At 40.4% G+C, this 144,179-nt stretch overlaps 1 protein-coding gene across 1 annotated transcript; it reads right to left on the reverse strand.

Moving 5' to 3' along the window:
• Window positions 1–7,547: 7,547 nt before the first annotated feature.
• On the reverse strand, window positions 7,548–95,843 carry LOC311209740 (neuron navigator 2-like; the record flags this gene model as incomplete). Its single annotated transcript, XM_084287252.1, has 13 exons — window positions 7,548–7,623; window positions 10,164–10,286; window positions 24,146–24,535; window positions 26,297–26,405; window positions 29,723–29,835; window positions 32,330–33,428; window positions 54,614–54,771; window positions 58,315–58,383; window positions 59,697–59,970; window positions 67,934–68,006; window positions 83,045–83,097; window positions 89,488–89,605; window positions 95,784–95,843. 13 exons carry the CDS (start codon window positions 95,841–95,843, stop codon window positions 7,548–7,550), a joined length of 2,715 nt encoding a protein of 904 aa, XP_084143378.1.
• Window positions 95,844–144,179: the final 48,336 nt, after the last annotated feature.

A 144,179-nucleotide genomic window follows, 5' to 3' on the forward strand; every position in this document is an offset into this window, starting at 1 on the left:
ATTCAAAACACATCCAGTTTTGCAAGTGCAACATTATGTTTCAATCGTCTCTGAAAATAAAAATGAAACCTTTGCATAAAAATGCAAATGAAACCAAACTATGTATGTGCATATCAGATAGAATCAAATAACATCAACAGTTTCAAAGAGATGTTTAAGGCATTAAGTCACGTTACGAAGAGTGTTTCTAGTTGCAAGTTTCATAACAAGAATAAATCAATCTTGACAATCAACATGAAAGTGGGAATAAAACCTTTTGAACACTGAAGGTGGTTTGCTCATTTCCCCCAAACCAAAACGAATGAATTAGTTGATATATATATGAAAATGAACTTAAACTACCAACACAATCAGAGAAGATAAACTTTAAAGTTAAAAGTAGATCAAAAAGATAAAAACATTACTTGGGGCTGATGGCAGCACATGGCAACTCCACAGCAGCTGCTGAGCTGAGCCTTTGTCAGTTAAGAAAGAAAAAAAATCATGTAGTGAAAAAGAGCTGAATTCAGCCCTTGGACTTTGCCCAGGCAGTAATCAGGTTTCCAATGTTTAGCGCTGATCCTCTGGCTACTTATTGACCATATATACCTGGACATACATAAACATCGCCTCTAGCATGCTCGAGCCTGCTGAGGCTCGCTGTTCTAACTCGACACATGGGTTTTGCACTGTTCCAATGCTACTTACATCAAATTAATTAGTCTCGAATTGCTGCCCTAAGTGTTAATAAAATTAGATGTTTTATTTTTAGTGCGAATAGCAAAAACTTTTAATAGTAGAACCAAATCATATACATTCTCATAATACTCCTGTTACAGCACAACGTAGCTCCAAGTGTTTCTAGCATAGAGCATGCAATTACTCACCCTGGCCAAATCTATATTTAACTGTATATACCTAAGCAACATGAGAATACCATGTGAAAGACTTAATGCCTGTTTATGTAACAGCAGAGAACCTTTAAACCCCATGCAGCTGCATTAACTAAGCCTCAGGACGTTGAATCTCAGCTCAGAAAGAGCAGGAGCAAAGTGACTACTTGTTCTGTGGAGTCTCAACTTCACTGTGAATCCTATTAGCTGTCATAAAAAGGTCACAAAGTCACCTTATCATACTGCTGGAAAATCCCTAAACCATGAGGAAGCTGAGGAATGGAGAAGAGCAGAGTAGGACTCAAAGATAAGGAGGCTACTGACCCCCAATACAGAGTAGTTTGCTGGCCACCAAGGAAGTTATCATGACACCAAGGAATGGCCTGATATAAATACAGTAGCTCCCAGAATGCGGGGCAGCAAAAATACAAGGATGCACTTTTGCCCCTGCCACTCCCTTGTCACTCCCCTTTTGCAAAACACAGTGCAAGCTCCTTGCCAGAGCTGGAAAGCTCCTCCAGTGGAGATGGACATTCAAATGACATGCTCCATGCTCCTGAATTTCTACACTTGTTAGCCTTCTGGCTTTCCCTGCAGCAGTGGAACAGCAAATGCTTTGTAGAGATGTACATGAGTAATGAGACATTCCCTTCTTTATGAAAATATAAGTTATAATTAGTAAACAATGTTTGTGTGAGGAGGGAAGTGCGTGCACCTCTTCTTCAATTGCCCTGGGAATAGGGAGTGAACCTTCCATTTAACAGAATGCATCTTTGCCTTGATGAGTGCTAGGTCAGGCTCTCTTTCCTTTCTCTGGACATCAGTCAGCCCAAAGGTATTCCCATTACTTCATTAGCAGAGGAGCTGCCATACACAGCAGCTGAGAGAGATGACTACCTATAAAATACATGCCATTTAAAATAAAATATGACCCCAAGCTGTGCATACCTTACAGCTGCTCCTGCTATGCTGCAGATGTGGATACGTATTGGATATAGAGGGCTATTAGTACCAAACAACTTTAAACATTCAGTTAGCTGTCTGAATCGGGAGTAGTATTTCTCTATATAGGCAATGGATCCCTCAACACATCTGGATATCCTGAATTCCTTGCAGGCTTCCCACTGGTCATTTCAGAGGGTGTCCCCTCCCTTCACTGAGGGGGACATGACTTGGAATAAATGACTGAATAAAGCTAATTATTAGAGTAAAGAAAAAGAAACAAAATGCCCCAGAAAGTCCTTGGAAGAGCATTCAGGAAGATAAAAGCATCTTAAAATCGAACTTCAAAATTTTGATATAACTTGTCAAACAATACAATTAAAGAAAACGTTCACCCGTTAAACAGAAAACTTAGATCCTGCCTATTAACATTAATATTTTTATTAACACGTAAGCTAATACTAATAGCATATAATTATGGTCACAAAAGAACATGTAGCTACAGAAGAGGAGCAGAAAGCCTATTTCAGTGAAACAAAGTTATGGACAACTCCAAAGCACCAAGAAACTATCTAAGGAGAAACAACAGATAGAGACCAAAGGGAGAAACTTTGTATTTTCAAGAGAGACATTCTGTCATATTTGAAAAAGTCACCAGTCTTGAAAATTGCTTTATAGCCACAATGAGCTTCCACACCAGCCTAACAGCCCCAAACTTGGATTCTTCTATTGGAGCCTGACAGCTGTCTGCTATTAGTTTTATCTATTCAATCTCCAAATCCCAAACTCAGAGGTTACTGGTGTAGGTCAGTTGTGAGACTATGTTGACTCTCTTGCCATTCGACATGGAAAACTAAATAACAAAGTCTGCACTATGTCAGCAAGCATTTCACATTCTTCGGTTTGTCATGCAAAGCACAAAAGACCCTGATACAGTTCAAAATGGTCTTTGTATCTACAATCTTGTTTACCCTTGGAATACAAGCTTAATTTCCCACATGCCTAAAGTATTTTAAAAGCCACTTTATACAACAGAAAAGACAGTGCTAATCTCTGGCAATGGAATCAGAAATATCAAGGAGTTCAGCAGAGGCTCTAAAGCAGCACTTAGATCAACTTAGTATTTAGACGCATAGAGCGTGTGCATGTGGAAGGAAATGCCACTTGGAGAAAATCTCGTTCCAGTGGAGTAGGATCTTTATTTTGCCACGCCATACATGCAAATCATTCTGCTGTTTAAATTAGGCAGTTTTTCTGTTTCCATAGAATCAATATCTGCAGTTCTGGAAAAAGTAAGGTCCCCTCACTTGTATACACACAGCAGCACAGCTTGCGATGTGAAGTGACTGCTCACAGAGGAATCTATGGAATATATGAGCAAAAAGAAGGTCCTAATGTCCTTGGACATTTTGAGCTGCTCCCTTGAAGCACCTGCTATCTTCCATTAGCTTTGTAGTGAACTTTAGCATTTTAATTAGATGCTAGAGCAGAGATGGAAATACCTCCTAACGTATAAAGGAATGAGGAATCACAGTAACTAAAAAATCACAGTAACTAAAAAAGGGGGCATGATATGAGGAAAAAAGTTAAAAAGAAATGCAATTCCTAAAACCTAGATCTTGCCTCCGTCTTTAGCACTTCCATCTAAGCAAAAAAAATAAAAAAAAAAAATAAAAATAAAAAAAAATCCTGAAGATGGGTTTTAAAACTGTAGTGACAGTCTAGCAGAAAGATTACCTAATCTACTAACTTTGGAGGGAGTGACTTGCAGTTGCATGGTGGTTTGTTTCTGTTTTTGGTGTTTAGCTTAGCATTGTAGAACTATACCTCCTCAATGGAAGAAACTTCTTGAAAAAGGTCAACAACTGCTCTCAACTGTTTTGTCAATCTGCAAGGCTACTAAAACAGGTCTTAGTTAAAATACAGGAACAGGATAATTCTTGATTTACCTTACTGTGGCAGGGATGCACATAGGTCCTATGATGCAGTAACGTCTGTTTCTGGCCATGGATACGTGGAAAAGGGACTGTCCCATAGGAAAACAATTTGCTCTTTTACAAGAAGTCAGTTAAATTGGCAAAACTGTTTTGGCACCCCTTTTGGCCACCACCCATCCCCAACCCCCCACAATCATATATTGCTACTGCTGTATGCTGCTCTGTGATGTGATGAACTAGAGCCTGGACAGCAATTTTTAGATAACTACAATCTCTGATGAAAATCTCAATGCACTTTCCAGCCTTTAAACAGCCCCCAACTTCACTAAACTCACTGTTGGAAGCAAGCTCTCGGCATACCATCATTCAGTGAGTAAAAACAGACCAAGCCTGAGAAACAAAGGTAAAACCTCCCAGCAGATCTCCATTCCACCATGCCTCTCTAAATGGAATTGATGCAATCACCAAATCCCACATATGTTCTTCCCGCAGACTAATTTACTTCATCCAGTGTACCATACATATCCCCAAAAATATGTGCGTGGAATTTTTTATTTTATTTTATTTTATTAAAAAAAGGCTTTACTCTGCCCACTGAATGCATTCACATGATGCAAGCCACAAAGCTGAAAAGAACCTCATTGCCCAAAGGGAGGCAATTCTCACACAGCTACTTTCTGAGCTCTTCCTTCTCTTCTGCAAGGGAGTTCTATAGAGCGTCTTCAAAGAATAAACTAGAATAACCAAATCACAACTCCAGCGGACATTAAAAATCATAGATTCAATACAGAGACAGACTTTTACAGTCAGTAATAATTTGCTCCCTCTCCCCAGTTAACCGCTCTATGCTACACAGGTGATAAATTATCCATATCTCTACACCACATAAACCTTGTATTAAGCCTTTCCTTGCTAAATCCTTCTCCGCTTCACAGGTATCATCTGTCTTTAAAAGTTGCTCTAGACTACTAATAATCCAGGTAAAGTTAGAGCAACTGTTCTCAACTTGTATTTAGTAATGAAAATTTTCAATTCTATTTCAGACCTGAAGAAAAGCTTGTGCACCCAAAAGTTTGCCATCCTCAGAGCACAGAAACTGATCTGCCAAAAGATACTACTTCCCTTGACTAACCTTGCCTCGTTTAAAAGCAGAATGTCTTTTTTTTCCTTTAGATACTGCTAATTTCAGCCCTGGGGTATAGCTACCCTACCCTTGCTTTCAACTACTATTCATTGCTTAACTTTGCAATTACTTTATGTAACCTAAAACCACTTTGGACTACTGGTTGTTAAAAGATTCCTTGGAAAATAAAAGTATTTGGTATTGTGATTCTAATCTGCAGATCCCAAGGCCATAAACTTCAAAGAATCTTTGCAATGTGAATTTCCTTGTTTCTGAGAGTCAGTTCTCAAGATAAACGTGGGATCTTTCAAAGACAGAGAGATAGGAATCGATAGGTACCAAGGCACAACATTTATATTTAGAAATAGTAGTATTTTTCCTGATTTAGTGTTAAAATCCAAACAGATGGTCAAGCAGAGATGATATGTTGTCTGTGAATCTCACCAGTTGTGTGACTTTGCTATTAAGCAACTATACTTGGACATGTACTTACATGGGGCAGGGACTCACAGCACAGACACAGTAAACAACAAATGACAAGGTGTTGGGTGCTTACTTTTTCATCTGTTTTACCTTAAAGCCATCTGCAGATTTTTCCATTTTTTTCAATTTAGTATACGTGGTCTTTATATAGGGGTGTTCTGCTGTCTTACCAAATTAAAAATTGGACAAGTAGAACTTATATATTACATTAATCATAACAACTGATGCAAGTACACTGTTGCGGCTTTCTAGAAATGAATAAACTGCAGATTGATGGTGTAAGATCTACCAGGTACAGTGATGACAGCTTGGAAACATCTTTCTTAGCTGAGGTCTCCTGAGGACTTCAAGGAGCACAGGTACCCTTGCTCCTGACAGAAAGGAGATGCTCCCTCCACAAAGCCATCCATATAAAACCCCAGATGCATCTCCCTGTTATGCTCGAATCTCCCTGTTATGCTCGAATCTCCCTGTTATGCTCGTTTACCGTGCAACTCCACAAACACTTATGTCAACGCCCCTGAGGGAGGAAGGCAGGAGAGGGAGATGCTGTGGGGGAAGGAGATGATGGGAATTCCAATGCCATTACAATACAAGAATATCTGCTTCTATGTCTTTTTATCAGAGTTGTGTCCGCCTGAAGTTTAAAACATAACCCAATCATGTTTTAACATGATAGTCAAAGACTATCCGGTCTGTGTGTCTACTCCAGACACTTTCTTTATTTTTTCTCTGTGGAACATGCTACCAGTGCTAGAGTAGCAAAACTACAGTAATAATGAGATAGATAATAAAGGGATAGAATTCCTAATGGATATTCTCTGAAAGGAGGATTTAAGTCCTCAACTGCAAAGCCGGGAATTGCAGACATCTTCATTTAGCTTTAGCTCCATAGTCTCAGTTATGAGGAAAAACTGCAAACATATACTCAGTAATTAAAGGTGTCTTATTCTACCACAGAACTATGTAACAAAGGATATCTTAACAAAATTATGCATTTTTGGTACATTTTTACATTTTTCCATCGTGTACAATACGGTAGTGCCTAAAAAGAACATGTGATACAGTTTCTTACATGACAGCCCTCAGCATTTTGTCTATATTCATATGCTGCTTACAGTGGAATTTGATGCCTTCTAAAACCTGTAACATCTCCTCCTCTCCCCACTTTTCAGAACAGGACAATAATGTCCTGAACTTCATGGCATGCGTCAGCTTGCTTTTCAGCTCTTCTGAAGTGTAACGCTGGTTCCCATGATTACCAAGGTAGTTCAACAATCTCCCTCCTGCCCTGAACACTAACCCATCTTTTCAATAATCTCGTGACTTCAACAGGATTCAAGATATTAAGTATCAGTTAGTTAATTTAAACACGCTGCAGTTTAGGGGTTTTACTGTATGAAAGAATGTGAAGCATTGGCTATTAATTGAGTCAAGAGACACATAAATAACCTTAACCTATTTTTAAAAAATGCAAAATGAAAGCAAAATATTACTCTGAAGTTATTTTGAAAGCCAGAATTTTTACCTTTTTTAGCATTGCTATAAATGATAGTATCTAGGGAAAAAAAAAAAACAACCTACACTCAATGACATTCATAGTGATATATTTATACTCTGCATGGGATGCCCTCTGGCTTTCTGCTCCGTTACTGTTTCACTTTCAGTTTTTCCTTCCTGTTTGTCTCTGTCTACTCTCCTCCGTGTTCTCACCAGGGATTATCCAAGAATCCTGCCAAAAGCAGGAAATGCCACTGACTACCAGGAGCTGGTTTCAGTCACCAGTCCTCCTGACAGTTAACTGAATATGCTCTTGCTTTAACCGCAGAGCCGTAAGTATGATAAGACTGTCATTAAAGTCATCCTGACACAGAAACACTTTTAAAGAGCAGTTCAATCCTATCCACACTCAACAGCTGAGCTGCGTTTTTACCTCCAGATCACAAATGCTGTAGCTGTTGGAAGTACAAAGGGAATGTAACGTGATACATGATGAGACAGCTCCTTGGAGTCAGAAGAGACTTTGAGAAGGACACATTGGGAAGACCTTTTTATGCCTTACACCCCTATGCAAAGGTCTGTAGTTCACACAACCGCAAATTAAACTACTGAAGTGAAACAACCCACGTGAATCATGCTTGGAAGTAGTTATTTAGGCACTCCGTCACCGAGGCTTAAAAAAAATCATAATCATACAGCCATTTCCTTAATAACAGCACTGAAGTTGATCTTTACAAGCTCACATCCATGAATAGAGTCTCCTGACCTATTTACAAAAATGTGATAAGTCAGCACAGGTCTCAATTATCTTATCTAATTAAGAAGTTATATAAGCAAGCAATTACAGAAAGTGTTACTCAAAACTGAGTTTCCAATTTCTTCCATCTTATTTGTATACATTTATAAACAAAAGTTGCATATATGACTGGAAGGGCAGAATTACGTCTCAGATCAAGCAACTATGTGCCTTGCAATATGAAACAAACTTCAGATACCAGATGGTACGCACCATGTCCATATACATAGAAGACAAACCATAAGTGGCTAATTTAAAACCTCAAAAAAAAAAATCACAAACCAAATAAAAGGGCATTCTTAATGCCTTTTTTCATTTAAAATGCCTTTGTTCCATGCAAACACAAATTGTCTTGAAGTGAATAAATAAGCTCAGCTGTGTTGTGCAATGATTCCATTAACCTTGCAATCAAGCGTTAAATTAAATTGCCTCATTTGGATTTCCCTGCTGCAGGGGAAAATATACCTTCTAAGGTCTGTGCTTTACATTGCCAGAGCCAATGAGTAAGAACTTTACAACTACACTTCTACAATTAATAACATAAGAAGCTAAACAAGAAGGCGAACTGCAAAAATTCCTCTGAAAACTTTTTAATGATTAACCTTATACCTAAAGGTTCATAGCCTTTCACACTCATTCTCCCATGCAATCAATTAACATCTGTTTTGAACAAGCTAAATTTAATCTTCATATGTTTCTGGGTGTACCAATAAAGCAGCTCAGAACTCCTTATTGCCTCTCTTCACAGAATGAAAAAAGCAATTCATTACTGCACTTTTTTTTTTTATTAAACTCCTTTTCCTTATGCCAATTTTCACCCTGTAAAACTGCAGCTGAATCTAAGATTTTTTTTTTTTCTTTTGCTTTGTTTAATTTGCACATTATGATCACCCAGCAAACAAAGAGAAGCTATTTTTAAATTGCCCACTTATTGTCAGGAAACTCTGATCGTCTGCATAAGGTGAATAGGCTTGCATTCTAAACTGAAAAGACTAAATCAAATCTCATGTTGCAGCTAACTTGCCAGCTATACATAGTCTTTATTATGTGTAAGCCCCCTTTCCCCCCCCAGTCTGAACTGAAAGAATTATTTTCCAAGCTGAAATAATTGACATTAACCATTAACTAGGGATTACATTGTACCGTGTCACAATCCCATCCTAGGTGGAATTTTTTTTAAACATACAGATAATATCTCTCGTGGAACGTATGTAATTGGTGCTTGTGAGTGGTGTCTTCAGGAAAGGAGATTAGTAAATAAAATGTGAATATAATTTATGTACCAAGAAAAGGTGCTGCAAAAGCAGAAACTGTTAGCCAGGCGATGAATGACTAGCTCTCCAGAATGCTCACTATTACTTAAACAATTACATAGTTTATATTATACAAATTCTGTACTATAAAGCTGTGTTTTATATTAGGTTCTGTTAATGTGTCAATGTTCAGAAGCTGCAGCAACAGACAAGGATGATTTGTCTTCAGTTACATCACCAGGTGGCAATGTCTTCACCCACAGGCAGCCAGGAATGCTCATGGCTGAGTATGGGTTTCAGGTTGCAAATTTCAGAAACAGATAGGAGCTCCTTAAAAATCTAGGCTATTTTGCAACTGGCGAGCATATGTTGACTTAATAATTGAAACCGAGCTGAGATCCTCTAAAAGCTCTTGGTTCTTTTATTGACATTTACCATCCCAATCTTTAGTAATGTCAAGAGAACACCAGGATCAGTTAGAGCACGTTTCTTTGAAAACAAGGCCAGATTCTCCATCACTTGTCCTTGGTATCATGCCTTAGTCCATGTATTGCTATCAAGACGGTATTGGTCATATCAAACTACATTACGTAAACTACACTTATGTCCCTGGGAAGACCTCTGAATAACAAAACAAACAAACAAAACTTTTAGTTCAAAAACTGGTTCAAACCTTCAATTCAAAATCTGTTACTTAGGGTCACCTCATGGAAGAAAAACAACACAGTTCACATACTACAACAGCAGTAACATTCATCAGGTTTTGTGTTTGGGAGGGAAAGAAGCAGCTATAGGCTGATACCATTGAAAGCAGAAGTATTTAACCCATCTGACTCAACTCCACCACAATGTAGGTCTCATTACGGTCCATCTCCCTGCTTCCTGTATGATGACACTCTCATTATTTACAGATTTTTAATCTGCCTAATTGTTCATCTTTGGCCTTCACCATTCACACTGAATCACCGCATTTTCTAATTTCATAAGCTAATAAAATAGAAGTTTTACATTTTCTTGTCTTAAGTTCTGTGCACAAAAGCCCAGATGAAAATTCAACAAAGCAATCAGGAGACAAAGTTGGTATTTATCCTAACACCTCCATGAATGCATAGCCTAGCACACTCTGGAGAGGTTTATAGTCACGTATTCACTATCTGAATTTCTAAAGCTATTTCATCTTAGGGTTCTAATACGTATTAGATACAGCTTGAATTAAATGCACAATTATATCCAAGCATTTGCTGGTTGATATCTTACCTGTCAGCATCTCCCAGTCCCAGAGAAGTGTTACGCTGCATTGTCTCCCGCACTGCAGCCATGCCATCGGGCAGCCGGTTTAGCCTTCGTGTGTAGAGGCCCAAACCACCATCCGTCATATACCTTTAAAACAGCAAAAGTCACATTCAGTAAAACACTAAAAATTTAAGATATTATTTTGTCAAAAAATAATAATATCTTTTATTATAAATAATAACATCTTAGTATCTTTTATTTTGTTAAAACTTTTAGATATCATTTTTATTATGAGGTGCCTCATAACCTTTTATATATTTTTAATTGTATATTGAATTTTCCCCACTTTTGAGTTGAGAATATTACTCAGAATATGAAGCAAGGAAAAGTTTATTCTTAACCATATATCTGAGATTTTTTTTGCCCCCCTCATCCTTCTCTGTTACATCTTCCACCCTCTCTCTTTAGTAAGAACTGGATTTTAACATAACTCTGATTAAGAGCGAACACCAAACTATCATTGATGATGCCTAGATGGAAGTCATTCAGTATTTGTGAATGATATCATTAATTATGCCTTCCTGCCTAAAAACACATGGTTTATACCATCCTGAAATATGTTGCATGTTGCGTGGTCCAAAACATCATGATGCATGTATCAACCCTTTTACAAGTTGACTGCAAAAATCACAGTAAATTCACCCTTGATTTTGTCAATGGTGCACGAGCAATTAATATCCCAAGATTTATTGTGAGAAATCAAAGTTCCAACATGAGATAACAGTATTTTTCAACCTTGTTTTGGATCCTACATTGTTCTCTGTCTGCAACTGTGACTTGGAGACATTTGCATTTAACAAGTGTTATCCTTAGGTATTAAAAAGTGCACATTTCTTATTTTTTAGTTTAGACCAAAAAAAAAATAATGTTAAGTGAACAGCGATGACAGTTGTTAGACAAGCATTGATAAATATTGTTCACCAGGGACAATTCCTTGCAATAATGCTGGCTGTGATATCCAGCACTTTTGCTGAAGCCTGTACCAATGCAGACAACAATAGGCATTATGCAACGTAACTTCAGGATGAGGTGGAAATTAAGAGAAAAAAAAAATTAAGAATGGTACAACAACCCAGGACTTTGGTTTATGATATTAATAAAATATTTTAATACATCAAGAAAATACTGAAATTATTAAGTTATTCCAGTCTATTCTTCTTTAACAACTTTAACAACAAGCTGCACTACATCAATATCTCAATAACATTTTGTGGCCTTTCATGATAGTAAGATGTGAACAAGTTCAAAGCATCAAAGGAAAACAGGAGGACTTTTCTCTTGTTTTAGCTTAATTTCTAAAAATACTTCTAACCACAGATAAAGTCAAAATTGAAAGGCAATTTCCATTTGCCTCTCAAGATATTCGCACACACTGAGTTCTGTGCTACCACAAGCAGTTTGTTAGCCCAGGTACGTTCCCAGAAGCAGTCCTGACATCACCCAAACACACCATAAAAACTTCCAAAGCGCAGAGAGTGAAATAAGTGCACCAACTCCAACAGTACCATTGCTATCTCTGGCACACAGCTGGACACGTCACTTACCTCACTGGAGTTGAAAAGACTGTATCCTCTTAATTCTTTAGCCACTCTCCTGAGTGAAAGGACAGCAGCCCACAGAGTAACATCCAGATACACAGGACATTGCCCTCTTTCTTAGAAAGGCACATAGCTTTTACCCTTGCAGTGAGACAGGCTCTTTCACAGCCAGAAAGGAAAGACACTCCTAGCTTCGGTCAGTAATGCCTCTACTGGCGAGAGGGAGAGCGCTAAAGCAGATAGCTCAAGCTTTGCTTCTGCATTTTTTCCGCTACTTTCTTCACAGATGTTGCTGCAACAGATGTAGTTTACCGAAGTCAAACTCAATTACTACATTTAGAAAATTGGGATAGTAAAAAAGTCAATAAACCTTGCACAATCTGCTGCTTAGCATTTGAGTTAGATTTGTAAATCCGTACAGGGCCTTCCCTGGAACAAGCGAGGCATCCCTCTGGGGAGTTTAACAAAGAGGTTGCTAAGCTGGTAAAGTCAGCCCCCAGACTATTCTCTGTTCAGCAAATCTGTGGGGACAGGGTTCTCGGTACTCATAAACAAAGACTGTAAAAAGAGAGGGGAACAGCTCCTCTGTAACTTGTGTGGAATTTGCCTTAGGTCTTGCATTCTAACATTTGTTTGACATAGTTTATAAATACTTTATCATGGAAGAGCGTTGTTGTTTGTTTTTTTCTTTTTTTCTTTTTTTGGTAAGCTAGTAAAATAAAAGGGAAAGAAAAGTGGAGCTTAAGACCATATCATTATACAAAGATGCAAACAGTGTTTTGCAAAAACATCTAATGTACATACGCTAATTGGTTTATTGCAGATACTTGTCTGCACATGAAACCTGTTTCTCTACGAACGCCCATTAAACACATACTGGAAAGAGCAGCTTTTAGCTTCACCCTTCTCTGGCGTATGACTAGTCCTTTGATAAAAAAAAAGATCAGCTACAGTTGAAATAGATTGTTCTCCATATTTATGACCCAGCATATGTTCAGTGAAACACATTACCCTTAAGAGTTGGTCATGCAGAAATCAATGGAAAGCTACCACCATCAACAGACTTCACACTGCGTGGTTTTAAAAATTCTTCAGTCTTACATAAGTCAATGGAAGCTGAGTGTCTTCAACATCTTTGACATCTAGATCATGAGTGTTTTTGAAATCAAGGCACCATAAAAAAGCACAGACAGCCCCTATCTTTCACCCATTATACCAACAGGACAAGTTTCTTACACGCCAGGACAACACAAGATAGATTTTTGTATTCTGAAACAGGTTTGTGTAATCACAGATTGAAAACTTTACATCTTTTTTTTCTTTCTTTCTTTCTTTTATTTATTTATTTTTTAACTACACGCCATGTCCTCTAACCAGAAATGTTTAACTCCAAAAAGTTGACAGAAGCAATAATGCTATAATGCTTATTGTCCTGCTCACACCGAATACTGAGGTCAAAGAACAAGATAGTATAGAGAAAAACATGCTTACAATAAAAGCTGTTTTAAAATTAGCAAGTTCTCTACTATCCACAAGGTTATTCAAGAGAAGAGAGTCTAAAAGTTCTATATGAATGCCCATTACGCAGGTACTGGAAAGTATGGGTGCCAAATATCTCCATCCATTGCTTTTTTTTCAAACCTAAAACTGTCCTGTCTCTCAGAAGCCGTTTTGCTGTTATGAATACAACATCATTATTGCTATTTTGCCTTATGAGGATGGAGAATATAATTAAGGGATATTTTTCGAAAGACAATCCTAGAAGCTTTTGCTTGAGGCAGAATAAACCCCCAAAGTATCCTGTATGTGCGTAACTCTAACAGTCCTCAACGCTATCTGAATTTATCACCCCATCATACAAATATACTAGCCTCTAAAACAACCTTATGTATTTTGACTCAAGATGAAAAGGAAAACTTCAATCCCCATCTTGCGTTTGCAAAATTCCAAGCCTGTGAGAAGTCACATCGCAGCCTAATTTGGACTGACATCACACGCAGCCCTCGCTACACAATCTTTCTTCAGTCTGCAGAAGCCGTCCGTGCTAGGGCTGTGTCAGAATTCACCTCTGACAAAATCACTGTGAGCTAGGGGCATACCTAAATTTTGAGAGTTTGTTTTCCAATTTCACATGGCCTTCAACACCATTAGCAAATCCTTCAGAATGATGCAGAATACAGGCAACGTTTTCCTTTAAATAGCTTCATCTCCTATGCAGTGATCCACTGCAGTCCGAACAACTGTAAAAGGTCAATTATCAATTAGGTTTCATTTGAGTTTTCTTATTAAAAAGATATCAAAGTTGTACTAAATGCCTTGCTAGTTTCATCAATTGTAAGAAATGTGCAAGCACACTTAGTTCAAAACCAAGCACTCTGAAGAATTTTTCTACCTACTCCAAAAGAAGGAAAAGTTTAAATACAGGATCTAGGAAAAAGTGTAATACCCGAACTCTGTGACTTTTAGACAGTTGGTAAATGCTTAAATATAGTTAATAGCTCAGATCTTTTAGGGATGGTACCAACAGACAATGGGCATGACTGCCTTTACTGAAGTCAAAACTCCCATTTAATGAACGGACGATGAAGGAGAGAATAATTATGTTGGTTAAAAGGAATTTCTAATCTTTTCAGGAATTAAGATTCATCTTCACACTTTTCATCAGCGAGGAAACAAAATTAACCAAACCTCCCTCTTTTACTATGGAAAGACTCAGGTTAAACAAGAGCAGTATTATGCACTCCTAACACACAACTGGAACTTGTATCACACTTTCTAGGTGACACTTTTTTCTTTAACAAAGTGGCTTCCTGCCCAATATTGCAAGAATAAAATAACTTGCTGTGGAGTTCCCTGGACAACCTGAACTTCTCTTTTCTTTAGCCAAATACACTCTTTCAGTGCCTCTGAAATTTTGAATGCCACAGTAAGTCTTTCCAAGTGCAATATTTTTAGGTTACTTCTGATGCTGAAGTGATTTATTTCCCATTCCTGAAAGGCATGTACAGGAAACAGGAACAGGTTATTCCAGGGATCAGTAAAATCTAGCGGTCTGAGTCACTTGATTTCTCTCTGCACTCACCAAGGTATAGAGAGAGCCAACAGCACACTTACTTTTATGGTCTGACAACTCTACCACTTCATATATATTCATTTTGCTCTAACATATGAATATGAATTTTCCAATTTTGCAAATAGATAGCCAAAGGACAGGCATTCTTTACTTAAGTATTAGGAAAAGAAGGAGCAGCCATTAAGTCAGCAGCACACAACAGACTGGGCAAGCCTACCCCGACCAAGCTCAGCATCACACTAGCTCCATAACCTTGAACCCTCAAGCAGGAGAGACGTAACACATCCCAAAACTGAAGCTGAGCCCGGAAGTCCAGGTGCTCCCACCTTTCCTCCTAAAAAGAAATGTTTGCCTAACTGCAGGATGACGGCAACCCCAAGTGTTCACTTTAGTATGAGTGTGGTTTGAATTTTCCATCATGACTTAGGAATTAGACCGTGTGGTCTTTCTTGCCCCTGTGTTTTCATCCCCCAATCCCTTCCATCCATTAGTCTTGCCTGGCCAGTCTCTGCTATGATGCCCACTGCCAGCACAGTTCTTCATCTTCCTAGCCAAAGGGGTGAATATATTCCTGTCTACAAGCCCACGCTACGTGTCTGGTTTAAGTTCTATTTTTTGATCCATGTGAATTTCAGTAAAGGCATTCAGTAACAGGATGAGGTCCTGAGCTTTCAGCTTGGCACTGCTAATACAAAGCCCAAATCCCTAACATTTGATCCAAATATTACCTTTCAGGCTCAAAGAAGCACAAATGTGATGCTCATGGAATTTCCCTTCATTTTTAAGGCAGTGTGCAAGTTATAAATTTATAGAATTATTATACTTATTAAATTAATTAGACTTAACCATCACTACTTATAATTAACAAGCTAATGAATACATTAATTGTTTTGAAGATGCTCAAACCCAAAAAAATCGAAAACCAGAAAAAAAAACAACAAATGTAGTTTCAAAAATCAGCAAAACTGCTGGGAAGAGGGAGACACCGTCTTCTGTAACAGGTAAGAAAAGAGAAATGAGTTTGTGCAAAACTCATTTCAAAACAAAACAAAAAAGTAAATACGTTTTAGTTTCCTAGCTTACTTGGAGAAACATCCCAACTGCAAAGCATTAGTAACATGAATGTTAGCTGCTTAATCACGCTGTCTCAGCTAGTCCAGAAGCAAAAGAAATTCATCTCCGTAACTATTTAATTCTCAGACCTTTTCCTGGGGAAAGATATCTACAGAAAGAAGTAGGTTCTCTGTGAAATCCATACTTTTCTATTTTGGGATGTATTAAGACTGCCTCGTGTGTAAGTCACTCAGCAGCCATCCTGTAACAACTTTTGGTCACTGCTGCCCAGGGCTAAACTTATTTCTCCATGCCTTCTCAGCCAGGTCTCTCTTATAAGAAATCCGCAGGGCTGTTAACTATAAAACTTCCACTTGCAAAGGGAAGGAATTCCAAGCACAGCGTAGCCTGTTAGGGACTTCAACGGTTGCTGCCACTATAGGTCAAATCTCATATATGACCCCACATCTGTTCCCTCCACGACACTGGCTTCTTATTAAGCTTCCGAACAAATTTGTTCCCTGTGGAATTAACAGTCTTAGGCAGATGTAGTTTAATAGAAGCTGTCAGTATATGAGAGAAGAACATTATAGAAAGAAAGCATCTTCCACATCACTGCATTCATTCCTGTTTCAGAGGAGACTCTTCTAGAGTACATTCCCAATACTGACTCAACCACCACCACTTTTGAAACTCACAAATCCAAGTCAGCCCACCCAGGTTACTTACTGAGAAGCATGAATTTATGGTAACTAGACTTTCAACAGGTAGAGTTATTAGACTAAGATTATATTGATATATATATATATATATATTAGATTGATAAGTATTTTATATTACATGAAGTACAACATACATATTCTACTTAATTTTACGTTCTCCTTTCTCACTTCAATTTCTCCCCCTTTCTGCAGGCTATTTATGAGAACAAAGTGGGGGGTTATGGTGAGTTTACTTATGCCTCTTCATCTATCTTGGAGGTGAATGGCCCTTCAGAAATGAATGGAGCAGTGTATCTTGAAGGAAAACTCTTGGCTACGACCATGAGAAACTTCAAATGTCATTATTAATTATTAACAGTTCCCAAAGCGGGTTTCAAAGAGTCCCGATGATTAAAATATGTTTAAGAAGTTAGCAAGAACTAAGAAAATTCATGGGGAGACACTAGGACAGATCCTTCCACAACTTCACAGAGGAATTTCAGCAGTGACTGATGACCTGGCTAAGACATATTAGGACTTGGTTAGAGCCTTAGGACTTCATTAAGATTAGAAAAAAATTTGCCCTTGTAACAACCAACAAAAGCTTAATTATCATTTAGGATGCAGTCTTGTTTAACTACAATTATTATTGTTTCCCACATTTTTCCTAAAACATATGTCTAATTCCAAACAGATTTATTTCAGTCTGCTGAGGCCATCAAGTTAATCCTAAATTGTGTGACTACGAGGCCGCAATTGAGAGTTGTGAGCATTGCCTGCGTGCTGGAGTTAGGCCACGGCAGATGTTAAACGTAGGGCCTACCTGTAGGCCTCTCCAGCACAAAGCCATAACTAGGATACCCAGGCTAAGGGTGAGCATCTCCAAAGGGTAATTCACAAAAAATCTACACAGTGAGCACAGAGTACGTTGTGTGTGTCTGAATTCCCACCTCTCTGTAGAACTTAATAGACCAAATTACAACAATGAGGTTGGTGCCTCCATTTCTTTAGGGTTCAAGGCCTGGATTCAATTTCTAATGGAAATTCCATGCAATATTGTTTGAAAGAAGACAGAAAGAAGACTCTCCTGCTTCCATGTCTTTTACATCCTTCTCCACAGCTCTTGCTGGATGCAGGACTTACCTCTCGTCTGTATGTGGTGATTGCAGACAAGCGAGGTAAGACCTGAGAATGCACTGAACATTACTCATCTCAGAGAACAATTCTTCTGGCCACCCGACTAACCTAACACTAACATGAGACTAAATGCTCTCCAGAGGATGGAAAAAGGGCATCAGTCATCCACCTCACTATAGCTGGGGCAGTGAAACCCGAATAGTTCACCTCGCTGGAAGGTTCACGCATGCAAAGGAGAGCACAGCCATTATAGCATTTGGAAGGAGGAAGGACAAAGTCCTGGGGTTCCAGTTCCCAGACAATTTCTAAATTTTACCCAATGATTCACGAACATGAAATGAACGACCCATCTTGGGACAGTAGATCAGAGATAGCAACTTCTCACTTCTGCTTCAGTGCCTTTGCCCAGTCAGGTTTGCTTACTCTTCTCTGAGAGTAACATTTAGAGAACAAAGCATACCTAATTGCATGACATGAGGCCCTAAGCCGGTCAAAATAAGGTAGACAAGACTGGAAAACTCCCAACAGGGCTGTCCTTTCAGGTGTGCAAATGGAAGTCTGGATGAAACAGGGGGATAGAAATCCATTTTTTGAGCTGGGACAATGATCCTACCTACTGAGCACAGTCTGTCGGCATGGAGCAAGTCCAAGTTACACCAGAATCAGGCAGCTGCTGTATGTGGCTTTGCATATGCTGGTTTTGACTTAAATGCCTAAATCCTTTAAAGGATTTTAGGATTTCAGTGGAAAACATAGAAATGAATGACAGATTAAGGGTTCCATTCCCCATCATCCTCTTTAATTTTGTTAGGGGAGTTGTGGTCAAAGAAAAATAATGAGGGAGCTGTTCTGTTGCTTCCCAGACTCTCAGCAGAGGTTGGGGAGTGCAGGAAGCGGCTCCCCGGAGTCTCCCAAGTGCTTTGCCTCCTCCCTCCAGAAGACTTGCATTGGCCAAGTGCGTATGCGTGCATCTCCCTCTGCTGGCTCAGCCCAGAGCCTGACCAGATTTTGTCCTTCAGAAGCTGTCCTTTTGCTCAAATCATAAAAACCTGCTGCTGCCTCCAAAGCAGCAGTTCAAACACAACGGAGATGTTTATTGCAGAAACAAGCACAGCGTGGGGTAATTGCTGTAACAGGTACTTGGGTACTCATTAACATTAGGACAGCATGTACAAAGAAGCAACAAATACCACACACCACAAACGATGAGTATTATATATGACCCAACATGGCCCGAGCATCATCCAGTAATGTGTGGCAATCTGGGGGTAGGGGAAAGGAGAACATCTGGTTATCACCAGTTAGACACCCTCACTCAATGTCAAAATGAATATAAAAATGTCAAAAGAATATAAAAAGCTAGTTCTAGTAAGACAGAAAGCAGTTCAAATAAGCGCTTTGCTCAGAGGGAGAAAGAAGATGCAATAAGCCTCCTAATGGTTCTTGGTGGCATTTAAGTGTTATAACCATAAGGACTGCATGTTGCCCAGTAATTGTACCAAGAGGAAACCTTATCATCAAAATCATGCTGTTTCAAGTGCAGTGGCCAGTAAAATAAGTGACCCACTGCAACTCAAAGCATACAGGGGAGAAAAAAAAAAAAAAAAAAAAAAAAGAGTTAACCACAGTGGCAAAGGTCAGAAAAGACTACAGCTAACATTCAATCAGGGTACCAGGAGAACAAGTTCTTGCTCAGCTGCTCTGGCCTTCCAGCTAGCCACACGCTGCCTGCAGCACCAACCACTTCTACTGCAGAGAGATTAGGAGGAAATGGTTTCTCTTAACTACTGCTACCAACAGCAAATTTCATTAGCAGCAAAATGCATTGTCCTTTCTTCTAAAACCTTAAACCCAAGCAAAGATCTGTTATGCCACATGAGCTTGGCATATGGAAAATATGTTATCACCATTTGACGGATACATAATATAATATCAAGCAACTGAGGCACAAGAATGCTGCAAATGTCCAACACATTATTCAACATTTGGTGAAATCAATCGTCAGTTTCCACTCTTCATATTGAACTCTTTGTTGCTTCCTAATGGATACAACTACTAAATTTCAGCCTCTGAATTTTACAGAACTGTTTGAATGATGATTTTGGCCCCTGTCAGTCTAGAGTAGACAGGCCTCTGAACCACCAAGATGATTTCTAGCTCAGCTTTTGTGAGGTAAAGCCACCCTACAGTGGCCTGTTCTCCCTTTTAATTTCCCTTCATCTATATTCCATGTTCATTTGCTTGTAGTGCTTGCAGGAAGATCCCTGTGGAGCATAAAGGCTTGAATAAACAAGAAGGAACGAAAATCCCATGAGCATCATGCACACAAACACATTATGCAGTTGTGGAAACAGGGGTCTGTAATGGAAACGTATCAGCCCCAAACCATCAAACAAATGGGAAGATTAGTGAAATGGTAAAAAGGCTGGGCTACAATGTTCTCTCACCCACAACGGCAGCTGCACCTGAGGGAGGTCAGGGCAAGGAGAATTTCATAGGGCCCCTTAGCATCGTGTGCAGGCTGAGCCCTTCTGTCCCCAGCTAATAGCTGAAGGAACAGTTCACTGCTAGGCTTAATAAGTGAGGTATCAGAGCCGCTCAGTAACATTTCTAAACGCAACACACTCAGAAGAGTTATTTTAAATGGTCTGTGCACCAGCCTCAGCAGCTGAATCAGATAATCCTGATGTTTCTATATGTCAGAAAACCGAACCAGACTTGAGGCCTACCTCATCCTCCGGACCGCAGCTTCGTAACACGTACCTCCAACGTCCTGTCAGCAGCAGCTCTTTGGCCCCTCGAGGCAGCAGCGAGGCCTTCCCCGAGGCAGGTGCTGCCTCCAGGTATGTGTGCAGGACTGCTCACATCCCCTCTGCCTCCAAGTGCGAGCCCTAGGCTGCTGGAGCTGTGAAACTAACACATCTATGTTTTTCTGGAAACGACGTTTCCATACAGAATTGTTTTGACAAGCACTGTTTGCCAACCACAAGCCATTTCCTGAGAAAATGTGTGACAAGCAATAATCAATATATCCACTCTGTTAATACTGCAGAGAAATCTGCACTTTAGAGTAAAGAAAGCAAGGTCAGAGGATTAATAAAATTAAAAGAAAACAAATTTTAGAGGCCTTTCTGACCAACAGCTCTGTTGTTCCATTCCAAGGACAGATAAAAAGGAAACAAACCCTGTATCTCATTAGAGACAACAGAGGGGAAAAAAGACAGAACACATGTTTAAGTAGCTACAGGGAGACTGCAGTGGACAAAACCTTTTGAACCAACCCTCCAGAAAGGACTGAGTTAAACTCCCCTTCTGGAATTAGTGTTTAACTATCTGAAGTGGGCAGGTGAAACAGTTCTGGGCTTTGTGCTTTCCCTTTCTGATGAGGCTAGGGAGCCCCGAGATCAGCCTGCAGCAGAACCAGGCAAGGTGTATGCTCACTTCCCTCCTTGCACAAATGCTAGTCCTGTTGCTTTGCCATTCTGTCCATATTTTAGCTTTTAAATTAAGACCGCGTCTCACCTTTGATCCACCACCTAAAGACCTTCTTAGTTTTAAGAGAGATTTTCTGCCTGTTTGGAAAAGATACTCTTTCGAACCCTATGAAATCAACCCTAATGTATGCCAGAGCTCTGCTTGAGCAGACTTACTAAAGGAGGCCAAATGAAACTTCCCATGACCCAGTACATTTCAGAGAAAGCATCAGGATTATAGGGCTAAAATAGTTTATCTTGGCTATTGGATTTATTTTGGCTGTAACAAATATTTTGGCTTCCTTCCCTATCAGTTTGCCAATGAAAACACAGATCCAAGGTTTTCAGACTACAGCACTGAAGCAATTCTGAAAATGACAAAGTGAAACATATACCAGCTAATAAAGAGCTATTCATGATATAAATGCCCTCTTGTGCTGTTTTCTGCATACTGTAACTCAGCTTCTGAAAATATTGGACATGTTTGCCCTAACACTGATCTCAGAGATTCATTCCACAGCAAGTCACACTGATGCTTTCTTCACGAGCAACCTCTCTGATTTTGAAGTGGTGTATTTTTCCTCTCCCACAAAGACACAGTGCTACCCTATTTTTATTACCGTGGATAACCTGAAGATAACTCATGGAACAGGCTACCAAAACATCTGTTTATACTGCATAATTCAGCATTATTAGGTGTCAGTGAGATTCACCAAAGGTAACACCCTCATCTTTTAGACAGAAAGTTTATCTCTCTCAATTGATTTGGGGATTATATCCAACGCTGTTATTGCAATTCAATCCTGCAGTAGTCCCTTGTCAAGAAACCTGCACATACGATTACTCTCCACAGACAATTTAACCCCAGCGTTGTGAGGCTGCTTTTAGGAATGCTCCCTTTAAATGCTCACCAGTGCAACAATGAGAAGCTCTCCAAACTGCCCAAAATTCAAGCACTACTGACAATCTGAAAATGAAGCTGAGTCTTTCCAACTATGGATTGACCTATAATACAGATTTTGCCCTTGGAACTTAGTCAGTGATTACAATAACGGTCTATAAATAAATAAACTAACCCAGATTATTTAGCAGCATAGGCTTTTGCAGCTGAAGGCAACAGCTATTGAAAAGAAAAAGGTATTTGTACACACAGTCATTCTTGTCCTGCGAACTTCACATTGAGATTATCGTTTATCAATCTGTGGCTAGTTGTATAAGACAAAACTGGAAAATTATCTACCCTCTTCAAAAACTAGTGGGAAATAAGAGTCCAGTACTCTGATTCATATTCTTTCTCAATCAGTTAAAGATGTTCTAATGTTTAAAGCAAGGGGTGAGTTGCTTTTGAGCATGACTGTTCTGCTAAATGTTATATTCACCAACTGTTGGCATTTAACGCTCTGCTTTGATACGTTGCTTCAGTGATAGAGGTAATAACTGGCAGAAACATGTTATTACGTTACGAGTCCCTTATAACCTGAATCTAAATCATTCTTGTATTTGCAGACTTTGTAGACGTCCATTTTACACTCTACAGAATGACCAAGTAGTCACAGAAAAGGAAATGATGGACAGAGATGAGTGAAGCCACAGATTTCTCTGGAAATATCATTCATAACAGCTTTCTTATTATTCTCTTTCCCTCAACCTGGAATCTGAACTTTATACACTGACTGAAGTGTCAGTCTTGACTGGGGCTCCTATAGCATATGAACAGCAGATGCCCGAGATGACACAATTCTTCCAGGGATGCTTCTTAGTTCATCCTTGGTGTTTTACAGAAACCATGTAGCTACTCAGAATTTATTTGCATTTTGAGACCAAAATTACAGCCACAAGTTTGAATAAAACTCACACACCAGAGGAAGAGCAATCGCTGTTACTACAATAAACATCACAAAGCTCAGGTTGATTTATTTTATAAAAACAAACTATTTTAGCTATACAATGTGTTATTATAGTAGTAACAGTTACAGCAGCAGTGAAATAGATTTTATTTTTTTTCTACTGGCTTCTGTACTATATGCTCCTTGAAACAAGAACTAAAACCTGACTAACCTAAAAGTCTGACTTTTCAATTTGAAAACATTGACAGATTCAGAAAGGACAGAATGCAGGTAGGTTTATGGTTGCTTCCCACTTAAATTAGTGACAATGAAGCAGCTGGATTCCAGCTTTCTGTTTCAAGAAGAGGCACTAAGTCTTCCAAATAAGCCAATGCAACAATCAGTGGCACTTCAGAAAAGAAAAAAGCATGCAAGGTGGCTAGAGAGGGAAAAGGCTACCGCAAAAGTAAATATGCCATCTACACCTCCAAGATCATTTTTAAATTTAGCGTAATGCTGTATTTAACCTAAGAAATAATAACTAAACTTCCTAGAATTAATTGAATACTGACTTTGGACCAAAGAACAAATGCTTTTTTTCCAGTCAAAGCAAACATTAAATGTTGTCATAAAACCTTGATAATAATTTTCTCAGTTCATACTTCTGCACATTCACTTGCTCATTAGACTATTTTGCATGTACACCTTTTTTTGCCCTATTTTACCCTACAAAACGAGGTGTATACTAATTTCAGTCGCATGAACTTTCTCCTTAAATGTTCTGTCCCCAAAAGGATTCAGTAAGAGTGAAGAAAATGCCCCACTCTCTCCATCTTGTGGTTGTAAATAAGCGTTGCAACGTGTCATACTTGGCACAATGACCCTGATTCGGGGAAACACTTAATGATGTGCACATATTTATATCCAGGAGTATTATATATAATTTTAAACATACACTTAAATCGTGTCGTTAGATTGCACTGACTAAATTAACTGTTGTAAATATGCTGTCCCTCTAAATGCTTATTAAATCCATCTTTGTGGTTGTTTTATTTATTTTTCAAATAGTCACAGGGAATGCAGTCTCATTTAACACAACGCAAAAATCACATGTAGTACTTAAGAACAGAAGTAAAGGCACTTACCCACTTGTGATGTCGTCAGTCCTGATATTCTTGCCCAGAACATCTCCATCGCTCATATAGCCTGTGGCATCCATGGTGATGCCTTCCAGATCTATTTCGTCACTCCCCTTGTCTGAGATATCCACATGGCAGACATTACTACCGCGGGTAGCTAGCTGTCTCCGTAAAGGTGCTGAATACATGTAACGTCCTGACTCCGTGTTAATGAAGCGGCTGGCATTCCCTCTTGGAGGATACCCATTTCCCATTGATGGAGCATCACCTGCCTGCAGGCGGGGGCTGGACTGCCCCAGTCTCCACGATAAAGGGGTCGGTCGTCCCGTCAAGCTGAGAATGCTGCGACCACTTATCTCGGTAGTGACATTGGTGTCAAACGTAGTTTCCAACGTGCTAAAACAAACAAAAAAAATCACGTAATTAAATATGGAGTGGTCTATGGAGCATGAGCCTTCAGGTGATGTTACACAAAAATTGCAGGATGCTATGGTCTGAACACTTGCTAAATCTAAAATAAGTAACAGCACAAACAGAAATCACTTGCTACAAAGCTTTGAGAGGTTGGTCCACCCTCCAACACCATTCTTAAATAATAATTTTGCACCCTGGCCACCTAGTGTTCAAAGTATATGACAGAAGACTTAAGGAATTTTTTAATGCATTATCCATAGTATCCAAGTGTAATTTTTTCACCTTCAATCACATATAACCCTATTTTACCATGGTTTTGCCACTCTAGGCAAGGGAGTACGATATTAAGCTGACTAAAGGAACACCGACTCACGTACTGTTTTTCAGATACATTTTCTTTTTTTGACTGTATTCATGACAAAGTCCTAATACTCAGGGGATGCATCCAGCATCAAGATAAGAGTTATATCTACACTGAGGAAAGGGCTAAATGAAGAAATAAGAAGAAAAGCAAGACTAATTTAATTTTCAAAGTATATTTTATGTATTAGTGAACTGAATACATTTTTCTGAATACTGATAATGTTTACACAGAACTCGGGTTATGAAAGCATTTCAGATCATTCTATAAACACAGTTTTTGACAAGCACCACTATATTAAATCTTCTGTTTGCATCTCTGAGCGAGTGAATATGTTGCATACCTTTGAAGAGTAATACTACTATGGTCTACACGTCTTTTTCCTAATCCATACCTACAAATTCTCTTACTCTCATGAACTCCACTTTTTCTTTCCCACTCAACTAACATAGCATTACATTTTTATTATTATTACTGTGGATATTTTTAAAACAAGCAACATTACACTCTTTCCAATATAGTGTTAAGTAAACATTGCAAAAACCTAAGTGTCCTATGGTTATACGAATTAAATTCTAACGAGTTATCACATTCATTAAAAAATGAAAAGAGAAATAGATACATTGGGAGTTTATCTTTGCAAGCTCCGTCTCAATTTGAGATACAAAGCCAAAGCACAAAGTGTTCATCCAATGAACTCAGGCAGGGCTGAAGTCCATAAGGCACCAAGTACTGCATAGGACCCTGACCTCATTAGGAGCCAGCATGTTACTGTCCCAAGACTTCAGCTCAACACTGAAAAGATTCAAGAAGTCACAGAATGTTTAAATGTATTAACAATCTTTGTTTATTTAAAACATATTTTAAATATTGATGGAGATTTCTAAACACTGCTTAAAAAAAAAAAGTTATATACATGGATGACTAATAATATCAGAAAAATTGTTTGTCCAAAGATAGGTCAGGAATTCAAGTTATGCACTTTTTCAAGTGGGTCAGGCACAGTTCACCTGCTTGTTTAAACAAAATATTACACACTGGGGTAAAAGTGATGTGATGCATTGAAGTTGTTCAAGGATAAGATGAAGAAACATTTTAAACAGTAACCTATGTTCAAACATCACCTAGGGCATTTAACTAGCACTGCTTATTCTCCACCTTTGCTTTCATATACAACCTGCCACCATCAGTTCCTCATCCTAAAGCTGATAATCCATAAGCAGTGAACACAGTTCAAAATCCATGCTTTAAAGGTCAAGTGAAAGATCAGTATCTTCCACTGACAGCGTTAATCTTTTTTCAAGGATGCAACTTGGCTAGATCTAACAGATGCAAAGGACACAATGATTTGCATTTTCTTATAAATAAAGGTATGCTATTACCTGTGAGTGACCTGGGTTCCCCGTAGACTGGACATTGTTTCCTCTAAGTTCTGTCGAAGATCGGCAATGTTTTTCACAGTTCGTAATCGTCGAGTTTCTGGATCCTCTCCTAAAGGAAAAATAAGCCATTAGAAAGGACAAAGTAGGAAACAGCACAAAACCAAACTGTTATCTTTGCCTGAATCTGTCTCAAATATGGTTTTCTGACACATAACGCTCTAAACTGGTTATGATACAGATACCATTCACCTACAGCAGGCAGTGCCATTGAAGCAGACGGACAGAATCAGTTCTGTGTTGTTAACTTCACAGGCTTCCTTTGCACCAGATGTTTCTGTACTGTCATTTCCCCATCTGGCCCAATTTAAATCCTGGTTAACTTTCAACCTCATTAGAAAATGTACTCCATCAATACCATCATTTCCCTCCCCTACATTGACACAGTTAACATTAACCTGACACAGCCAGATTCTCCAATGCTGTATTTTCACTAGAACAACTTTTTCCCATTCCAAATACCTCTCATTCTACAGCCACAGCTTTCCAGTGACCTAAATTCTGTTGACTGTGTGCTCCACGCTGAATGACTTTTTGGGTTAAAAAGCTGAAGATTTTGCTTGTCCTCATCACAACAGAGTTATCATTACATAAATGGGTTACATGACACAAAGCTGGGGGATGAGTTTTACTTTCCTTGGCATTTAGAAACTACATTCTTCAAATAACTTGTTCTAAAACATATTTTTATCCTGCTCTTTAACTCCAAAATAAGAGTTTATACATATGAAAAAATCCTCCTAGTGTCTCAGCATAATTTATTTTATTTGCTCTCAGCTCTCAATTAAGAAATGCTTTGGTTGCTAACTCAGATGAGCTTTATGTAGTTAAATCTTCTAAGAGGTTGAAGAGAAGTGACTTCTGATTTCTAGTAGTGGCAACAGTCTGTAAGCTGAATGCTGAAACCAAAAACCTCCCAAAAGCCATCTGAAAACTTTTGGTGGTCATAGAAGGGAAAGATTTCGTTTTAAAGGGTTTATAGCTCACGACTTCAGGAAATATTACTGCAAATTTAAAACTTTTTACACTTTGTATTAGCCGTCTCTGCACAAGTAATGCATTTTTAAGCTGCCAGGATACCGTTAATCCATATAATAGCTAGTTTACATGGCCATCTACGTATTACACACATCAGAAGTGTTACGGAACTGATAAATTAGCTTTTAACTTTCTGCCATTGGAGCTTCCCACATTCTTCGCTTTAAACTTCACATTGCTGAACGATGCTGGATTGCAAAGGCCAAGTCACATAGTCCTACTTGCAGAGCCATGTAATACAAATCAGTTACCAAAGTGTTAGAGTCCTGACTACAAGGAACTACCAAGGGAGGGAAGATAGATTTTTACGTTTACATACTCACCGGCCTTTCTGAGACAAACAACAATGGCTCAGTTAGTGTCCATGTGAGCATTTTTTATGGGCCTCTACTCCCTAGGAAATAACCTAACAATAAATTCCACTTAGGCCAAATGATCAAATAATTATGATCTGGCTGGATTGGAAATAGCCATCTAACAAGATAGATTCCTTTAGCCACCGGGTCTCTGGACAGAAAACATTTTCTACACTCATGGACCTACAAATCATTGCTGTAAAGAACATAAAATATTTATAGGCCTTTAGCCTAGCAAAGGTCAGAGTGCTCTTTTACAGATCATTTCTCTCACAGATAAAAAGACAGAGTAAGTGACTTCTTAAGTGAACGTACATGAGACTCCGTGCAGGTAAATTAATTTCTACTGAGATCACTTATCTAAATTGATATCAATTTTTAACTTAAATGATGTTCAATTACTTAAACTATAGACAGACGTTGGATAGTGTCACTAAAACTTAATTATCAAAACACTTAGCTCTTCATAATAGGGAACATCCTTAAACTACTCAGCTTCCAGTTTTCCCTACCTGTACTCTTTCGTTTTATATATGCTTTTAAATTGAAAGTACCAGCAGCTCCTACACAGGGCAAGAAGGAATCTGTTACTTATTTATTCTTATTTATTTGGGTTGAGAGACCATTTTGTTTTGCTTGCTCATTTTCCCCTAAAGACTCCTTTATTGACTGCTGCTGTCTGTGGAGTTTGGCTACGCACAGCCGGCTTTTGCATCTCTATTGCTTGAGGTTGTCATGTCATCTGCCATTTTTGGATCCCTAACTTAACATATTCTACTTGAATATGTGTTTACGTAACATCTGTCATCAGAGACTAAAGACCTTCTGTGATGTATAAACATTTCCCAGTTTACAGGGTGAAATAGACTTAGGCTAGGCAATACAATGATTAAGAGGTAATATTAAAAAAGCATAAGAAGCTGGACACCGTGTTTCATACTTCGAACTGGCTCACTTATTTAGGTAAGAAACTTAAATATTCTCAAGGATTTTATCCCTTGTGCCATTTATTTGTCTATTTATTTTTTAATACACCTATATACATTCACTGATGCATTTCTGCAGCCATTTTCCTCACCAATGACTTTGCATATGTTGATGGCAAAGGTGAGAAGCATGCACAGGTATAAACATGGTGCTGACAGAATAAGTAATGCAATATGCAATTAATCCAGTTGTGAAACTTGCAGCCACATGACTTTCCAAGCAAGATAAAGAGCTTCAAAACTCACATTAAACTGGAGGACACCAAGACTAACTAGATGAAAAAAAATTTGGGATATTCTATTGATGAGACTTTGATGACTTTTAAAGTCATTCTACTGGTGACTTAAAAATACATTTTAGACCCATAATTGAACACGGCTGTTAAAAATTGCTTTGTTATCATGAGTAAGCTTAAAAATTATTCCTAATTATCAAATACTTCCTATGGTAGCAGTAATTCTAGATAAACATACAAAATACTTTCTAACTTCTATTGCTATATTGTAATCATTCTATATGATTGCTAGTATTCTAATCACAATCAATTTGTGCACGCTAGACACAGTAAACTGTGTCTAGTAAACTGTGTCTAGCTGGATTTGTCAAAAGCTGGATTTTGGTCTCTTATTGCCGCAAACATCACTTTTGGAATTGATCAGATTCACGTGAGAGAGTGTCGAGACTCCTCAAAATCTATAAAGAAATCAGAAAATCAAGAAAATTAACTTAATGTCTTCTGTAAGCACTGAAGCAAAAGCTAAAAAAAAAAAAAAAAAAAAAAAAAGCTTGTTTATTTGTGAATACTAAAGGTTTTCATTTATAGCTTAATCCTAAACAGTGCTACACATGTCCCAAAAGACATTAAGTACCCAGAATGCCTAATGATTTCAAAAAATATAGGGAACACACCACCACACCATTTCAAACTTGCTTTAGCCCATTCTTACTTAACTGAAACAGAGCTATTAAGTTATCTTGCAAGACATACCTGAGAGATCTTCAAGAGCAGGCTGTCCAGTTTTGACATAAAGAGCAGAATCCATGCCGACCCCTCCTGTGCTGGCCTCGGCTGTTACGTTCCCTTCATTGTCTGTCTGTGATCTGAATAGCAAAACAAAACAGAGATGTGCAGTCACTCTCCATCAAAAGTATCTCAAGTATAGCAACTAGACAATTGCACCTGCCATCAGCCACTCTGTCCCTCTCTCCAGAATAGACCAGCAGACTGATTTTACATAATTTATTAGTCCCATGTTGAACTACGTCCTAGAAATGGAAGCAAGCACTCAGCTGTAAAAAAAATAAAAAATTCATAGTCATACATAGGCTTCACAGCTCCTCAGATATGGACGGTCCTAAGAAACTTGGATTTCCAGATAAATTTTAATTATCAGTAACATAACTTGTTATGACTAATCTGATCCTCTCTAATAATCTGTTTTACATAAGCACAAAACAGGTAGCGTGTGACAGCATGTTACGCTCCTGCTGATTTCTCTTCAGTAACTGGTAACGACACTCGTTTTTGTTTTAAAATAAATGCCTGGGTAACGCCAACTTCAAATACCAATTTTATCTGACATGGTGGCTGTTGCGTAATAAAAAGTGATATGGTGAGAATCTGTTGTCAGATTTAAGTAATGCATCTTGGGTCATTTAATTTTACTAGTTGTGCTGTGTTTTGCTCGTATAGGCACATCCGCAAGCAGCTGGAAGCTCTCCTGCCAGAAGGATAAGAGAAGGCAAAGCAGGCAATTATTACTAAAATACTCTTAATTTCAGTTGACCTTATGCAAAACGTAGAAAGTTGTCATATCTTTTGCTAAAAATTAACCAAACAAGAAGTCTATTGGCAGCTGAAAAGTTTAGATTAAAGCAGCCTTAACTGATAGCTGAGAAAAACTGAGATTACAGTTTCCATGTACAACTACAGCTATGGCACTTTGTACTCATTTTCCTTCCTCACAACTTATGCCAAGCTGCAGATCCACGTTAAGAAATCCACCATAGCTGTGAATACAGGGACAGGGAAGTTAGCTGAGACAGCGAAGGCCTCCACAATTAGCAGCCAGGATTCCCAGGTTCAGTCTTCAACAACCCATTCATATGGCAGAATCACAGAGTAACAAGGATGTAACTACCTCCCTGCAACTGCGTTTTGCAGATTACTAAAAAAAGCATCTGAATACTACATTGATATCAATATAATTTCATTTTCCTCTTTCTTTTTGAAAGCCAGCAAGATTATACAGTTAGGCTTTTTTCCTCAAATGCTGTAATGTAAAGACTATTTTTTCAATTTCTCAGCATTTACTCCAGGTGCCAATATGTAGTTTAATTCCTGTTTTTCTTTTCTTTTCTTTTTTTTTTTTTTTTTTTTTTTGAAAAGGTCAAATAAATATTGCCTAGAGTTTATCAGAATGTTTGGATTATGAAAAACATATGGTTTGCACCTGCTTTACACTTCACATGATCTTATCTATATTCAATTTACCTAAGATGGACACCAAGAAGAGTGCTTTTTTACTTTACCTATTGATAGGATGTTGTAGCGATAAATGTAACTAGCCAGAGCATCATAAACATATTTTTGCAGATTATGAGGGATAAACAATAAAGCAATCAGTTTGTAACCACAAAATCGTATTTAATTCTAGATTACAACTGTACGGCTGCACTGGCAATTTTCACCTCTAAACACATTTCAAAAACCTGACCTTAGTAGAACCCATCAGCCAAAGAAGCAGTACTAATGGTGATGTGTATAGACAAAAGCAAGAGCAAGAAAGATCCAAAACATGTAATATAGATACAAGTTTTAGGGTAATTTTTTCCAACTGGTTCATTTTCATGCAACTACATAAGAGAAAGACACCTGGCATTTTATTCTACAGACAGAGATAACACGTAAGGGATCAGAAGACTCAAGGGTCATTCTTCCCATTTTGTCTTCCTACATACATAGGCCTGAGCTATCATTTTGCATCCCTCTCTTTCAGGTTCATTTCACTCTTATTTAAAAATTTAATTTCACTTTTTAAAAAAAAGCATGGCCAACCATTCTTACACTACAACCGCCAAGAGATCAAAGGGAAAAAGCATGTAGCATAACTGAACCATTACAGAAAGGAGTGACAAAGATGGCCAAAAGGGTATGAACATCTCTAGAAGTAGCAACCAGGCAGGCTAGAAAAGATCCATCTTAAGGGATGGAGGGATGTGATAGAGGCCTACAAAATCATGAGCAGCGTGAAGATGGCTAAGACAGAACAACTGCTTGCAGTCTCTTCCTATGAAGGAATTAAGGGTTGTCAAAGGAAACTAGGAGATAGCTGTCAAAAACAAAACCTAAGTATCAGACTCAAGAATTTCTTCAACAATTATTCACATCCCTGTTAGGACTTATACGCTTCAGTCTGACTGCCTTTGACAACAGTTTTTGTGTAACCGTGAATCATTTATTCTCTCAAAACAATAAACCTTCACGTGATGTGGCATTTGTATTGCCACCTCACCACCATGAAAGAGCGTCCAAAATCAATCTTCCTACAGAAATGCCACGTTCCAAAGAGTTTAGCTGAGCAGTTAACCGTACCTGTACATGAACGGAGCTACTGTGGCAGTGTTCGGGTGGCTGTATTGCTGTTGGGGATGAGGTAGCTGAACACTCACAGTATTGCTTCCTGTCGTGTGTGTCGTAGCGGCTGGTCCATTGACAGACTGGCTGCTGTTGCTGCTGTTGAGGCCTCCTATACCTTTTCCTTCGGAAGAGGCTAAGCTCGAAGAGGAACTGGAATTCCTGCTGTCTAGCTGAGACTTCTGATGCGAGAGCCCTGAGCCAGGTTTCCCGCTGCGGCTTCTCTCACTTTCTTTTGCAGAAACTGGGGCACTTGAGGATTTCCCTGTGGTGTTTTTCATTCCTGGTTTTGGTATTCCACTGTGCGAAGGGGCAGAGGCCTCCTTCTTGGCACTATTCAGCTTTCCTCCTTTAGGGATAAAGCTTGCGATCTTTGAGGACTTTTTTGGCATCTCTGTTGTTGCTAGTGCTGTCTGTTCTTCTTTTGGTTCCTCTTTCACGTCCAGCTTTTCAGTGATAGATGTTCTTTTTGCAACGTCTTTACTTTTATCCTTTTCCTTCTCTTTCTGTTTCTCCTTATCCTTCTCATTACCCTTGGGAGAACTTTTCTTATTAGTCAGTGCCCGGCTAAAAGTCCTTTGTGCAATTCCCTTGAGTGCAATTTTGGGACTACTGGACATTGATCCCGGATTGTTCACATTCTGATTTGTGGCATCAATCTCCTCACTTTCCTCAAAGCTGGGAAGCGTCTCTAGCTTTTCACAACTGTTGTCCCGAGACCCTGAACACTCGAGCGTTGTCCCTCCTGCTTTGGAGCCTCCTTTGCTGTTGAAGAGTTTCAATTTTTCAAGCATGGATTTTTGACCATTGGGAGTTGTTTTGATAATCTCTGATGGTGGCTTTGGAGGCTCCGGTACCGGCTGCTTTACGGATAACATGGAAGACGTAGCTGTGTGCTTAGCACTGAGGGACTTGCTGCGCCAAGGTTTAATAGCAGAGCTGGGCTGAGGGATGGCTGATGAGTTATTGCAACTAACAGTACTGCTGCAGCTTTGAACTGAGGATGATACATTTTCATTCATTCCTGTGGGCTGGAAGGCTGTACTGTCTGCAGGCTCTGGAAAAAAAAAAAAAAAAAGAAAAAAAGAAAAACAACGATAAAAAAACACACGCACAAGAAAATACAGTAGTGCCTGGTATTAAAGCTGGTCTCAGATTCTTTCTGTAATAAAACATTAGGGACTTTACATTAGCAACATTAAAAAGATAAACACATCTCACTATTTTAAACATCAGTATCACTTAATGAAAATAAAAGCCAGTTGTCTTTTCCTATCCTCCTATCCAGCTGAACAGCAGCAAGCTCCTGCTATGTAATTTACATTTACTTGCTCTTTAAAGGAAAGAAGAAAAAAAAAGAAAAAGCAATCTTCCTCCAGTTCAAACCAAAATGTGTTTTTTGCAATGTGTTCTCCCTTATTAGGTTCATAATACTTTTTCATTAGCAAAAACACAGCACTATTTTCTAACTAAGGGTTCTCTCTGCTTTTGGCAAAATTTTTGCTGTCCGAGTTAAATTCTTAGAAAAACCTCAAATATAAAAAAATGCAAGAGTAAGGCAAAAAAATAAATCTGGAGCTCTTTCAGTTAAGAAGAAGAGATCATCATATGCAAAAAGGTAGAAGAAAACTCCATACACAAAAGCAAAACCAATTGTGCCCTTATGCAATGAACCCAAATTATATATTACCACACATCTTAATCCAGCTGTAAGAGAAACTAGTGGCAGTAATTGTACAGCCCTCCCCCTCAGAGAGAGGGAATCTCAGTTAGTTGCTTTTAATGTTATTTGTTCTTTGTAAGAAATTAGCGTAGAGCTTAAAGAAAGCTTGAAAAATCACACTCACCTACCAGTGGCCACTTCTCTTCTGAAGTTTCTCTTTGCTGAGTTTCCTTTCTGGAGACGTTACTCTCTCAATTATCACAAATATGTTTTCTGTTAAACTGCTCATGTTTCCAATTAACTTTTGTCATCTATGTCTGTTTGCCTGCCCAGCAGCCTGCTGGGGATTAACGGCTCTTACCTATATTTCTCTGCCTTCTAGCAATAAAGTAAACTGTGTATAGAGCTGCATTTTTTTAATTCAAAAATCAACAGCGGTTGAGAGCGTGCGTTTTCGGCAGCAGGAGCAGCCCAGTGAATTCAGTCCTGTAAATCATGAACCGCTGCAACCACACAGGGACTGTTTTACTTCACTTTCAGCTGCTCACTGAAGATACGGCTCTGTTAACCTCCCTCCTCTGATCCAAACCAGATCTACTAAAGATTTAAAGCACATACATCTTCATGACTTAATGTAGAATCGGGTTTCTAAGAGTACTAGGGATTCCTTAATAATAAACTCAGTCATTTCACAGGGTTACGGACAAAGCAGGAATTAATGATACTTTACAAAAATATTACTGGAGTTGGAAGATTTCCAGGACTGTTATTAACCAGTAACTATTATGTTGGCTGGTCTTGCTAGTCCTTTTCCTAAGTCAAACTACCCACATGGAGATGGCAAGAAGCATCTGCCAGTTTACAGACACATCGTGCTTCTTTCACGATACTGCCAGCCTGCTGACTTCAAGGGTATTACTCTTGGTTTAGTCCAGCACAGAAAGAAAAACCAAGCCCCAGACATCCCAAACAGCGATGACACTTGCTCTGCTCGAACCTGCTAAATTCAATCAGATGGATCAAGGAGGGCTGAGCGAGTAATAGTGCAGGAGTCACACTGCCTGTCAGCACAGGGAGGGCAGTGACCCAACGTCACTGTGCCCTGCCCACAGACAGGAGGAAGGCAAGGTCAGAGCTACTATATAAGCTGTTGGAAATATTACTCCCTCAGCTTTTAGATGCTCTGCACCATTGCTTTTACCCTGATGCTTTTGACAGTACACTGCTGCTTTTTTTATTATTGCTTTTTATTTCCAGATGTCCTCCTACCTATCATCATCTACTTCTGATCGCAATGCCGCTCTGCTCTCCTTTTGTGATGTCCAAACAAGCAAGCCTTTGTCTCAGCCTGCATTCCACAGAAGACACTCAGCAATGCAACAAAAGCTTCACAGAACTCCCAATTGTGCGTCATTTGCAAATAATTTGTATAGCTTCATCTAATGAATAAATAAATAAAAGTAATTGCCCATTTCAATACCTGGGTGCTTCCACAGAAACAGGAGAATCATAGTCCTTCCAAAACTAAGTCCCTAGTCCATTCCAGCCTAATAAAGTTGAACAAATCGTGACATAAAGCATACCCATGCCCATAAATCAACAGATCTGTCTGTGATTCATGGACGTACACAGGCCAAATTTAGAATTGCATCCAGGGATGAACCTAATGTATAAATCAAGACAAGCAGCAAACCCTTTACTTTCTTAGAAAAAACAAGGAGTAATAGGGAAATTGACTGGGACAATATAAGGGTGATGCATGGAAATTCATTGATAAAGGAGCCACCTACAAAGTAGTGCTTATTACTTCATATACACCTAGAGAATACAGCAGGAACTGGGGGGAAGAGTGATTTGTCCAGTCAGCTAGTACAAGATATGCAGCAACACAAACCCAGCGCAGGGTGCTCAGCCTGAGCACGCAGCCAATGGAACATGCTTGGAAAAGAAACGTGCTCTTTTCAAAGAGACTCTTAACTTCAGTTTGGAAAAAAAAGTTACGTGTTTATGTGTAACAACCAGGCCATTCTGCATTCCCTAATCTCTAATTCCCTAATTCCCTACCTAGAGTCTTGGCATGAGGTGCGACCTGAAGGCTGAGGCACACACCTGAGAAAACAGATACCTGAGGACCATGCTGTGGTCCACAACACAATTGTAAAAGTCCGCCTCTAGCTCAAACACCGAGCTCGCTGTTAACATGCCACATATCAGCTGCGGGAGGAGAAACAGAAGGCAACCCGCATCAGCACAGCCTTCCTATAAGCAATACAATGCTTTCCTGGAAGTAAATAGCAAGTGTTGTTTCATTTGGGAAATGAACTTCCTCCTAACAACCCAGCCAGTTCTTGGGCTTTTAGGAAAAAGGTCTTGCTCTATCAAATGAAATGGATTATTTTTCCAAATCCAAAAGCATATTTTTTCCCCCCAACAAAATTCAGAACTTTTTCATTTCTAATTTCTCTGAATGTTTGAATGTTTTGAGATTTGGTTGGGTCATTGAACAATATATACTTTTTTTTTTCTTTTTTTTTTCTTTTCTTAAATAAACACGGCATTCACTTTGACTCCAATGCATACACACATCTGTTTGGACCTCAGTTGCACTTCCACTGCCAGTGGGGTAGAATGAATATAATACAATTCCATTCAGAGAGTTTCTTCTCATCTACAAACATGTCAGATAAATCAGAATTAGGACAACAACACTATGACTGCAACAAATTTTTCAGATGGGTATGTGGGGACATAAATGTAATTTTTGGTGTCTCTACCTAACATTTTCCAGCAAGCACATTCTATGAATGCTGGATTCTACACATTTGATACCAATGAAAAATATTTAGAAACTTCGAAATATATATATATATATATATATATATATATATATGCTAAGCTGTTATAACTTTGGGGAAAAGAAAGATATTTCTTGCGTAAGAAATATTTTCTTACACAAACCCAATGGATTGTGATTTATTCTCAGGACAAATACAGTGGAACTGGAAATTCAAAGTCCTCAAGTTTTTCTTACGTTCTACCACGGAATGCTAATGCAAGAAATAAAAGGTTCACCGTAAAACACACTCCTGAAAAATGGCTTCAGTTTAAGAAAGCTCCAGCCTTTTTCAGATTCTCCATTTCTTTCTCACAAACAAGTCTGCTGGCTATTTTACTCCTAAGACCAATCTTGGTAAACGAAAGGGATTCTGCTGCCAGAATGTAGATTCAAATGCTAGGTTTCCTAATGAAGCAGTAACATCAATATGTGGATAATACATCAGCATGCAAAGGGGAAAGTTTTATTCAGCGTAGCATAGGCCCTTCTTTCATGAAAAGGAGAGCAGGTTTCATGCATTCGATTAATAAGCTTATTATTTCCCATGCGTTCCTTTGTGAGGGAGATATTTTCTTTCTTCAGCAACCTGCATTAACTAAAACTGACTATAAAAGAAATGTTTTCAAAACCAAGCTACGGTCCACAATAAATAATGATCTCTTTCCTCTTTTCAGAGTCAAATCTTGGCCTGAAATCTATTTTGTTCCTAGTGTTCCTGTTAAAAAGATGTTGGTGGTCTAGTTCCAATGCCAATACGCACTGTAGCATGGGTAAATCTGATTTCAGCTGCTCCTGTAAAGTCTTAACTGCAAACCTACCCATTTGTGATGAAAAAAAAGAATCCGAAGGCTTATGATTTAAATCTCCCACTGAAGTCTTTGAGAGCTTGCGTTATAATAAGGTCAGGAGAAAATATATGCAATTTCCCATCATTTGTCATGTTCAGTCTAAGCAAGTGTACTTTGATTTGCTATAACTGAAAACTTTCAAAAACATTTTCATTATAAGCATGAAAAGCAACACAAAGACAAAGGATACTCTCATAGTTACGTCTTCTTAGAAGGGTCAAGAACTTCACACTATTTTTATTCATTTCAGAATGAATAAGCTGTCATTTTTTATTTCACAGCTATGGGAAAAATAAGAAGTTCTCATGAAGAGAAATATATTTTAGTCCAGCCCATAGATTAGATAACCGAGTTAAAAGCAAATCCACAACCAAACTCTAATTTAGGAAGTAAAAGCAGAGCTGCTCTATGACACCATAGTGTCAGAACTGCAGAAACTGTTGTGGCAGTTTCATCATTTCCCATGCAGAGGAATAATTAGCGAGTCCTGACCTTCCTGTCCACCAACCAGAGGACTCTCCTTCAAAGCACTGCAATTAGGAGTCCTACAGAGAAAAGCTTTTTAGCTGAGCTATTCTTCAGTGGTGATTTATCATGCCTAGCGAACCCCTGAAGTATGGAAACGTCTGTGTTTTTGCCAGGAGCCTACTATAAAAATCAGAATCTTTCCACAATCCAAAACAAGAACAGGTAGAGCAGAATGTTCCTAACAAGAGTACCCTGGCACACAGCCCTCCCTCCAAGTAAGTGAAACTCTTCAGATTCACAGAAGTTTCTATTTCAGTTGTAACACCGCTGACCCTAGAGAACTAAGGCTGTGTGGAGCAGGCAGGCTGGCTGGCTGGCTTGGGGCTGGGGAAGAGGCACGGCCTCCACGGGCAAGATGACTGAATCTTTGTATTCTCTCTTCTACTCTGGCCCACAGCAAAAAGCAACAAGAATATTTTCTCAAAGGCAGAGATTGCCAGATAGGGATAGTCTGTGTAATCTGAGAGATGATCAGATAGGAAACATTTCGCTTTTCTGAGGACAAAAATTTCACCAAGCTGACTAGAGCTGGTTTCCTCAACTTCTATCTGCTTTAGGGTTGATTCAATTTATTGTAATATAGCAAAAAAAAAATACCCTTACTCCTTGATATTTTCCATTTCATCTCCTTCCATCTTTCCTTTACTTCTTCAGCCTCAGTGAGGTAGACTATGCAACTTCAATAGCAGTTGCGTGTATTCACAGAAACATACTGTACTTCTGAAAACCTATACCAAAGGCTGAAGATATGCCAGTCTCTAAGTTTTCACATTTCTGTAACGTTCCCTCTATTCACGCAAAGCTTCAGCGTATGGAACAATAGTACTGTTGTTTACTAGTTTACATGGCCAAGACTTGGTATTTTTGCTGAGGTGAAGGGAAATAAAATTGGAGCACAGGCAATCCTTTTCTCATTGTCTTGACATAACCGACTAAGACACTTGAATTGCCTGTTGTTTTTGTTTAGTTACTGTAAAACTCAAAATACTGTCCACATGACTGCTTAAGAAAGAAGTTGGAGGGACCTCCATCAACCACATACCAGTTCTACTGCCATAAAATAATGAAAGCAAGTTTACCGTGCCATTCCAAACCAGTCGCACTCTCCATTTCATTCTAGACAAATACCATTCTTGTCCATTACTCTTGATTTTTCTTCTCGTTATTTGTACAATAAAATCCCCCAAGATTTCTCCTAAGAGGGTTATTCAATTCATTAATGAATTCCAGGCAAAGAGCTGTTGAGGAGTCTTGATTAGGCTTTACACATAGGTGGCATGGACAATACGTATACACAGTGGTCTAAACCCGAAACACCTATCTTACAGTTTGGTAGGATATGAAATACGCCATAAACACGTTAGTGGTCTGAGAACCACACTTAGACAACACTGACACTTGACTATTCTGATTATTAGCACTGGCTCCAGTTTGGGCTTGGAATGACCACAGAGGTAGAAATGGAATCAATTTTTTAGAAGAAAAGTGACAGGCATTAGCAAAAAACACCTCAGAAAACTCCCACTGATGAACTGATGCACCAAGCTAAGCCACCTATTAACTAAGAAATATTGTATTCTGCTCATTCAGAAGTCACATAATTGTCTAGCTGTAAACAGTAAAGTTGCAAATACCACTGTATTCTCAAACATGGGTATTCTGTTTAACCAGATGAGTCAAACCAAACCATTTAGAGATACCAGTACTTTACCATCATATGTATTGACACCTATACACGAACATATGTAAATATGTGCAAACCTATTAAACTTGTATATAAAACAACAGATGGACAGTATCACTTCCTACACTGTGATCGTCTTCATTTCATCTTTCTGCTCAATGAAACTACTTTAAACTCCTGGACCTAGCCGTATCACCGAAGTTCTGGTCATAGGAATGGAAGAAAATCATTTTTTAACTTCCTCTCACACAACAGCCACCACTGGAACAGTGTCAGGCTGGACATCTTCATGTGTGTTTTCTTTAGCATTTATCAGATCACTGGACAAAGCTATAGCCTACTTTAAAGAAGAATAATACCATATTATAAGCTAGACTTAAAATAAAAAATGTGTTGAATCCATTCCATTTCTAGGTTGGGAATCTGCAGCAGCAGATCTCTCAAGCCAGGACAACACGCAAGTAATGATCTACTACTCTTCGTTACAGTCATGAAGGTTGATGAGCATCAAGCCATGGTCAACCCACTTCAGAAGTGGTGGTAGTTCTCTGGAGCCAGTGATGGATTCTGTAGGTGCATTTGGTTATGGACAAGGACCAGTCAAAAGGCTCAACTGAAAAGCCTCAAATGGAAGAGGCCAAAGATACTGAAATATACCCAGGGAGAGGAGGCTTCTACTGCTGTGGTAAAAACATACTGGCACTTACAGATGTCTGGGATGTAGCAATACTACTGTTTTCTTTCCTATGATTTAATAGTGAACTTTAGTTTCCATGGTTGCTCCTCTGGCACAATTCACCCAGCAATAAATTTACGGGAAATGGTAAATATTTATTTTAAAAGGAAACATCTACGAACTGTGAAGTCCATGAAATCCTGGGCCAGCACTTCAGCTGGTATAAATTAGGGTGGTTCCACTGTCTCCCGTACAGCTCTACTACAGATGTGCACTGGGCTCCTTCTCAAGGTTATGTTTTACTTCAAAGCACAAGGGTGTTCAGTTTGTTTTTGTGTTGTTTTTTTTTTTTTTTTTCCCTAATCCTAATGAACTGTACACTTAAGAGCATGTCACTGGCTATTTTTTTTTTTCCAAAAACCTTTTTAAAATACAATTTTGGCTTGTTCCTAAGACTTACATGAACTATGGCAAAGTTCTGTGGTCTTGCAAAGCCTCATTTCAATCGCAACTAAACCTTCAGTTAGCCTCTGTTAGGTAAAAGAGAACATATTCTTTAATGCCAAGTTTAGCCAGTTAAAGAAGATGTAGATTTGAACATGAATATGATTTACTGCATACTTGTGTCTTGTCCTATAAACGTGCCATACTGCTTGTTAAACTCTGGAAGTCTTTAAGCTGTCTTATGGGCACGCACCCAATATAAGTATGTTGCTGAAGATTCACTCCGATGAGCCAATCTTTTCAAAACATATTTGGAGAAGTGACAGGATGCAAGCGATACCCCCAGGATACACAGACAAGCATGTTGTTTGACACTGACTCCCATGACAGTCACCTCATGACATACGCCAGTAACCTTATGCATAGGGAAATACAGAGGAATTAATCCACTGTAACTGGGAGAAATAGTTTGAGTCAATACAGTTACATGTATTAAAGTTGACTGAAATGTTCTGTACTTAGGAGAAATTAAATGCCTAAATATAAAAGGACAAATAATCAGCTATGCAACAATACTGCAGAAAAGAAATAGGAGTTACAGTATATAACAATTAATGCCTTTAAAAGACATTCAGATGTAGAGCTTAGCGATATGGTTTAGTGGAGGACTTGTTAGTGTTAGGTCAGAGGTTGGACTCAGTGATCTTGGAGGTCTCTTCCAACCTAGATGATTCTATGATTCTGTAATTAGTTCACGCTACTCAGCACAAGAATAAGGCCTCACATGAAGCACTGCATCCAGCTCTAGGATCTCTCTAAAACAGATTGACAGCCCCAAAAGAGGCCAGGAGAGATCATCAAGAGAAAACAGACTTCTCACAGAGAACCTATAAGAACCTACAAGAGGAAAGTTGAAGTAGCAGAGTTTGTTTAGTCTAGAAAATAGAAAGCTGAGGGGAGACATTGCAGGTCTTCAAATATGTAAAGACAGTTATAAACAGGACAGATACTGGGGGGCAATAACACTCCTAATTCTTAGCCAAGCAAAATCCTGACTCTTTCCACTGATTGTTTTATTTATTTTTAAAAGCTACCTATAATACTAAACAGACACCGGAAAGAACACAGTAAGCGACTGTCAGATCTGCCACAGGACTTTTCAGAAGAGCCGAGCAAACACCGCTCGGGTACAGGTACACTTGATTTTACTGCAGAGCTGGAGCACAGACTCTGCTGTACATTTACAGATGCAATTCCGAAAACAGGTAACGTATGCTGCAAACTTAGCACAATTTTAAATGCTGGTCTTTAAACAGAGTTAAAACCAGGTGTATCTACTCTACAAAATTATGGCTCAAAATTGTCTAATGACAGTGTAAATGAAGTAGTTTTATAAGGAGCAAACAAAAACCTAGCGATTCTCCCAGGAAGAAAACATGAAACAAACAACCAGACTCTCAGAGTATCTTTCATGTTATCCCATGCACTTTCCCTTCTCTCTCTCTGTTTCTGTTTTTTGTTGTTGTTGTTTTGTTTTTTTCCTGTTTAGCCACATCAAATTCACACTATTGAAAGATAAATAAATCACACTGGAGTTTTGATAAATACCTCCACTCTAAGTTTATATTTAGAAAACTTGACAGAGTTATTCCGGCATCTGCTTTTTGGTAGTGCGTACAGCAGAATGGTAGGAAACACCAACTGCGTTGCACCTTTTCATGTAAGGTTATGGATTTGTCAAGGCAAATTATGTAAACTTGTTTTATCATCGGTCTGACTTGCAGAGAAAGCTGTCAGTCAGCAAGGATGGAGAGCAACTCTGGGCTGTCGGCACACATGGGCACACAGGCACCTTTCTAAACACCAAGCGCGATCTGCTCTTTGCTTCTCACCGAGATGAAGCACTTGTACATTTTTAAAAAGGGGAATGACCTAAATTTGTGATGTTTTCACATTCTCTGTTGAGCCAATCACTTTAAGAGTGAAAATCCCTTTTCTGCTTTTGCAGTTCTTTTAATCTGAGCAACTTCTGTACAGTCTTATCAAGTCACCACTTCAAAAGTAAACATTAGGCTCACTCAATTTTCCGAAGAAAAAGAAAACCGCAAACAGAGCTAAAAACACACCGGGTACTAAACAGAAGTTAAAGTGACTGTTCTAGAAAGTCCAACCCCAGAATTTTTTTCTAAACCTACATAAACATGATTTCAGTCATGAAGAAAGTTACGACTGCCACAAAAAAACCTTTAACTTACAGCAATCTGTCGCAGGGGACGACCGTTTCATTCTATAAAACCACTTCCCAGCTTTCCAACATCCACATGCTGTTCAGAGGCATCTTTCCATCGCAGGACCTCCGCTGATTTCTGATGTTGAGGAGCGTGCTGCTAACACTGCTGCTGCCCCCGGTGTGACCAGCCGGCCCTCAGCAGCCGCAGAGCTGGGGCCTTGGCACGGCCAGCAGCGGTTCTGGCCGCTCGCACAGAGAAGGTCGATGCCTTTTCGAGATCAATTCAAGTACATCAGAGTTCTCTGCTGGAAATCACAGCTGCACACTGCACATAAAGGACGCTGCTCGAGATACCAGGCGTTATTTCTCATTTCTGTGTTATTTAGCAAGCCGCCTGGCTGCCACTGGATCTTGCAGGGACTTGACCAGGCAGAGAGTGCTGAGCAGACAGCGAGTCCTAAAAGCTGCAAATTACCTTTCCGGAGTTGTATTTACTCTCTCTTCCGTAAGATATCAGACACTCCAAGTTCAGGACTATTCAGTCTTTAATTACCAAAAGATATCATTCAAAATGCTAAGATTTATTACAGTAACTGGTGTTTGCTAGCTTCTATCAGCTACCAACATTACCATGACTTTTTAAACACATGGGAGGGCACTGCAAGCGGCTTTCAGATCCCTTTAAAGGCAGAGTCCACACTGAGCTTTTTGAAAAGCTCCCCATGAGACTAATTGGCAGCAGACCCTAGCAAGCTTTGCACGCTGTAGTGGTTCAGAGCGACGCCAGTAACAAACACAGCCTTCCACAGACCTTCACAAGCACAGAGCTGCACAGCAGCCACCTGCAAGATCAGATCTGGAGGCCTGGCTTTCATGTTACCTCTTCTCAGGCAGCCAAACCATCCCTTGTCTAGTAACTCCTCTTACCTGGTTACCAAAATGGACAAAACCATGGAGTACAAACGCTATTTTAGGCTCAAGAGATTCATTTACCAGCATTGGGACGGCACTGTTTTCTCCCACTGTTAAATGAACATTTTATAATATGGTTATGGTCTCTAGCTTGAAATCATGTTGATATGAATTAGGGACAATAAAATCACTTTTTTAATTTTTTCCCAAAAGGGCAATAGTAATTTGAAAGGAGTTCCCGTCAGACTAGGTTGGTTATTAACAGGCCTGCAAAGAAATGTTTGCGCTGCAGCTGACAACCTGACCACCAGCGAACAGGAACAGCCAGGGGGGTTGTTTGCTTTGAACATCACACTTGTGATACTGTAACAAAGCAGTCAAACCTTTCATTGTGGTCAGTGTCGTGTGATTATCTCAACCCTTAAATACCAAAAGGGATGGCTTTTACTTTGGCCAGGAAACAAGGAAGAGTAGGAGACGAGGCGGTGCTGTGCCCTGGAATAGGCTGACCAACCATCTGGGTGGATGGATGGATGGATGGATAGACAGACAAACAGATGATCACTCGTAACTTTGGCCATCCCAGTAACCTTTCACCAGCTCTGACTCTAGCTGTCTGGATGAACCCAACGTCTTAGCTCCCCTGCCACAGCTGTGACAATAACTGGACCTGTACCTGCAGCCAGAAAAATCCTTTGGTTTCAAATTCAGTCTCTACACTGAATGCTACTATAAATGGGTATAAAAAAAATGTTAACTTCTTAACTGGAATCTCTATCATGTTTTACAAGTCTCAGCTCTTTTTTTTTTTTTTTTTTTCCACCACATTTTTTTCATTCTTATACTATTATTTGGCAGAAAGGAGAGAGTCTGCTTTTTGTCCCTGTTTATTGTTATTAATTTATTGGGAGTGGAAAAACTGTGTGAGATTAAGCAGAACATAAAGCTTCCAGTGAGGAAGACATGCAACATCAGAAGACAGAATAACTGTCCAGCCTGTACTTGACACAGGAGCCAACCCCAGTCATTTTGAACATCAAATATTTCATCTGTTTTATGTGCAGTTACAGAAGAGGCCTTGTCCTCTATTGTCATGCTCTTAAATAAAAGATTTTTAATTCAAGAGAACTACTACGATCATCTGAGTTGACATCAAATGTATTAAGCCAAAGAATTTCATTCAGTAATTTGAGCCAAATCTATAACCTCTGCCTACACATCAGCTCTTGGTAGATATTAAATTTGGACTCATTATGTCTAATTTAATCCCTTTCAACAGCTAATCACCCATGTTCTTAAAAACTGCATCTAGTTTGCTGTCTGAATTGGGCTAGTTTCAAATTCCAAACAAATGGATACTCACATGCAGTCTACTGAGGTAATAAAGAATCCCTATTAATATAAATCTCACTCCCTTCAGAGTCTTTTAAGTAACAAGGAAGTAACCTTTTAAACAAAAACATAAATTTATCTTTTAAATACCTAGCTGCAAAAGAAGTTTTCCAAGCCTCTAATGATGCTGTACCCTTTTTCTCATTGTTTCATGCACGTCGTCCCTTTAATTCAATGTCCATTTGAATGCTGCTGGAAACTTAAGCCTTCAAGGTCCTACCCCTGACAGGAAAGGTGAGAACCCTGAGTTTTCATTTCACTTTGCACATCTCATCTTGTTCCTGGTAAGAACTTAGAAAGCAACAATCTCAAAGTCAGTATTTTTAAATTGTCTTCGGTTAATTTGTGGTTGACTTAATGTCAATCTGCTGCTTTTGAATAACCTTAAGCGATCCTGAGTTTGAGAAAAGCTCGGTATCACACAGAAGCAAGCCGAGAATGTATTCTCAGGTGCTTTTTATATCAACGCAGGATTTAACATGACTCCTCCAGGACTCAGTACCAGGGGTTTTTTCATGTTCCTAGCTGTGAATGCTTCACTGCAGCTATTTAACTGGTGGATTTAACTTTGGAGAGTCATTCCTTCTAAAGCTATGACGATATATGTCATGCCCTCTTGAACTGTACCGACAAATATAACTGCCTACATACAAAGTGCACACATTTTTAGCACACATTTGCTGTATGTAACCATACACCAGCAAGAAATATTTGTTCAGCAGAGTGGAGGTTTCCATGCCAACGTTTTACTAACTTGGTAGTCAGTCCTGCTTTGATACCACAACGTGAAAAAGATATACAAAGAAATTCCTTGCCTGTCCTTTGACATACGCTAATATCTCTTCCCGTTTAATTAGATAATACTTAATGAAGTATTAACATTTTATCTCATGTAAAGTTAGATAACATTTACAAGTATCGAAGTGTGGTAATTTCATCCTTGCCAGAGCTCATAGCTGGACTAAAGTAAAGTCAGCCCCTTAGTGTTAACTCCACAGAGGTTTGATGCGCACAAAATTGTCATTGCCATGAAAATCTCTGATTCTCTGAGATCTGTGGATCTTGGTACTTCCCTGTTTATCAATGCTACCCTCTGTACGGGAACTATTTTAGCTGTGTTAACAGGATAAACATGCCTGTAATGAGTAGAACATGGACTAGTTTGGAACATCACTGTATTATATCGCAATATACAAAGCTTTACACAGCAACAGACCAGAACTGAGCATCAGCATGGAACAAGGGAAAAGATGGAACATTTAAATAAGAAAGGCATTTAGGACAGCAACAAAATATTAAAGATTTTTTTCTTACCAGGTCAAACTATCAATCATGAAGCACACTTCAGTTTTGCTTTGCTTTTGCTCCCCAACAGAGTCCCTTAAAGAACTCACTGACACTATTTAGTCGATGTCCCAATAAATTTTTTAATACCCAACAAAACTAACCATTTCTAACAATTGCAGAAATCACAGAGAAGTCCTGGTTATAAGAGACCTCTGGAGATCATTTGTTCCAACCTTCAGATGAAAGCAGGGTCTTAGATTAGTTTAACCAGGGCTCTGTCAAGGCAAGTTGTGAATACCTTCAACAAGGGAGATTCCGCCACTTCCCTGGGCAAACTTTTTTGATATTTAATTGTTCTTGTACGGAAGAACTTCATTCCTATTGCCAGACAGAAATTCCCCTAAAGGAACTTGTGCCACATGCCTGATGTCCTTCACCATGCATCCTTGTGAACACAGCAACCAGCCTTCACATACTAAAAGACGGTGATTAAAAATATACTGCATTCCAAAAGGTATTACCTAAACTTTGAAAGAAATAAAAGGAATGCGACATCAACCAGAGGAACACACGCTTCTCTTACTTTCCTGCAAATACAGGATATACATACCTGGAAATTGAGACACATGGAGCTCAGATTACAGCTGAGTCAGCAGGATCTGATTTCAGAACCCTCTGATGAGACTCATAACAATAAATTCACAAGAACATGGCTATTAAAACATTTACGTCATTTCAGTGCACGAATACATATGCATGAATTCTCTTTTTATTTCATACTTCCTGTTTACGAGAAACCTGACATTATTAGCACTGCCTTCTTCGCAAATCTGAAAAATAAACATTTCCTTTGATCTCATGTGGAAATGGTCCAAGCTTGGTAATGCCTTTTCTCTACTGACATTTTATCTAAAATGCAATCCAAGGGGAAGTGTGTCATTTTTCCCATGGACTTCTACTGCCCTCTGTAGGACTATTTTAAATAAAATATTATGAAAAAATAGAAAATAAACCTAAGCATATAAGCCTACCAGTCACATCACTGTATCACATCATAAACTTACTGGAGATGACATTAAGTTGGCATTTTCTATAGCTTCAGTATTTTAGGGATTTTACAGACTGGGGATACAAGTCAGAGAGCAATAAACAAAATATTCCCATTAAATGCTACCAGACTCTTGATAACGCAAAATGAAATCTGAGTGCCTGAAGATCAGTGAAGACAGTGGATACATGCAGACGTTCAGGGCTGGTCAAGAATACCCACCATTTTGCGGAACAGCAGACTGCTTTTAGAGCCTGTATCAAAGGACTGTCAATTTTGTGTGGCTGTGCAAAACATTGGGACAGATAAAAAGAAGATATGCAAAGTCCATGGAAACACAGAAGAGTACCACCATTCTGTGGAACAAAATGGTTGGAAGACAGAAAAATCTGAGTTAAGACAGGAAATATGAGTTCTTCTCCTAGATGGTTCCTTAGTTCCTGTGTCTGACTGACAGCCCTCCAAATTGTTTGAAAGCCCAAGACCTGCTAAATGGCAGCCCTACCAAAGGGCCACAGATAACCATTTATTTCACTCCTCTCTTGTGATCACTGCTGGAATTCTAAGCATCTAGAGAAGTTCCAATTTGTAAACATAGTTGCTCGTGGACTTCTAAGTACTTAAGGTGTTCAGTGGAAGCCTTGAAGATCTCACCCCTGGATTTACACACCCAGAGCACTCAGTGATTCCTGAAGATCTTCTGTAGATCTGGACCTCACTCCATGATAGACAAATTATACCACCACATGAAAAGCATGCAGTTCCTTAACACGTGTAGACACACCAGAGTTTATACTAACTGATTCAGTATTGTAAGTCTGTAACAGGTGCTGAAATGAACAGGAAATTACCCGTTTAATCCTAACACATTCTAATTTCATAAATCAGTTATGCATTTCAGCAAATGTATATTCTAATGACTTCTACCATACTGATTTTTATTTTCATTTTTGAATGCCTTGAGATTTCCAGATTTGACAGATTTCCAGAAGTGAATAGCCAAAAGTTTCAACAGACTGATTTAATGCTGCAAGATTTCAACAGGTTTCTAAACAAACAAATAAAATCACTGTCCCCCTATCATTTTACGTGCATAAAACTTAAGCATCCACTGGCAGAACTAATTGACAGCTGCTATAGCTCGCGAGAAAGACCACATGTACTGCAAATACTATTTTCATAAAGCTCCCCAAAATCCGAAAAGAACAATAGAGTACCAATATTGTATTACTTTAAATTATCTGTTAGCATTCAATTATTGACTATTACATGGAAAACTAAACCATATGAAAATCGAATGAGTCTGTCATTAGGCGTGACAAGGATCCTGAGGTGTGAGTTTTTCTTCTTTCTTATTTGCACACAACAAATTAATCTTATTTGTCCAAATGTTGTAGTGTGCACACAACCAGAAGGACTTTAAAAAAATATATCTGTATCTACTTAAGTGCCTGTGAATAGTTCATTTTCTCAGAAATCCTACTTGATGTCTTTCTGTTTTTCCTATGTGTCAAAGCAACAGTAGTTACATTTATTCGCGTTACAGAATTTTTCTCTGAATCAATCCATCATTGCTTGTAAGAGAAAGCTGAACTTTGGTTTGCAAAAAAAGGTTTTAGTTTAACTGCAAAATCTCCAAAGGTCTGTTACATACAGCATCTCCCACAGCTTCTTTTTTCTTCTGAAAAGAAAGAAGTCAAAAAAAAGTGCTTTTAAAACATGTTCATTACCTACACTGGCCTGTATATTCTTGGGTGAAGGGCAGACACACAGTTTTCATCAACCCTTGTATTTACATCCTATCTAGGAAACGGCCCGAGTACACCAGTTGCTTCTTCCTCTGTGCTCAGAGCCCATCACAGGAGACTTTAGAAGCACAATGGGAGCTACAGTCAGCTTTATTTCTGTGGCTTGGACTTCATGCTCCAATTTCTTTCAATGTTTGCAAATGTCATCTGGCAAAATCAATTAAATTCCCAACATTCGGGATAAGCAAAGCCCTGCAACATTCCAGGTCTTTATGACAAAGAGTATCTCCTCATGTGTACTCCTTAGCTAAGAGTACACATATATCTCAACATACACACCTGCTTGCATGCATCCAAAAAACTCATATTGTTATATAACAGCAGATTTATTTTATTTTTTTTTTAACTATAATAGTTTTTTTTAACTATAATAGTTTTATGTTACATAAATCCTTTCTAGATTTCTTGAAAACCGGTGGTCTCATCATTAATTGACTTGTGGAATATTTAAAAAAAAAAAGTAGGTTATTTATTTTCCAGTAGCTAGCTATTCCTCCATGCTCCATTTACTGTCCTTTTCATTTCTGATGTATTCTGTTTCAATTAATGCACTTTCTTTGCCACAAGACACAGACGACTGACTAATAAGACAGTTCGCATTTGGAGGGAAAGGCCACAGATTATTTAAAGGCTGCAAATTACATCCTACTTTGTAAGAAACTATTCAAATGTAATACACCGAAGGCTACCTTCTATCATGAAGTGATCACTCATGCCAAAACAGTCTGCCAAAACAGTCAGATTTCTTTTTCTCCCATTTCCTTCTCGAAAAACACGTAACAGAGCTAGTACTGTGTAAAGGGATCAAAATTTACCACGAGAGAGCTGACTGACACACAACATGGTCGTGTAAGTCTCATTTCCTTAGGCAAACTTCAGGATATGGGTCAGAAAACTTGAATTGTCTTAGCAGTTTGACAATAAACTTGTCTGGCAATGTTACAATTAATGTGAAATAAGCCAAAAATTTGTCAGACCAACTGGTTTTGTTTCTCATGGATGCAAACCAACTTTATGTCATGACTGTGTTTTTAAGCAAAGTTCAAGTTCAACTTACATAAGCCCCCCTTTTTTTTTGGAAGGCCATAATTTATGACCGGATTTTTTATATATATATATATATTTTTTTTTTCTTTTTTTTTTCTCAGAACCACAGTTCTGAGTATTTTATGCAACATATAAAGGCCATGAACCTCAAAAAACAAAACAAAACAACAAAAACTTCTTTCAGGCATTTGTAACACTGAGAGGAAGCAGATTATCATGTATGCTTCTTCAGTAACCACTTTATCTTACTGAAGAGATGGATTACAATGAGGAATGAGTGTTGCAGAGCTGTCTGCCTAAACAGCTGATAGTCAAGCTTCCCAGTTGACAAATGACTGTTATTTCTCCGTACGTGAGAGAGAGGAACTAGGCAAAAGACCAACGGCAAGATTTTTCCCTGAAAACGAAGAGAAGAAAGTCAAGGCTGAAACCAGCACTTGACTTGCCTTATTTAGTCATCTTGGTAAGCTGAGGGGAAGCCAAGAGAGGTCAAGTTCTGTCCTGATGGCAGCTGCCTGCTCACCGCCCACCCATACACAGGTACCGATCCCTTGGCCAAGTGACGTGTGCCTGGGCCGGGCCGCACCGCTCGCCGCGCCTCACCCGTCCGAGAGCCCGGGGACACCGGCACAAGGCCTGGTGTTGACGAGGGAGACCGGGAAAATATCACACAGGAAAATAAGGCTCCGTCAATTCTCACCTCTCACTTCTTGATTTCGGCTGTAATTGCTAGATAGAGTAATAATCCAAAATTAAATTCAGGCATAGGGCATGAGGGTCTGGAGAAGGAAGAACACATTTTCCTGAAAAGAAACAGGCATGGGAACTACAGGCAAGTTGAGTCAGCCCAGTGTTTTTCTCTCATTCAAAATACTCACTACTGTTAATAGAAGTTAGGCACATACAGCATGGAGATTAAGCCTAAAGGGCACGCTGCCAAGTGGCTGCAAGGAGATAGTATTGAAATACAGTATGGATCTATCTTCGTAAGGGCAACGACTTTGTTAAGGGTACAGAATTAGCTGCCAGCCTAAGCCAACAATTTGACCGTAGCAGACTAGAATAATCTGCTCAGTTTTCACCAGTCGTGTCCTCCAAAACTCTGCTGGTTAATGCTGCATTACAGTGCTCAGAGCTACAAACTCCAGCTAATGAATTCTGTCAGATTACTAACTCAGTGAGTAGACACCAAGTCAGTAAATGCCATTCAAAAAGCAGCACTACAGACAGAACACAGTACTTGCCATTTCTGATGCATTGCCATAGACACGGTTTCTCGGCAACATTTATAAAAATACATCATGTTCCTGCCTTCAAATCCTATACTACACGACTCTATAAATTCAATTTAAATAATGTATTTTAAGCACCTTTGACAATAGCAGAGGAAAGGAAAAGAAATGGTGCTATTTATCATATAAAAACATCGAAGAAATCTTCAGTGGTCATTTTCCATTCCTGTCAAACTACTCAACAAAATGCCCTATTGTTGGATTAATTTTCTACTCCCCTTTGTGTTTGACACCAAAAAAAAAAAAAAAAGCCTGTTTCACCAGTGCCAGTTTTTCTTGAAGCTATTCTTTCATGTGTACCTTCAGGACAGCAAGTCATAACCTCAGTTCTAGTAAAGAAGGATTATACCTTTTTCAAGAAAAGCCAGCTGCTTCTTATATTGTAAATGTCATCTTTACAGCATTCAAGGACTAAGAATCTTCCTCCTGAAAGGAAACTCCCTAAAAACGAGCAAGCCTTCAGAGGTCCCAACAGACCAATGCCATTTAGACCCCACCACATGGTGTCCTTTCCTTGTCCTTGACTGGCATACCAGGCTGGACAATCAGAGAAACAGAGGCTGCAAGTACTACTAAAGACTTATAATAAGAAAATAAATTTCTGTTTATAATTTACAGTTAGTTTTTGTTTCTTTCAGTCGCGAACAAAAACAATTTCTGTTAACTGTTCCAACAGAACCCAGGCCAGCTATAGTCTGCTGATATTTTAAGAGAAGCTGGCGAAGGGGGTATCTACCCTCATTATCTGGGAAGAGCCTGTGCATGGCTCATGCCAATGAACAGGAGGGCTGCCTCAGGAGCATCTTCAAACAGAATAACAAATCAGGTAAGAATATCACCAAAATCCCTTTCGCAGGTTTAAAAGCATCTAGGGTTCTTCATGCCACGTCTCTTTTGAAACAGACAGTCCTTTGGGGCTCAAATCCTTCTGTTATATTTTTGAAATTTATTTAGGGTTTCTCACTTTGTTTTTATTCAGGCTTAATACCAAGATATGATAGCTGTTTTGAGGTTCTTGGCCATTTTGAAACATAATGTAGATCACTAATAAGTTTGCTTGTTAAAAAAAATGAAAAGCTAAACACATCCAGGCCGTTTATGAAGCTCTTTCACTTGAACATTAACACTTTACTTCTTTTAGCAGATTTGAATACACTTTTCCTTTTTAGTATCAAGACAATAAAATACTGCGACGTTTTGTAAAAGCTCATTCTGTGGAAGATGAGCAGTAAATCATCCTGCTCATCCTGCAATAAAAAGATCCCTCGATACCACAGTATTCTGCAAGGGCACAGTTACAAATTATCATTTGGTTTCATGGCTGAGAAATGACTACGTTTTACTGAAATCAGACAGTAAATCTTAAAAGAAAAAAAGTTACCACAAAAAAAAAAATTAAAGTTGTAAATGTTGTAAAGCAATCAAGCTTGCGGAGTCAGTTTTACAAAGGACGAATTATCTTGGGGAGAAGGAAGAGATGTAAACCGCACTGCTGTCAGCATCAGTAGCTTTTGCTTGGTGAGAGAGATGGTTAAGACAACAATAGAGCCAATATGTTGAAGCGAGGGCAAAAATATTAAAGAATTAACAAGAAAGGAGGACTTACAGAATCTAGGACAAAAAGAAAGACGGCTCACCCTGTAAGCCATTACCATTTTTAATGACCATAATCTGAATTTCTATAAACTGCCAAATTTAATTCTGCCAAGGAGCTGCTAAGTTACTGTTATTTACTTATAACAGTAACTAAAAACAGTGAGTTTATTTTTTTCTACATTATGCTGAGAAGGAGAACTAAACCAAAATGACAATATGAAGGATGCTCAGGCAAACATTCCTTCACTAATCTGCTTTTTAGGTTATCAGGAGTACTGAACTTTATAAACTGAAGACCTGGTAGAAAAATTTCTCTTTATGACAAGTTACCTAGAAAAATACAATGGATTCCACAAGTTTAGAAGTTATCTGAATATCTATACCGGAGTCAACTTAGATGACAATAGAAATATTCATTTTATAAAATACTGTCATTGGAGAGTGCTTTGTTCCTAATTGTAGTTCTACAAGAGGCTGATCAAGAAAACATGAAATTATGAAAACGACTGCCATTAATTTAAACTAGATTGAGACTGAAATCCAAAAAAAATATTTTCACCAGGTAGTCACTGAAGCCAGCTCTAATCAGAGAAATGATCATTCATCTACCCTTTCATATATAATTGCCATATGTGCTGTCATACCTTTTCTTTACCTACTGCCTGCTGTAGAAATGATATCTTCTACCCAGTGTAGTCACAATTAAAACTTATCAGCCTCAGACACACAGAAATGTTTATTAAAAATTTACTCGGAGAACGCACCACTTATTTTAGATGTGTGTAAGAGTAAACATCACGTTAAAGCTCTGTAAGGATTTGCTTTTGCAAAGTGCCACTTGCCACTTTGAGATAGTCTTACAATTTCTGGAACTCAGTGGAAAATGCAATTTCCTCTGAATAAAACCACTGTTCAGAAAAACTGAGAACGCAAAAAAATTCAAGCACTCACCTTTTTCATTGCTACTTGTTGGTGTTGGGGGGAGAATTCCAGGCTTAGACTTGTCGTAATTGTTAAAGCTCTGGCTGCGTCGATTGTTGGCACTAATAGAACCACGAGTCTTGGTCTCACTGCCTGCAGCGGACACCCTCGTGGTAGGGCCTGGAAGCCTGATGAAAAAATTACAATAAGATTAGATATACAAAGAAGAACGCTGAGAAAGAAACTGTGGAATACCATGCATAGGCTGAAAAGAAAAGGATCGACACCACCAACATATTTTTAAGGTCTTTGTCCTTATGAAAGATAAAATCAAAAAATCATCCTAGATGAAAAATACAAGGTAAACCAGTTGAAGTCTGAACTGCTTCACATCAGGGAAAAAAAAAAAAAAAAAAAAAAAAGAGAGAGAGAGAGAGAGAGAACCTAAACCATTTAGTTAGATACTTTAATATATTTCCAAGAGAGTTTTTGGCTCAAAAATAAAAAATCAGGATCCAGTTCTAAAATTCCTGAGTACGTTGACTAATAGCAGAATTGGCAAACAGTTGAGTTGTTTCTAATAGACTCAACACAGAATATACTTAACTACCTCCCACCAAGTCAGGTGATATAATCAGACCTTCTCTATATAGCTTCTTCTTCTTCCATGATTCAGCTTTCATTAATGGTCACTTTCTGTACATCTTGTAAATCAGAAATAGCTGCAGTATATTCAGCGCAGTAATAGCACTGCTGCAAGCTTAAGGCCAAATGAGACACTACTATTCTTAGACCAGATTGCTGAACAGGGCTACACTTATTTTGGAAATAACAATGAGACAGAATACGGCTGCCTTTTTCCTTGTAGGGAAGCACATTACAGCTGTGGTCTGAAAGCTACAAAGCCTAATGGCCAAGCCCAGCAAAACATTAACTGGATTTAATTTGCACCCATAAAGTCACACAAAGCTTAAGTTTCCCCTCGTAGGGCAACCACATTGTCAGTGAGCAGGTATAAGCCCCTGGTTTAAACTGAAAAAGGATGGCAGCAAGCTGTTTCAAGGAAGGACTTTCCAACTTTGCATTTCCTTGCTGTAACCCATATTTAAAAGATTTAGATGTTTACCTAGGAAAAAAAAAGGCAGTTCAGATTCTGGAATAAGTAGACAGGAAAGGATACTTGTTGCATGCTTTTCAGGCAAAAGGGGACGGGTAGAATTTCCTAAAAAGCCTGATGAGTAGAAAAGCCACAGGCATCACATCTCGAAACAGTATGTGTGCTTGAGTCCTTCAAAGTCAATGTTTATACACTCAGTTGCCATGTCTGCACGGTATTTTGTGCGCCAATGAGCCTATTTCCACATTCCAAATTGACAAAATATAAAACATTGAAAGATTTGTTAGTTCCTCAAAATCCACACAGAAGAGAATTAGTGAAACAGCTCACGGTTTTCAAAAGCAACAAGATCACACTAAGGATTAAAAGATAGGATCAGTTCATGTCACACACAGTAGCGCTGAAGGGGACTTCTCTGTGCTTTGTATTTTTTGCACAGTAAAATCTCTTTAGCACTGTCCTGTATAAAATAAAATAGTCAATATGTCTTAAATAACCTGTGCCAATAATAGGCTGAAATGAAGAAGTCCCTGTTATCTGCAAGAACGGGGACGCAACAGACCAAATCACTGCTGTGCCCACAGGAAGGAAAAGAAGCCAGGAAGGAGTCTGGCAGCGCTTCCTAAACAAACTGGCTTCTCAAAGACTAGTGAAGAAATAGGAAATAGGAAAAAGAAACATGAAGGAGAAGAACAAAAACGTCAGCAGCTGCATGCACATGCTTTCAAAGCTCAAAATGGGAAAAAAACATCAGGGCATCATTCAAATACAAAAGCAAAAAATCATTCGCAAACTCAAATCACCGCGGATCTGGCACAGCACATCATGGTTCTGAGGTTTACTTTGTTGAAGCCTTTTAGACAAGCCCCTCAATTTAGCCAGGAAGAGCAGCCTCTTTTAACACTGGGGGGTGCTAGAAAGTTGTACATGGCTGTCACTGCAGTGAAGTGCAAATGGGAACCCCCCAGAGGTGCTTCATCCCCAGTAGAGGAGACTACGCAGGAAGAAGCGGGGATATTGCAGGGGAAGGAACAACTGCTCTTCGTAAGGACTGTCACACTGCTCTTCTGGAGGTCTTGGGGGGCATTGAGACAAGAAAGTTCCCTAACAGCTTGCTTTGCTTCATAGGAAACAAGCCAGGTTTCTCATGGGTAGGGAGAATACTCAAGATCCCTCAGGTGTAAGTTTCTACAGAAGGATGAAACACCGTGAGTACGGGCTGAGCACCGCAGGGAGGCCACCAGAGCACCCAGTACTGGAGGGGAGCTTACTGGTGGGGCTGACAGGAGGCACGGGATGTGTCCCCATGCTGGGTGAGAGAAAAGGCTCCCCACACGTGCCCATGCAGGCTTTGCAAATCTCTCATTTTAAAGTAAATGAAGCCACTCAAAGCTTGCCACCACTCAAGAAGTGGCAAGTTTTAAACTCAATCAGGACTGTCACTGCCAATAAAAACACAGAGAATAAAAAACATATGAGCTAAAAACAACTCTTGAAGGAAGTATAATCTCTCCTACATTGTTTTCGTGTAGTTTAACTGACTGATCTTCTTTTTAGCCCATGCATTTGGTCTTAGGCCAAAATATTTTACAGTGAGATTTGTGAAATCTAGTAAAAAATCTAGGTGCAGGGAGATGTTCCTGGCTTCTTGCAGCTGGAGACAGGGCACCGAGCTCAGAGGATGCTCTCTGTTACTACTCTTCAGCATCTCCTCTAAGCAACTATGAACTGTCAAGCCATGATCATGATCAAGAGAGAACATGAAAAGGAAACAGGGAACATTTTAAAAGGGGTTATGGTGCAGACCTTCACTGTTGCCATAAAAGAAGTAAGACGGGAGAAATAAATCCAAATTATGCATAACTAACAATCTATAGAAACTTGCCAAGCTGAATACAGTCATAAATAATGGTACACCAGCTTAGCAAAAATCATCCAGAATAGTTTAATAATGTACCACTCTATAAAACATCCTCATAAAACATTTTTATATATAATTGTAATAAAAGGCAAAGTTAAGATTAATAACCACATTAGCAACACTTACAGCAATCCTTATGAGTGCTGAGATGAGATGGCCATAGGGGCTGGCATGCAAACCAAGCTGGGATTCAGGACAAAAAATAGGTTGAAATACCTATTAATCATTTTCAGGGAGATCAGATATTCTCAGCTTCAGAACACTGGGGAGTGCAGGAGCTCCGATGGAAACACCCACACAATGCTGTTTGGGCTCACATGGCGTGTGCTGGCTATGCTCCACTTACTAGCTGGGACAGCACTAGCCTGATGCTGGTAGTTTCAATAATACAGATCTAAATACAACTAATACAGACAGGGAAAGTGGGGAGAGCACTCCCAGAACCATGTTTTGTTCTCAAAAACAGAAGCTCATAAGGACAAAATTATTTTCTTGTGGGCCAAAATGCATTCCACACCTTGGAAAAAAAAAAAAAGAAGTTAAAATTGGTCCAATACTTGCACGTTTCAGCTGCTTTTAAGATGCCTCGTTACAAACAAGGAGGTAAATATATTTAGCATGAACCCTACGCATGCATCCAAAAATATTGCAAAAGGATTATTCATGCTTTGCAGAAGATGAAGAAATGCTAACCTAGAAGACTTTTTCTGACCAAGAGTGAATCGGATGATTTTGCTTTGAGATGAGTCCCTGGGAGATGCACTGTACGACAGGAAAGAAAAAGTGGAAGACATCATTGAGCACAGAAAGTTTTTGGTTTTTATGCCACTGGATTTAGCAACTAGCTTAAGGGAGTAAGGAGCTTTTATAAATTTCAAAGGAAAGAAAGCTTCTTGCCCAACTACAACTTTAGGTCAAAATCAATTTTTATAAAGTAATGAAGATGAAATTCTGCATGCAAAGTCACATTGTATTACCCTTCAGCTCCTCAGCTTGTTATTATATATAGTTTTGTGCAGCATCTGAGCAATTTCAGCTTACTATATACTAAGTGCACATGTATGTGTATATATATACATATATTCACATTATGACATTTAACACCTCAAAGTTGGTTATTTTTAAATCTAATCTTTCCATCTAAGATGACCATGGTTCTTTAAGAAAAACATAAGCAAAACAAAATGAGCTCAGAGTAGTGTTTCTCTTAGAAGACCTCACTTAAATTCTCTATATCCCACATAAAGCAGCACTTAGTGTTCACCCCAATATGTGTTACCTTAACACCAGTCAGCCTTAACCTGTGATATTTTGAAACAAATAAGCTTCCACTAAAAAAAGTAGCAAATATTACTTCACCCTTTCATCCTGCCCACTTATTACCACTAAAATGCTCATCCCCTTAACACGAATGGTCAGATAAGCAGAAGGCTGTAAATATATTCACACTGGTACTGCCTTCATCAATGGCTTTTATGCTAACCCAGAAAGAGCACCTGTAGGATAAAAGACTCTCAAGACACAAATATCCCCTCTGTTACCTATATGCTGATCTAGGAGTGCCAATAAACACCAACAGTGAACATTTTTTTCATTTAAGCCAGCAACTTATTTTTGTTGACCAATAAACTTAGATTTGATTTTGACCATCACTAGTTGTGATGAGCTCTATTTCCTCTACAATTATCAGAACCTTCCATTTCTTAGTGAGGACGGCAATTGCTCTTCACATGCCCGTAGTATACACTCTGTAATAGGAAGGATACATGTATATATGTTTTGAAAACAGAAGGAAGCAAAAGGAATACTGAGAAAAATATCCTTATGAAATATGGTGGTCTTGCAAGCATTCTGCATTCATTGAACCAAGTACTTTTAGCATAGAGAATATATTTAAGCATGTGCTTTGTTTACCAAAGGTGTGAAGTCAATTGCTACCCAGCACTCAATTTCCAACACTGACTTTATTCTAGAGTAGAACTAAAGAAAGCAGATTCTTTGACTCTTGAAGACCTTTAAGAAGAAGAAAAACAAACAAACAATGAAAAAAAAAAAAAAAGAGGAAATTTTCCCACCTTGACTGCATTTCTGGTTGTGCTTTTAACTGATGCTGTGCAGCTTGCTGGGGCTGTTGGCACTGAGTTTGGAGTGAAGCTGGCACCTGTTGCTGCTGTTGCTGTAGCCCGACCTGGCACTGAGATGGAGGTCCTGTTTGCTGGGACACTGGGGGAGGTTGCTGGGATGGATGGTGTTGTGGTTGCTGTTTCTGTGGCTGCTGTTGCTGTTGCTTGTATCGAGACAAACTGAAGAAAAGGCCCAAGATGGCCTTTAGATTCCCATTCCTGATTTCTGTAAGGCAATATTCAGAAATCACTCAGTTAGCCATCAGCTGTTGTTTCTTTTTAACAGTGCAGTCTTAACACCATCTCAACTCGTTTCCTTTAAGACATGACAGATTTTCTGCAAATCTCATTGATATTACAGCTGATTACCAGTGAGCACTAACTACAAATACATAAGTTTTCCCCTGCAGTGACTGCAACAGATGTCTTCCATTTCTGCTGTTTTCTACATTAACATTAGTGTGCTTAAAAAGATAACTCCTTTAAACAGTTCCTTTAAACTTAAGTAACTAAAACAAACAAAAGACAAAACAAACAAACAAACAAAAAAAAACACACAGCAACAAATGCATTAACAACATCATGCTGTAAATAATTTCAAATAATTTCAGTCCCAAATTTGAATGAAGAGGAGAAACTACTCAGTTACCATGCTGCATTGTATCATTTCTGGAATATCAGACTAATCGCTTCCATTAAGAAGATCTGGTGCAAGTTATACACTAGAAAACATGATTATTGTGCAAGACTGCTGTGTTAGAACAGATAATTGCCAATTTGATACTATCACAAGCTGATACAGGAATGGATACCCGAGGTACTTAAAAGTAGGTTGACAGTGAATGAATAAATTCGTTGGCCCTGCTCTATCCTTTATTCCCTCTCCCAGTCACTTTTCTCAGTGCATTGCTCATCTTTGCTATGTAGTCAGGCTCCGTTCTTAACCACAAGCCCTTTGCCCAGCAAATATCAAGCTCACATATTAATGTTTGCTCCCCTTCCTATACAAGCATCCAACTTCTGCCTCCTTCCCTAGCTAAGCCTCAATCTACCTTTTCTTCCTAGCAGCTGATCTAATTTACTTTCTTCCTTAATTTTGTTTGAGCCCATATTCATGTCCTCAGTCACCCTGAGACCTTATCTAAGCGGTCCTGGTCATTACGCAGACCCAGGGCACTCCTCTCCTCTCCTCTAACTCGATTTCCTTCCCCCTTTTCCTTCCCTCAGTCTGGCCCCTCTAGAAGGCTCTATCCCACCAGGACCCTGTTCTCCTGCTTAAATGAGGGCCCAGAGTTGTCATCCTCTGCCTTCCTTTGTTCTCTTAGCCAACTGTAGCCCCTTCCAGGACAGTGGGATCCCAGTGAATCCTGCTTGTTGCTCCCTTTCCCAGTCTACTCCTGCCCCCACGCAGCGTCAGGCCACAAACCCAGTCTCCCCCATCACCCTTTACGTGAGGCTCTTTCCTTGTCTAATCTGCCTGTGTTTGGCTAGGGAGGATACTGGATGGAAGCAGACAATAAAGCAAAATAGACACAAAAGACACAAAAGAACAGTAAAAAGGATTTCCTTATCTCTAGCAAAGAACTGGATTTACTCATGGGAATTGTAAGGAAAGTATCACTTAATCACAGGCCAAAGCATAACTAAACAGCCCCAGAGGCACTGGGAAGCTTAACTGCACAAACACGGGCCAGAAGATAAAAGAAATCAGGGCCAGGAGATAAAAGAAATGTGAGTCTACATGTTTAAACTTAGCAAAGGGACACGCAATTGAAAACAAGGCCCTGATTTCAATGTGAAGTGAGAGGCAATTAAAACAATAACCCCACCTAAAACCTGTCGACTTCTGTGGCTGTGAGTCTTCTGTCGTAATCAGAAGAGAAACCAGCTTTTGAAGTGCTTAAGGTGACAAAAAAACAATTTAGTAAGGTTCAGGAGGAGCAGCCTCTTTCCCTCTGGGTTTTAAGTGCAATATTTCAGACGGGACTTTTAGAGGTAGTTCTGTTTCCCTTATCTTAAAAACAGACTGAGGTAATTCACCTGGCAGCTCGCCCCTGCCCTTCGCACAGGAAGAGCACTTCAACCCCATGGCACCCTGCCCATCTGCCCAGCCTCTCCTGCCTTACCTCCCCTCCTGGCCGTGGGGCAGCTCAAATAAGGGTAGCCACCCAGATAAGGGCAAGCATGTCACCCACTCACTTTAAATCTGGAGCCCCAACTGGTTTTGTATATTTTAGACACTTGAGATATTTGAAAAGAGACTGAAATTTGGTTTTAAGTGAATCCACACGAATCCACCCTTTGGGAATTTCCATGCTGTAATGGCTCTGCTGCTGCTTCTTTCACCTACAGCCATAATTATAGCTTGCTGATCATCTCTTTCAGCACAAAAATACATTGGACTTGGTGGAAATTGAAAAAAAATATCAATGAAAAAAAATACCTTGTGAAACAAGGAAAAAGTAAAGAAAAGAAAGGTCTGTTGGATAGATTAGTAGAGAAAAGCCCTTATCTGATCCCTCAAACACTTGCAAATGAAATTTCCGCAAATCATAAACTAATTATATACAAAAGAGAGATCAAAGCAAACCAAGGGAGAACAACCGAAATGGCCTACTGCTCTTATTTAGTCAAGAGCTTATTTTGTGTCTGATTTTGTAAAGCATGTGGCGCTAGTTCAGCTAGTTTACATGGAGAAGAATAGTTAGCCAAATCGGCTAGGAGGAGTACAAATGAAGAACCACTGCATATTCCATAGCTTGCAGAGCTCCTGCCAGAAAATGGGGCTGTCACATATATGTAATTTTCATGCCTAGGGATAGTGGATGCGTGTGTCTGTCACTCTGCGCAAGCCTCTTATAGTTGGCCATTGAGTTCTGCATGCAGTCCCCATCACCCCTTCTTCAACAAGTGAGACCCAACGGTCTGCTAAACAAAAGAAAAAAATGTAAAAAGCAGGAAATTCTGTCCATAATGAATGACGGCAGGGGAGGGAAAGAGCCAAAGGTAGGTCTGAATTTAAGACAAAATTCTGAGAGGTACGCGTACCTCACAGTTAATCCTGGATATATCTGTGAGGTACAGACAGATTCAACTTCAGCCACCACGCAGCTCAAAGCTGACTGGCTCTAAGCTGACTTTGGGGAAAAAAGCTACCAGAAGAGTGCTGGGATGAACTTTGTAGACTCCACTGAGGAATGTGATCTGAATATAAACAATATTGGGAGTTCTATAGAAACAGGGCAGCAAAATTAAAAAAGGTATTATGTTTTTTCCCTGCTTTGTCTGCATGCATTTTTTTTTATGCCAAAAAATAAAGAATTTATCAGACCAAAGGAATCTTAATAACACACGGGCTCCATGTGGTAGAATCAAAATCTGCCAACTTGGTAAGTGAACACACCCTCCTCTCAGGTATGTCCAAAACAGCTTTGTGGGGCATTTGTGCTACAGAAATCAAAATTCCACCTTGATACTGGAAAGGAACTAAAATGGATTTACAGCAAGACTGCAGAGCGTGTACACTGAAACCCATTTACCTACAGAAGCACAGACGTCATTTCAGAGGCAAAAGTCTAAGTTCGATAGCAGTGGTTCCAAAGTCTAGTAAGAGGTTTCCTTTCATCGCTTTATGGTTTCATGATTTGCTCAGCTGATTGTTATCCAGCTAATCTGTTACCCAGAGGAGGTGCAGCTGCTATCTCTGAATTCAGTTTCTACTGCACATTTATGTTCTCCATAATCTTCAAAATCTTGGCAGTGAGGAAACAGTATGTGAAGGATGGCATGCTTAGCTGGGCAGCTGCAGCTCCAGGAGCCCAAAACCCAGCTGTGGAAACAAGTAAGAGCATGGGTATGGACAGACAGCTCAAAGGGACAGACAGCAAAAGTAGCAGCAAGAAGAGGAGAGAACTGGCATCTCCATACTTTTCTTCAGGAGCTACAAATAGAGATGTTAGAGTTTAAAATCTTTGAGAAGGGAAGACTTCGGTGGCTCCATGTTGCCGAAGTAGGGGGCCTATCTCTATGGTCATCATCAGAGAACACAGATCCTTAAGCATCTTCACTGCCTAAATCCATAAAAGTTCACATACAGAAATCCATAAAAGCCTGTGTCACACATTTAAGCAGGATATTTTTTTATTTTTATTTTTTACACTGGAAGGGTATTACACACGAAGTCCCCAATTATTTCAGTATTTAGGAGTTATCCAAATTCTAGTTTGTATACATTATCAACTTCCCTCCGTACTAAGGCTGCACTATTGAAAAATGCATATTCTCAAGCAACTCGGGAGAGGCTTTAATGTTTATTTCCATTTGGAAGCAATCACAATCTCTTACTTCCTCCTAGATGAGGCTCTGCCAATGGAGTAAACACAATTATTTGCAGTTGACCTAGCAGGTCTTGGCAACTTGTGCAGAAACATGAGCTTGCTTGGTTACAACACTCTTAATTTTAAGTGATTCTGTGTTCTCCTGTTGGGTTCTCCCCTTCTTCCACGGCACAACTAAGGATGGTCTCTCAGAAGCTTAATTTCTAGTTGAATTCAAGTCTTTTAGCTTCATTTTATAAAAAATGTTCCTTCACTCCCCTCTCTTTAGCGGCCACTTTTTTTTTTTTTTTTTTTTTAATGTTAGTGGCAAAGCCAGTAAATGTTCTCCTTCAGCAGGCATTACTGGCCTCTTCTTAGCTTCTATTTGATTTAATATGTTAATTCCTAGAAAATGCGACAGCGTGAAAGAAAAAAAAGATATGAAATCTGCAGAAACTATGGGATAACCTGTGTGCTGCTGAGTCTGACTTGTGATTTGGCAGGAAAGCTATAAACGTGAAACATGCCTTCCCCTCCCCACTGTGAACACTACACTGTCAATTTTGCACACTGTTTTCTCACCAACTCATCTGGTATTCTTAGATTTTGCATTGCTGGAAGACAGGTAAATAATATGAAATTTGTTACATTTTTACAGTGTTCACATATCACATTGAGGTTAAAGTTGGCTTTTATTATGGACTCAAACCTGCATTTTCTGTTGAATCATTTCTCAGTAAACAAACTTTCTATGTTTAGAAATTTTAGCTCACACCTTATTTTCTTGACGTGAGAATCCTGATTGTAACTGAGCTATTTAGGCATATAATGCAGGTGGTACTTGGGCTGAAAAGGAGGAAAAGATTAGTTATGGGTGTTCTAACCCAGCTGAAGGATAAGCTATAGAAAAGGACAGCTAACGTCCAGCCAGCCCTTCTCCTACTAGTTGTCATAATATCAGGTTAGGAAAAAATGTACTAAAAAAGTACTAAATACTTGCTTATGAACTCTCACAAGCTTTGTGAAATTACATTTCAAATATACTTGTTAAAGTAACTTGTAGAATCTCATACGCCAGGATGATGTAGGGGGCTTCCCTTAGAGGACAGCAAGGAATTACTTAAACTATTTTGCAAATTGCCAAAATGCAAGTTTTAGTTGTAATTTTTCATGAACATTTTTTTTTAAATATTTAATTTTGTTATAATTCTATTTTAACCCAAATATTTTGGGAATACTTTTGAAAGGTAATGTACATATGTAAGACTTGGGTACATGGTGGTTTCACCATATGGTTCATCCACAGTGGCTATCTGGAATATGTTTCATAAACATCATTCACGGTCAGTAAGGGAAAGATTGTTTCAGCTGAGACTTCCTATCATAACCTGAAAGCATGCAGCTCACAAATTAATAAAGAACGGAAAAAAAAAACATACTCAAGATAAAATAGCACTAAACTAAATAGAACAATATTAACTCAATTCATTATTGGTGCAAATGATTTTTTCAGCTGCTTAAAAATACGTTTTGTGAAACAGAGGTGGAAGCAGCAATTTGCCAACACCAAACTGACTATAAAAATGTTTTGATATAAAAAGGGCTAATGCTAAATACATTCCAGCACCACTACCTACTATTTATTTACATTTTGGAGTGCAAAAAAGCACCTGTTATTTATGAATAAAGAGACTTTGCTCCGTAAGGGGGAATTCCTGCCCTCTGCATCCAGCAAATGCGCAATACACGTATGGGTGGTAACACCGCAACACTAAAAAAAGAAGTCACACTCTGCTCCACCTAGACAGAAATTAAAACTAATGGCTTTGTGATTCAGCAGTGTCTGTTCCAGCCCCTGAGGGTGGCATGGACTGAGGTCCTGCGCAGTCCCACCTCGGTGCCAGGGCTTAAGGTTTAACTGCGGTCAGCCAGCATTTCCTTGAGGGCCTGAGACAGCTGCAGCAGCATGAGGTTATCATCGCTCCCCTTCCACGCTGTGCTCACTAGGTCTCAAATCCTTAACCCCATGTCCACGAGAGCTCACAGACACTGGGGGGCACTGACAGTAGCACAGCCAAGGCCAAGAGAGGGAACATTTTCTCCTCCCACAGGGAAGACTTGGCGGTCTCTTCAAAAACTCTGTGGCTTCACATGACCTGAAAGACTATCATTCATCCTTCCTTTTTTATTTCATTTTTAAAGGAGCAAAGGTGCATTGCATTTGTGATTGTATAAGGATATAGGCAAGGTTTACAGACAGAAGATCTTAGACTATCTATAAAAATCAAAGACGTGGTTTTGGACACAAATTAAATTTTACTTATTTTTCCCATTTACACCAACTATTTTAACACAATGCGTTACCTCGCCTGCTGTACAGAGTCTGGCTGGGGTGGAGCTCATGCTCTTCAGAGTAGCTCGTGCTGTGTTTTGGCTTTGTGGCTAAACCAGTGCTTTTGCTGTTGCTGAGCAGTACTCGCACCGTGACAAGGCTCCCTCTTTTTATAGCCTCAAGTAGGCTGGGGGGACAAGAAGTCAGGAAGGGACACAACGTGGACAGCTGGCCCCAGGTGACCAGAGGGATATTCCTTGCGACATAACGTCATGCTTGGCAGTAAAATGGGGGCTAGGTACTGGGGACATGGCCATTACTCAGAAGGTGGCAGGGCATCTGTCTCCTTGTGGGAGGTCGCAGTGAGTGACTGCCTTTGCATCGCTTTTGTTTTTTTCTTCCTCTTTCCTTCACTTATTTCACTATCTTTATCTTGACCCACACGTTTTTTCACTTTAGCCCTTCCTATTCTCTGCCTGGTCCTGCTGGGAGTGTGGGGGAGTGAGCGAGCAGCTGCTGGCTGTGGGCTGGGGTCAGCCCACCACACCTACACATCCTTTCTTGCCTCTTTTGTTTGAGCGACAGAATTCCCTCCGAGGAAGAAAACATGGCTTTACGCATGCAGGCAATTCAACTGTTCACACAGAAGTAAAAGTACATTCATGATTTGACAATGTAATCCCCTCAAAACTAAGCTTGCAACGAGACTTACTCACCAGATCTAACTTCAGGTCTCACCTGATGCCACACATCCAACTATTTGTTCTGTGAAATGCTGAAGAAGGTGCCATGTAATAAAACATTCAAAGTTTGTCTTAACAGCTTCTGAACCCAAATGCTTTTCCAGCATATTTAAATGAAAGCGGAGGTGAAAGCTGGTGATGAGGATTAGGAAAATCTGTTTGATCTTTTAATAAGACAGCAGTTAAACAGCTTCTGAGCACCAGCCGCCATACACCCCGACACATATCATGCACTGGCAAAAAAGGAGTATCCTGCACTGAGTCATGTTCAGCTTTTAGGAAATTCTGGTGCTATTTATAAGCTAAGTGATTAACTCAAGGTCAATACTCTTTTTTTTCCCCCTTTTTTTCTTTTTACACTTGGAATCACACTTTTTAGAAATCTAAATATAAAAAAGCAGAATCTTTTTTTCCAACAGCAAAATAACTGAAGAAAGAGGAACTAAATACCTTTTCTCTCAACAGACAAGCAGCCCCCAACAGTTATTAAATATCCATAAAAGCTACACTCTAACCCATGTACCAATTATACGACTTAGATGAAAAATCTCTTTTTTAACAGACATAAACCAAGACATTACTGAATTAGAATAATTATTTTTACAAGTCAGCCGTGCGGAGATTACGTATCTATTTTACCTACCTTTCATGCTGAGAAGGGGAAAAAAGGAGCGAAGACCATCAACAGCTTATATTATTCATATTACATTAATTTTCCATTACACAGGACGTGCGGGTTACAATCACAAGCAGCAGTTCTTCGTTTAAAATGAAATCTTAAACAACCAATTGACTCACCTTCTGCTGACAGCCCCTGTATGTTAATCCCCTTAGCAGCCAAGAAACTCAGGCATGCATCTATGTTTTCAATCTATTCAAGAACAACAACAAAAAAAAAAGGAGACACAAAAGAATATGCATTGTAATAATTGTTTACTTTAATCTCCCGCCACACTTTATTGCACTCGGTCTTTGTATCACATAAAAAGTCCCTTTGCTCATTACGCGGAAACCATAACAAAATGAAGCCTCCTAAGTTAGTACGGTCCCAAATTGATTACTATGTGGGTCTGGACTCTCTGCTATTTGTACTTGTGTGAAGCAAGTTATTTCATACTCGCACCATGAAAGATGATGACTCCATATCTTACTGAAGGGTCAAGGATGTTATGCCAGGATTTTTAACCTACAATGAGTATAACAAACGTGAAACTGAAAATAAACATGGAGGCCACATTTGCTTGAGAAGGCAGATTGCCACTTGCTCTTAAGTTGACAGCTGGCAAAAGTTTCCAGCCACAAAAGCAGTCAAATATAAAAACTGTAACTGGAAACCCCAGCTGGAATCCAAAATATGTTTACTCACGGCATTCTCCGCATGTCAGAAATGACAGACAACCCCAGTATCTCACTGTGGGGTAAATCCTGCCCTTCAGAGAGATGGTACAACTAACTGTACTACATAGCATGGGATAAAATGGATTTTGACCTGATGGGATATACACAACAGTTCTGAACACCGGTGACTACAATTGCCACGTACAGACTAGATTTGAATCCTACTCAACAAAGTGAACTCTAGAAAGGTTGGGAGAGTTTCGCATTTCCCCCTCATAACTCAATGTCACAGTAGAGATCCAGCTGTAGCCTCGTGCCTACATTCCCACCCATCTCCCACCAAAGGTCTGCTGTCATATTCAGATGCCTACAAAGCATTTCTATGCACAAGCCAAACCTTAGACACCTCTAAAACCTTCAAACAAAATTCAAACAGAAACAACAAAACAAAGACACACACACACAAAAAAAAAAAAAAAAAAAAAAAAAAAAAAGGAAGGCAAAAGCAAACTCTACAATATTTTAGGATATATCACATAATACATGAATAGTTACACAGAAGACTTCAGGTAATACCACTATGCAATTTTTGCTTGTGTCGGGGCAATTGGGAAGTGATCAAGTAGTATCTGCATGTTTGAACATCTTGCAAACATGAATTAGGCTCCATAACATCTCAAACACTTCTTCTGCTTCATAGGTAAGGAAAACAGACCCCAGTCGCCACACTTGCTATCACGTAACTACCTTTCTTCTGTGAAGGTTGGACACAGCCAAAAAAGGACGTGAAAGATCTACCTTCTAGATCAGCTCTTGCCTGACCTTGAACAAATAGAAAAATGAGGGCTTACAGCACTTGAGAGGCTGCACTCCCAGCACCTGACCTGTATTTCCTGTCCTTCTCAAAAAGTTATATACATATTAAAAAAAAAAAAAAAAGCAAAAAACCTACAGGGAAAGCTGTCAGAAAACCCCCAGTATGGATTTCTGTCAAGGCAGTTTCATTTACTGTCTGTAAATGTAACATTAAAAACATTCTCTGCTATCAAGGGAAAAAAAAAAAAAAAAAAAAAGTAATTGGCATTTCATAACTGGGATTGCAAGAGTTAAAACACTGTGAGAGGATGCGATTGGTAGAAGTTTTGGATAGACTTTGGAAATAGATTTGCCAAATTGCCTGCAGTGCTCAGGTTTGAAAGCTTACAGCAGGACGTAGGGTCCAAAGGTTCATTTATCCACAGCTCACTATGCTGCGGCAGTCAATCTGTTTTAGTTTCCTTCCTCAGTGTTCAACAACCCTTTCAGGTTTTCAACACAACTCTTTTATTGAGGTGACCTGGGACCAGAAAGCCAAAGTTCACCTTTTCTAGAATAAACATCACACAAAAGCATCCATCTTCCTACCCATTTCTACCACCCATGCTTATAACGACTTCGGTCTTGACCAAGAACGCATCCAGCCTTCCACAACTCTGGATAGACTTTTCCCCTCCTAGCCAGGAGGGTTATTTTGGTTAATGAGTAAAGATGAGTGCTATCTCATCTCAACTCCAGATCTGCAGCTGTGGAAACTCCACAGGAGCTCTTGCAGTCCACAGAGCCCTAAACTGCTTTGCTTCTCCTCCCAGGTCCTTCACCGTTGCTCCAATTCTCCGTTAGGTCCAAGTGACCACAGGATCAAGGCTGACTTCTGGGCAACTAGCTAGATCCCCACCCACGCCCCTATTTCTGGTGCTATACAGGAGTCCTTGCAGACCTCCTGACCTCATGCTCATTGCAGACCTGGCTCAGATTCAAGGAGCGCCCTTTGAAATCATTGCAACCTCTTCCCTGGGACAAAGCCACAGTTTTCACCAAGCCTTTTTAGTCACCTAATGACATGTTATGGCTCCCGCTCCCAGGCTGATGGCCGACTCCCCCAAAGAGCACGATGACTTGAGCTGTGTGTTCATAACACGGGAGAAGAGAGCTGGGCAACGCTGCCTTGTCATGGGGCATGCAGGGCACCCTGCTGCATTGACTGCGATGCCTGGCTGAGTGCTGAGAGGGATCGAGGCTTTGCGGTGCTCCACGGACACAGGGCAAGAACCGGGGGAAAAAACAGAGCAGTATAAAAACGCAGAGAAAAAGATTACAGGAAGTGGGTTATCAAAAATCAGAATGTGTTACAGTCAGGAACCGCTAAGAAAAAATCTTATGGAAACAGGAAAATATCGTATTTCAGTACTTAGAAACCAACCTGATGAAATAAAGTGTAATAATAGGCTTGCAAAAGCAGACCTCTTACACAAGAAAATAAACTGTTAAGATAAGGATCCTATGTGGATATATAGCATCGCATGTCTAAGGAATTCACTAAAACAACAGAACTCAAAGATAAAAACACAGCACTCATTCGGTTAACATTTATGCAATATCATCTGTGGGACCAACAGCATTATATGGCAGAATGATAGGAATGTAATTAATTGATTTGGAAGGAAAAAAAAAATAGAGCTCAATAAGGAAAACAAAGAAATGTGGAGAAATTCAAGAAGAAAAAGAAAGGCAGAAAGCATGAAATTATTAACATTTAGTGCTGGTGGGAATTCAAAGCACTTCCCACACAATGACTGGCTGGTGTGCTGTCCCACACAAAAATGATTTGTGACTGCCATCCAGTTCCAGTGGAGGACTCACACTCCACTTGGCTCTGTGGAGTCTCCTAAGAGGCCGAAGTGCCAAATGCTTTAACAGGGAGCAGTCTTCTGCATCCCAGAGCTGGAAAAATGGAAACAGTGCTGTTGGGATGTGTAAGGGAAGCAATTACCCATTTTCCTTATTGTAAAAACTGAAGGTAAGAAAGCTACTGAAGTCTTGCTAAGTAGCTTACGGTGTGAATAGTGTTTTGTTGCCAGTGGCCTGAGCGAAGAGCCCTAAACTTGGTTTATCTCCTAATCTTAACAGCGCAATGCATTGGAAATCATTTTGCTTGTTTAAAGAGAAGAGTTTCCAACAATGCAATATTAAACTAATTTTACCTACAAAAGCTCCAAGGAAGAGCTATCTCTAGCCCCTGTTGTTTTAATATAAGAACTAGCCATTTGTGATCTGCAAATAGCATTTGATGGAGAAAGATCCACTATTTCGTAAGGTGTTGGAGATGCTTAGTTCCTCTGAATGGCAGCGTGGTAATTGGACCGCTTTGGTGGATACACCCCTGACAGAAGTGAAGTTTCTGGTTCGATCTCAGCTCAGTAGAGATCCATCTGCCCTGCGTTGTGACTTCTGACACGAAGTACAGTGGTCCCCTTGAAATTACATTATTTAACAGCACGTTATTGTTGAGACTGTAAGGGCCCTTCCTCGGGCAAGCCTGCATACTGTTTAAACCCTTCAAGCCAGTGTGAAAAGACTGTGGATTTGCCAAAGGGGAGCACATATTTTCTTTAATACTGTGAGCTACAATTTCTGGCTGACTCTTCTGCCTTCTCATTTGCTTTGCCAGCAAGCGTTTAACACGGCAGAAGTAAAGCAGCAAAGATGGGAGTTGGACGTCCCTCATTTTCCACCTACCCAAAACAGGGGAAAGCTATGTAAAAGAACAAGGCAAACCAGGATCAGACATCCACAGCCTTTACCTTACTGAGACACATTGCCGGGAGAGTTCGAAACTGAGCCTTGCCTTCTTAGGCTTCCTTGCCCAAAGCATCTCATGAATTTGCGGTTTCAAACTGCAGCATACGAGCTGTTCGCGACAGAACCACCTAACAAAGTGCATTATCAGTTCTGCCCCCAACACATCAGGTACTTATTCCAAGACGTCCCCAAACTCCACTGCCCACCTCCAGGGGCTGTCCCTTCTCCAAGCTGGCCGTCACCAGAGGATGCTCAAGCTGGGAAGCTCACGCTGCCCACTGCCTAGGACTCGACACCCCCAGAGGACCGCCTGTGGTCCGACTCCTCACAAACAGCTTTAGATGTCCCCAGCTCCCCCCAGGCTGTTTAAGCTAGCTATTAAAGCACGTCATTTGTTCTGCTTGCTACACAAGATAATTGAAAGGAAAAGGGCAGTTCATCCAAAGAAAAGAGTTACAGTTGAGTTCCTCGGTGATCATCTTTCCTACTGCCAACCCAAGCTGCTGCTTTACAAGCATTCGTTATCCACATTTGTCATTTTGCTATGATACTTAAGACAGCTTCCGTTTAATTAGGAGATTGTATCAAAAAATAAAACCTCACAGAATTCATCTCTCATGCCTGAACAGAAGTCGAGGTGTCACAACTGCCATTCTCATACATGCAGAAGCGAAATGAATGCTTCATCAGCTGCCTGAAAACTCCCTCGTAACGTGAGTCCCTGGGTGGCATTTGCTACCCGGAAAGCTGGGAGCAGAAGGCAGCTCGGCAAAGAAGTCGTGCGTGGACGTAACTTTCCAGCAGCAGAGCAGGCGGTGGAAGCAGGAGTTTCTCTGTTACACCAGCCTCTGGCTGGAAAAGCAGCATTAAACGCTCGTGGTCACACCTCTTTATTGATTTCTAAGTACATCATAACAAGTACATCTACATGGTTGTTTTCATTCCCACCAGACCTGCACACTTCTCATTCCTTCCTAGCGTCTATAACACTTCAATACACCCAAATTTAACAACTACATTTATTTAATTCTCACTGCACCATTACTTTCCTGGGCACATGAGTCAGTTTTCCCTCTATTTTCTAATGTACCTTACAGTAATTGTGTATTTCTGGCAGTGCTGGCCACAACACCCGCAGATGTTTTTGCACTTGTCATATAATAGCAATTTCTACTTCTATTCTTGTCAGTGCTAGAAAGAAAATAGCCTAGAAAACATGCCCAAGCCTGTATAAGAAGAGAGCATAGCAGGAACAAACAAAAAACCCAGCCACAAATATCATCGTTCTGTAGCTTGGAGACCCAACATGGGCACTGATACATGCTGAACACTGATTGTTACACAAAGGCTTGAATATGGAAAGTGTCTACACCTAAAGCTGTATGTTCAAGTCTGCCAAGTCAAACAGAGCAGGGTAAATTATAAACAGCGCTGCCCTTTTGACAGATACAGATGTTTTTCTCAAACAACCGGAGTTAAGCTTCTTGTAGGTTCCTTCCCTTGGAAGCCACAGGGTGTTTCTTGTATTGTGATGCAAGACCTCTGCTCCCAGCTTTTACAGTGATAAATGTGGAGTTTGAGTTCATCCAGAAAAACCACCACTTATATTCAGAACAGGACTTGCCATTCGACCTCAGGCTCCACGTTCTGGCCAGTGTATTAGTTTTCAAAGCAAGAAAATTAAGATTGATTTCATGTGAAATTTTATAGCTTCATCAGCTCTTATGCAATATGACAGCAGACTTCTCATACAACGTAGAAAACAAGGAAAGAGCCAAACACGAGCTGTTTCCACCAAGCTGTTTCTGAATGTACTCCCTGTCTGTATTTTCAGATCAAGCTTCTATGCTTAATATTGTTATAGCATGAAATTTATGAAGAGCTGTAAAATCTGAAGTCATTACATTGACAATCCTTAAATTCATGGACTTTTGTTCTTTTTCCACCCTCAGATAATGTCTGATACTCCTTTTACACTATTTCCTAAGCATACGTATATATAAGAAATACCAAGGAAAAACTGCAAACTCCTTTTTCCTGAGAAAAATACAAACACTAATTACTATTGCTTAGCTTAAAATACATTTTCATTGGTATTTATTCTAGTCAAAATATACCCGTACCTCAGCTCTTCCTAAGAGGGAATAATGGGACAAAAAGTGTTCCTCCACTTTATGTTATATTGTACAAATCAAGACCTCTAAGACCTCTTCTGCTGGGGGGCTTATATCAGCGTGCCTAGCATAAGTACCATAAAATGCACAGAACCTGGACACGCTACACGAGGCACCCACCTGGTTCCTACAATACATACGTGGTATGAAATCCCTGTCCACACTGAATTTTCCTTTTCCAAAAAGCATATCCACAGCTGCACTCACAACACACCTACTACGAACAGAAATGCGTGCAGGAAGCACCACAGAGAAAGCTCCAGTTGATGATGTCCACATTTCTGATCTCAAAGGGCACTTTTATTGGAATGGTTTTAGGAAATCCCACGCGACTCAGAAGTCCTGCCAAGCTAATCTGGTCTTTCTGCTGCTCGCCTGTGTGTGGAAGCATGGAAAGCAAGACTTTTGACAGCCCTGTCAACAGCTAGGTCCCCACGCAGGGAGGGTATCTCCAGTCCATCTAATGTATTTGGTTCTACCCAAAACATCCTTGAATGCTATACAAAACAATATTTTTAAGAGCATAAATGCTTAAAGCAATGACTGATGCTAAAACTACTCCTTCCTGTAAGCAAAGGCCTTCGTATGCTGTGTTGTATTTTCAGAAGCACTAGCCCAAGGGTTGAAGATGATTAGCTTGAATTTGCAGCAGTAACCTGGAACTTAACCTCATGTTGCAAAAAAAAAAATACACAAACGGAGCTTCTGCCTCAAAAAAAAAAAAAAAAAAAAAAAAGTTTCATTTGGACTATCCTACTAATTAAATGATTATTTGTAATAATAAAGCAACCCACCAGCCAAAATTAATTTTAAGTAACACAAGTTACAGATTCTCAATTACTACAAGTGGGATCGCAGGACACCAGCATATGTCCTGGTTTCATTTTTCAAATACAGTTTAAAAAAAAAAAACACAACAACATAATGATCATCTCATAGCTGTGTCATTTAAAGGAGCTGTTGCAGCATGGCCATGGACAGTTGTTCTTTCCTAAAAAAAGAGCCCTGGGAAGAGAGCTGCTGCCACAGCCTGTTCCCAGGCAGTGTGTGCTCTCCGCCGTGGCTGATGGACATCCTCGTGCCTGAAGGTCACAGCTTCACCTGCTCCTGACTTGTTCTGGTCCGGGACACCACCACACTTGTGCTCCCTCCTGCCTTGCACCTGGATCCTAGGTTATATCTTCTACAGCAGCTCTCCAACACAATCATTTAGGTAAATATTACTGTTGGGCTTGTCCTCAGGCAGGTCTAAGAAAAATAATCCTTCAAAAAGCCAATGATAAGGTGCTCTGGATATGTATTACCTAAAACTAATTAATTAAAATAGCCATTCTCACACAGCTACAGCAGATGAGCAAGTAATGCAGCAGATGGCTGGTAATCAACAATTCCTAACAAGGCACGGAGACCAAGCTGATTTCTCTGGGCTGTACGAACGCTTGCATAAGCTGTGATCCATTTCCAGTACTCAGGAGTGAAGTGCTCAGCACTACACAAAGAAACTAAGACCTAAGCACCAGAAGAAACTGCCAGACAAATGGCTTTCTTTACCTTTTAGTCTGTCTGAGCACGATTTTTGCTCACAGCACCAAATTCAATGCCAGCATTATCCCAGTGAAGGTAAAACAACCTGCTGCACCTGGTTTGGCCTCTCAAGGACCACAGCATCATATACTGCGAGTGCCCCAACACATGGGCACAGGAAGGCAAAACCCCATCACCCAGAATTTCCCATTTTTCCCCATTTCAGCAAAACACAGCAAGAAACTGTGTTTACAGAGTATTACGGAAAGCATATATTTCATGTAATAATGTTAAAGAGCAACCATGTTATAAAAGCTATTTTTCCAGTCTTATGTGTAAATATGCAAGTGAAAGACATCAGCAAATACAGACAGAGATCTCCACATACTGACAGGGAATGACTCTGGCCCCTTCACATATTTGCTGTTTCATCTATTTAATCCACAAGGGGCACAGAAACACAGGTATTCAAGAGGTCAGATTTTAAATTAACAGCGAAATAAGTGATCAAATAAAATCTAACTACACCTTTATAGTTAAGCTCTTATTTTCCATTTTTTCCTTTAAAATTACTTTTTAAAGTCAATTCCCTGTTGCTTATGGGCCTAACGTTTTTGCAGAGTGACATCTAAGTTCTAGCATCACTCCATAGGGTACAAAATTAGAGTGGACCACAAGGGACCATGAAGACAGTCCCTTATGGGAATGACAGATTGTGATAAGCAGCATCTCCAAAGGTGCCATATACATCCACCAAACGGGCAGAACAGTACGCATGTAATGCCTTTCTCCTGTCTCCACATGCAGAAGAGTTTTGGTAAGCATAATAGCATAACAACAACAGTCCAGGCGTCTGGAAAAAAAATACAGACAATTAAATGAATGTTACCTAAGGGCAACACTCATTAGAAAGTGAGAAAGGACATCTAAATACAAGCAACCTGTCAGATCACCTCTGTAGTAAATCATTCTTTTCTATGTGACGACACGCAAAAGCCTGACTCTGTTGTCTTTACAGAGGAGGGGAAGGAAGGAGCGCCATGCAAGGTTCCCAGCAGGGAGGAAATGCCTCCTCTATAGAGGAAAAACTGTACTTTAGGTTCATACATGGTAAAAAACAACACAGGAAGCTTAGGGAAAATGCAGTGCTCCACACTCCTAACTTGCACGTTTGGCCACGTGCCTCCACAAGCAGCTCTAGGAGAGAAGCTGCTGTCTGCTGCTGGGCAGGCTGGCACAGCTCCAGCTGATGTCTTCCTTTCAAACTAACATTCAGCCACAAGGAAAAACGCTGCAGGTCAGGGCCAAAAGGTATCCATTTGTCACTAGTAAAATTCAACAGATTAAACCTGTAAACACACGCTGACCATAAGGCACAAACTCCCCAAGTAAAGCCGGGAAAACAGCAGACACAAACATTTCCCTTTATTACATTTTCAGATCAACCTTGGAGAAGCATTAGTTGAAAATACACGGCTATATTTAACCGCAGGGATGTGTTTCCAAAAAACCCTACAGCAGGAATTTGCAAAGGGGGAAAAAAAAATGCTTGTGATGCTTCTGATCCTTCCTGAGGAGCTGCTGCCCTGATTTAGCAGCGCATTCCCGGCCAGCAGGCTGTGGGGACCGAGCGGCCGGGCAGCCAGGTTTCTACCCCAGTGAGCTGCAGGGCTTTGGGGCAGCGCCCTCACACAGTTACTGTGGCTGGCTGCGGCAAATTTTGGACAGTGCTGCTGCTATCAACTTGCCTTTATTCAGAGGAGCAGGCTGGAGAGGATGCCAGGTCTGGAAGATCAAAGAATAACGCGCCAGGCGTCCCCTTCTGAAAAGGAGGTTTCTAAAACTGACAATAATAATTTCCTCGAGAAAAATACAGATGACTAAGAATATTTTAGCTGCATTTGTTGCAGCAGTTGTTTATAGCTATTTGTACAAAAAGCACCAGCTCACCCACCCAGAGGATGTTATACACACAGGGAGCTGCTCAAGTGAGGCAGACAGTTTCAGCTCACAGTACTCCTGCCAACCAGCTCATTCCGGTGTATTCAGGTGTACCCATTACATATAGGCTACATCACACCACCATTCATATTTGTTATTTCCATTCATTAAACCATCCATTAAGAACACAAATATGTACAGCATACACCATACACCCGTTATCATAAAGATTTCAGCATCTGTCATGAAAAGAGGGAAGCAGTTTTGTGCTTTCTTTTAAAAAAAAGTGAACCTGGCACAGATCACATGGAGGAGACAAGTGAACAAATTGACTTTAGCAATGAAATTAAAACTTCCTGCACTGCACGCTTATAAACAGGGGCCCCGCCAGGCTGAGGAGTTCTCATACAGGCTGCTGTTTGGCTTGGGATGTCCAAAACACACTGCAGAACAGCTCTTTTTCACGATACAAGTAATCAGTCAAAAACTAAACTAGCAGTCAAATTGCCATCACTGGAGTGATGTTTCCTTGCAAAAAGGAACGTATTGAAAATAAGGGTCTTCATCTTAAATTTCTTAAAGTCCTTGGGAAGAATAGGAGGCTCTGGCCCACATTGCAGTACAGGACTCTTCACATTTGCAAGACAGCAGCAGAAAGACTGAGCATTTTACTAGTGCAACTTGATGTCTGCATCAGAAAGGAATGGTTCTGCAAAAGCTTCTGGTCAAGACACACACAGAAAACCCCTCCTCTGTTACTTGATAACACAGATACTTACATACATACACAAAGCGATCATCCTTAAAAATAATAAAGCCCTACCACAAACCGACATGAAAACCACAGTTATTTCCTACCCTATTTATAGGAAGGAACTGTGGTGTTGGTTCACCCTATATTCATGCCTGTTTGTCCAAATTCTTGCCTTCTTGGGTGTCCCACAACTTCCCCAGGCTTTGCATGAAACCATGGGAGAGTTCCTCTATCCACCTACAGATTCCCCCATTCTTCTCCCTTCAGCATGACAGCTTTGCTATCACTCAACTCCTTCAAGCTCCAGTAGTATGGGTGACACCCTATCACTTCTCCCATTAAAAAAACTTCCATTTTCTCATTGGCCTTTTCTCATTATTTTTTTTTTTCTTAAATAATACAGATATCTCTTATCTCTTTCTACTGCTACATTCAATATTTCTTAGTTTTATATTCAGGATGGAAAAAACAAACAAACAAACAAAAAAACTCTACCTTCCCTACAAGAAAACTTGCTGCTGCTTTTTTTTTTTTTTTTATCTTTTCTTCCAGTCCCACCTTCAGTTGTCCATCAGTTGTCGCCTGTGCCTGCCAACATACCTCTCCACTTCCAAGCCTCTCCTCTCTGCAATGTCTTCCAGTCCACATTCTAAAAGTTAGCTTTCTTTACTCAGCACTCTCCCCAGTCTCTTCTATTTTAGCTGATACAGATCTTTTTCTTTCACCTTGCTCTCCACAGATCTCAGATCTTTCAAATGTCTTGTATCGTTTCATCTTTCCTGTTACCTCATCTGTTATGATTTATCACTTCTATGTAGCAGGTAACACAACTACCTCTCTCTCCCTCTCCTTGCAGTGCTAAGCAAGAAGTACACATTTATACTGAGGATAATAATGTGCTCAGTTATCACGCTGTGCTAAAGGAATTGCAGTGAAACTTCCTTCAAAAGCTGCTACCATTTTACAAAACGCATGTCCTCCCTGGGAGAACACAGCACCTACAGAGCAGGATTTCTGCAGGCTCCCATTAAAGCCAGACTTGGTATCTGTGTAAAAGAAATCCCTTACATACTCTACCTGTTTGCTGATAAAGTAATTATGATAAAGTATAAAAAAAATAGTATAAAAAGTATATTAAAAATGAAGTATAAGAAGAGTATATAAAAGTACCCCAAACATATTGATGTTATTGATAAAACAAGAATCATTTTTACAAATTGAAGTGATAGGAACCCCTTGGTAATAGCACTCACTGAGGTACTCACATGAATAGGAATTATCTGCACTACCTACAAGGGAAGGTAGCATGCAGCATCTCCTACATTGCCCAAATACTGCAGGATGTCAAACGTTGAGCTCAAATACCATCCCAAAACAAGACGCAAACTGACTGTTAGAAAGGAAAACATCTCTGCTTTTCTGTAACCAAACAGTAACAAAGATACAGCCCTACTCACGCTTATTGACCTCAGGCTTTTTTCGGAAGTGGGTAGGAGAGGAAACCAGCCTTGTTTTACCCTCCCTCCCTCAGTTCTCAAAAACTACGCCAATATTTTCTTGTGTTTCGTTCCAAAAACCTAAATACAATTCTGCTGATCATCTCCAAATTTTCTTGGCCCCAGAGCCTACGCTCCATGCTACTACATCCTCCATTAACCACAAGATTTTCTGCATGCCAGCTGGAACTAATCACCCCAATTACAGGCTTTTGTTTAGAGAAGCATCCACAGTACAAAAATATAGGGGTTTGAAAGGAAAAAAAAGTTCTTTTGCAGAGGAAAAGATATAGAACTGACTATAAGAGATTATATATTGGAAACAGCCAACTCTTATCTGGAGCAAAAGAAGACAGAGATGCTCTCGAGAACAGAGAAACCCAGACAAGAGGAGAACAGGGGAGAGGTTCTCACCTAGGGGGCTTTTCATGGAGTCAGTGGGGGCCTTTGCCATGTCATTTCTGGCACCAGGGTGAGGCTGATAGACACTGATGGTCCCAAATGGTTCTGCAGTACTGAACTTAATCTGACAAGGCTTAGCAGCACTGCCTTCGAGCCTGACAGACCCGAACTGTATCTAACGCTCAATCTGGGCAAATCTGTACGATGCTTTCCAACATTGTGTAGCAACGGGAACAGCGATGCAAGGAGACCTGCTCTGGCTCCGGGTTCAGCTCTCTAAGGTTTGGTGGGCTTTGCTGGCTTAGGATCGCACCGCATGGAAGCAAATCCCCTCGTGTTCACACACTCCTAAGGGCTGGGGCAGGCACAGATCCGCTCCAGCTTTCCAGGCTGACACATCTGGCCACACCTGAGCCAGCTCTTCTTAATTCATCTCTCACGTCTCTCTGCCCATGGCATGGCGAGCCTACAAAGCAGGTCGCTGCCCAAGGGGAAAAGATGATGGCAGGAGGCTTCCTGTTAAGCTGTGCTTTATTTCTATTAATCAGCATAGTGTCATTTATGGTGCCTATTTATTTATTTCATCTACTACACTGTGATGCCCAGCTTACAGATGCTACAATGTAGATATGGGTTTGAAAATGATTCATTTTAAGAAGTATGACTAGACATCACCTCTGTACAGAACTATCAGACACACACGAAACAGGGCCCACACTCTGGAAGATGGCTGTTCAGGCACATGAGCTATATTAAGAGGAAAAGCACCCTGAAATGCTAAGGATGAAGACTGCCATGCCTAATAAGCAGTGTAACGTATACATTGTCCCCAGAATGCAGGAAACCTGGAAAAGGGTTGTCTCCTTAAACGCCACCAGCAACTGTGTGAGCACAACCTCCATGAAGAAACTTCTATTCTTGCCTCAGTATTCTTCATTGTGAGATGCTACACAGCTCGGCAAACACGCACACTCCTGCTAAAGCAAGCTATATGCATAATCCCTGCTTTTATGTGAGGAAAACCACTGGGGATGCCTGGCTATGACTAATGGGCTCGGTCTCACGAGCAGGGTGACACAGAACGGCCAGCCCTACTCACCCCACCCTCCTGAACCAGGGACCGGAACAAAATTAGAGCCTCAGAGGAGGAAGTGCAGAGCAAACACTTCTTGCCAACGCTCTTCATAACTCCTGACGCAGCACACACCCTCTGCATGCTTTTATATCCAGATCTGTCTTCTAAAAGCAACCTACAGCATGCATCAGGCAATAAAACAGAACAATGTTGTTCCTTTATGGAGAATAGTGACTTTAAGCAACTTGGCTACAACTTTATGGGCTCTGTTTTATACTCCAGTCCTCAATGAAATTCAGTTCTTACAATGCATTTGTGGAACATTATAGTAATTGTCAAAATTTCCTCAATTATTTATGCTCCAGACAGCTGCTGTGGATACAGCAAGAATAGCAACCAGTCTCTTCAAAGCAGTAAAAAGTAGCAGCGATAAATCTTTCAGATGGCTTTCTTTTTAAAGGAGTGCTTGCTCCATGGGTTTGAGCAAGATTGATAACTTCCAAGAAAAAACAAAAAGCCCAAACAGAAGAGCAGAACACAGCGTTGCTCCTGACTTCAGATAGCAAGCTCTTGTCAAATCTTTAATCTTACTTGCTCAGCTACGTGAGTAGCTGTACTCAAGTTACGGTCTGGGAGGTGGGGACAGTTGGGAAGAGAGCCATAAAAATGAAAAACATTAACATAGCTTCATAGACTGAAAAAATGCTCTGGTGTCCCAAAGCGAGCATTTACAATGCAAACGGGAGATTTTAGAATATTTATTGTGAAATGAGTTTTTTTTTTCCTCAAGATACACAATAACCTTCTTTCAAATGACAAATTTGAAACCCTCCTGCCTAAGAGGCATTGTAAAAATCAGTTACTTACTACTTACTTGCTTAGTAAAGTTATGCCTATAATTTTAGTTTCACTGATACTCAAGGCAAACATACTCTCAAGGTACTATACGCTTTTAAGGTTATTGTACTAGCTTCTTTTTTTTTTTTCCATTCAAATGTTATTTACAAGCAAGACACAAACCTAGATCTTTTACAAATCAAAACTCATCAGTCAGAAACAACTGACATAAAAAAGACCTTGTAGTTTGCAATTTGACTTCCCTCCCCCCCCATTTAGTGTGTTCTGCTAATCTATTTTGTTCCTTTTCAAAGAACGTAGAAACTCTTAATCCAACTTTAAAATAAAACTCTACTTTTACAATACTATTGTCTACATGTATCAAGGACCAACATTTTAGTTTTGTATATTCCTCTTTAGCTATGTGATATTTCAGAAATATAAAAGAGAATCATAGAATGGTTTGTAACAGAAGGGACCTTAAAGATCATCTGATTTCAACCCCCAATAAAGTACCGATAACAATATCCACTATAAGTATATGCCAGATGATTAGGCCTATTTCAAAGCCTGTACAGGAGAGTGGGACAAAGACTTGTAGCATTCATGTTCTTCAGATTATACATGAACTTCAACTACTGTGAGAAACTAGTTCAGAATTGTTATTAGAAGTCCCAAGCATTGAAGTGGTAAAAGCTTACTCAATACTAAGCCACATACATGCAAACAACAAACCACTTTACTACTTACCATTTGCGATCTATTTTTTGGGCATCCATTGATGTCTTCAATCTTTTCATTTGCTGAAAAATCAAAAATAAAAATAAAAAATAAAGCATAAACTATACCAAGGACATCATACCAATCAATTGCAGAGCATTTGCTGCTTGCTAAGTAAAGGGGTTTAAGGCTGTAGTTGTCCAATCAAAGTGAATGTGTGAAATACTGAGACCCATCTAAAAAAGCAGCTGGAGTTTTCTAGTGGGTCATGCCTCCAGAGACAGCTGGAGCCAGAAAACAACTGGTCTGGCAACATCTTGTACACTGACGGGTAGCTCCTTTACACTACAAAAAAGATTTAATCTCTGGAAACTGAATCACTGCTGGGTGGAAAAGTGCATGCTACATATGTGGAGATGCTTGCTTGTCAATTGACGTGCTCTGTAGAGTTGAAGTTTAGATAGAAAAATTATGATCGAGTCTAATTTATTTATTTTTTTAAAAAGCTGAAATCACAAAACTACTTTTGAAGCATCTTAACCATGGCTCACCTGGAACACAATTGCAGAAAAATACATAGTTTTAAACTTTAAAGTCTCGAGAGAAATAAGCTGCGGAGGTGTCTAAATGTTTGCCTTCATTCTGTTTGCTCAGTTTCACCTTTCAGTATTGGGCCCTGAAATGGTTTCTGTGCTCGACTGAAGAACCAGTTATAATCAAAGCCCTGTTTCCCATAGTTTTTTCTCTGTGTTAAAAGCAGGCTTTCCTCTCCCATTTGATGAATTGAACGGAGTTGTCTCCCATTACCCTGTACGTTACAAGATATGTTTTTCTACCTAATGTCTATCGTCAGGACCTCAGTCAGAACTCCATCTAATTTTATGTTTCTTCAGCTAGGAATATCAAATAGGGCACAGTATTCCAACAGCAGTCATAAAAATGTCAAGCAAGGAGCTAGCAGAACTTCTTTACTCTTACTTTTTATACACCAAGGTGTCACAGTACATCTTTATGTCACAGTAATGCATTAGGAACTGATGCTAATATGAAAAAGGTTGCAGATAAAGTTGTTGTACTGTTTCCCAGGATAGCTTATCGGCCTCTACACACAAAGAACATGCATTTATTTCAAGAACAGATTCAGTTTTATGGAAATAAAAATGTTTTCTTTGTATTCTGTTTACAGATCTTGTGCTTCCATGTTTTAATATTTACTGTCTCTTGGTTTTGAACTAGGCAATATATCAACTGTATTTATAATAATAATTAATTCCAAAAACTGATAGCAGATGAGTTTGATAAGATCTTATTCATATAATTTTTCACGGTTTGTAATTATTACTTGAAAGGAGACAAATGAAGTTCTGAATGAGCTTCTCTCTTGTTTGGGCAGAGATATCCCTAATAACCCAGGTAAATTTATCTATCTTCCTTTAAATACATCAGCTTTTTCCCCAGTTCTCTATAACTTCCAAAATGGTATGTAATTTATCTTAAACCCATGTTAGCTAACTACAGTTAATTATCAGCCTCTTTTTTAAGCTATTGTGTGCAAACTACTCAGACTCACCTATCTGAAAGTATCTAAATGTTGAGAATTTCTTTCCAAAATTCTCACATGTGAGCCTGCAGGTTTTTGGACACCAGCTGATAATTCTTCATTCATTCTGAATTAGGTATCAATTCGCTTTACATTGTTGTCCTTACCTATGACAGGTGATATAATATGTAGGTGACCACAAATAGTAAGTGGCAATCAGAATAGTGACCACAACTGGAATTTCTGCTCCAATTTACCTTCTCCATTTGGTGCCATTTCTGCCTCCCCTCAGCCAGTCACGTTCCCGTGTGCAGGCTCATGCCCTACCATTTCTCCTCCTTACCCACTCCCACCTCACCTACGGCTCTTGGTTTCTCCTTTCACTAAGTTGTAGCAATTATTGCCTCTTCCCTGCTGGTACAAGTGCTATGGAAAAGCAGGTGTAATAGAGAGCGACCAGCAAGACTGGCAGTGGGGCTCAACTCTAACTCGAGCCTCTATTTACACGAAGCAGGGCAAGAAGTCAGAGATTCATACTAGGCTGGGTAAATGCATCCAAGTGGCCCGTGGGCATTTTGCTGGAGTCTGCTTAATTCAACAGAAAATCATTTTGATGCTCCCATTCCTTGTCTGTAAGCATTAGCCCACCTCTGACCCTTTTACCTGGCTGCAAGGAATAGCACTGACAGCAAGCATTACATAATTTGCTTTTCTTGTGGAAAAGGTTGGAAAGCAAGAGATATCAGTGAATGAGTTTCCCTAAATAACACCGTGTGGTGTGCTCATGGGCAGCGTGATGGCACAGTTCATAGCCTAAGTCACTGAATGCTGCAGGATCTTGGAAAAGCGTCAAGTTTCACAGCTGCAAAAGCACAGCATTCTGGCTGAGATAAATGGGCAACTCCTACAGCTTCTGTTTCTCAGGGCCATGTAGAAATACTACACCAGTTAGCATGAACTGGAAGTTGCAAGCAATCATAAAGGCTGTAAATTGTATCTTAACCCTGAGCAAGATGAAAATTCATAACCACAGATGTGTGAAATGCTGGTGATTTTTTTGCAAACTGATTGCAAGTCTGGGGAACTTACACCCTCCCCCCACATCAGCCCTTCTTTGAAATCCTTTCTCTCTCCCTCCAGTGCGCATTTCTTTCCACTACATGTTCTCCATCGCCTGTTTGGTTACAAGGAGTTCAAAATTAGCATTCTTCACTACAGGTTTAGCACCAGTGCAGGTCCTACAGAAGTTGGTCTACAACAAGGTCCAGGTTTGCTTCAGCAATGGAAATAACCAAAAATAGCGCATCCTACACAGACCATGTGCTCTGTATTGGCTTTGGCTTGACAAGGGTTAATGTGACTACGAGCCAGGTAAGATGGCTAGCAGGACCACAGTAACACTTATGCCATGACTGTGGAAGCATATGGAAGTGCATGCAAACAGAACACAAGGAGTACTCTTTGTCCAGTACCAGTATTGCCTTGAGGGCATATTCATGCTACCCGCTTTTCTGTAGCACTTTGCTTTCATAAAACCAGAGCTATTTGATTGTGTGGATACAGCGAATTTGGGTTCAGCTGGTTTTAAGTATTTTCAGATTTTTCCCATTTATACACGGATTGAGGGTTGTGCTAAGCCAGACTGAAGAAACCAGCTGTACTCTGTAATAAAGGCAGCAATGAGTGGCATTGGGCTTTCACTAACAGGGTCAGAGTCAAAGCATGGCAAATAATTGGCTTTATGCGTTTTGATAGAAGGCATACTATGAAGCCACAAGCCGAAAGTGTATGAAAACAAAAGTGAAAAGGAACCTCTGGCATTAAAAGTACCCAAGAAGTATTTAAATCTATTGGCCAGTTTCCCATTTACGTAGCTACGGATAAACACCCCTGTTGGAAAAAAAAAAAATCTTCAGCAAATGACACTTCAAATGCATGAAAAATTACGATAAGAAATCAGAATTGTTTCATTAAGCACTCCATAGAACTAAATTGGATTTAATCACCCATACAAAAAAAAAACAAACACACACTTCATAATAATGAATTAAGCTTTCTGTTATGACCTTAGAAGCTCTTCTCCATTATTCACTATTCCAGGTGTATGCTTAGACATTAGATTACTTTTTCTTGAATGCCTGAACGAATGCTGTGCAATGTACATCCTACGTCTGCTCATTTTGGCCTGAAGCTTTTAACTGAATGGTGACTCAAACATTTGTAAAATGAACTTTTGTATAATGTGCCACCCAAAATATGACGAAAGTTACCACTAGGAATCACTGCTAAACCAATCCCAAGATTCTGGTTTGAAATACAAACCTATACGCTTCCCCTGCAAAGGTAATAGTACAATTTTCACATCTGCACACAAAAGCTACTCTGAGATAACCTATAGTATGCGTTTGAAGTGGGATACTTAGCTGGAGTAATGGGAAAAATACTAGTGGACTGGGTTAGAGTTTAATTTCGGCATCAATTTGAATTCCTGAAAATTGAAGGATCTCAGAGGGAACCAACTGACAATGTATATCACCAATTTCAGATCATGCTCAGACCCAGTGTACCTGCACGCACGAATTTATATATATAGCTACTAGGTTTACATGGTATTACAAAGGCATTGATTACTTACATATTCTGTTACAGACTCATAATTTTTGAACCGAAGTAAACCAGAATGCTGCAAATACATTTCAATTGACTTGCAAATAGAATAAACTGTCACCATACAATGCTTTTGTATTATCACCAGCACTTTTTAAGTCTGAAGATCATATCCTCTTAAATCAAATGCAGTGATGTTTGGTTTCACATCTTTTTAGATTTAATCCTTGACTGGATTCTAAAGTTAAAGAACTACCAAAGTATTATTAATTACAAAATTTCTTTTTGTAAATATACAGCCATTTCACTATAGAAAGGTGAGCAGAAAGGATTGCAATCATTGTGTCTGCACAGTCATCAACTCTATTGAATCTTGATTAAAAAATAAAATTAAAAAAAAAAAATGCTTACTCTTGACAGTTTGAGAACTGAAATGTCAAGATTCAACATCTGCAACATAAATCTCAGATGGTGAACACAAGAAAAGATGTGTAATGAATACCTGACCTAATTTTGATAAGTTTAGATAATCTCCAGACACTACACTCACATGACAGAAAGGAGCATCTTCATAGCTACTTTTACCCGTAAGAAAGCATGGCAAAAAAAAATGAAAAATGTCTCTTACACTGCCTAGCAAAGCTTTCTTAGGATGTAGTCTTGATTGTCAGTAAAAAAAAAAAAAAAATAAGAAAAAAAAAAAGCTTTTATCTTGCAGGCTACAGTTAAAGCTACTTCTATGTGTGAAAATTATCACCATCTCTGTGACAATGAGATGCAGCGTGCCTAAGGCCATACACATCAGAAACAAATGATTTTCTCTTCACTGCTAATTTGGAGGATTCAACTGAGTATGTTTAAATAGGAACTTTCTTTCATATGCAAAACTTTATTTAAAAATAAAATCCTGCAGCAAGTACTTTAACTTTAAAAAAAAAAAAAACAAAAAACAAAAAAACAAAAAAAAACACTACGTCCTGCAGACTTAATGTTAAGTATGAGCCAAAAGGTAATGGCTCAGAATAGCTAAAAAATATAAAGGTGAATCCAAGCAAAATAAAGTAAGCAACAATTTTACTGATTATTTTAGAGGGCATAAATCGATTTCTGTAAGTTTTCACAAGTCAATACTCAGAAATTTCTTGTACAACCAGGTCCACATTTTGATGGTGGCATTGTTACACTCATGTTCTCATGCAAAATTTTTCTACAACAGTGTTCACACGAGGTAGCTAGATATTTATGAAGCGAACGGAGACGTAACTGCTGCTTGACAGGTCTGTAGAATGTTAAGATCTGATGTTGCTCTGTAACATATAGAGATGAAATCTTTTTTGATGTATTCCAGTATAGCTCTAGCGGTGCTACTGGAACGATGCCTCACGATTTCATCAGGGAACAGTGTTTACATATTTGTACCTTAAATCAGGGAACTAGCTCGTTTACAGCATCTCAAACCCACATAAATATGCATGCACTGATGTCTTGTTACTCCACTGCTGTCTTCTTCATTTGCATCTCAAATCTGTCAGTTTGCTTCTAACAATAGTCGTCCTAATTCCCATTAGCAGGCTTTCTGATTCCATCAATCTCCATTGGCCCATGCATGTGTTTTGTGGCATCCCAGATACCAGATGGATGAGCCTCTGAAGGAACTAATGAAGGATCCAGGCCCAAGAGAAGAAGGAGACTATGCAGCTTTACACGGGGCCAATGCAGAAAATTGTTTAAAACCTTCATTATCCACTAATATTACTGCAAACCGAGGGAACTCGAGGCTTGGCAGAATTTAGCCTGCATTTGAGATTTGACCTGATGATAAATCATCTTCCTCATCAGAAAATTCGCTATGAAATATTTCATTGTTCTTCCACACGAAAATCATACCTCTTCTTTCCTAGCTGCATGCAGGGATTTTCCAAATCCAACTAGGAGTTGCAACATAGCAGGCAAGTATCACTGTGAACTATGTTCAGACCAATCCCAAAACAGTATCGGTAACAGGGATAGTGAAGTCTAACAGCATCCTAGCAAAATAAATAAATACCTTATCGGTTGCCTTTTTAAAATTCAGCTGTACAGAGGGATATTACTGTGTCAGGAGATCTTATCAGCAACGTCAAGTATTTTTCCACTATTCTTTATGACAAGGCTTTATCAAATTAATTAGCAAAGTCTCTGAAAGAAAATTACCAAATAATGGCATGCAGTTTAAGGGTTCCCCCCCCCCAACCCTGCACTGTGTTTATGTAGTAGATAAGACAGTCAATTTCTGAGCAGGCTGTTACAAAAAGATACGTGGTACAAAGAGAGGAAAGTCACTCACCTACAACCTGGATTATTTCAGCTAATAAGACTCCATCAGTCACATCTTGCTGTAGATCTTTAATCAATCTCTTGTGGCCAGATTTTGCTAGATAGTGATTAGCCCAATCCGTATAGATCTGTTAGGAGGAAAATAAACAAACAAAAAGAATTTGTTAGTCATAACATCAACCTTAAAAATCACAGCTCTTTGTTTGTCTCTATCCGAGAGGCTGCTTTGAAAGAACTGCTTTTTTGCCGTTTGAAACAAGTCAACACCATTAAAATTCAAGGCATTGTGCAGATCAAGTATTCAGCTTACTATAGCAGGGCTTTTCCTATTCAGAAATCTGACATCAAAGCTCACGTAAGACTACAGTAAACTTCCCAACATGCTACAGCCCAAATGGATCATCAGAGACAGTGAACTAAATCTTCCACAGCGGTAACCTTAGCTTCCTATCAGCAGCTTTGACGTTCATTCTTCGTATCTGTTTTTGAGAGATTTTGAAGATTCTTTTCCAACAACCGCTTCTGGTACATATTAACCACGCAGCATTTCGATTTTGAGCAAACTCCATTGCTGTACTACCTGACAAGCCTTTAAAGGTCTTTAAATCTACCAACCTTTACCAACCTTAAGTTCCATCTCACAGGTTAAATAGGCCTATTAAATTGGTTTTAATCTCTCGTGCCAACATCTAACTGTTGGGGTTTATTTTAAGATGTATTATCTGAAAAGTAAGCAAACAAAGCAGTCAAGCCCAAATCTGTCTTTAATCTGCATCAAGTGCAGCTCACCACATGCTAGCGCAGCGTAGCCACGATCACCAGAGAGCTTATAAAATCTTTTCCTGCCAGGTTATCAAAAAGGAGTAGGTAAAATACTCAACTAGGAATTCCTGGTGGTTAAGAACTAAATATCATTTCTTAGTATAACACAGAATTTAAGGGAAGATTTTTCTCTATGAACTATTTCTACTCCAAAGAAATGAAGAAAACCCACTAAATATCAAGATCTTACCTTTAAATATAAGGACATATTAAGGTTGCCCCCCTATTCTTATGAGTCCCTAGTGTATTAGAAATGCAGGCGCCCCAATTCAGTCATCGGAAAGTAGAAGTGCCACCCGTGTGGCCGCTGTCAGCCCACCACAGGCCCTACAAAACCACCAGGAACTGGGCTGGGGTTGAATGGTTCATTTGTTTTGTTTTGTCTCAAACCTTCAAGCATTCTGCTACTGACAAAGGCCTCACACAGGTGGGTGAAACTCTGACCTAGAAGCAAGTGTCTTTAGGACAGTATTTAGCACACTTTTGGGGCCAGAAATTGCGTCATGGTCATGAACACAGCTCCCACAGGCTTTTCTAGCACTGCGCTCCAAGGGCTGTAACTTCATGCTCCTCTTGCACTTGCTGGTTCAACGTTAGTATGAACAGATGTTTTGACTAGTTATTATTTAGTTAGAGTCTTCCCTTTTAATTGTATTAATCTGTAAAACACTGCTGACAACAGCACAAGTCATTCACAATCTGAAACGTACACCCTTCTTTTTCTCTGTTTACCCTCTATTTCCACCTTTAGATCAGCAGGATGTGCCTACCCTATGCCATCAGTGTCATGATCTTGAGAAGAAAGCCACACTGGAACACCTCAATGAACAAACAGAGCTAGAAGACACCTCAGTGAACAACATTGCAATGAAATAAATGCCGAGTACATGTGAGTGATTTCCCTAGCTGACTGAGGAGAAAAAAAAAAAAAAAAAAAAAAGGAAATAAAAACACAAACAAAGCTTCACCCAAACCAGACATTGTGTTCCCTAGCTTCTTTTACAAGAAAACATTTTCTATAACAGGAAGATAATTGTAAAAGGTCTAACGACTCTGAAGAACTAGGATCACCTGTGCCTACTTTCCTGCCTCCCAGAGTGGCTCACTTACTCCCAAAAAGATGGGAGGAATCAGGCCTGGGGCTACCCGAAGCCAGCAGGCAGCAGCATGGCCCTGGGCTTCCCACCACAACAGGGCAGCCATCACTGTCACAGCTCCACCAAGGCCTTCAAGTGGATACAACACCATGACTTGGTGAACCAGTTGAAAGCTGGGTCATTTCAGACCACCACGTAAGCAGGACAGTGCTTGGTCGGGTGGCTCCTGACACCACAGCACCAGCGCAGCTTGAGGTGCCGGTGGGCCGGCACCACAGAACGGCCATTTCATGGCCACCTCCAAGCGGGCCGGCACCACAGAACGGCCATTTCACGGCCGCCTCCAAGCGGGCCTGTCCTTGCTGCGTTGAGGGATGCTAGGCCTTATGTTCACACCCCACAGATACCCATGAGTTCAGCAAAGAGCCTGGCTCCAAAATGAGCCCTCCTGGTGACAGAGGAAAAGTGAAATCCCCCCCGAACACAGCCAAACTCCTGCTGTTGGCACGTTTTTTCCTCTGCTCCAGTGTATGCTGAAGGCAGTTAGTGCTTGCTAGCAGAGCTGTGAGCAGAGCTTGTATGGCAGTTATCAAATATTACATTGAACACATCAACAAACACCAGCACAGGGAAAATACTTTTTTCTGGGCTGTCTAAGGTAATAGAACATAATTTCATTCAACCACAGTTGATTAGCAAAGCCTTTTTCAGGAAAATCATCATCTTAATAAATCTGCACAAGCCTTGAAAGCTCTATTATACCACATTACTCTGCAATACGCATAGCATTCACTTTTTTTTTTTTTTTTTTTTTAAGCTGTCAGGGCTATGTATTTACAAGCTCTGAAGCATTCTTACCAATGCAGAATTATCAATGCTTATTGTAGTAGCTCTTCATGGTCACTGCTCATTTTTATGGCATATATTAAGCTAATTATGGAAACTTTCCAGGATGTTTTCAAAAACTGTTTGTTGCAAGTCTTTGTAATGTATTACACAAATACGATTCCTAATGTTTCTTTTCCTTTTCCATACAAACAAGTTTAAAAAAAACACACACACACAAAACACGTACAATGGCTGCTATTTCTAGACACATGAAAAATGTTTCAAAGCACATAATGTTTTCAAATGTTCAAAAACAGGCAAATAATTGGGAAAACAATAATAAAAGAACTGGGAAAACACTGCTGAGGAACTTTCCATTCATATATGCCTATCTCCGCATGTGAATTTGGAGTGTTCCTCAGTACTTTCAGTAAACAGATTTCAGAGGTGTGGATACACAAAAAAAAAAAGTAACTTTAACAGTCACCTAATTAAAAAATACTAAAGCCTGCAGTTCGACATATTTGACCAACAACCTACAATTCCAACTAGTCAGATACTGCTTATATTGGTATGGGTTTTTAAATCTTTTTGGCGATTTCACACAGTATTGAAATATATATATATATATATATATATATATATATATATATATATAGATATATATAGATATATCCTTGGAGACAGCTTCATTATTTTAGTTAGGAAAAAAGAAGGGAACAACATGATCTGGGCATTACCACCACAGCAGGTCTTTGTGTCTGAGCCCAGTCAGCTTAATGTTTAACTGGGGTCTAAGTTCTGGCTTTTGTTAATGGTGGACTCAGCTGTTTGGTAGGTTTTTTCTCTGCAGTCTATGATCTTAGGAATTCAATTATCTGGAAAGAAATTAAAAACAAATGTGATTTTTTTTTTTAATCCATCAGGTTTGACTTGAGTGTTCCAGGTGACCACCGATTCCAGCAGGTTTGAATTAAGTGCATTACAGGTAAATATTGATTTTGGAAATATTTGGTATGTTATGAGTCACAGCTACAACATTACTGCACAAAGCGAGCAGGATTTTAAGAAAAAAAAAAAAAAAAAAGCACAAAAGCTTTTAAAAGTTGTCTGTAAAGTTGTCTGTAAAGAAAAAGGACATAAGATCGATAAGCCTTCAATCAACAAGACCACTGCAGTCCCCCCTCTCCCCTTTCGTTATGGCTACTCCTGCATGTTGCAGACAGAAGAGGGAGAGAGGGATGCATGGTGGAAAGAGCAGTGGAGTGTTCCAAGGTTCCAGCTGGGAGACCCCTGCACTCGGTGTCACCTCAGGCCTCACTGCTGCCTGCACTCGGAGGCCAGGAGAAGGGAGAGGTGCCTCCGGCACATACTTGACAGTGAAAAGCAAAAATCCTGATGATTCTGTCTACCTGCAAGTAATACGCATGCTCTTCTTAAGCTTGAAAGAAACACCCCAAAAGCCAATACATACACATTTCCTTGCTAGCTGTAGTAGTCTGAAGTCAAAGCCAGGACACTGATCATTCTGAGAGCAATGAACCTGGCAGGACTCTTCAGAGATCACCGTTGAGACCCAATATCCATGCAGCTGCAGTTGGATTCAGGTGATGGGCAGCCACATTTACCCCAGGGTATCCTCTAAACAGAGCTGAGACCTGCATGGGAATGCAAGAGCCACCCCATGGAGTTTGCTTTCTTGCTGGTATTTTCAAGCGTGTTTGTTACAAAAGGAAAGGGTTCACACAGAACTACTTAAAAGGAATTTCTCTCTTCTATACAAGTAAAAAGTTATGCTATTCATTCATTTTCACCAATAATTTCCCATCAGAATAAAAGCTCAAGTACGTCTTCGAAACTTTAGTTCCTCCCCCACCATGCCAGTTCTTAACTAATCAGACCAACTGTTTGTTTTCTTCCTATCATGAATCAGACTCATGGATGTTTGATAACAACTGAACAGTATCTTTTTGACAGCGTACACCCCAACTAGAATAGATCAAGGCTTTTTTCAGTGTTAAGCAGCAGGGGCAGTCATGCCAACCAACTCCAGCAGGATCCAGGTTACAGTGTGGCGCCTGCGCTGCTGCTAACCCAAAAACCCTACCAGCTGATGTTCAAAGAGCGGAAAAAAATCCCTAAAAATAGACACTAGTAACTTCCTGCCAGTTAGTATCTAATATGACACCACGAAGACACCACCATTTAACTCAAGTGCTGCAACTTCCCAGTTATCCTCAGCTACTGGGAACAGAGCTTCAACGAGCTGAGGTCTTGGTTCCCACCGCACTGGGAAGAAGGGGGTCATTTTTTTTTTTTTTCCTTTTTAGTGGAACTGAATGATTTATTCTACTCACATGTGCAAGTGTTTGTTGGAACAGCTTTAAGTTATTAGGCAGTTTGTGGGAGGTATTCCACTGCATATTACACTTTACTGGACACTCACATACATTAACTACCCCTGGAAATTAAATAGAGAAATGGGCAATTTAAACAAACACCACCGGGGCTATTTATTTCCCCCTCTTTAAATCCTGATTCCCAGCTGGGCAGAGCTATTCTCATGCATATGACTACTATTCAAAAGCAATGGGCTGGCTCACTGCGCACACAGCTAAGCATGTGTGTGAGTTTTAGCATGCTTGCCAGTCTTTCCAGTAACAGACCCTCGGAGGGCCAGCACTTCAGGGCATGCACTGCTTTCTCTTCGAGCTGGTGTTAAGCAAATCCGGTGTGGATCCTGAACAAGCAATACGTTTTAAACTGCCTCGCCTGCATGATACTGGCTCTTAATCTACTGCATATTTTGCTGTGTTTAGTACAAAAAAAGGAGAAAATGGGTTATTTACCTTCCTTTCACCGTTGCACATTTCCAGGCCTGGCACAGAAGGCACACGAGCATGGAGGTTTCCCAACACCACCGCATTTTGGCGCTGGCCAGCCCAGCCCCGGGTGATGCGTGGCAGGTGATAGCTGGGCTGCAGCGGGCTCTGCTCGCAGCGCTCCCCTGCTCTCCACGCCACCCCTGCCGGGGGCAGCCAAGCAGGTGGCCACCCGCTCAGTGCCCCCTCGCCAAGCTCTTTAAATCACGAGCAGAAAGGAGATCTGCAACACCAACACCTGCAACAAGTCCTGCGTGTAGCCCGAAGCGAGACGGCGCTGGTTGCTGAGCTATCAGCGAAACCCAATCCAAGCCGTATTCGGCTGCAGTGCGGATACCCGCTTGGTCCCAGGCCAACAAAATGTGACTGACCCCATAACAAGAGAAACAAACGCACCATTTTATCGACGTTTGCTACCGTCATCTCGAGTGCACACCCAGTTATTTTCCGATACCACAGCTCTCACAGACATGAAATAACCCCATTTCCATCTACTGTCACACACAAATAGCAACAGAAAAGGGCTTATCTGGAAAGGTGATAAATTTGTACTCCGAGGAGAAACCACTGAAATCTTAAGAAGCTGCAGAAGAAAGGGAAAAATCACTTCTGAGGCTGAAGTTAGAGCACTGCTCAACAGCACCGCTGCCGTGATTAAGGAGCCAGGATCTGCTTACTGTTTTATAATGGTCACAGGAAAATTTACTTCTCCCACGAGCAGGGACCTGAAAGGTCATACTGGTTACTGGCATATTTAACATCGACAGGTACTGCTGGAGTCCAGCTTGCTGTTCCTTCTCAAGTGGTCCACAGCTAAATGATGATATACCCGGGGGCACGTGAAGCTCGGATGGTTAATTTTAGCCGAAGTCACGCACGCACTGTGGTCAGGTTTCTGCCACAGCCACGTTCCACTGCGTTAGCAGCTCCCCCGCCGGCAGCTCCTCGCTTACCGCCCCGCTCTGCCCGACACCGCTCCCTCCTGGCCCTGCTTCCTCCGGCTCGGGGAGCTTCAGGGGTTGAAATACATTTCAGACAGGTTCAATATATTTTTATACATGCTAAGTCTCTCTTTAATAACGAAGCAGCAAACTAAGTTTAGCTGGCCTTCTGCATTAGACTCTGTAGGCATTTGCAGCTTCTTAAGATTTCAATTACTAAAAGAAAATCATGTTTTGATTTTTTTTAAGCACAATCAGAAGAAGCTTTCCACCCAGCAGAGAGACAACCCCTTTACCTAAAGGCTCCCAGTGTCTGCACACTGGCACTTTGAACCAACTCCAAAATGCTGCATGCCACCCCTGCTTGTACCAGGCCAAAAAAAAAAAACAACACACAGATGCATCTTTTTTGACATTTGGAGCACTCACAGTATTGCTCAAGCACTTTAGGGCTTTATCAATCGCAAATGCAAGCCGTAAAATACAAGGCTCAATTAGACTTAAGGTGGACACCTGCAAAACCTGCCTACGTTGCTGGGCAGGGACTGGTGCATACACCAGAGATCCCAAAGCACGCAACTCACCCCATGAACTGACCACATTGCTGGCGTTCTTTAGAAGCAGAGAATTGGCCTTTGTACACTGCCTTGCTTGTTTTTTAATATATTTAAAAAAAAACCCACGTTGCAAATGTTGACAAGGTGCAAAGCAAGGAGTGCTTCAGCTCCCCTCTTGCCGAGCTGAAGGACAGCTGTCCGACGCTTTAGCTGTTTGTTCTTCAAGAGGCACACTTCTGACAGAATAAAACCTCTGTGTGTCTTTGAACCGCTTCAGGAAAAGCAAATAACTTCGTAGCCACGCTGTCTCCACACCACCTCTCACCTCCAGCAAAGGCCACTCTCTGCCCCCAGAGGTTTTTGTTTGATTTGGGGATGGGGGAAAGAATAGCCCTCCAGGTGCACTGCTAAAGAAACGCACCACTTTGCACCAGGTACTGTGCCTCTGATGTGTCGGGGAACGCTTGACTGAACTACGAGCAATAATTTAGCATTTTGCAACAGGCACGGCACGGTGAGAAGGGAGGTTAGCGCCAGCAAGAAGGCCCACTGAGGGAGGACATCTCACTTCAGGCAGCTGCAGTCTTAAATACACATTGCTGCTCTGTGCAGCTGGTGCTACAGTACTCAGCATGGTCCGTTCCCAAATCCCAGTGTCATTTTGGCATGCCTGGTTTATGACAGCTAGGAAGTTCTTCTGAAATTGTCTAACCAAGATGGACTGATTTTCTCTATTCAGAAAAAGTGTAAAAGGTAATTGGCTGTTCCAAACAACAGTTTCACTTGGATTTTGTTGTTGTTTGTTCTGTTTTTTTAAACCTGGGCTCACAAACCTGTCTGACTTCAGTAGCATCTCCTCTGGGCAGGCAGCCGAACTGTTACTGCTGCGCTGGACTCTGAGAAAGGGAGGTAAGGAGATTATCAGACTCTGAAGAGGGCTGGAAATTAAGCCTGATTTGCCACATAGAAAGCATCTCGAGCACAAAGTCATTCCCGCAGTCCATTTTCTCATGATTGCTTTTCAAAAAAGAATTTATCAGGATTAATTAACAAAACATTAATTAATTGTTACCAAAACCAATGCTCAGAGTTATGAATCAACTCCAAATGAAATTGGTCCCACAGGCACATAACTAACCCATTTCAACTTTTAGCAACATGTGAAGATTAAAGTTAACAAAAACGATCCCAATAGCGAGGACAGAAACATTACAAAGACTTCCTTTAATTAATTAGTAACAAAAGCAATTTGCTGTAGGGACTATGCAACTACAAAAATTGGCCTTTGTCTGACCCTTGAGACCAAATCCCACTCTTCTTTTAGCCAGGAAGGACAGGACAGCGTTCCCTTTCGGTCTGGTTCATGCTTCACCAAGCAGGCTCAGTCCGTACCCACACTTGGAAGTTGTCCTCCTACCCGGGGACAGGCTGGCTGATGCCTCTCACCACAATCCATCACCTGCGCCGCTCTCATTCTGTAAAATGTTTAGTTCAGCGTCCAAGACTTGTTCTGAAAGGCAATGCTTCTGCAGTTGGCAAAGCTGCTGGAAGCTGGTGCGAGGCAGGGCTCTCTCTAACTTGGAAGGACGCAAAGCAAGAGGTAACCAACAGATGGGTGAAAAAGCAGTGCAGCTGCACGGAGTTGGGCTCAGACTGTGAGAAGAGCGCAGAGGCTGCAGACATCATTAATTTTGAAGCATGATATGTTCCCTGTCTGCCTGGCTATGGATTCACTATTATGGTTGTACCTCAAAATCAGAGGGAGAAGAACAATTAAAAAAAAAAAAAAAAAAAAAGATATATTCCATTCCTGCCTGAACCAAGAGAAAGAAAGAGCTTATGCTGGCCAAAGGGAAAAAAAAAAAAAAAAAAGAAAAAAAAAAATGACAATACCTTAATAAAGATGAAAAAAAAAAGTATAATGCAATTTCTCAGCTTTTATCTCATCAATGTCACTTGCCAGTGCTGTGTAATAACAGCATCTATGTCTCTGTCAATAGGGGGAAGAGCAAGCAAGCAAGGTCATACTAGGAAAACAGAAAGTATCCCTGGCCAAGAATGTAAATCCACTGTAACATATATATCAGCTTTTAAGCCATCTTATTAAAGCTTCACAAAATGTAGACAGTCAGAGCTGAGATCCGTGTGTTTCTGCAACAATACGTATTTTACCACACTGAATTATAACAAAATAAGGCTCTTGCCTTTCTTTTCCTCGCCCCATCCCCACCTCCAAATTTAAGAAGTCCAGCAACCAATAACACCCACGCAAAATAAATGCAAAATCTGGAGATGGAAGGAACAAATGAAAGAGAAAAGAGGATCCAAACTTCAGGAAGCACTTCACCACACACTTACTTCAAGCCTGTACTTGAGCCTTAATTGAGAAAACTTAATACACATTTAACTTTTCTGGACAGGAATGCTGTACTGAAATGGATCATTAGAAAATTGATTCCAGAATTTCTAAAGATTATTAATGGCAGCGGGAAGAATAAGAAGGCCAATTATCTTTCTAAATTTTTCTAGTGTTGTCTTCTACTAATGCTTCTATTTCCAGTGCTCTTCCATCACTCCTGCTCTCGGGCACTGTCAGAAGTGGGACAGTTGGCTAGACAAATCTTAGGTGTGACCTACTTTTGAAAGGCCTCCTTTTATTTTAAGCTGCATTTTTAACACAGTGAAAAATATTCTGTGACAGCAGAGCATTAATTTGTGTGGCGAAGACTGGCTCCCAGAGACGCACAAGACGAAGGATCTCAGAAGGGTTCGGCATCCCAATTAAAGCCTGATTACAAGAGCTCAGCTCCCATTTAACCATCAAAATAAACAGCCAAGTTTTCAGAAGACTTCAGGCACTTCTTAAAAACCTCAACTAATATTAGATTTACAGCATTTTAAAACCTGATCACCTTTCAATAGGGAAGAGGGAAGAAGAAACACATACATCTATGTTTGGGTAGGCAGGCAGATGGGGACGCACACCCTAAACATTTTGGCAATGAGATCTAGAGATAGCATGCTTGCATGTGGAAATACTAACAACCACTTATCCATAGGTGGCAGCATTTCAGTTTTGTGACGTCCTTTACTATATTGCTACACATACCAGGTATGTGGCTCCAGCCAAAACCTTTCCGTGTACCCAGTGATCCTACGGCTTTGCCATATTTTACACAGAAGAATATGGTGGTCTGCATAAATTGTTCCTGCTAAGAGGTTACCAAATCACACAAGTTTTTTTCTCTTCCCCCAAACAACAACAAAAAAATAAAGTGCTGAATTAATTTCCACAAACATAATAAAGCTAACGTAATCATCTTGCAGTTGGCCATCTGTTTCACAGATATAAATCTAACTGCATCTTCTCCTGACTGCTAACTTCCTAAATTCAATTCCCTCTGATGACCCTGCTTTCAGCTTAGTTCCTCCTGCTTCCATTTAGAGGGCTTGGAGTGTTTTCTATAAAATGATCTATATGCCAATTATATAGTTAGAAGGCAATTGGCAGGGTTTGAAGCTGCACATTTGGCACCAGATCAAAATAAAACGTGCAGAGAAGGGCAGTGTGCCGATGTACGATGCACACACACCACGGGAAATGTGGGAACAGAGGAAAAAGGTTCTCAAGTACAAAGGTTACAGTGAAAACTGATTAGTTCCCTTTTTTCCACCACAGTCTGTGTCATTAAAACAGAGACTTCTACAATCACCATTCATGTATTTGTGTATTTATGAAGAATTTAAGAAATTCCCCTCCTACGAGGAAATGGCTAACCTCTGCTAGCAATTACAGTTTAAGGCTGTATAAGAGGATGAGCATCTTCAGCCCTAAAGGACGTTTACAGATATGCTTGCCAAGGCCCCTGTCTCAGGGATGAGGAACGATCATCTGCACCACACAGCAGAGATTCTGCTGCTGCTTTCGGTGCTGACCTACTGCACCACGGGAGGGGGAGCCGACTTCCAGCCCAGCAGCCAGCACGGGGCACTGCTGGAGGCAGGATGCTAGCTGCAGTAGACCTTTGGCCAAATCTGCTGCTGCAAATCCCAGCTCCTGATTAGAGAGGTTCACTGAAGCGACACCAGCCCATGCTTTCATTGATCTGGTGATTGAAATCAACGCTCTAGGGTTTTGGTAAAATTTCTGATACTGAACCTCTAACACAGCCTTCTACAACAGATCGTTCTTTTAAAAGAGATTCAGTCTAGCAAAATTTACAACAGGCTAGTGATTAATAATTAAAGACAACATTTTAGTGCTGATCGAGACATGAAAGTAAAGGCTCCATCCCCACGAGCACAGGAGGCAGAGCCATCTCTGCAGGAGAGCTTCCTCGCATAGCTAGCAGCTACCTGAAGGCTGCCTGCACCTTCCTAAAAATCGTTTGAACAAAGTAATTTTTGCTCTGTTCCTGAAGCTTTGTTCAGAAATATATGTACTGTCAGGAGGCAGATCAGTTGCAGACATCATTTATTTTCAGTGCAAAAGATTTTAAACAATTCCCACTGAATAGCTTTGCGTTAAGTCTCGAAGAGGATGATCTACCGGGCTAAGGCTTCATTAGGGTAGCTCCTCATGATCTCTGTTGATGCACAGCTTTTTCAGTGGGGATGGTTGAAATATACTGTTACTATTAATACTCTTAACATGGCAGCAAGGAGCTTGACCAAAAGACCTGCAAGCTGTGGAAAATTCAGGAAGCACAAAGCCACGAGAGCCAACTACGCTCACAAGGGCTTCCCTCATGCAAGCTCCTGTGTAATTTCGTGTGTGCCTACATAATCCCTTGTTTTGTTCTAGATCCTGTGTTTAGCTTCCCATGTCAAGTCCTGCTTCTGCCTGAACACCTACACATCGGATGGTGTCACTCCAGCAGACTTACGTTCTTACAACTAGCTGACTTACAGGTTTAAGACAATGAAAATTAATAGGGAATTTACAGGGAATGAAACCAAGTAACTAATTCACTGCGGTCATTTCACTGGGGTCCAAAGACATTATGCATTTGACTTCTTTTTTCCTTTCAACTTTGTAAAGAAAAAAAAGTTAGTTTTTCTTCAGACAAGAACATTCATTTTGATCCACACTATATATATATATATCTAAATATATACGTATGTATGGCCAAATGTTCACAAAGGATACAAGTCACAGCCCACGTATGTATGAAAATGAGCGTGGATTCAAGTAACATCCGCTAAGACCACTGGCCCAGCTGCAGATAAAATCAGAGCAATTTACTGGCCATCCTTCAGGACAGATGCTACTGGCATAGAAACAAGGCTTATGGGCTTCTGCAAAAACATTTTTTTCTTTTTTGCCTAGAGCAAGGGTTGGAGGAATGTAGAACAAAGAGCATGCTGCTAGATTAAAAAAAAAAAGAAAGCGTGTGTACATATATCCTAAAATCTTAATCCAGAAATTAACCATTAACTACTAAAGGAAAAAAAAAAAAAGCGAGGCAAGCTAAGCATTGTGTAAAACCTGGAATTGTAGCAAATCAATTCAGTCACACGCAGATGGTTGTTGCGAAATAAATCTAAAATTGCTATTAAAATACCCTAAAAGTAAGACTTCTCCTCCTCGATTTTTTTCCTCTGTGAAAAAGCAGCCATTTACAGAATTTCCTAGCACCTTTGCTTTTGCAGTGTTGTTCCTAACATTTTTGCAATGCTACTGTTCCAAGTTTCATTTGTATGATCTCTTAATCACTGGGATGCTGCGGATGATCCATTTTTGTCTCTGCAAATAACTTCCCATATATCTCTTGCAGTGAGTTGTCAGCGTTGGACTCTCAATTAACAAGACTGCTTGCCATCAGACTCCTGCTAGCGACTGCATTTACCACTACAGTACACCAGGCTGCCTGAGCGAAATAACAAATGGGTTGCAAAAGCTGGTAGCACCCCATGACGGTTTGAACGATAGATTCAGGCAAGTGACAGTTCGAGGGCTGTTTGGGGCCAGCCGCATTGCAACTCAAAGCATGGGCATGGTTTTAACGACCTTGCAGAGCTGAATGATGTTTACAGGCACGCATTAAAGGAGCACACCCTTGTCCCTAACAGCAATTCTGCCAATGAAGAAAAATTCTCACTGAACTATGCAAAAGCTGACAAAGGCAGCAGCTGCTCTGCTCCACACAGCAAATTTATATTTAAAGTGGGAGTTGGGAAAAAACGATCCTTACAGAAATTAGTTTCAGCTCATCTACTTGGGATCCCAACACAATCTAGGAGACGAAGAGATTGTGGAAGAAGCTGCCAGGAACCAGTCTACAACCCCGGTTTTAAAACGCAAGAGGCATCTCAAGTAAATAACGTTCTCGCTGATATATAACGCTTTTAAAAATAGACTGGCCAAGGGGTTTTATTGTTGTAGGACTTTTTTTTTTTTTTTTTTTTTTAATATCTTGCAAGAAATCTTCTACTTCAAGCTTCAGGCCACAAGGTGACCCTGAAGTGACCACAGCCACGAAAACCCCAGACCAGAATGATGCTAATTTTGGGTGCTCCGAACCAGACCGACCCCGAGTCCACCAACTCTTCAGCGAGTAACACCAAGCCATGGCCAGGAGAAGCACTCACCTGTCACACGAGGGGCAAAGCCTGTGCTGTTTTATACGTTAGCACTTGTCCAGCATTTTACAAACCACTAACACAGAAAATAAGCTTTTATCAGTACAATTCTGAATGAACCATTTGTGCATAATTTCATGTCGCACAGCTGTTGTTTCTGTATTTATGCATTACTGATTTTTCCTAGTTTAGAGTTAACTAGCAGTAAACAATACATTCAAATATTCTGACTATTTAAATGAATTAGGCTATGCAGTGTTTTTAGCATGAGTGTCTATTCGGTACGATCTGTTATGCTTCCTCTTCGCGAGATAGGAGATAGTGCTCAGGTATGATTAAGGGATACGGGAGGGCTTGGCAAATGCTTCAGGGACACCTGCTTTGTGCTTCTGACATTTGGTTTTCCCATCTCTCTGGAGATGCTCGTCTCAAAAAAGCAAATAAGCCCACGATCAGATTAGCGGACTGGCATTTCTGTGCGCCCGGCTAAGACTGACAGACCTCATAAAAGTCCTTACTAACACTGGGACTGGCCACCACCCCACAGCAGAAATAAACACCATTAGCATCAGTTGTATCTAACCAATAAAGCAGATGTCTAACAAAGTAAGGAACCCATAATTTTTACATGGGGGTTAAAAATAACCCTCTCCTTTCCAATATTTAGCAAAGGATCCACAGCCTCCCCGTGTGTTGCATACGGCTTTGTGCTATCTTGAGACTCCCTTATTCTCTAATCAGTCAATTCATCAGCAATCACTTGTCAGCAAAAAAAACACAACAATAAGCTTGTTGAGCAAATGTCAGAGAACATTAAATTAACCAGTCAAAGATCAGCAATGAACAGCTGACACTAAATTGAACCCAACACATGGCCTCATTCACATTATTGTTAAGCACATGTAGCCAATCCCCCAATCACTGTACCTCTGAAATGACATTAAAAGGTCTTTATTTTAGAGAACAACAACAGAATTGCTTTAGAATAGATAACAAGCCTAATATTAAGTACCATCATAAAAATAGGCTATTGCTTTTATGCAATTTGGGTTCGAGGTATTGTTTTATCTCCAATTGCAAGCTAAACTTATTAAGCGTTTTCTCTTTAGCTCAGAGTGACCCCGAATATATTTCCCTTTTCTTCTAGCTGATTACAAATTGCATAATCTTGCAGGAAGGCCTCCCCAATACCCGCTGGGTTTCCTGCCTGCTTCCTAACAGCCAGGTTGGTTCCCCTGGCGAGGAACTAAGTTACATCCACAGCCCAGGCTTCTGGGGTGCAGCATTATCCCTTCATTAACTCCAGCCTGCAAGTCGTCAAGATAGAGAACTCACATTTATAAGAAGCTGTGGTTGAAGACAACATCTTCAACAGATCTTGTAACCCCAAAGCAGTCACCATCCCTCAGCTCAAGTGTCCATGAGTCTGAGTCACACTCAACTCCAGCTTAAAAAAAATCAATTACCATGCAATATGAACACGTTAAGGAGGCAAGAAGCCTGATGGCTTTCTCTGCAGGCTGCTGTTAATCAGTAAACTGCAGGATACCTGGGGACAGAGATTGCTGTAGCGTGCTGATCCAGGACAGGGCACCTCACTGCCAATGTTCCTTCTCTCTCAGTAAAGGAAAAAGCAAACCAGGCAGGAATTGCAGTATTTTTAGTACAGGTTGAAGTGACACCTGTAGGAAAAGAACCCTATCGGCATCAGACAGTGAGCTGCCCAGAATAGCAGGTGTAATATTTCCTCTTATACCTTGAAAATAAGAGTTTGCAGCCCAGGGTGAATCTCTTCATTTCTGTGAGCCTGTCACCCCTCCCACCCCAGGCTTATGTAGGTGATACTTCTTAGACATAGCTGAACGAGATATCTCCAGGACAAGAGCTGGCACTTGACGTTGCAGTAGCACCTCGTACAACCTGGTTGTGATCTCACTGGCTCAATCTAGATGAGATCTAAATAACGTTTCTCAAAATGACCAAAATTTCCCTTCTAAATCCACACTTAAGTCATGAAAATAATATGATTTTGCTGAAGACCAGAATAGACTAACTGCTCAGACATCTTATCCTTAGAAATCCTGACCTCCTACATTGGGGATCCCCTCCTCATGTCAACTTCCAACCAAAACGTCTTAAACCAAAACTGAACAATAAAAATCTATGCCTTCAAAACTCTAAAATATGCTCGGAAGAACAAAACAGCAGCTGCATGGTTTTGGACGCCTCTGCCAAAATGCACCAGAATTCAGGAAATTTTTCAAAAATGCTGTTGTTATGTATCATCTGCATCGAGTCCAGTGGTAGTCTGATTCTGAGCCTTGATTACTTACATGCATTTTGGTCATTAAAATATACATATAATTACTATTTATTTAAAATGTACACAACCCTCAAAAACAATCTGGTGAATCCCTGTATGTCTGCCACTGAGAAGCACAGAAGATAAAATACAATGCCCAGCTATTTGGCAGATGATTGTCTAACACCTTACAACAGCGGTATGACGGCAAGATGCTAGAACCAAGAAACCCTCTCAGATAATTGAAATCAAATTCTCAACAGTGCTCTTGAAGCTTTCCACTACTTCCTTTAAAAGATCCTCATTAAAAAGATAAAATAAAGGTACGGCAAAGATACACTTATTTCAGAAGTCTCTTTGAAGCACAACACAATGCCCTCCCCTCACCAAAATCCTTACCATCCTTCACTTTCACAGTAATTACCCTAGGAAACTAATGAACAGAAGCTACATAGGCTCATTTTCAATGGATAGCAGAATTGGGATCATGATAATAACATGTAACCGCACAGATAACCTTTAAGGAATTTTTTATGTTTTCCAAATAAAACTGGGCATGTTTCAAAATTAATAAGCAGATCCGGAATGACAATAAATAGGCCAGAATGCACACTGGAAGGGAATGGCTTGAATTACTTGAAGTAAGACTTTTCAGACTGAAAGGGAGCACAGGAAACATCTGAGCAGTCTGTCTCATCATAATGACCCTCATCATGAACTATCTGATAAAAAAATAAAAATGCAAGTACTCATTGACAGAGACTGAATGCTTATTTATAGACAGATTCTTAATGAAAATTAATAAGTATTAAAGATCTTGTACAACGTGCTGGTAAGACTTGACCTGAAAAATCTCAAACACTTCTGGTCATCAGTATTCAACAAAGAACATTCAGTCTAGAAATGGTACAGAAACGGAGTTAGGAAATTAAGGAACCATCTTGCAAAAGATGACTAGGAATTTGGATTATTTAAAAATCACACTGTAAGATGTTGCTTGGCTGGGAATGCCATGGAAGAGGAGCAGAACAGCTAACAGACATGCTGGCAAAAATGCCACAAATGAATAAGGCTGTGCGTATGTCAAAGCAGATGATAATGCTGGAGGAAAACTTTGGGACAGCCTACCACAAACAGCAAGAGAATGCAAGCCAATTAGTTTTAAGACTTCACATCTATGAACGTTACATAGGTTGCAACTGTAAAGTCTGACAATGATTAAAAAATAAAATCCCTCCCATCTCGCATCCTATCATATACCCACCGTCTGCATCTATCCCTCTGTGTTCTACAATAAAGAGTTAGCACAAAAGCACATGCCATGGGGAGTAACAGAAGTAATAACATTTTTAAAACAGCATATATAATTTTTCATCCTCCCTTGGTGTCCCATGAGGGACAGAAGTAAGTAAATGAAAATCAGGTTGCATTCCCAAAAGGCATCCTGTACCAGAACAGGAAGGGTATCGGGAGGATAGCCAACCTCAATTCCCTTTCTAGTCTCTGTCTCCTGCTATAATCACAGAAGAGAATTAAATGAGGCTTAAATATCTACACTTCAATTCTAAATTAAGGTAGAGAAACGGATTTTTCTGGAATATTTCAAAAAGCCTAAACCAGGCAATGTGTAGCACCTACTTGCATTTTTAGATTTGCACTTCTAAAGTTCCTTCTGTGATTTTTTTTTTTTATGATACCTGCAATGAAATGTGATACAACTGTTCTTTACAAGCTGTACGTTACGCACATTAAACCATTTACATGTTGTTAAATTTGTCTTCTGGATTTTCTCTGAGTTCTGCGATGACATCAACTCCTTACTTAAATAAATGTTAAATATATGAAGTTGTATTAAGCAGAATTATATAGTACTTAGATACCTACATACTGTATAAAACAAATGCACACCACGGTGGGTTGACCCTGGCCAGCCACAAAGCATACGGGCTGCCGTGAACCAAGTTCGCTCCCTCCCTGCAAGTCCCAGTACACACATGCATTGCGGTTACAAATCCAATGCTCCTGGAGATAAGGAGGAGCACAGCCTGCACAGTACCCTTTGGGCACAGAATCTAGCAATTTAACTAACTACAACAGAGCTGCTGAGATAAAACAATCAAAGCCTCTCCCAAAAGGTGTGTTGAGGTTTACTTTGCATTTCTTTGGGAGATGGGCTGCCTCAGTACCTCCTTGGTTTGGTCAAAAATGCTCTGCTCTATTTTCTGATTTTACAGAGAATAATCACATGCCATGGCAGGGGGGCTGGAACTCAATGATCTTTAAGGTCCCTTGCAACCCAAACTGGTTAAAACAGACAAGGAAACAGGTTGTTGTTTCTCTTGGTCAACCCAATGGACCTTGTTTCTTTGAATTGATCTTTCATGAGCAGTATCACAATTGCATATAACATTCTGTATGAGGTTTCTTCTGCCTCCTAGCAGTCTAACTACATTAATACTTGCTCATCCCTGGTGAAAATACCTTTCCTGATACCTCTTCAGAACTAATCTGCCTTATTCATAGTGTTAGGACAACTGCAGCTCACAGCTGTGTTGCCATCTCTTAGCTGATCCTCCTCAGGAAAAAGATGCGTACATCCTTTTAACATGCTACATACTCACAGGCTTTTGTGTCAAAAGAATATTTCTTTAACGTTGGTTAAATAGATGGGTGGGAAATGCATGATTATATGCAATAACATCTTTCAGAAGTATCCCAAGCTATGAAATGTGGAATTATACCTTGCTTTTATTTTAATCTTTGTAGAATACTAGACACTAAGCCTTCGATCTAGACATCTATCAACTGACTGAGGTTCCAAACTTTTCAGCTTGGAAAAGCTGTGATTTGCTGTGGTCCAATTCCAACATCGAGTCAATTATCAGCTGCAAGATAATACTGCGACATGATTCAAATAAACTGCTTAGAAGTCACTAATACATCAGCAAAAGCTTAGGGAAGTGCAGAGATTCCTTCCCTCACTTAATGAAAAGTATAGCTAAGTCAGCTAGCAAAAATAGGTCTATCAAATCACAACTTTTCAAACCTCTCATCATCCCAGTCAATTCTTCTGTTGCAGTTTTTAACTTAAGCACTTGAAAATCTCTTCCAGAATGAAATGTTTCTTCCAAATAAGTGTTTTCTTTCCTGTACGCTACACATTAGTCCAGAAGGCACATTGAGATAAGAGCATTAAAGGAAAATATTTAATAGAAGGGGAAGCCACGTGTTAACCAGGACAGAAATTTTATACATAGCGATAAAGCTCTTAACACTTTCTTCACAGGGAACGCTTGGAATTAACTCATAACTTTACAAGTGCAATTTTTTAAAAAATCCACTCTTTTCCCCAACTTACAGCCCATTGAGTTCTGAAGAACTTGAAGGTTGGTCAAGTTGGTACCATTCAGCCCTGTTCTCACCTAGCCAGCATGGAGTGGCATTTTTCATTAGCCGTGAGGGAACGGGAAGAAGACATGGCCCAGCTCCTTCCTGCACCTCCTGGTCCTCAGCAGGAGCACATCTCCCAGTCCCTGCCATGAGGGTCCTTACCTCTGCAAGGGCAAGGCTGGGAAAGCCATCCTTTCTTGGAACCTCCCTCCTCTCAAGCCCTGACGCAAGGGCAAATGCAGGTGCAAAGAGTGCTCTTATCTTTCCAACAGGGGTGAGATTCTGACTGGATTTACACTTAGGCACATTCACACCAATATAGGCTGCTTCCTGCTACAATGAATAAATAAATAAAATAAAAATAAAATCTGGTCCTGTTCATGAATACATGTGTCTGTATGTAACATCCTTATGCAAAACACATGCACATTTATTTTCTCTCATATTATTCATTCTGTTAACATCTTAACAGAGAAGGATTACTGGGAAAAAAAAAAAAATCTATACAGAATTCTATATCCCTAACAGTATATACCATTCAAGTACTATAAACCAAAGGCAGAAAGAACAGAGGCAAACAGCGAACGCTGAACAGCCTTCTGTTCAGTTTTCTCCACCTGTATACATCCCACAAACCCAACCCCAACTGAGAAAATACTTCCTAAGAGAAAGAAAAAAGTTAAAAATGAGCTACATAGAACGAAATCCTAGGAGCCTCAAATGTGTTTCATCTGAATACTGTTTTTAGGACACCACTGTTTACATTTCATGTTAAAATGCTAGCTCCTACTGATGCTAATTGTGGCTTTTCAATCAAGTTTAAAGTATTCTTTCTACAGAAACAAAACTTTTAATATGGGCTTAATCCTGGGGTATTACTCTCTGTCAGACTTAGGATTTATCTCCTTCATACGACAAACATACACACCAGTTTCATTCACTAGTTGCTTGCAGGCGCATGAAAAAACAAACCCCAAGCCAAAAAAAAAAAACTTAAAAGGTTATCTACTGCCAGTTATAGCCAGATAGTTACTTACTGTTTCTACTGATATAATTCTAGGGTTTGTAAAAGGGCTGGAACCTTCTCGGATTTCAAAGTTATATTTGAAGACTTCAAGACTTTTGAGCAGCCCCCTTCAAGACTGGGGGCTGCTCAAAACCAGGACAATTTAAACCTCACATAGAAAAAAAGGATCACCTGCTTTTTGCAGCAACCTTCAATCATCACAAACACAACATATTAGCCCTTGCAGATTCTCAAAGCCATAAAAGAGGGAGTGGGTCAAGTCCTTGTTTTGATTACGGTAAAGTGTTTGCATAAGGTGTATAGCTGACTCATAATGGTTAAACAAAAAAAAAAAAAAAGAGGAGAAGGCTTTACATTGGATGTTGAAATTTTGTTCTGCTAGTCTCAAATGCAAACCAGAAAGAAAATCAGAATGAAGCATTTGTTTTACAGGTTCGGGAATGAGGAACTCCAGCACCAAACTAGGTATGATGCTTGTCTTACTCATGTAAATTACCATGAAGAGGAGTAAGCTACCCAAATCCAGCCTTGTTCTCCTGAGAGACAGAAGAACTTCGAAACGGGCACAATCTATTCAGCAAAAAGCTGTCTCAGTTACCCTTCTGAATCTTCACAAAGACGACCCATGTGCTCTACAAAGACCGGCAAGAAGCTCATCAGGGTTTCCCAGCGAATATATCCAATCATAAAAGCAACCTTGTAGTAAGAAGATAAATCACAACAACAATTTGTACAAACATTTTATCGGGGTGTTTCCCCCACTGCACCAAACAGATGATGAACTTAATGTGAAAATTTAAATTTTATATTTGCCAGAATTAAGACTGGAGCTTTTCAGGAACTCGATGTCAGTTCTAGGTAGGTTACAAAAACACCACTGAAGCTAGGAAAACTCATGGGAGGAGAAAGAGCCAAGGCTGGCTTACAGGTGGAACAAAATAGGCTCAAAGGGAGCTCAAGTTACTGTCTACAAATAACTAGGGAGGGTGGATGGAGACCGTTGCAGGGTAAGGGACAAGCAAGAATCACAGGTTGTATCAAGGGAAATTCTGGGTAGGTTTAAGGCAAATATATCTCACAATGCAAGTGGTAAAACACTGGAACAGAGCCTGTGCATTTCTGGAGCTGGGCGAAGTCAACTGGATAAGGCCCACGGCGACAACCCAATGAACTGAACTCTGAGCAAGGGGTTGGCCTAGGTCACCTCCAGAGGTCGTTTCCAACCTGGATTGTCATATGATTCTAATTATAAAAATCACTGAAATAGACAAAATTACTCTTTAAAACTCAGGGGAAAACAGACAGTCACCTCCAGGCCTTGATTACACTTCTGTTTTGTAACAAAAACGCTGTTTGCCTTCTCTGTCTGTCTTTCAGAAGATGTCATCAACTTGGTTCCCAAGCTGATTTAACAGACAAAATGCCTGAAATGAAATGCTGTCTGTGAACATGACACGACTCACATACAGCCTTATGTCTGGTTGGTTTACCCTCGGCTAAATAGTTTATAAAGCTGTATCCAATATGGCAACAACTTCCAAATACTTCTGGAACAATTCATTTCCAGACACTTAAAATTGTTCCCTTCAATGTTGAAGAGTGGCATCATGAATACCTAACGGGAAAGCAGCGAAGTGGTGCAAAGCCCAAGACAAACATCAGCAACCCAGCGGCCAGCTCTGTGGGCAAGCATACAGAGTGAACTGCATCCTTCTAGAGACTGGAAAACACTCATGTGCATGCTGCTGTGCAGTTGAGTAAGGGAGAGAAAGTACTGGGGAGAAGCGAGGGAGATCAGAGGCCAGAAAGTTTTGCGGGGTCCCAGCGTTTCCAGTGGAAGCATTTTAAGACTTAGTGAACTGCTTGCAAAGTGCTTTGAAGCCCTCTGAAGGACCACAGCAAAGAGATACGGCTCTAATAAGTTCTGTATCCAATAAATGAATGGCTTATTTGGCATCAGGTAAAACTTGATGGCCAGGGAAAGAACAGACCTGACTGTTAGAAAAGGCAAGATTGCAGATGCAAAAAAGTACCATAACAAACAGCTAAACATGTCCCATCTCACCTCGTTTCTTGCCAGATATGCACTATCTTGGTCTTCATTCCCACCTCAGAGCTGTTGCCAATTAAAAACTTTTTTTTGGTGTACTCTGAAATGCCAAAGCCATTTCCCTTGGTTCCATTGGGCACTGTCCTATTTTTTCTGACACTCGCTGAGCTGATAACTTTTTTTTTTTTTTTTTTTTTTTTTTTTTTTAATTATTATTACTTTTTACACTCCGGACTGGGGGTGGACCAAGGCACCTCCACCAGAAGCTATTTGCTCTCTCAGCTCACATCTCATTTTCTCTGCTTTATTTAAAACGCCCATTTCCTACAGGTGCTTGCTCTGTTTGTATTCCATTTGCGTGTGGTTTTTAAGCTGATGCGCATGTCAAGACTTCCTTTTAAAACCACCTGTGCGCATATAGCTCTTGTTGCTTCCTCAAGAGATCTTCCTCTGCATCTGAAAAGGGAGGTGGGGCTCCCTGTAACCTCCCTTCCCAAAACAGCTGGCACTAAGCCTGGGCAATCCCTGCACGGAGCTGCACGGTTTCACTGCTGGCTCGTAAATTCATTACTGCAGTAGGTACTCACGCGTGAAGTATGTGGAACTGTCCGATCCCGTGCGAGGAGCCATTTTTCTAGCAAGAACAGACTGCTCCTTAAATAAGGTGTGTTCATCACATCATCAGCCCTTGCAAGGAACGTATTTGAAAACAGAGGTGGTTAAATTCCCAGACACACTGTACATTTTCATGATCACAAAACCTGATTTTAAGAGGTGCTGGGCACACCTTTGGCTCCCACATGAATTTCAACAAAGTTTTCACGTGCAAAGACTAATATAGATTAGACCTGTAACAAATCCTTGGCTTTGACTATCAACTTCTCAGGAAAAGAAATCTTTCATATTAAAACTGCATCAAACTGTAATTTCCATTGTTTAAATAATCTGCCAGAGAGACAAGGAAAGCAAACTTAAAGCTATCTCAGACAGCCATTGCCTTGATATTCTTTACATCAAATAGCTTTTGAAAAGGCTGCTCGCATGAAGGCTCTCTAAGTTTTGAGCAGAGTTTAAATCTTGGTACAGACAGTAATTCAAACAGACAGGCAGATACACGGGTTTCCTGATCTCATTTATGCTGGAGGAAGAGAGAAAGCACGCACTTTCTACTTACAGGGAACTGTTTTTTTCACTTTCCTGGGAAGAAAAAATAGGAATTTAAAATTAAAATGGTCTTTTGTTTGTTAACAAAACCCAAAACGCTCTCAGTTGACAGACAATAAAATTGTTCCAGCAAGATGGAAAGAGAGAGAAAGCTGTTTTCAAGAAAGAATTGGGGAAAGACAATAAATAAAAAAAAGTGAGGAGAGCTACACACACCACCTGTGTTTCTATTCCTACTTATAAGTGAGCTTAACCACAAACAACAGGCTAAACAATCTAAAGCCGTCCAAAAGATGAACTATCAAGTAACAGGTCCAGCTAGGCTTTATTGCAAAACAGCATTCCCCTCGGAGGGAAGCATCAACCCAGCTAGTTCGCTATTTACGAGGAGAGCCACCTCAGCTGGACAAAAGCTCCCGTTTGCTAACAGGAACCGTGCAGAAAAAAAAAAAAAAAAAAAAAAAGTGCCACACAAACGCTTGCTGTCTCCATAGAAACTGGCATTTTTCCATCAATCGGTGCGATCAGCCTTCCCGAGGCTTTGTTGCAAAATCCTTACCAGCTTCATGCTCGTGTTGTTCTGCTCCCAGCGCCACAGCATCACGCTCATTGTCCCTGCCCGCTGCCGGCCGAGCACCTGCTGGAGCCACACCACACCACGCTGCCAAGCCAAACCACGGCACACCAAACCCCGGCGGGCAGCCAGGCTACACGTCCAGCCCCTGCTGCCCCAGCTAGGTGCTGCCGCCAGCTGCTCCTGGCCCTCGCTGCTGCTCGCCGGCCATCCCCAGGCCGCTCGTGGGCAGAGGGAGCCCCACGTGTGCACGCGCCTCCCTGCCGAGCCCCTGAGGCAGGGTCACCCTGAGCCCCCCTGCATGGGGCCGGGGGATTGGGAGAGCTGGAGAAGGGGGGGCAGCGGGGCTGGAAGCGTGCAGGGAAGCTGAAAGGCAGAGCTGCTCGCTGCAACGCTTTGGAAGGAGAAGTACACGGGGTTCCGAGCGAGCCATCACTTTGGGGGATGCCTAAGTGCAAAGGAAGGGTAGGAGCCACGCTTCAGAGCACAGCAGTAAACTTCAAGGGGTTTCTCCTATGCCTGATGCTGGTAAGAGCTCGGCTTCTCCAGCTGGCTTGCTTTATTGGCATTCAGCGCAATTTCAACTGCTTCCACCTAGATTTTCACCTACACCTGGTATGCTGGATTGGAAAGGACTACATCATGGGAAAGGGGGAAACAGAGAAGATGCTGCTGCCTTGGAACTGATTCCACCTGTGGAACATCACAGATCAACTTCAGGAGCATCCATGTCGCATTTCAAGGGATTAGTACAAGCATTTCAAACATCCCAAACAGCTGTACTGAACAGCAATAAATACCACACTCCGTCACTTTATTTTTTTTTTTGTATTTGAGGTGCATGCAATAGCCAGAGCAATCCACAGCTTTCTCCTGCACCCCTGCGAACCCCCCTGCCTGTTGCCCTGAAGCACCTTGCCCCCACCAGACACCGCTCCGAGGGAGGACTCGCACCCATCTCATCCCACGCACACCCTGTGAAACCACCCCTGGACAGCTTGGCTGCGCCTGCTCACCCTGCTCCTCTGGCTGGGGTGCTGTGACAGACGGACGCATGGATGGACGGACAGGGGAGTGCCTGCCGAGGGACAGGAGAGCCCTGGCCCAAAGGCAGCGGCACCAGCGCAGCCCCAGCCTGTGCTTGGGGCACTTGGGGGTGGCTTCGCTTCTGCCACGCCACTAATGAATGGTAGGGAACCACAGGGAAAGAGAGGAAAAAAAAAAAAAAAAAAAAGGAAAAACTTGTTTGAATCAATTCCCCAGGCCACCCATTTCCCTCCCTCTCTCCAAATATAAATTGTGACTCACGTAAAGATTGCTTTGCTGGCTGCAGGGGGAAGGCAAGAAACTGCAGGAACACCCGACGGCAAGTGGACACCGGCAGCACACCTCCTGCTGCAACTGCCCGCCCGGCTTCACTTGGTAAGTGTTTTCCACTTGGATATTCCTGTACGTAACTCCCCAGGACAGGATGCAATCCTTACACAAAAGCACTCGGCCACTCTTTCTGCACCTGAAGCGCTGCAGGGTTCATTCAGCCCTAAGCCGGTCGCTTTGTAGCTGAAGCGCTTGAGTCTCTTTTCTGGGATGTGGTTTATGCCTGCAAAACTTTAATCTGAGATTCTCTACTTGTAACCTGAAAAGCAGACCCAAATGGGTTGCTTAACGTGGCCCTCAGTCGACTTCAGGGACAAAAAGAAGTCAGTATGTCAAATCTGTTCTCGTGTTACATTTAAGACATTAAAAAAAAAGAGCAGATTGCACCCCACCTGGCCACTTTCTTAGCTAAAAATCACCCTATCGGATGATTTTACTGGGTAGGTTGCTTCATGTACCCATTACTATGTTGCCGATGAAATACTACAAAAGATCAGCAAATAAGCATTTGAAATTCTGCATGTGCACAGTATTTTCATAGGAAAAAATGCATGCACTTCCTTACTGAGGGCTTTTCCTTAACAGTTATACTTCTAGTACTTGGGTTTCATTCCTTAATTCTGTAACTGTTACCCTGTTGTTTGTTTGTTTGTTTGTTTTAAAACCATAGGGGAAATGAAATAATTATTGAAACAAACAACAATCATTTTCCCTCGCTGTTGAAAAAAATCCACCACTGATGTGAACTCGAACAGCTACACGTAAAGAGCTACACGTTGAAAGAGTTTAAGACTTTATCCTTCCAGGTTACATTTGAATCATGGAAGCAAAATTTGAATCCCGTCCTGAGAATAAAGAACTCTTGTTCTTTCGCTTCATGCCAACGTGGACCAAAGCACTCGCACAGCCAAATCCTCCCAGTCAGACCCCCGCATAAGCAAGTACCCTGCTGAAAGGTCATTCATCCAACATTCAAAGCAGGAGAAGGTCATAGCCTATTCGAGGGCTGGAACATAAGATGCATGGTCTTCAGGAGGGTCACAGGCAGACACAATAACCTGCTGACAAACCCATGAATGAATGAATGAATGCACTCAGGGAGAAGCCTGGACGCAAAGCTGAAAGGTCTTTTTTTTTTTTTTTAAAGAATTATGTAGGAGCACCTCGCCAGCACTCGCAGGAGCTGCATGCTGCTAGCTGAGTTTGAATTTGTCCCTTCCTCACTGCTGACACAGTGGAAACATCCCGAGGCCTTCCCATCACCGTGCTGGCACCTGGCTAAACATCAGGACTCGAGGACGGGGCTCCGCTTCCAAAGAACACACGGGCTGCAGACAAGAAGGGAGCTGAGGCACAAGGAGCTTTACGCTTTCGGGATTTCAGCCCGCACAAAGGGCCAAAACAACCCACAGCACAAGGCGGGCTAGCCTCAGACGTGCCCTAGGCCTCCTATGGGTTGTTTACGATCTGCTCGGCCAGTTTGAGCAGCCAAATTCAACTCTCCACCTGGCACTGGAAACTAGGGCTTGTGAGGAGCAGAGGAGAGGAGCAGAAAATGGCCATTTCTTGTCCACCACTGCAAGGGAAAGCTCAATTTTGGGGACCTTTTCGCGCTGCTTTTGTGTGCAAGGAACAAGGTAGAGCCAAAACCTGACCCTCAAAGAGGGGCCCAGCTAGAAACAAGCTGATTGAAACACCAGATACTGGATGGAAGGACAGGGGCTTTAATTACTCTTCAGCTGACCACCATTCATTGCTTTGAATACAGTTCACCATCTAATTTTACAGTAACTGAGCTGTGGCTCAGGCTGGAATATTTTCTCACATAATCCCTTCCAGGGCAGCTAAGCGTGTTGAACGTGGACTGAGATGCTCTCACTTCATCAGTCTGAAATATTACTACAATGAAGCAAAGCTCCTGAGGCTAAAATATAAGGTCTGTGACTCCCCATTCCTTTTAAAATTAATATCCTTAATTAAAAACTGTGTTTCTTTTAGAAGCTTTTTACCTAAGTCAGTCTCTGCTTGGGATGAAGATCCACAGAATCCATATAGCGTTGCCAGGTGTAACTGGAATTTATTTCTGCCATTAAAATGGAGGACTCGGGAGCTGCCTTTCATCCTCCTATCTCTCATTTAGGCTCCCTTGACAGAGTGAAAGAGATAAGACTGGAACTGAAGTAGGCAAAACCCGCGTATGACCCCTTGCCCCCCGCCAGCATCACGGCAGGAGCTCTCCCCTGGTGGAGCGCAGGGATGCCTCTCGTATACCAAGCTGAATTTCAGAGGAGAAAGCACAACCTATTTCCTTCTACTTCAGTTCCTTGGCTTAGAAGCGTTAGAGCTCTCCAAAAAGCTTCATTACGAAGGTTGACAACACATAAGTGATGCTGCAGAGAAAATATTTGTTATTTCAGAGGTAAGGTAGACCTGGGGCAAAGGACATTATTTACAGCTCTAAAGGGCATCTAACCACCCCAATAAAAGCACTAAACAATACGCCTGCTATTCACTTGTGAGTCTGCAATGACAGAGAAACACGTGGGTCTCCAGCACACCCAGCACTCTAATGAGACCTCGTTTGAGTTCCCCGTACTTTCCAAATAAAACTGTTGGAAAAAACAGGAGGAAACAGGTGTTGGAAGCATTATGAATGAATTCAGTGCATACACTCATTGTCCACACAACATTTACTATAAAGAAAGCTTAAGGAAATCCGTTAACTAATAAGCCATTGTTTGCTTATGAAAAATATGTGCTAGCAGCTTGCCACATAATCATTAAACAAAGTCATGCTCTTGCACTTAACGTTACTTTTGCTTTTTAATCACCCGAGAGTCAGCTGCTATTATTACCTCAAAAAGGCAGCGTGTCATTAGAAGTTTTTATTAATTGGTCTTAAATGAACTTTTGTCAAAAAACACTCTAATTTTCTATTCACCGCAAGATGGATTTTTATTTACTTTTACCAAAGGCTAATAACTATTTAGGTTTTCCTTTTATGTATCACAAAATGGAAATATCAAAATTAAAGTGCAGGTTAAAAATCACGAAATTGTCAGTAATAATAGTATTTCTGCTACGTATGACGTGAGAGAGAAGATGAAACTAGATCACAAAGATCTTTACGGATGATAAACAGTCATTTCCATTCAGAAAGATCTTGACGTGGTGTTGAACAGCATCCTCAGAACTAATCACTTTCTGAATGAGTAGATTAGGTAAATTAGGAGGCCCAACAAAAGAACTACCCAACAGCTAATTCTTGATATCCAGTAACTGTTGGGAGGTTTGGAGGCCTGAGAGACAGCTTGTGCTGGCTGCCAGTGTTGCAAAAGTGAAAGTGAGATGGCCTTGGTAATCATCAGCCTTATCAGCCTCAAACGAGCCCCAGGCAGAAGTGCAGATTGGTTGGAAGAAGCTCAATTAATCCACAACCAAAGCAGATAGTATGATCGCTGGCAAATAAGCACCTATTGCTGCAAAACGCGTCTTGTTAAACTGCTATTTTCTGCTGAGTTTATAGAAACTTCTGAAGGCACTAATGGTTTTGTGAGGCACTTGCCTTCATCTCTCATGAAACGCAGCTTACCTTGGCTGCACTGAAACTGCTTCAAAAGTAAGTAACAGATGGGAAAAGATCATTAAGGAAACATGCAAACTGACTGCTTCACAGGAATTATTTGCAGCCTTACCTTCTCAAGCATGGCCTAGAAGGGGGCAAAGAAAGTCTAGGAAATTTGGAGGCGAATTTACTTCTTCCATAATTAATGGAAGAAGTAAATGATCAAAACAAATAAGATCAATGTTAAAGAAGCTCAAATATGCTGCTTACAGCCACGAAGAGGTGTTTCAATATAGCAAGTGTAATCTTGCAGCAATAAGAAACTCAGGGGGTCGCAGAGCAAGGACTTTCCAGAAATTCGGTGAATACAAAGAAGACTTGGGGATCTGCAAAGCTTTTGCTGTGCTCATAGGGGTAGTGCAATTCCTGTACATAAGAAAAAGATAATCATATTAGGATAGGCTTGATTGGCCATCATAGTTAATGCTGGTACGTCTGCAACAGTTCAACGGGATTACTAACCTTTGGAGAGGCTTCGGAGAAGAGCCGCAAGAATGACTAAAGGACTAGAAAATGCATAGCCCAGAACCAGATTCAGAAAGCTTCAACTAGTCCACTTGTCAGAGAAGTTTAAGGGCAAATGAGATCATAAATTCAAGAACGAAAATAACTCACGAGGAGTCCTGTGAACTACTTTACAGAGGAGGTCAAACTGAATGATCACCTTTATTGTCTTCTTACTTTATAATCAACAGTGGCTATTTCCAAACTCCACTACAAAGTACATCAGATACAGATCTGCTCCTGTCAACCTTCTCACTTTGCACTTGCAGCTCACTGATTTCAGACAAGATTAAGCCAACACAGTGTACAGCAGTAAGTCCTACTGGCAGACCAAACAGCTGACCCCACAATGAGTTAAGACCAAGAGAGAGAACACAACCTACCCTGCAGCCCAGCTTCCGACAGGAGAATCCCAACGTCAATCTTAAATCCTTGAAGAACAGGAGGCATACAAAGAAAGCATTACTACAGCTATAAACCTTCTCAAGAAGGGAAGCTAAAAAAAGGATGCACCCCTCTGTACTCTTGTAATAATCATGAGATTAAATCAGAATCCCCCATATGGTGAAAATTCTTTTAAAAATTACACATTACTAATTTAGTTGGCTTTTAACATCAACTTTGTAATTCAAACCTATTAGGGCCAGATCACCACACATTTTTAAATGCACTTTGGCTTTTCTTCCTCCCATAGATGTATTAACCCAAGTTAAAGCAGCACGAATGTTGTTATAATCTCAGCTACTGCCTACCTTGTGTGAGCAACCGAACATAACATCCAGCAGTCATCAAGAACCAAAAGGAACATAAAAGCAGCTCCAAGTTTCTCACACTCCATCACAAGCTGCAGCCTGATAGTACTCAAGGGCTCACTAGTGCACCAAGAAGTAGTTGTTTTGTTGTCATCGCTGACTTTTTTAAACATTAATTTTTTGACCCAGCACACGATGAGGTTGAAAAAGCTGCTGCAAAGTAACCAAAATAACAAGAATATACAACAAAACAACACAGAAAACCCACTGGGTAAGCCCTGCTGATGTTATTAAGTAGGCAGCCCCGAGATGGAGAGCAGTGAGCTCCTGTTGTGGTGAGCAGGAGCTGAGTGCCACAAGAACCACGCAAGTTGGGAAGGCTCCTTGCAGCCACTGAACCTCCTCACCACACAGCCCTGCCTCTCCACATTCCTCTCTCACCTGTTCACCACCCAAGAGCACAACTGAAGACATGGTGTACAACAGCATTTGTCTGTCTACTTTTGGGAGTTTCCAGACAGAGTATTTCACCCACAGTATATATTCTTTGTCTGCAGAGTCCTTACTCATGCAATTACATCTCGGTGAGCATCCAGCAGGGCCCGAACCCTGAGCTGTGGAGATAAACACACAGTTCAATTTTCTCCACTGTGATGAGGTAATATTGAAGCAGGGGAGAAAACTCAAACTATGCTTTATCACCAAATGCATTATGCTCTTCTACAAATGTTAAGAAATTCCCAAGGCCATTCACCATTCATCCCCTACAGGTTATTCCTTTTAATCAAGGGAAGTATTTGCTTTCTCACTACAACCAGAGGAAAAAAAAAAAAAAAAAGAAATGAGAAGGGGAAACTTTCTTAGCTTCTGCCACAGCACAGCACTGCTAGAAAATCACAGCAGCTTGAAAACAAAGCCATTAAAAACTTATTTCATAATGGCCTGAAGACAGCAAACCAGAGTCAGCTTCCTCAAGGAAACCTGTGGGTTCTACTCCCAAGATCTCCTATAGCAGCACTACCTTGGGATTATGACTTTCTGAATGCAATCCCAGATCATGCTCCCAGTTCCTGCATGACGTGATGTGCCCTCTACCCATTTCCTCACCATGCAAAAGCACAGAGTAATTACCAAGTTCTAGAGATTTGTTGAAGAAAATCTGTTGTGAATTTTAATAGAAAGATCAAAATACAGCCAGACCAGGGTTATTCGTTGTGCTTCTGCTAAGTTTTTACCAAGTGCCCTTAACACCAACAATAATGTAAAATTAACTATGCAATGCTTCTTAAACAGATGCACGACAGTATTAAAAAGTGTTTAAATAATGGGTAGAGCTGCTCGTTATTAAAAAAGGAGCCCTCAACAAAAATTCTGGAACCTGTCCCATAAAAGAACATACACTGAGCTTTAATTCCATAAGAAGGTCTCCAAGCCTCCATTTGCTATCTGAAACTCCTAAAGATAACTAGCAAATGCCAGTTTATTGCCCAAATCTTTGCTTTTATGCTCTCTATTAACCTAAATAAAGTGGTTCGTGACTCAAGAGCACAAGTTCTCTGAACGAAAAGCCTAGATGGTGGGTCCAAGCAGAAATGTATATTCTGAATTGTTTATGCGTACATATATACGTGGTGATTTGCAACCTTACAAGAAACTAAAACGCTGCATTTAGGGTTAAAACCATAGAGTAGTCTTACCCTGGTCCTGTGCTAGGAACGCTTAAATTGGCAACAAGGATGCTACAGCCCTCTCTTTGCAATAAATTTGCACTTCCTTCAGTAGCCTAACCGAAATGGATTTTTACAAGTTCCCATAAACATTTTATACCCTCAGTGAATGTTTTACCTGAGCTAATAAGTTAGACTACATTGAGAAATAAAGAAATGCTCATTTTTATGATACGGGAAAGATTGTTGTGGGAAACAGAAGTACTTGATATGCTCAAACACAGCAGAAATTGTTTCTTCTTCCTCTGCATGCCCATCAGAATTACATGCGCTGATTCCTTTTCTTTACACAGAAAAATACTACTTGTGCTCATCATGGTGATATGGCAGGCTGCAGTCAGAAAAGAGCTAATTTGACATTACAAAACAAAGATACAAGGAATTAAATAATTAGAGCCTTAATGACATAGCACAACACACGTCTCCTTTGATAATCTCTTGAACTGCAAATAAAAACGCTGTTGAGATCTGCAGAAGAAATGTGCAGAAAGCTTCAAAGTGCAGTGAAACACAGTTCCATGGCTACATACATCACTTAAATCATGTTTAATCTATTTCTGTAAAATTTGGGTTGCCAATTATTCATTCGACTTCAGGAGCTGAAACTGTAAAGAAACAGGTAAGATTTAAGGCCGTGTAAACACCTGGCAATTCAAATTCTCAATGAAGGAGAGTTTTCACAGAATCATCTAGGTTGGAAGAGACCTTCAAGATCATTGAGTCCATGCTCTGACCTAACACTATCAAGTCCTCCACTAAACCATATCACTAAGCTCTACATCTAAATGCCTTTTAAAGACCTCCAGGGACGGTGACTTGATTTGTACTGAAACGTACCAACACCTCTGCTCCAAACACTCCGCTGTAATGAATGGACATCTTAAAAAACAATCCTGGCCTAAGATGCTTGTCAGGTGAGCTGCTCCTGCAACAGAAGCCCTGCCAATAACTTCTCCAACCTTCTCTTGGCCTCGGGGTCAACAGATCCTTCTGGGGGCAGCAGCCCCTATCTGCCAGTCCTGCAGAGGCTCCTGAGCCTCTTGGTGTTGGGGCGCCCTCCTCAAGGGCAGCTCACTCTGATAAAAAGCAGACAGATGCACTAGGCATGGTGTACCAGCTCTTGGCTTGCCCCCAGCCCCTAAACACGAGCTCTTTGAGACGTGCGTTATCGGAGCTTTTATTGACATCTGCGTTATCAGATCTGTACACGTAGCTCTTCATAGGCTTTAACTATATTTTATGGCAGGCAGCTCAACTCCATCACAGAATATTTGAAAGCTCACTGTGAGGAAAAAATGATCAATCCAGTATCATCTAACTAATGAAGGGTCACAGAATTTCTTACAGGTAAAAAGCTACAAACATCACCACCCATAAATCACTGAGAAGCACAAACCGAGCCCGAACATACCCGTTCAGCAAGAAGAATGATGAGCACGCCATGCAGTCTGGAAGAAAAATGAAAGGTACACAGCAAAAAGACATCATGGCAGAAGTCAGAGCCCGAGGAGACAGCACATACACACCTTACAAAACACCCTGACAAAAATGTATGTCAGAAAATTGCATCAACTAACTCAAAGTGTAAAATTAAGATAAACCATTTTCAGAACATTTGCCTCACTGCAGGCACACTGACATTGTTTAAGTTTCAGAGAAAATGGGAATCCAAGACTCATTTTTTCCCATTACTGCTAGAGTAACTGACAGACTTTGTCCATCTTTTGAATGGCTTGGAAAACGCTGGAAAGCAGAAACAAGGCGAGGCATTACTGGGAACACTCAAGTTTTTACTGCTTTTACTGAAATTGTTTAATCACAAAATGTAGTCCTCTTCCACTCAGTATTGCAACGTTTTTAAAAGATAAGCCTCCTAAAGAAAAGACCTCTCTCTGCTTTTTGGTGCTAGTTCTGCTCTTTCACTTCTCCCTTCCAGCTCTTTTTTCTCTCCCCTCCTCTGACAGCTTCCCTTGGTTCACTGCACTTTTGTGTAGCAGGAATTCTCCTTACTGGAGTACTGCTCGTGCAGAGGGCCAGTTTGATATAAGTAACAAGGAAATAGCACTTACCACACATTTTTCTCCATTCCTTAAGTTGATTTTTAAAGATTTCTCTCCCTTTTCTTCTTTAATTGTACTTGAAGAAAAAGGATTTAATTTTGCTTTGTTTTCTAAACTCCCAGTGGGTTTTGTCTGGACCCCAGAAAAAGTATGGGTAGATTAATTTTCTTCAGTGTTTACGTATGGGGTGTACTTCACAACTTATGTCCAATGACTGGAAAACAATTCTGCATGCCAATTTCTTTGACAGTATTTTAAAGTGACTCTTGCCACTTGCTTTAAACTAACTAGTGTCTCAATTTTCATAATGCCATCTCCCCAAACACATCAAATAAGAAAAATATAAAAATAGATGCAAGCTTCTAAGAGTTTGCAACCTAAGACATTACGTAGCTGGTGTCTCCAGACAGTAAATTGCCTAGTTTTAAGGAATGGCATTGAGAACAGAAGCAGAAATGCTAATTGCAAAGGAAGACACAAACATGGCACTATTCATAAGAAAGAGTGCTTTGGGCTACGTTAGGTAGAAATGAAACTTCTGTTTCATGATGGTAGACACGTGGATCTGAACCTCAGTGTATGCCTACTCCTTTTAGAAATGGAAGATCTCCCAAAAGGGTAAACACATGATCAGATGCCTAGGTAGGGTTCCTGAAAACAAGTTTTGTCTACAAAAAGCTCTTCTAGTCACTAAAGTTGATGCTCAGTCATCAGTTCTGGTTTTGTAAATGGAGTAGCACTTGGTTGAAAATAAAGACTAAATTCCTTCTGTAAAAGTTTATCAATCTGGCTTATCTTTTTGATGGAGTATTAAAATAGCACAAAGCTATGAATAAAAGTTTTAAGTTTAACCTTATTTTCCCTTATATCATCATCGAGGATCGCTTCTTCCATGGCTTGCTGGCACTGATACTTTCCTGTAACTCAAGTTAAAATGAATAAACACACAGAAGCTACAGCGTGCCCCACTGTAAACAACTGGAAGCATTGAGCTGAGTTCACATCGAACAAAGCACATCCCAATCCCATGAGCGTCAAAAGCAGTTTTATTACTGTTTTCAGTCTACCTCCAATCACTCTAAAAGGAGTTTGTCTATATTTACATGACAGCAGCAAACAAAGTGCCAGCTAATTGCTTTAATCCACTCCCCACATTGGCTGAACCTAGACTGTGATTTGCAGCCTAGTCTGATGTGAATGAAGTAATTAGCATTTACTAAGGTAACTTACTTATAAACACTAAATTAAGATGCTTCGTTAAAAACATAACATTAGCATTTTGTCTGGAGTTCAACTAATAAAAAGTTAATAGGTTTCTAGCTATAAAGTCATATTAGAATACCAGGCTTTTTTTTTTTCTCTCCCTAATTGCACCATTTCTCATTGCTCGGGTGTCTAATTAGCTACACACTTCAGTACAAAAATTGTTTCTGGTCTGTTCAGAATGTACATTACAATAATGACTAGGAAAGAAAAATCCAATTAAAACAGACCGGATGTGATTCAGGTTCTTCTTTGCCTTGAAGTTTGACCCTGTAACTTCGCATTTGGAATTCATATTCAACTTGTGTAACTAGCGACTACATAAGCTGCAAGGCAGAAAAGACTCAGACCTGTTTCATTACATCAAATTAAACATTTGACAAGATTATGTTTTATTTTTATTAAACATTCTTTCACTGATGTCTGGCCAGGCCCTGAGGAGGAGATTATAGTACTCCTTTAAAGCTATTTAACAGATTTTAAAACAGTGACAAACTATGCTTTGAATATCCTAAAGCATGCCTATTGCAACCGCAGTATTCTTTTTGAAAGTTATTTTTAAAATTAGGTAAATAATAAAGCCTTATGCTCATTCCCTGGTATGCCTTGTATGCTACACCAGTATTCGTTGCGAGAGGAAGAGATCTGAAGGTCTACAGTGAGCAAAACATGTCTACCCAAAATACAGTGTATTATGGCAGTGAAAGATTGGGCAAAACAACAAAGGCATACCCACAAATTCAGCCACCATGTTGCACTTGATTTCCGTAGCGATCTCTGTCCCATGTAGAGGATCTTTCTCTGATTCAATGTTTTTTTCCCAATTTTTTTTCCCCCGAGTCTTTCACCACCCCCAAAAGAAGAAATAGAGATACAAACTCCCTGTAGAAACCACACCAAGATGAGTTCAGGTTCCCCACTCCCCGAGCCTGTTTTCACAGTCGTGCACTTGCGAATACACAGCAGCAAAGACATGTTTCTATGCAATGAACCCGACAAGCAGAACACAATCATGGAAGGAAATTTGTTCCCTAGGAGACAAAAATCTAATTCCTCATCAGCAGTGCTCTGTATTTCCAACAGGAGATGGCTTCAAACGATTGATGAATTAATTTCTCATGGACTAATTAGCTGTGCTGATAAAGAAAATAAAAATTTTTATTTCCACAATTGGAGGCTGCAGGTAACTTTCTTGAAGGGTCTTCAACATTATCTTTGTGCTCCAATTTTTTTTTTTCTGATAACATCCCACCCTCAAACATCGAGGGGCCTCAACAAAACTATCTAAATTAAAGTAACTGGTTAAATATGACTGCCCAACAACATTCCCACGACACTGGGGGCCTGAGTCTGACGTTGTTAAGATAGGGTGGGCTTACATTGATTTTAGTGGCGCCACTCAACATTTACTCAATGTAGCTGATAAAAATGCACCTTTATAAAGCACTTAGACACACTCCTCTGCTACACTTCTTATACACAAGAAGACCAAAAGAGAGGCATAATAGTCACTTTTTTAAAAAAATAAATGTAAACCAAACAAGTAAGGCAGAAATAAAACGCAGCTGATCAGTTTTCAAGTGCTGTGTACCTATAAATAAAGTACTAGAAAATACTAAGCTAGTCCCTAAGGCTGGTGTTAAGAGTGAGGTTTGAAGTATGTATATTTGGGGTGTAATTCGTGCATTAGCTTCTGATGTAATCGTTATATTTAAATTATGTTATGTTTAATCAATGAGCTCCATTTTACTAGCAGCTTTTTTGTTATTAAATTGAGAGCTTACTTGATGGCATGCAACCAGTTGTAGGATATTTAAGGGAAATAAAAAATACCCTGAAACAATACTTCAAAGTTAGCAACTCTGCATGTATTTGTTCCAGCATTTCCATTAACCTAGAGCACATTTATGTATGTATGCAATATATTTACATCCAGCATACTTTATTTACAGAAACTATTTACAGAATCATTAAGGTTGGAAAAGACCCTATATGTATAATACATAGCACATTGAAGTAGGAGAAAATCAACCAAAATTTTGGGTTCTTTCTGCAGGACTTCCATAGTTCCTCTCTGAGCCGTGTTTTATGCTCTTTTCCAGTTAACAGTAGAGATGGAACATAAACACCTTATCACTTAACTCTTCCAAAGTATTAAGGTAAAAAATATTGGGAGATTGGGGAGGTACAAAACTTGGGGAGGCTGGGAGTTAGAAATGGAAAAAACTTAGGAAGCAGTTTCAAAGAAGATGAAAGAATGACTGTGCAAAGTGCATGCTTTGTTTTAGGAAAATATTTTCCCCAAAACTGCATTCTTTCAGCACAAAAATAAAAAATAAAAAAAAGGATTGACAATTTTTGCCAAGCATTAAGTTGTGTCACAAACCCCTGCAAACTGAGAATGCTGCATGTCACATGCAGATGGTGGAAAGAAAGAAGGTAGCTAAGGTGTAAGCTTTTCAGAGGAACAAAAATGGAGAGGGCTGGTACCAAGGCAGTTTATAAAAAAGGCACCTTTACAGAAAGAAGCTTTTGCGCAGCAAGTAAACCACACAGAAGTAATTCCTATCTGTGAGTTAGCATCTCACACAAGTGAAATAAACTGCAGTAACATGCACCTTTCATCACAGTGTAAGCTAACATGCTTTATCTGCACAAGCTAGGAGCAGGCAACTGGTCTCTGAAAACAAGATTTACTTCCAACATTTAGTCTAGCTGCAGAGCGTTCAGATTACAGCGCAACAAAAAAGAGGAAGGCTCACTGCTGTTACTATTACAGCACTTCACTAATGTGACTGGTAAAAATAAACAAACCTGAGAGCAAGCCATTACTAGTTTTCCGCTGAAGATAAATATTATTAACGTTGCTTGGTTCGCTCTCCAAGTATTTAGCCCCAAAGCAGCAGCTTTCCACTGACCCTTGCTCTGAGATACAGACCGCCAACACAGAGAACATTTCTGGCAGGGTGCAGCACAGCTCTCCCAAACCCACAGCTATGTGGGAAGCATTCTGGCAACTCGTACGACAGCACTAGTGAGGTTTTGAGAACCTTGAGGTTTGATTGATGAAAGTCCAGGACCTGGAAGGAAAGGAGGAAGGAAGGGAGCTAAGAAAAAAGTGACATCTGCCTCAGGCTGCCTTCCAAAAATTGCGTTCTACCCTTACGGTTTGGAGAAGTTTTACACTTTTCTCCTTGGCACAGAGCATTCCTGGACAACAGGATGTTAGGGCCCTCTTTGGATAACTCGAAACACGCAGATACCATTACACAGGCTAGGGAATCGAGGCTCTTTCATCACACCAAGTCCAGACTAAACTAAAAGCATTCAAATCTGATATTGTTGACTTAAGAAGATTTCATTGAGTGGTTCTAAATCGCTCATTGTGCTTGCCCTTTCAAATCCTTAAATAAGTCCATTTCCCAATCTTCTACCTGTAACTAGCAGCTCAGCTGGACGCTTCACCTTGGGCTCCCAGCATCTTCGGACCATGGCCTAGCAGCACTGGGACAACTCCTGCTTGCCCTAAGGATGTCTGCCCTTCACTAACCTGCCTTTTGATCCAGAAGCCAGCCACCTACCCAACCCAGGTGATAGCAGCCAGTTCCAAGGGCCATGTGCGTGCCACCACCTCTCACCTACTGTACCCAGAATGAGCCGAACTCAGCGGTGGGCAAGCGGCGGTGTTCCAGGGAGGGCTGGGAGGAAGCAGGCTGCTGGAAGGCTCTTGCTGCTGAACACCTTTCCTGTAAGCCAGCCAGCCTACAGATCACTTGCTTCGACATACCAAGTTTCCACATCTTACGCTAATAATTATTCTGAAAACAACTCTGAAGTCCTTTCTATTCACTTAACAATACTCAATTCAATTACTAGACATCCCTCTAGTGCGCTAGCAGAACCACAGAAAAGACTAGAAGTGTTCAGCTATAAACAAAATCCTTCCTAAAGGAAAGATGTCCCAAATTCAGTATATTTGCTTTCGTCCATCACTGCTGCACATTACAATCTAGGATCGCTGTAAGCAGTGTGTGGTGTATCGCCGTTACCCAATTCAATTTCCAGGCTCTGTAGGGATCAGTCACGTACAAACTGGAAGAAAAGAGATTGCACATGAGCAGTAAGGTTTGGCTTCCATTACATGGAATATTAGTAATTGAAATTGTTCAAAACTGACGGGGACAAAACGACTGTTCTGCTTCCTGCTGGTTTAACTGCTCCTAGGCGAAACTGTGATTACTGCTAATAAGCCTAGAAATCAAATTAGCCTTCATAACAATAGAGAACAGCAAGTTACAAAATAATGATACTTTCCAGGCAGAATGGCCTCCTGCAGCAGAAAATATAGCAAGAAGACTGAAAGAACAGAGTGAAATCTGCATGTGCCATTTGTGAAGGAAGCGTATTTGTTGAGAAGTGATGCATTTAGACGTATTCCAGGTACCATAAAATCACCTTGCTCAGCCTTGTTAACTGTATTGGGAAAAACACAAATAGAAAGAAATTTGCTAATGGGAGAAGTCTAAATTACTACAAGTAGTCCATGTAACTGTCTTACAAGTCTACACATTAATTCTGATTCCTTGTATCTGGTCGGATTGGGTCAGCCGCTGCTGGAGCACGTTCTGCTGGGATACCAGAGGGGTTGCTGCACCTGCACTCTCCATTCTGGTGGTGGCAGAGAAGGTGATGCTTCAGAAGCACAATGAATCCTGGGACCCTTCTTTGGATAAACTAGAAGATGTTACCATGACAGCTTAGCTGTTTAAAATACATTGTTTTCTATTAAAGGGATTCTCTTTCCTTCTAGAAGATCAAGTAATGCTTTCAAATTCTTGAATCTCCAGGAAATGCTTATGACATCAGTGGATTTACATTTTTCCCTTTAATATACAGATTTTGTAGCACAATACACAGCTGCTACAACAAAGGGAAGGAAACATTTAGGTCAGACCCCTACCAGAAGTCAGACCGAATTCCCATATATGCCAAGGACGACCTTAGCTTTTATGTGATTCCTGAGGATTCACAGCAGATAACCTACACCAGTAATTAACAGGGAAACTTTATGAAGCTCTGAAATACTCCAGCAAATGTCTGTGTTTCGCAGCAACAGAGAATCTGCAGATTAAGCTGCAGGGTGCAGCTTTGTCACTGAACAGGAGTGTCTGAGAAAACATCACTTTTGTCCTTTTTTTTTTTAAAACTAAAATTTATCTGTATCTACCCTACTAAGAGGATTGCAATAAAACCATATACAGGAAGGACAATTCAGGCACTTATGTGAAGTGCAAAAAGCCGTAATTTGATAATGGCCCACTAATTTCAGTAAAATAAGGCGCTAATCACTGAAGGAAATCAAATTTGCCCTGACGGGCTGCGGGGCCCGGCTCGGCACCGCCAGGTGGCAGCAGCCGCCCGCCCACCGGCCCCGCAGGCCTCACGCCGCCGCCTCAGCAGGGCCGCAGCCGGCCAGGACCCCTCAGAGCCATGCTGAGGGCTTGGTCAGGCCTCGGCAGCTCCCCGAAATTACGAGCTGTCACCTGCCCCAAATTACGAGCTGTCACCTGCCCCAAATTACGAGCTGTCACCCGAAAATGCCCGCGCTTGGCGCGCAGGAGGCCAGGCCGCCAGGGCCGCCCCCCTCAGCCTCCACCAAGATCACACAGTTGTAGGGGCTGGGGGGCAGCTCAAAGTGGTCCTGCCTAACCTATATTTTGGTTAACTTTCATCGAGAGGCAGAGGGGGCTTGGTGGATGGAAATTTATTCCAACTGCAAGCGTGAGCAGCGAGTATAGCTGCAGGCATCACACAGCATTACCAAGCTATAAATCAAAAAGCAAGCTGGCCTCCACCAGTAACCCAGAACTAAATTTGCTCTTGATCAGTTTAGTAATATATATCTGCTTTTAAACAGAGATGTACTAACAACCTATCCAAAGGTAAATTTAAAGATTTTATATTTATAAAGTTAGAGTTCTGCCCTCACCAGGATTCATCTGGCTTTATAATAATGTTGGCAAAAATCAGTCATGGATCTACACCGCTTTCTAGGCTTATTTACAGGGCAACCCCAAGTGCTGAAAGATGTCAGACCTCCAGTAACATCCGACTCTGGTACCTCAAAATGAATACACCACACTCTCTCTAATACCCTCCCTTCTGGCCTGTGTGCATCTGCGTGTTGAGCAAGTCAAAAAACACTACAAAAAATCCTAAAGCAGACCTTGAATAAGTTGCGTTGTAACTGTTGATCTCTACTAAGACATTGGTACATCAGATGGATTCACACCCACATTTTTCTCTACAGCAGCTACTGAACAGATAGCACAGAACATGCTGGCCTCCAGTAGAGATTACCAGTCATTCCTGACCTGATTTAGTGAAAGGGTCTTAGCAAAATATGGAGAAATTATTATTTTAAACTAGATATCTGAAGTACACCATCTCTCTCCTGCATGTTGTTTCACCTACGAAGTATTAACCACTTAGACACACATCATAAATCATGAAAACCTACCAGTTTTATACAGTGCAATGGCTTAGAAGAGAAATCAGACCTTCATCTCCCATTGGGCCACCTACCCAAAACCTCCCACTTCTTTCAGCAAAAGCCCATGCCATGCATTAGCCTTCCTTACTGTTGGGTTGCACTGAGAAAAATAAGGGAGGCACAGCTCACATGTGCAGCTCTTGAGGTTGATTAGAAACAGCCGTAACTCTAAGGCAGCTTAATCATGAAAAGCTGAGCTAGTGAACTGGGAGGGAAAGAGAAGGAGCCAGCTGCAAAATGTGAAAACATGATCAGTAATAGGAGGAGGGGTTGAAGCATTAACACTTTATCAGAAGTCATATCCAAAGAATGGCAAAAGAAACATGACTGAAGACAACAGAAGGTGGTGGAAGAAAAGGAGAAAAGGGAGTTTTGTTTTCTTGGCTTCCACCCATCACTGTAGGCTTCTAAAACTGAGCTCGTTCATCCTTAGGATGCAAAGGATGCAGATAAAAAAAAATAAAAATAAAAAAATTATCTCCTGGCTGGCAAAACCCATCACAATATTTTTTAAGAAGAACAGCTGCTCAAATGCATGTTCCACATCATGACTTTTTGTCCCAAATTGCTTGGTCTTTAAAATCAGCTCTAGTGTTGCCCGCAAGTTTGTTAATGAAGCTACATGATGACTTTAACTACTAGATGTATTCAAGCTCCTTCAGAATTTAAAATAAGAACATGAAACTACCCACTGACTCCAGCTGTGATATGCTTGGGGCCTTTTTTTTTTTCCCTTCTTTTTGTTTCCTGCATCCCAAAAGCACTGAAAATGATGTGTAGGGTGGCAGAAGGCAACTCAAATGCCTCCTGGAGGTACTCCAAAGCACTACACGTGTAAACAAGAGGTGTCAAGCCTCTGCAAAACCTAACTGGATATGAAGAAGCCCAAAACACACTTGAATCTGAATTATTCTTCTGAGTGTTTGGTCTCAAGCCCAACGCTGCAGCTATTCACTGCAACCACTAATTCCCCTGTGCCGTTTCTAAGCCACCGGACTAATGTTCTCCTTTTAGTCTCTTGAACAGAAGTGATGCAGTGCAGTGTAACTGGCTGGACCTTCACATAAAAAGACCACGTAAGTAGGGTTTCGCTCTGTGTTCAAACTGCTACAATTTGCAAAGCTAAACACAAAGTCAACCTGCTGCACGCAGCAATACAGTAGCGCTAGTTCTCTAGAAACTAAGCTATTTTTAAACTGCAGTAGCAATGTGAACTGCATAAATTAGCATAATTTCAGCCTTAACAGATAGTTCTCAGTTTACAGCATTACATGCTACGAATTAACACTCTGCAGATTCCTTGCTTCTGCTAAGCATGCGATTCACGTGGCAATACTGAAAATCCCCTTTTTCTGTCCCCCAAAATCTCAATGGCCTGTCTTTTTTACACTACCCTTTCAGTCCCTTTCAGACAATCAAAGGCTTGGATTTTATTACAAATCTCACAAGGTCTTCATGCGTAACTGGTGGTTTTGTGGCTTCATAATTGCAGGACATTCTACCATTTTCTCTGCTGGTGATTTTCTGCTTGCGGGCAGATGGCATCGAAGTGGAGTGCAGATGGTAACCCACAGCCCACAGACTCCTCATTATAATTTGAAATATTGTGTGCAGGTCTTCAATTCTTATCTTCTCTTTAATGCATTTTCAGCATTAAAGCTTTTTTTTTCAGAAGACACAGCCCAAAATAATGACACCTATTCTGTTTGTAGCTGAGAACCTTCTCACAAAGAGGTAATGATGTGCCTCATATATTCACAATTTTTCTTGAAATCCATAAATCATCAGTGGAAAGGATTTTAAATCAAGTATCTCTTGCTTTGATTCAAGCATTACCTTAAGGGGAAAAAAGAATCAATGATAAGGAAAAAAAAGTAGATCACACTGGAGCTCGAAGGCTTAAGAGTCACACAGATAGCTATTTAAGGTAATTCCATGGCTCCAGGTATCGCTTTACCTGAGCTGCTTGGAATTATAATGGATTTATCTCCACAGAACACCTGCGAGATAAGGAAGTTGCCATGATTCACCACGGCGGGCAGCTCTAGGGGACTTGTCTGAAGCAGTGACAGGGCTGTGGAGGAACTCTGCGTGGGTCTCCCAGGCTGATGTGCTTACCTGCCCTGTAAGCTCTGCAGCGCCTCTCGGCAGAAAGGCACAGCTCCAAGCGAAGGGGCCACACAACCCATTCTCACCCTTCTTCCCAGCCTATTCACAGAGCATCCAGTCTGGTGGAAATGGCTTTCCTAACCTCCTGACCAGTTGGGAAAGTCCTAGAAACAGCAAGTTAAAAATATCTGTGCTGGAAAACAGTGAGGAATACTAAGCATTAGAGGTCAAACCTGTATCCCTGAATAGTTTGTATTAATCTATGGAAGGACATTAAAAGAAATACACTTATCCCTTAGTTCCCTTAGTTATAAAAACATAACAAACAACATTTAAAGCCATCCAAACGACACAGTTGATAAAGATTTGGTAACTCATTAGCTAATTTCTTCCATTCCATAAGCCTAGATTTGGACCTGATAAACACAAATAAAATGATCTTCTGGAGCCTGACAACCTATTACTAAACTGCACTATTGTAACCCAGCTACAACAGCACCTTGTAAACTGTCTCACAAAATGCTTTCTGTCTATTTAAAGGACTGATAAATGTTGATGAAATAAGCTTACTGCCTTTAAGAGTAATCATTAGCAAGTCTTTTCTCAAATGTCTGAGATGATTTGTTCATTACACTTCAAAACATTCAGATGTTCAACGGGGTTGAATATAATTTTCCCTTAGTTCTCCTGGTTATTATATATATGCAGAGTGTGTAAATAAACCACAGCACGAATAATACGACTGTATAGTACAGGCCTATAATCTTCCCCAGCATGCAGGCATGGTAATGATCTTACACACGGACAACACGAGATGAAGTAATGAAACATTTCATCACTAAAGGTAATTTAACTGCTCTGCATTCATGGAAGAAGATTATAGGAAGTCATCTTCTTAGAGGGTTTACTTTCACAGCAAAAAAAAGACAGTAACCCGTGATCATTAAGGACGACTTGGCCTTTCTTTGTGCAGGCACGACTGTCGTGGCCTATACACTAAATGCAGCATTGATGTCAGCTGAGTAAGTTCGTGCTATCTTTTAGTGCAAAGGTTAAAAAAGAGTAATAGAAATACTGGAACTTGAGGTATAATACTGGAGGATTTCTTCCTCAAAAGAAATGAACAGATACATTTCCTCTCTAGCCTCATGACTTTTATATTAAACTAATAAGGGTCTTCTAAATTGAAAATCGGCATATACTGTTCCATGAGAAACCTCAGCTGAATTCACGGCTCAAGAGAATAAAGAATTTCCAGGGAAAGAGAAAGCTCCATTGTAACCTCTTGAACAGAGCCTTGGCTTAGTAAAGCCCAGCTTCGCTGTGCAGTGCCTCACATCTCATTCACATGCCTGCTCAGAGCTCTTGAGCATGTGAGAGGCCCATTGCGTATGGAAAGGTAAAAAAAGTTTTGGCAGACAACGAAATGCCATGCCAGCATCTCTGACACGGTAAGAATGACACTATCACACATCTGCTCGTCTGCGAGAAGCAGGATCTGCCTGTGACAAGGTCAATTTTGAGAAGGGTTGGTATTAAAAGATTATGCTCCCTCCATCCTCTCACTGAGTACGTGCTAATTATTTCAGGATAGCGTAGGAATTCTTTGATCCTCCAACTCTTCCTTCCTTCCGTCACAAGATGACTCTGGCTGCCTGCTCAGCCCCAGAGCAACGGCACGTCTTTATTCCCTAATAGTGGATTTAACCATTTTCAACCTTGAAATTTAACCCTAAGAAATTGAGCATGCGGTAATCCATGTAATCCAGGCCTCTACACCTGTCCCTCTTCCAACTAATCTCACCATCCCTCATCATGTCACATCTTAATTTAGAGTCCTCTCTGCTAAGGTCAGCACGAGTGGATGCTCGGAAGCTGCCACGAGCAGTATCTGTCGCACGGCAGGACCAGTTACTTCCTTTGCCAGCTCTGTGACGTACAGAAACATGAATAAAAAGCAAAGCCCTTCCCAGCAAAGCACAGAACATCTCTGCAAGTGTCGTGGGAAACAATGGAGCAAGAGACAGGAAAATAAATAAATAAACACAGTGTAGCCCTGGATAATGCGATCTGCTGGTATTAAGTTTTCTCCTGGAGGAGTTAAGTATATACCAGCTGCTCTACATTAAACCGAGCTGGCATTTTAAATCATGCAAATTAGCCTAGCTACCATCCATTTCAGTCCAGCATTTAATAGCATCGCTATAAATGATGCAGAGGACGGGCCAAACCGAGCCCTGCCATTTCAGCTGCTGTCAGAAGAGAAAGGAGGAGGGAGGGGAACGGCACTTGGTGATTCTGCAGCTATTCACAAGCTGATATAAAAGAGACTCCTCCTCCCACCACAGGTATTGTTACAGGACTGAGATGTGCCCGTGCACAAAATGCCTAAGGCTTTCATTTGTTGAAAATGCATATATATCAAAGCTGCTAAGAACCCCTGCAAAATTACCTAGAATTACATGATTTGCCAGCAGACCGCTGAACTTTCAGATCTCCCTTTGCTTAATGCTGCATAATAAGCACAGAGTGGACCTGACGATCCATCAGCTTGCTACTGCTGATGCAGCAGCCCACGGGGAGCCAGGGGAGGAATTGGTCCTCAGCACAATGCCTCTTGCTGACGGCCATTGCTCAGACTATGAAGACAACGGCCCAGTGCAAACCTGCTGGATCCTGGAGAGCTCTGGAGGTGACAAAGAAGACTAGGTTGTATCTAGCTCGTGTTGCTGGGGCCCAGAGGAGACGCTTCAGCACAAATGTGAAATTCTGTGCAGGAGAGTGAACAATCTGCTATTGAGCATTCTAGGAGCTTTCTGATTTCAGACTCTTTCCTATGCCTTTTTTTTTTTTTTTTTATGTGCCCACAACTGCAAGTAATCTGTTCAACAAAGAGAGACTAGGAATGATTTCTCTGTTAAAAATTGGGTACAGATGCCTCGCTATCCAACCCAACAAACCAGAGCACTGGTGGAGACCTGTGTGCATCTCACATCCCGCCGCACCACACTGTGTGTGCACACTAACCTCACCTCCAACAGGGCTGGTCCTCCAACTCTCACCACCAGCCTTCCAGCTGGAAAGGACCCCTGAGAGGAACATTTTTTGCAGGACGACCAAAGCAACCCATGGCAGAGGCAGCCCCAAGCCCCCCATGGGACCCTCACTCACCCCCCTGCACCTGAGGTTTGGGCAGCTGCTGGCAAGGACAGGACACAGCACAGCAGATAGCTGTGGTTCCCCTTCCCCGCCCTTCAGCACCTACTCCACCACCCAAAGGCAGCCAGATACGGGGCCAGCCTGGGGTTCCCTCATGGTCTGGGGCCAGATCCTCTTTCAAGTGTTTTTGCCCTTTATGAGGGTTTTGGAGTCCAAGTATTAAATCCTGTAACAACAAGCCACTCCATGTCGTCCTCAGCCTACCAGGTAAAAAGCCAAAAGGCTACTGAGTCAGAGCTACCAAAAGCAAAATCCTGCTTGCCGCAGAGGGAAGTTTCCACCTAACTGCTTAGAAACGGCCTCCTAGGCAACCGCTGCTCTTCCCTCTTGAAAAGCAGAAAGTGGGTTTGTGCAGGAAATTCGAGCAGGTTCCTCAGAATCCCCCTGGCCTCGTACAGCCCTCATCCAGAGGCCTTCCTCCTGCCCTTCCCAGCTGCAGGAGGACGGGCACCTTTCTGCCAGCTGGCCCTGGCAGCGCTCTGCTCTGCTCCCGTGTTACCCGGCATGACCAGATCCCCATGCGCTCCCTCCCCGGGCATCTCGGAGGAGTAAGACATAGCAATGCTGAAAATACTCTTTCCCAAAATAATCCATCCCAATAAAGCCACAGACGAGCCTGGAATATGTATGCCCATTCTGAAAAGCAGCCTGACCTGCAGTGACAGAGCAAAAAGAACAACCCATTTCTAAGCTCTGGCTTCAAACGGCCTACGCACACTTGATCTTGTAACACAGATGACATTTTTAAAATTAGTTTTGAAGACTTAAATGTCTGTAAGGCTTTTTGAAAGGAAGGGTAATTTGTAACTGAATCAAATTTGTCTTACCAGACTAATCCATTAATTACTGTCTCCACCAGCAATAATCAAAGTTGCGCACTGACCTTTGCGGATGCAAAGGTGTCCTCGACATCTGTTCCAGGACTTTGAGCCTTGGACACACACATACAGATACTGTTCTTAGATGAAATCTACGAAAATAAAACTTCACATCGTGTCTAAGGAGGGTTTCTGACTCTGAAAAACGTGACATGAATCTTTACATCTCCTTGAACTTAGGATATGACGCCTGATGGCTGCATCTGCCAGAGGAAGCAAATCTGCTAGGCCACTTGTACAAGTTGATTAGAAATGACTTCCTTGTAATTAGTGTCATAACCTGAGAAAAGGCCAAAGTAGACATGACATGGAAGGATATCTCTTGCACTCTTAAAAACTGTCATAGGAAAGCAGCATCTAACTTACCAGTACTACCATTACCTGTAGTTTCCAACAGTGGGCGGCTCAAGTGGACACAGCAGAAGAGAAAGGGAGCAGCTCCTAAATGCCTGTTTTCAGATACCCAAGTATAAAAACATCTCAGTACCCACATGTACTACTGGACGTCACCACACAGACCTGATCAGCAACGTGAAACTCCTCTAGGGTATTCATTTTGTTTTACCAAACACACTTTGTGCAGAAGTTCGGCGGGGTACGACCGGGTTCTTCCACGATTCATGGTACGTGCCCTGGGGATGCCCAGGACCATCCGAGCCAAGAACCTGTTTGTACCCCAAGTGGGGCACAGACACCGTGGCAAACCTGATGCTATGACAGTCCAAAGCAGGATGCTATTGCAGTCCAAAACTGAACAAGCACAGGGGCAAAAGTCCTCGTAAAAGCCTATCTCGAAACCCAGAGGTTAGATATTTTTCCTTTCGTTTATTGTTTTCCCACACATTGCTTCCAATTCTAAAATAACCCTAAAGTAAAATGAAAAATAATCCAAGGATAACACACCTAAAAATACTTTCAAGAGGAAAAAAAAGGTGGAATCACAGCAAAAGTCCGGATCTCAGCCTGATTTAAAATAAGAAGCAACCTGTTTTTTCAATTATTTACTTTAATAAACGGTTTATTTATTATAGGTTTTAGCAACTATTTCCATGCCTGTGATTTGCAAAAGTGAATAAACTGAGAATGTTTCCACAAACTATTTCAGAAAGAACAATTTACAGATAAAATTAGAGACATACAAGCAAGTGCCAAGTGTTTGACTGAATTCCCGTTCTTGGTGAATGGAAAACCAGCAAGCAGCCTCCTGTTACAAAATGTACCAACAGTTCATGTCTAATAATACACATAAAATCTGACCATTTATATACTTCAAATATAACTGTTTCTAAAAATAATGCTCAACCAGGGTATTTTTAGTCAGGTAGATTTCTCAGGGGAACGAATGTGAATTTGGTTGAGATTCTACAGTTTGCTCCAAGGAAGAGCAAATGAAATCAATGGGGTAAATTTTAAGAGCATCTCTTGATTTATACCAAAATCAAAATGTAAAATTTAGCCCCATAGCTTAAATGAACAGAAAGCAAATGAGAAAAAAATGGAAGGAGAGAAAAATTCTTCCACTGAAGGCCCAACTGTCGATTTATTCAAAACCGTATCTTCTAAAACAATATTTAAATTTCTTTTGTAATGCAAGTTTAGGAAGTTCAACCAAAGTAATTATTAATTTAAATACCTCCTTAATTTCTTCTGCTTTGGTAGGAAAAAGTGACGCGTAGGCTAAAAGCATTGAGCTACTCTACAAATTAAACTGAGATGTAAATCCAGGGGTGAGATAATATGGAAACTGAAGTTCCGGAGCAGACAAAGTTTCTCAAAGGACTCTTCAAAGGAAGTCAGAGAGAGCCAAAACCAACCCCCAGATTTCCCAAACCAAAAATGAAATCCACCCTTTCCATCTCGATAAAATAAAGGCTTTCTTTTCGAATAGACTCTAGATTAAAAACAAACAAAACCACATACAATTTGGATATTCCAAATATCGGCTGGAATTTGTAAAGAGCACAGGTGGTGTTCATCCCATCATTGTTTCTTTCTATTTGGTAGTTTTCGGTACTTATCCTTGGGGAAGATTCATTATATTTACCAGATCTTATTTCTGATGAGAGCATTTTGTAGAAGACTGGAGAACAAGACTTTACGATGAGCTCCATGAGGTATGCCAGTGAGGTTTTCAGTTACTAAGACCACTTGTATGGCTAAAAGTACTGTCTATACTAGGCCTACCATACACAGAAATGCTTCTGTCTTTTTGTTTCCCCATTTTACACTTGCTTATTACATTTAAAGGATTTTACCCATATTTGAACATTAACAAATTAGATATACCAGCTAGCAGTTGGACAGCTAGGAAGACTCAATGCATTTCTGTTGGCACTAAACTTCAGTTCAAACAAACCTCCAGCAGAGATTTAGTGTCTAAAAAATTAAAACACAAACCATACATCAAAGAAGAGACAAACAACGGAGGAAAGGTAAAAGCCAAACTCTGTAAGCTTCCAGAGAAATTCGCCAGTGCAGCTGAGGATACCAAGAAAGGCAGGGAGAAGGAGAGCAAGAGGAAAAAGGAACTTGTTACTGGTTAGAGGACAGCTGGACCGAAGCATCTACTTGGGTAGTGCCGTGCATAAAGCATTGGAGCAATACACGTAGTGCTTCTACAGAGCAATACTTCTTAAATCAGGGACAAAGTTGAAAATGCTCACTGAAATCATATAACTTCTGGAATAAGCTAGAAGTTTCAAGGACAGAGGGAGAACTCTTGGACACTGTATGCATAAGCGTTTTGAATTGAATAACAAGTAGCAGCAAAGAAGAAAGATAATCTAATAGTCTGGGGACGAGCTAGTAATTTTCTATAGCACAGCAGACACTGTGACCTTGGGTAAGTCTCTTTGTACCTTAGCCGTTCATTTACGAAGTAAGAACCATATCCCTACCTCTAGAGAGTGCTTTTAGGATAAGTATATTAAAGTTGGGAAGCCCCCTTAGATACTACCTATTAGCAGTAATCAGAGAAACAGCATAAAACTCAAAAGCGAGAAAAAAGGTCATATTAAATGGATGTTTCAAACCCACTCACCCTGGGCCATGAAAACTTGATTGAATTCAACAGCAGCATTAGGTCACCAACACATAGCTTTGGAAATGCCATTTTGGGCAAGTCCACAGCAAGGTACCGACCTTGGGAAGGAACATAAAATGTTGAAAAATGTTCTTTTTTTTTTTTTTTCCCTGAAGAGCTGTCTGAAACCAATAACAGAGCAAAAAACATTTTCGCTCGTTATCCAGTCGCAATTAAAAGCTGAATGGCACTCAGAACCCAAGTGACCTTTTGCAGACTCAAAATGAAAAACCAATGATGAAATAACCTCTTGAGTTTATAGAGCAACCTTACAGCTTTTGTTCAAATGCAGGGCATTTGAAGAAGGTAGTTCTTCAAATTAAATGACAAATTACTGAAAACTCCATATTAATAATCACAATAGAACACTTTATAACTTGTTACCTCGTTTGTTCTCTGATAACATTTCACTTGGACCAAACACCTTACAATTTAACATATAACACCATGTACCTATAAAATAATAATCAAAACCATTATAATCATAAATAGGAGGGTTTGGCTACTTAGGAGACCCAGACTGCTGATACAGCAATCTTCTGGAAGAATATAATTAAGGACATAACTACCATTACATAAGCAAGCTCATTGAAATCAATACTAACTTAAAATCAATTTTGTGGTTATAGGTTTTGCTAGCCTAAATCTATGCCTTTCCTTAGATTTTTCCAACTCTTCACTAAAACTTCTTCTTCACACACATCCTAAACGTGACTTCACTTGGCTTCCTCCAACAAAACAAAAAGCTATCTTTTATGGTTATCAGTATTACTAACTACATTTGTCAACATTTCTTTTATAAATTAGCATGGCAGTGTTGGTGAGACTCGACTCCACCACTGAGGCAGCTTGCGTAATGGCTTTGAGACCAGTCTGTGTACATCTGATTTTCAGCTAGAACCAGATTAAGCCTCACAAGATTCCTACCCCTTCTGAAGACAGCTCTATACTAAAACTGAAAGCCCACCATCGTGAATAAAAAATGGCTAATGCATGTGAGAAACAAGGGCATAATTTTTCTGCAATTTTTTTTTTTAAATCTTTCCTCCCATGAAGCTTCAGATTAGCAAGAAGTTGATACGGAGTTATAAAACTGCTTTTGATAAAAATAATTAAAATTCAGAAAAGCAATTACTAATATCTGAACTATACAAATTCCTCTGGATTGCCAGTGGCATGGGAATGGGGACAGCAAGACAGAGAGGGCTAACTGATAGCTTATAGATTGCAAGTCACGCGTGGCTTGTGAACCAGTTGATGTCAGCCTAGATTTGAAGTGTGGAAAACACTGGAACAACCCATTAAATAATCCATTTGTGAGTAGCTAGACTACTGCAAGGCAGCACACAACTGACTGAAATACTCTGAAATTTTTCGGTAGTGTACTATGAAGCTGGGAATGGCTACCAGGTAGGTTTTTACAAGGATCCTCAAGGGAGCATCTCTACCATTCCATGTTGTCATTGACTTGGAGAACAGAAGAGGTAATCAGAAAAAAACAGGGATGTTTCTAACCTGGATGGGTGTTGCAAACAGTTTGGGAGATACACCTAGAACTCAAAATGTTTTTAACAAATTGTGAAAGCAGTGTGAATGGAATATCACTAAGAGAAAAATGCAGTGTAAAAATAGAAAATGGGAGCTATCTGAGCGAGGTAGTTTTATTGCAGGCAATGATATCATGCCACAGTGAATCATAAAAAAAAAAAATATGAGTCAACAGGGTGGATTTGTTGCCAAAAATTAAAAATAAACTAAATCCTTTTAAAAATATCCATCAACTGAAAACTCAAGTGTAGGATAGAAGAAGTGATACCTGCTGCACTCAGCTATAATGAAGCAGAATCAAGTGTCCAGCTGGAACAGAATTTTTTACAAGAGATTTAGGCAACTTCTGCTGAACTGGGGTCAGGAGAGAGCATGAATAGTTGTAAGAGTTCTAGAAATCCTGAGAGAAACAGCTAAAAGGATTAGGTTTGCTTTGAGTAGAGGAAGAGAAAAGCGAGGGAGAACACGCCAACCCCTAGTGAGCACCTGTCTTCCACATCTACCAAGGAAGGGACAAGCGAGCTGCCCAACTCGCAGCCGGAGAAGTGCACGTTTGGTACCTGCAATCCCACTGCCACCCCTCCCCACCAAACATTAAGGACAACCGTGTACCCGAGCGGGGTGCTTCAGGTGATGGCTGAAGACACGCTTTCATAGCAGGTCAGACTGATGCCTGTCCACAGCGACTCGAGGTGCTGGAGTGGAAACGGAGGACCAATGACTTTGTAACGTGCCGGTGGTTATAGGACTACTGCAGTTACTGAAGACCCAAACAGTAACTGCTTTATAGGTTCTGCAGAGAGCAAAAATAAAGCAGCTGAAGTATACAACAAAACAGCAATGAACACGGTAATTAAATCCACGATGTCCTTCAGTGGCTTTCACAATAACGTGGCAACAGGCTGCGTTCTCGCAGCAGCCTCTTCCTTCTTGCACCCTGCACAATTTCACCATGGCCAAAGACTTCTAATTGGCAATAATTTTGGCCTTACACAATTAATGCAAATTTGGTAGCCAAATACAAACGACTTTTTCAGAATATCTAATAAATACCACGTTGTATATGAGAGATTACTATCTTACTATCTATTTGACAGAAGTTTCTCTGGTAACAAAGTTAAATATTTCCAAAACAATGCTCTCTACACATGGGTGTAATTTACTGGCGCTGTTTTCAAATTAGACGAAATAAGCACAAGTGCAACAGTAGAGTACTGTTGTGCACAACACGGGGAGTTTAATATGGAAAAATGAATGGAGCGTGTATATCAGTAACAATAAAATAGGCACAATACTGCCATGATTCATCGACCTAAGATTTCAGACTAACATTTACAATGGGCTTGATGCTAAAACCCTCAGACTTGATGCTAAAACCCTCAGACCTTTCTTTGGAAAGTGCCTCTGAAATGCACTGAAGAATGCTTTTTATAAATTGCACAGCATTTTAAATAACCCATTGCCCTTATATGGCCTTTAGGCACAAAATTTCCAGTTACTATAAAATTCAGCTTACACATGTAAAACCGTAACAAGAAGGTTCAAAAAAAAAAAAAAAAAAAAAAAAGACAAATAACCACCCAGCAAAACATAAAGAAGTTCTTGCTGGTATCCTACTTTCCCAAGTAGGACACTATGATTTTCAGCATTTTTTAAAAAATGAATATTTTAATGAATACTACATGCAGCGCCCATGTCTTTTGAAGAATTGAGATCCAAATGAGTACAGTCTGGCACTGAAAAGCTGACGGACCTAGCACTGGTGTTCAGGTGGCTTGAATCATCCAAC

This window comes from Netta rufina (assembly GCF_964035555.1).
Source record: "Netta rufina genome assembly, chromosome: 5".
Taxonomy (NCBI): Eukaryota; Metazoa; Chordata; class Aves; order Anseriformes; family Anatidae; genus Netta; species Netta rufina.